The sequence below is a fragment of the Pinus tabuliformis genome, chromosome 8 (genome assembly GCF_031772625.1).
Source record: "Pinus tabuliformis cultivar Carrire ecotype Pingquan chromosome 8, CPIR1, whole genome shotgun sequence".
NCBI lineage: Eukaryota > Viridiplantae > Streptophyta > Pinopsida > Pinales > Pinaceae > Pinus > Pinus tabuliformis.
The window spans coordinates 571137482-571281660 of NC_142294.1; the positions used below are offsets into that span (position 1 = coordinate 571137482).

At 39.5% G+C, this 144179-nt stretch overlaps 1 protein-coding gene across 1 annotated transcript in view; it reads left to right on the top strand.

The window, feature by feature from the left end:
- Positions 1 to 1605, top strand: part of LOC149236750 (uncharacterized) — a 69440-nt gene extending 67835 nt beyond the window's left edge. The window contains exon 3 of the mRNA XM_089372488.1: positions 760 to 1605. Coding sequence (XP_089228614.1) covers positions 760 to 850 — 91 coding nt within the window. The 3' untranslated portion in view covers positions 851 to 1605. The remainder of the gene's footprint in view (positions 1 to 759) is intronic.
- Positions 1606 to 144179: the final 142574 nt, after the last annotated feature.

A 144179-nucleotide genomic window follows, 5' to 3' on the forward strand; every position in this document is an offset into this window, starting at 1 on the left:
TGCATTGATCCCGTGTGAATCATCACGGTTTGGAGAGGTAGTGACCTAAGTTCTTAAAAGAAAGTTGCATTGATCCCCTGTGAATCATCACGCGTTGGAGAGGTAGCGACCTAAACTTTGTCAATGTATGTGTTTCCACTTGATTCATCTTCAGACATGATGATTTGAACTTCTATTTTATTGTCAACATCGAAAGTTGTCCAGAATAGTTGAGATTGCCATGGTCATTGATTCATTCGTCAATACTTTTCTTCATACGTGCTTACGTTTTATCTAATGGATTTTCATTTCAGGCTGTTGACTCTTGAATTCTAGGATTTCTGTTTTCAGATATCGTTTCAATGTGTCTGCAGGGTATCTAGTGACCTTTAGAGCTAGTGCATAGGCAATTGGTGAATCCTCCCGCTTCTCTGTTTTCAAGTTAGTAAACTGGATAATGATTGTTGAGATTTGTCTTCGCTCCATTCAAACCCAAAGTCATAATCATTTGCATTGAAGTATAAAGGGTTTTATTTTAGTATCAGCCATTGCCAATATAGGGCAAGACATATGTAGTCATTGGGCACTCGAACAAATACGCTATAGAGAGACCGGGAAAAAATAAAACATGTAGAAATCAATGTACTAAGTTATTTTCATTTAGCAGTGTAAATGATTATTAAGCAATTCTTTGTGCCATATGATCATATTATTGAATCATAGTTTTTTAGTTTCTAAAGATTTTTATGTTTCTTTCTACGATGCTTGGTCTACCTGCAGGAGCAATGTTGTAACAGAAGATATTGACAAACTGTTTGTGAGGAAGAAAAAAGCTCACGATGACAATAGGGAAGAATCGATTGTTCAATAACTGTACAAAGATGCATCTTTCATTAAACATATCATTATTAACAATCAAGTTCTGTATTACTAGTTTCTGATACAACGGAAGCTGCTAACATGATGAAAAGCTCAAGAAAGATGTGTCCTTTGAGCCATGATCATTCATTCAAGAGATGTTATCTGCTCGCATAAATGATTGGCAAAGTTTTGTGGGCTTACAATGCAGAGGGTAACGTTGTGCCATATGATCCACGCAGTTTCTATTCTTATATGCAATGTGTTTGTTACTGTGATTTGTAATGTTTTTGAGATTATTTTGGCAGAGGGTGTTTTTTGATTTCTGGAAATATCAACTATGTCTATTATTTCCGTTCTCTGTCATTTAGTTGAGAGTAGTAAGAAAGCTTGGCTTCTATGTTGCCCTTGTCAAGAATGCAATGACTTTTTTTCAAGGTGACAAAACTTATCATAACTCAGGTGTCAATCAGCAGTGAGGACAGTTATCACTGATTGCTATCCATGAATGTGGGCTAACTCATCAATATCATTCAAGGAAAACTGTGCCACCTGAAATAACCTACCGTTGTTATGTAATAAGGTAGACTTTCACTCTTACTAGATGCCTTTGCATCTTGGGCCATTAACCTGTTTCCTTAGAAACATCCAAAAAAGTTGAATTGTTATCCAATCAAAAGTATTTCCGGGTCTTATTCCAAGACCAAAAATGCAATGATTGTGTAAACTCTACATCCATATTTAAATTCTAATTTTGATTTTGTGTAATGTCTATATAGTTCGATATGATTGTGTAATATTCTAAACATGTCGACATAGTTTTATATGATTATGTGCTATACTCTAGACATAAATCGTTGTTTCATATTGATGAGGGTTACCTTTGTGCTTCCAAATAATCACTTCATTCGTTCTTATAAACATATAGCTAGTTAGTGTAAGCACAGTCTTAGAATAAAAGTTGAATCCGGTCCATTCAAGTCTAGGTTTTGGCATTATCTTTGGACTCTGGAAGAGCTACAAAGATGTAACATAGATGAAGAATGCTTTTGATCTTTCTTCGGATGAGAGAAATCTATACATTCCGTTTGCAAAAATTGTTGCTAGGGCAAGAAATACAACATGGTATATTAGTTGGATTTAATATCATGCGTTGTATATTTTATATATGAGGTATACCTTATTGTTTGCCATGGAGCTGCGCCTTGAATTTGTTTCTTGCTATATCCGGGGTGTTTATCATATTCGGATACAGATGGATAAGTATTAATATATTGCGATAGCGATGTGAATAATATAAAAGGCATGTTGCTTCGGCATTCTATAGGGTGCAGAATTTTACTAAATAGTTTTATGTGAATTTAGAATGAATAATTTAATCTGGCAGCAACAATTTATAGATGTAATCGTAAATCGCTGATACACAACCATGGTAAATATTTGAACTTGTTGACATTATTTATGTTTTTATTAAAATTTTAAAATTAAAATGCAAGGATAATTCTTACAATCTGGAAATACTTGTGATATATTTTATTAGACCAAGGTGAGTAGAGAACACATAAATGCATCACGTGATATAAAGTTAAACCTCCCTTATTTTGAATGATTTAAAAGGCTCTTTTATTGTAACAATAGGTTTTATGATTCTTCAAATTTGGAAGTCATATTGAAAAAGTGGGGTTTGGCGTCTTTCACATTTTGGAACTAACTATGAACAAATGGGCTTGTGTTCCTTCAAATTTGTTAAAAAAAATTGAATACAAAATAATTTTGAAAACAATTTTATAAGATTGAAAAACAATTTACAGCTAAAATATATGAGTTCTAAATATTTGGGAGTTTGTTAAGAGGAAAATGTGTTGGCATATGACATACAAGTCTTTTCTGCGATCCACTTGTACCAACTTATAAGTAAGATCCTTAATAAAAAGATTCAATGTTATAGTATTAGTAATCTAGGCGGCAGAAGTCTTCTCCACTTCACTTCACTTGATGGCTACATCTTTGTGGAAAATTTTAAGTAAACATATATCATTTATTTTTGTCAATCTACAAGTACACACACCTGCATAGAGTGATTTAGTGTTGTAATAATAGTAGTCTAGGTTATGGAGAAATGTCAATGATTCAGAAAGATGTGCATCATGACAATGACATCCATTTCGTGGACAAATGACTTCGAGAATGTACTCTTTGCAAAATCCATTTTTAAGGAATAGTAATCTATTGCTTGAAGTTGGATACCCATGTTTTCTCTTGATTTCCCTAGGCCCTTAAAAATGCATGTGTGGATTAAAGTGTCTTGATGAGTTGAAGGTGCGAGAGACTTAAATTAAGATTGTTTGTATTGAACAATACATTAACGTTGGATCACCAAATCCTACACACAAATCTTACACAAACTAATGGAGGGTGGCATAAATTTGCATTAATGGAGTTGTAACATGATAACTTAGAAAACCACAATTGTTCTAAAGGTAGGAAAATCTTTACAATGAACAAAAGCTAGTTATGGCATCCCTTTAAGGTACACCATATGCCATGGCACAAGACAATAACAAATACTAAAGCTTAAATTTGAAATTGGGAATGAAATTTCAAGACAAAATCACAGAATTGCAAGATGAACCATATAAACCAAACCTTTTCCTTTGTAGGAAAGAACATACTCTTGATTAGGCTTAAGGGGTGTTCAATAAGAAATAGTAACATTATATAATGTGCTAGTACTAGATTTGGTGAATGCACGTAGGGTATTCCAATCTTTGTTAGAGACAACCATTACAACTCTTTGAGTTCATAAATATACATGAAAATGAAGTCAATGAAGAAACAAACGAAAGGGGTGGCTAGAAGACTACAAGTGGGATCAAAATCCTTGGTATTTTTTTAAGAGGCATGTTCAAGCATATAGATAATCATCCCATTTAAGAGTCACTTTTGCTAAATAAAGATGACGTGGAAATTTTACAAGGAATCCATGGATGAGTTGCTTCCTTGTTAAGGACAAATGACTCGATCTCACTTGGAGATGGAAGAACTCACTATTGAAGGAGAAACAAAACTTATGTTCAAGAAGCATCCAGGAGCAAAGGAGGACCAATAACATCCATTTCAAGTTAAGTCTAACTAGTGAATTGAAATTAAAATCTTCTAACTTTGAATGTAATTTTCTTCAGGCCTTGGAAAATCAAACATGGAAATAAAAAGGTAATAGCCAACTAAAACTCTATAGTTGTGATTTTAACGTAATGCCATCATTTGGAAAATGACCATGGCACCATTGTGATTAATATTGAGGTGTCTATTTTAAAGTTATTGCTCAATCACTCCGCGAAGCAATGAACAAGCAAAAACAAAAACAAAATATGTTTTAAAGGGCTATTGATGATAATGATATATTGGGTCTTTCTAACTACTATTCACGTAGTCTATCAGTACCTATATTGGATTCTATACCAAGCAAACAAGCTTTGATATGTTTGCGTTTGGATGAATATTATTCAAGAAAAAGACTTCCCATTGTTCTTGTAATACTTGCACACAATTTGAGAGGTAACAATGGTATAAAATATTTCCACACTTAAAGGAAGCTTTAGTTCTTATGATTTTTTAGGTTGTAGGAGGGTCATTTCTCGTCGTTGTAGAATGTTTAGCCAAGTTAGGGAGTCACATGAGAGAGTTATGATATCACTTCTTAGTGCAGTGTATATGATAAAGGAGGAAGTTGATAGTTTAGGTAGGATTAATGGTTGTAATCCTCAAGTAAGATGCCATTATTGAAGCCAAGAAGAATGTTAATTTTTCAATGTTCTATGTTACAATCACTTCAACAAATTCTTCTTTCAGTAGCAATCACTTTTTCAAATTTATTTCAATCACCCAATAACAAAGCAATTGTAGATAGAATAGTAAACAATATGCACAATAGAAGACAACCAAGATCAATAAGACATATTTTTGGTCAAAAACCAGGGAAAAACCCCACAAGGGGGAAAACCCAACCAAATTATTTTTCTATTAGATGTTCATTAAATGTTCAGCATATATACATAGTCCAAGTATATCCAACAACTAGTCAAAGGTCAAAGGTTTGACTTTTCAAATCAACCAATCTAATATTCAGTGAAAGATGAGTCAAAAAGTCAAATCTGGTCAAATATCAATTTTGCAATTTTCAACCTATCAACATCAAAGTCAACAGTAGTCAATGCAACCTGAATCAGTGAAAGTCAAGAGTCAAATCAACTCCAAAGATTTCGGTCAACCCAACAATAAATTTGGCCTCTTTTGCTTAGTCAAACCCAGTGAAAATAATCCAAAAAATTTGCCCACAAATCAGTGAAGGTCAACAGTTTGACCTGTGAAAACCCTAGCTTCAAATCTGTGGTTAAAGATGGTCAAAGTGCCCAAAAAAAATTCAGTCTTCTCCAGAACAGATCCAAAAATCAGCCAAACCAAGGCAATTCTCCCAAAGTCAACATTGGTCAAAGATGCAAAAAATAGAAAAGTCAACGTTGTTATATCAGAAACTCCCTCTCTCCTTCGCATGTGTGAACTTAGACCTTGTAATTTTGGAAGAAATCAAACCAAATGAAGAAGGAATGATGTGTGATGTGATGCCTCCAAGTAATGCTAAGTGAGGTGTATTTATATGTGGTATTGGGGGTCGAATTTCTCTTTTAGGCCGACTTGTACTTTTTGAGTTTTGGACCCACATTACAAATAATATTTTTCCATGTGCAAATTTATTTTTTCCAAGGGCAAGTGGAGTCTCCTTAGGGTTTGCTGGGCTTCCCAAATGGGGAAATTGCTCCCTCAGCTGCCAATTTTCAACACTCCCTCAGTTAGGGAGGAATTTGTGACTGCATCATAAGACTTCTCATCTTAGATGTACATATCTCATCGTCATCATCGCTACATCATATCATATGTCGTCTCTACTCACCCTTGCTCACCTCTACTCATCTGCGGAATAATGATGTCTTAATTTAAAGAAGAAGAATCATCATAGGGGAGATTAATTTGCAACCTTATATCCAAAGATAATAGGCAAGATACCATTTACCATGAGAGGTAAGGATCACACACAACCTATTGTCCGCTGATCTTCCCACCTTGATCCTCAAGAATCAAGTGGTAGAACACCTGCATCCTGACCACTGATACCACTTGCCATAAATGGCAAGGATTAGACACATCTTAAATCTCCTCATCCATTGGCCAGATGGGTGGCAATCTTGATAAGGCCAACTTGTGGGTAGGATGCATATTGGGGTATACTCGGTCAAGTCCCAGACTTGACAATAGGCTATACCACTTGCTATAGGTGGCAAGGATCATACATGCTTCGGGAACATATACAACTTGCCACAAGTGACAATGATCATACACACCCTCAACCCCAGGAGCTCTTCGGCTCCGTTCCCCTCTCGGAGCTCAAAAAAAAGGGGGGAAGAGCATAGCTCAGTGTTCTCGATCATTCGTGACCACTTCCCGAAAGGGTCACATCCACTAGTCCAAGCTGCTCTCTGAAGACCAAGAACATTCCTTTCAACAAAGGCTTGGTAAATATATCAACTATCTACTCATTAGTCGAAATGTGATGGAGTCTTACAACTCCCCTCTGCACCATATCCTGAATATAGTGATATTTGATCTCAATGTGCTTGGACTTGTAGTGGAACAAGAGATTCTCTGAAAGTCGGATCCCATGTTTGTTGTTGTAGTATATCACAGTCGTATCCAGTGCCTTCTCAATCAACACTCCAAAAAGCTTCCTTAACTATATAGCCTCACAATTAGCCATGCTAGCAATAATGTACTCAGCCTCAGCAGCTAAGGGAAACACATTTATGCTTCCTGCTTAGCCAAGATATCATGGCAGACCCCATACTAAAACAACACCCTGATGTGCTCTACCTGTCAACAACGTTTTTGACCCAATAAGCATCAGTGTATCCATGAAGTCTCACATCTCCAACAGTGTATCTCAATCCAAGATTGATAGTCCCATGTAGATATCTCAGCACATGCTTAGCAACAACCTAGTGTGCATGTAGTGGCTTCACCATAAATTGACTCAGAGTGTTGACAACAAAACATATGTCCAGTCTAGTGTTCACCAATAACATTAGTGCCCTAATCAACTTCCGATACTCTGATGGATTTTCCAGATAAGGTCTTGCAGATGCACTATATAGCTTCTTGTAAATCCAAGCTTCATCAGGTGGCTATCAATGTAGGCATACCAAGCCCTAGGGGCTTGCTTCAATCCATTAAGTGTTTTCTTCAGCCTGCACACGAGGCTTCCTGTCATGCTCTTCAAAGCCTTGTGGTTGCTCCAAGTATACCTCTTCCTTGAGATGCCATGTAGAAATGAAATCTTCACATCCATTTGGTGAAGTGTCCATCCTTGGCTAGCAGTGAAAGCAAAGATATATCAGATGGTAGTATATCGAGCAACCAACACAAAGTTCTCATCATATTCCTCTCCTTGTTTATGGGAGAATCCTCTAGCCACAAACCTCACCTTGTACTTTTCAACACTTCCATTGACACCATGCTTGATTTTGTAGATCCACTTTGAAGTCACAACAGATTCCCTTTGGGTCTAAGAACCACTTCCCACACATCATTTTTCACGATGGACTCATATTCTTCGGCCATAACATCCTTCCATAAATTTCACTGCATTTTCAAAGGTGCATGGTTCAACCTGTATAATGTTTCTCATAGCTATAATATATCCATGGTATTAACATGGCTTCTTGCTTTCCCTGAAGGTTCCTCTCGCAACAACATGTCTCTCAACATCCTGTAGAATGTCACGAAGCTATAATGGTCTCTTTCTAACAGGAGGATCACACAAAGGGGCATCCAAGGGGTCCATGGGTTCCATGGGATCATCAACAAGATCAGGCTTTGGCTCAGGCATAAGAGGCTCTTCTTGTTCATCCATGGCATCATACCTTCTTCCAACATTGGCAGTGGCAGGCGAGTCCCTTGCTTTCCCACAACATCTTTGTTAGTTTTTGTAGCATCAGATGTGTTGTAGCCACGAAATTTGGTGGAGAGGCTAGAATACATGTATTCTCCAAAACCTAGAAATCATTTATGGAAATTCCACCTAGAGATGACTTAATTAAAATAATTAATATTTTTTCTAATGGTGCCTAAGTCTAAACTTAGGAAAACTAATTAATTAAAGAATATTAATTAAGTCATGGTAGGAATCTTTTAGAAGAAGGCATGGATCGAGTTCTAGTTAATCTTAGCCAACGATTATGTGTTAATATTTGTCGTTGATGTGTCAATGAGAGATTATAAGAAGAAATTCGTTGGGGGTTGGAGAACACACTTGAGACACCAAGGAATTTGATTTTGTTGGGAAATCGATCTTCAGAGTAGAAGTTGTGTGTTGTCAGAGGTGATTCAATAATATTGAAGCAGTAAGAGAGGGGCAGGGATAGTAAGGATGGGAGGAATATTTTCTAGTCCGGTGAGTGCATAGCCAAGAGACAGAGAGTTCCACAGAGATGCAACGTAGTGCTTCAAAGGGGAAGCTGTATTTTGTAGGGAGAAGCAGTGATTCAGTGCCAGAAGCCGGAGTGGGAGCCCGACGGCCAGGAGAGCATTTTCCAGACAACAACTGATCAGTTAACGAGAGAGACACTGGTCCAAGTTGTGTGACACCGAATTGCGTAGGTTGACGCAAGGATTGCTGAGAGGTAGCATATAGAAAATCATCTTGAGCCAAGGTCAGTGTACGATCATCGATGAGAGTGAGATTTTTCTCACTAGACTTTTGTCAGTGATTTCTCTGTATGGATTGCTATATTTGAGCATCCATAGATTTGTACTCAGATTTACTACTGCACAATAATAAAACCCTCGGCTGCTGCACTAGTTTTCCCAAGTTGGGTTTTTTTGGGGACATTGGTGCAAAAATAACTGTGTACATGTGTGTGTGCATATCTATTCTTCCAACATTATTTTTCTTTTGTTGTATTTTATTTGTGAAGTCTGCAATGTATTAGTTTCAATATTTACTGTAGAATACAATAAATAATTTGTTCCATTCATTAACAAATAAAAGATGTTTAATCAGTTGCTGCAATAGGATTCAAGGTTTCTGAATTTTCACATGGTATCAGAGCATGAATTGTAAGCCGGAGAGATCAACAACAGAAAGAAGGAGGAATTTCGAATCTCTGCAGAGGAAGCAGATCGAAACCCTCAAGAGGCATCACAATCCTTTGGCCAGGAAGGTCGGGTTTTTGAGGAAAATTTATTTCTCTGAGAGAGCCAACAGAGAAAATAATATCTCTAGATCAGAGCTTACCAGAGGCAGAGGGAGACGCAATATTTTCCTCGCAGAGCAGATCTTCAGTTGGGACACAATTATTTTGCAGCAGTTTGCTAGTGCAAAATAACGTCAGGAGGAAGGAATAACACACATTGAGGGAATTATTTTCTCAGGGGACTTCTAGCCCAGAAGTTTGAATTTTCCTAGCAAAGCAACAATAATTGTGAGCAGATTTTCCCACTCCAGCAGGGGGTGTGAAAATCTAGTGAGCAGCTGCGCAGAGGAGAAGAGGAGGAATTCAACATTTTTTCAGAGATGGCATCAACATGGCTGAGAGATCAGGATCGATTGGAGGGAGACTCTAATTATGTGATCTGGAAGGCAAGAATTTCCTGTCTTCTAGATGAGTATGATCTCAAAGCTTACATCGATAGTGTGGTAGCTGTATCCGCAGATGCAGATCTGCTGAATGCCTACAAGTAAGAGACGACGGAAGCAAAAACGCTGATTCTCGATGGGGTTTGAGATCACGTTGTGTCTCACATAGATGGAAAATATATTGTCTGATAGATGTGGGAGGCACTTGCTACGCTATACAACGGATCTTCCAAGTAGTGGAAGATGTATCTTGAGGAGAAGCTGAGATGCACAAGGATGCAGAAAGGGGAGTGCATAGACCCCTTCCTTAATAGTTTTCAGGATATCCGAGACCAACTGTCTGAAGTAGGGTCAACACCCCAACATACAGAATTGGTGCGGTTTGCTCTCAACAACGTTTCTGAAGAATGACATGTCTTCGTCTAGAGTATATTGGGCAGAGAAATGTTCCCAGACTGGGATCGTATGTGGGCTAATCTGTGACAGGAGGAGATGAGGCAAGATTTGGTGAAGACCACTATCATTGGCAATAGTAGCAACAATGGGACAAAGCAAGTAAAGGAAGAGGAGAATGTGGCCCTCGCATCAAAGGGGCAGCAGGAGCAACACATGAGGAAGATGGACGTTTCCAAGGTGAAATGTTTCAGATGTGGTGAGCTTGGCCACTACAACACTCAATTTCCTCTCAGAAAGAAGGACAAGGAGGAGAAGCAAGATCAGCAGGTCGCATCCACAAAGATCGATAGGATGTCCTTCAGATTGGATGAAGAGTTTACCATGATCACCGAGATACCTCCACGAGTGTGGTGGGGTGATTTTTTTTGTAGCCCCAGAGAGCTACATGATGAGAAGGATAATTGAGGAGGCCCAACTCATGAATAAATACCTTGCTACGGGAGCCCATAGCATGCAGTAGCAGGATGGATTAGTGGAAGATGGTGCAGTTAGATGCCAAATTGACAATTGTAGTGGCTAGTAGTGGTCAGATATTGGGCATCACAGTGTAGAGTTGGCAACAATGCAGTTGGCAGTCAGTAGCAGCGCAGAGGCTTCAATGATATCACATAGACTAACAACAATCAAAGACTTAGGAGACAGATGCATCATACTAATCACAGTGGATTCAATATTTTGGATGCTTTTCAGTTGCAGTGGTTGCAGTTGCAGCAACAACGGATGGAGAGGGAGTTGCAGTGCAGATGCAGTGTTGGCAGTAGTTCAACAGGGCCAACAATAGCACAGATGCAACGTATATCAGAGTTGTGCAGTCGCTGGTGGGTAGCAGCAGCCAGACATCAACAACGTGACATGAGGTGGTACAGAGACAGGGTGTTGCTTCAGTGGGTTGCAACGCTAGAACAAATTCCTCGCTAAGAGGGAGTGTTAGTTTTTGTAGCATTGAATGTGTTCCAGCCACAAAATTTGGTGGAGAGGCTAGAATACATGTATTCTCCAAAACTCAGAAATTGTTTATGGAAGTTCCACATAGAGATGACTTAATAAAAATAATTAATAGTTTTTTAATGGTGCCTACGTTTAAACCTAGGAAAACTGATTAATTAAAGGGTATTAATTAATTCATGGTGAGAATCTTCTAGAAGAAGACATGGATCGAGTTCTAGTTAATCTTAGCCATCGATTATGTTTTAATCTTGGTCGTTGATGTCTCAATGAGAGATTATAAGAAAAAATCGATGGGGGTTGGAGAACACACTTGAGACACCAAGGAATTTGATTTTGCTAGGAAATCGATCTTCAGAGTAGCAATTGTGTGTTGCCGGAGGTGATTCAATAAGATCGAAGCAGTGAGAGAGGGGCAGGGATAGTAAGGCCGGGAGGAATATTTTCCAGTCCAGTGAGTACATAGCAGAGAGACAGAGAGTTCCACAGAGAGGCAGCGCAGTGCTTCAGAGGGGAAGCCATATTTCGCTCGGGAGAAGCAGTGATTCAGTGCTATAAATCAGAGTGGGAGCCCGAAGTACAAGAGAGTCCATTTCCAAGACAACAACTAATCATTTAGTGAGAGAGATGCTGGTTCGAGTTGTGTGACACAGAATTGCGTAGGATGATGCAGGGACTGCGCAGAGGCAACATAGAGTAGCTCATCTTGAGCCAAGGTTAATGTCAGATCACTAGTGAGTGAGATTTTTCTCACTAGACTTCTGTCAGTCATTTCTCTGTATGGATTGCTAGATTTGAGCATCCATAGATTTATATTCATATTTACTAATGCATAATAATAAAACCTTCAGCTGCTGCACCGATTTTCCCAAGTTGGGTTTTTTGGGGACATTGGTCCAAAAATAACTATGTACTTGTGTGTGTGTGCATCTATTCTTCCAACATTATTTTTCTTCTGCTGTATTTTATTTGTGAAGGCTGCAGTGTATTAGTTTCGATATTTACTGTAGTTTACAATACATAATTTGTTCTGTTAATTAACAAATAGAAGAAGTTTAATCAGTTGTTGCAGTAGGATTCGGGGTTTCCAAATTTTCACATGGTATCAAAGCACAGATCGTAAGCCGTAGAGCTCAATAGCAAAAGGAAGGAGGAATTTTGAATCTCTGCAGAGGCAACAGTTCGAAACCCTCAAGAGGCAGCACAGTCCTTTGGCCAAGAAGGTTGAGTTTTTGAGGAAAATTTATTTCTTTGAGAGAGTCGACAGAGAAATTAAATTTTCTAGATCAGAGCTTACTAGAGGCGGAGGGAGACACTGTATTTTCCTTGCAGAGCATATCTTCAGTTGGGACGTAGTTAGTTTGCAGTAATTTGCTAGTGCAAAATAGCGTCAGGAGGAAGGAAGAGCACACACTGAGGGAATTATTTTCTTAGGGGACTTCTAGCCCAGAAGTTCGAATTTTCCTAGCAAAGGAGCAATAGTTGTGAGCAGATTTGCCCACTCCAGCAGGGAGTGCGAAAATCTAGTCAGCAGCTGCGCAGAGGAGAAGAGGAGGAATTCAACATTTTTTCAGAGATGACATCAACAAGGCTGAGAGATCAGGATCAATTGGAGGGAGCATCCAACTATGTGATCTGGAAGGCAATAATTTCCTGTCTTCTAGATGAGTATGATCTCAAAGCTTACATCGATAGTGTGGTAGTTGTACCTGCAAACGTAGATCCGCTGAAGGCCTACAAGAAGGAGATGGCGAAAGAAAAAATGATGATTCTCGATGGGGTTCGAGATCACGTGGTGTCTCACATAGCTGACAAAGATATAGTCCGACATATGTGGGAGGAACTTGCTATGCTATACGAGGGATCTTTCGAGCAACAGAAGATGTATCTTGAGGAGAAGATATGATGCACAAGGATGCAGAAAGGGGAGCACATAGACCCCTTCCTTACTAGGCTTTAGGATATTTGAGGCCAACTGTCTGCAGTAGGGTCAATGCCCCAACCTATAGAATTGGTGCGGTTTTAGAAGAATGGCAGGTCTTCGTCTAGAGTATACTGGGCCTAGAAAAATTCCATACTAGGATCGTATGTGGGCTGATCTGCAATAGGCGGAGATGAGGCAAGATTTGGTGAAGATCACCATCACTGGTAGCAATAGCAACAGTGGGACAAAGCAAGTAAAGGAAGAGGAGAATATGGCCCTCGCATCAAAGGGGTAGTAGGAGCAACACAGGAGGAAGATGGAAGTTTCCAAGGTGAAATGATTCAGATGTGGTGAGCTTGGCCACTACAACACTCAATTTCCTCTCAGAAATAAGGACAAGGAGGAAAAGTAGGATCAGTAGGCCACATCCGCAGAGATTGACGGGTTGTCCTCCAGATTGGAAGAAGAGTTTTCCATTATCATCGAGATACCTCCAGGAGTGAGGTGGGGTGATTTGGTTTTGTAGACCAAGAGAGCTACAAGATGGGAAAGATTCTTGAGGAGGTCCCACTCATGAATCAATACCTTGCTACGAGAGCCCATAACATGCAGTAGTAGGATGGATCAGTGGAAGATGGTGCAGTAAGATGTCAAAGTGATAGTTGTAGTGGCTAGTAGTGGTCAGATACTGGGCAATGCAGTGTAGAGTTGGCAACAGTGCAGTTGGCATAGAGTAGAGTCAGCGGCAACGCAGAGGCTTCATTGACAGCGTAGAGACTAGAAAAAGTGATAGAATCAGGAGACAAATGCATCATAATGGTTACAATTGATTCAGTATTTTGGATTCTTTTTCAGTTGTAGTTGTTGCAATCGCAACAACAACACATGGAGAGGGAGTTGCAGTGCAGATGCAGTGTTGGAAACAGTTCAGCAGGGCCAACAATAGCATAGATGCAACACATATAAGAGTTGCATAGTAGTTGGTGGACATCAACAACCAGACATCAACAACGTGACAGGAGGTGGTGCAAAGACGGGGTGTTGCTTCAGTGGGTTGCAACACTAGAACACGTTCCTCACTAAGAGGGAGTGTTAGTTTTTGTAGCATCGAATGTGTTCTAGCCACAAAATTTGGTGGAGAGGCTACAATACATGTATTCTCCAAAACCCAGAAATCGTTTTTGGAAATTCCACCTAGAGATGACTTAATTAAAATAAGTAATATATTTTAATGGTGCCTAAGTCTAAACTTAGGAAATGTTGGACACCTAATCCTAAATGGGTTAGTGTGGAAGCCGTATAGACTAAGCAGTCCAAGAGACCTTGGGATCTGAAACCCAAGAGTCACATAATGTACTATAAATGTAAATCTCTTGTTAATAAAATTGTACTGCATGTTTTATCTTTCATATCTCCTGTGCTGTCCATGTGTGTTTAACATGGTATCAGAGCTGGTACGTTCATAACCTTCTCAATATTGTGTAAGCCACTTGTTTTTGTGGCCTGTGTAAACCAACGCTTCTATGTCTTAATGAGTTTTTTTATGGTCCATCTCTGCAAATTAGTTGGAAGTCGTTGAACTCGTATATGTTTGGAAGTTTTTATGGTATATAAAAATCATTAAGTGGCGTATTGTGTTGAGAGTGGAACCGTATACAGTGCATGTTTCCTGTGCATTAAAAACTGAAACTTGAAGGGGTTGTATTCCTTTATTTGGGCCGGCATGCATTATGTCATAAATAATTAGTTCTGAAATTTCTGATCTGTGTCAGAAGCGTTTCAACGCTGTTGCGCTACTGTGTTATAACGCCTCTGTTGATTTCTTCGCCTCCCAACGCTCCTTGTAACTGCTCTCTGCCTTGACAGAAAACATGTCTTTGATTCCTTGCAATGTGCACCTACTCTAATGCTTTGAATTCTGTCTGAAAACCTTGGCACCCCTCAGAACTTTATTTTTAGTATGCTATCCCTATGCATGCGCTGCTCTGTCCTGTCAGATAACAATTCACGCCTTTGAAACAGTCTATCGGCCAACGACCTTGAAGTATTCTGGGCGCTTTAGTTGATTCTTCGCAGCGGGCCAGGCGAATATTTCTGAGGTGGTTTGACTGTTCCTGCATTTTGATTTTCTTCAATCTCAGAAGATTTTGAGATCTCTTCATCTCCGGCTTAACATTCCACCTCCAGCTTAACATTCCACGATCCACCGGAAAGAATATTGGAAATTTGACACTTGTAGACCATCCTGGCAGCCGTAAGAGTCTTCAATAGGGATTTTGGTCTTCCGAAAAAGATTCCAAGATAAAGATCGTTACCCGTCATATTTGGGTTCGTCAGAGAAATTGCAGCTACTAGCAGCCGTAATTGCGTTGATAATCTTGTTTGGCCATAAACTGGCTCTCACCTGCAAATCTTTTTGGTGGTTCATGAAACTACTTGCTTTATATTAGAAACCTCTTGGAAGTTACGAGAAAGATTTTAGCTATTGGAGTGACTGCATTGTGGTTGCTGAGAAAGAGCAGTTGTTAAAGATTGCTTGTTCTGGGCGGCAACTTTGCTGATTTGGTCATTATATGGTAAGAAACCCTCAACTAAACAAGCTTTTCATGGTGCAAGCGAGAGTCCTTCTTTGGAATCTCTGTCGTCGTCCACAATACCCCTGTTGCTGCAACTGAGGGATTTTCACGGGATTTTAGTCTTTGACTTTCCTCTAGTGTATACGCTGCCTCCTTCTGGTGCGGTGAGCATGGAGAAAGGTCTCTTGGAGTAAAGCAAAGTTCGATTTATTGCAGGAGGTCGAACCACTCTAAATTGAAGGCCGAAGTTGCTTGTCATTTCCAGATTTCTTAGAGGCCGAATTTTGTTTTAAGGAGGGCCGAATTGATCAGCCTAGAAGAAGGCGGAAACTCATCAGCCAGGGGGGCGAGATCACCAGTTTAATAAGGGCAGCATTGATTACTGGAGAAAAGGTTATTGCCAGTACCACATTTTCATTGCCATTATTCTCAAGGAGGCCGAGATCCTGACTATCTCCAGTAGGCCAAATTATGGCATTGTCTTTATTGGGCCAAAACCATTTGCTGAGGCCACATTAATTTGCAGAAGGAGGGTTTCAGATCATCCCATTGCTAGAAGACTAGTTTCAAGTGCCAAGTATTCTTCAGAAGTCCATAGCCCAGGAGGGTCGAGTTTAATTGCTTTTAAGGGCTGAACCTTTCCAGAATTCAGAGGAGCAAATTCACGTGCATCTTCAACCGTGGCCATGGCTGTAGTTGGCATCGAAGTTGTTTTCGGCCTGCTCCACAGCTGCCATTTCCAGTTTTACTTTGTATTTTCGCCCTTGATCTGAAAAAGAACGCTGAAAGGAAGATTTCTGTAATAAAAAAAAAAGAAAAGAAAAAAAGGCCGAAGAGAATAGAATATGTTAGATTACCTGGGCATCGTATCAGCGCTCGAGTAATTTCAATCCCTCTGTCTATGGCGAAGTCTACTTTCTGAAGCATCACCGCTCAACTATTTATATTGTTGAAATCTAGTCTCCGTGTACCTCCAATTTTTGAAGGACGAATGGTATAGTGATGGTATTGAAGAATAGTATAGTGTTATATGCTTTATAATACATATTGGAAACCATGCAATGTAAATCTGATATGCGATAAGGACTGTGCTCAGCGTATGCTACAAAATCAGTGAACCTTCAGTGACCTGTGCGTTGTCACCTGTGAGCTGCATTGATTCTCCTGCTTCTTTGAAAGAAAAGAAATTTGCAGATGATGCTTTGTTTGATTATATTTTCTGATTTGGAGTGCGTTAATCTGTTTTTCGTTAGAGACTGTGCCTAAACTTAGGTTAGGCTCTAGCTGTTATGTGCGTTGAGCTTGGATTCATATTATTGTGTTGGCGTTGTAAGTATGTTTGGTAAAACAGAAATCCTGTAATACCTCCTCGATACCACTGGGCATTTGATATGGGTTTTCTCCTTTCCCATGATGAACAGCTCTGATTAACAACAGACTTTGGAGTAGAGAAGTCATCACTTTATTCTTCGTGTTGTACACATTTATGTCACTCTTAACCTCACTGTTTCTATACTATATATATGCAGAAGAGGGTGTTTATTATAAGGTAATATTCAAAAAATGCATCCTTCGCTTACAGAATACAGATAGAAGGTTACAGTTTTGAGCATTCAACAAACAAAAAGAGGTTATAGTTATCGCAGTTATAGTCCATTTGGTCTGCAAACTTGCAAATTCTCATCCAGTTTTGTGTAAATTATAGCGCAAGGTATTATAGTCGGAGAAAATGGCTAGATTTGATGATGTATTAGAGTTACTGAATACACTAATACACTCCACTATTGGTGGGAAGGTAAATGTCAGCAAAGACACTCTTTGTGACATTCAGACCTGCCTGCATGATGCACAAGAAAAGATTGATTTTTTGCAACTAGAATCTCAGTTCTAGCAAGATGAGCTTCAACAGATTTGTCATTCCAAATTGTTTTCTGCTCAAAACAATATGTTGTTCAAGGTTAAACCAGCAAGTGGTGAAATTAGTAAGATTGAGGTTGAATCAGATCCAGAACCCAATAAAGCAGCAGTTGTACATGCAGATGCAGAAACTCAGTCTGCACTTCCCAAGCCCATCATCAGACCTTGGGAGCAGCTTGTCCACAACAAGCACAGAACTGGTCTTGGATATGACAAGGACTTGTCCTTTCATATTCCAGACTACGCCAAGCCCATTCAGTTTCAGAGTGCTGGATTTATTCATGACAGTGCACCTACTCCTCATGACAGTTCAGCTTCAGCTGTTCCAGATTCTACTCCTCTTCCACCGCAACAACAACAACAACAGATTGTGAAATGCCAACACTGTGATCGAGTTGGCCATCTGAAAGATCACTGTTTTGATCTTCATCCATGTAAGCACTGTCATAAAACTAGCCATCCTTCACACAGATGCTTCAGAAACAAACGTCCTGCAAGAACAAAGATTCATCTTGGATGGATCGCTTCTTGGCAATGGGCATCAACAGCCAAGAAGATATTCCAAACACATGTCAGAACTTGTTCTAGAGTATTGAACAGTCTTGCAGTTGAGTTTTCTCCATCATCTCACCTTGTATCTGACAGGGGGGGAAATGATGGTCATCTACAAGCTTCAAAGCCACATCAAGCGAGCCTGAGCCACAACCTGCCACACCAGTTTCAGAGTTGTAGCCAGAGACAAAGATGCCCGTGAACATGCCTTCAGTTGGCAATCTGGGACACTTCCTCTAGCAGAAGACTTCAGCTTCTTGCCAGTTTTGGAAGAGTTCTGGGAACACAATTGAGAACACTTCCTCTAGCAGAAGACTCCAGCTTCTTGCCAGTTTTGGAAGAGTTCCAGGAATTGCATTAAGCATTCCAGAGTTGTTGGTTATCCTTAAACCATCACAGGTTGAGACTTCCCTTTTCAGGTTGAAGTTTTACCTTTTATGCGGGGTGAGACCTCCCTTTTATGGTTGAAGGTTTCCCTCTTTAAAACAATAGGATCACTTCCTCTAGCAGAAAACTTCAGTTTCTTGCCAGTTTTGGAAGAGTTTCGGGAACTGCACTAAGCGTTCCAGTGTTGGTGGTCATCCTTAAACCACTGCCCTTTATACCAACATTTCATAGAGCACATTCAGCCTAGTGCTGCCATGCATTTTTTGCACATTTTGTATTACAGCTCTCTTCTTGGACTCATACATAACCCTTCGGATTAAGGGGGGGAATGTTGGACACCTAATCCTAAATGGGTTAGTGTGGAAGCCGTATAGACTAAGCAGTCCAAGAGACCTTGGGATCTGAAACCCAAGAGTCACATAATGTACTATAAATGTAAATCTCTTGTTAATAAAATTGTACTGCATGTTTTATCTTTCATATCTCCTGTGCTGTCCATGTGTGTTTAACAGGAAAACTGATTAATTAAAGGGTATTAATTAAGTCATGGTGATAATTTTATAGAAGAAGACATGGATCGAGTTCTAGTTAATATTAGCCATCGATTATGTTTTAATCTTGGTCGTTGATGTTTCAACCAAAGATTATAAGAAGAAATTCGATGGGGGTTGGAGAACACACTTGAGACACCAAGGAATTTGATTTTGCTAGGAAATCAATCTTCAAAGTAGCAACTCTGTGTTGCCAGAGGTGATTCAATAAGATCGAAGCAGTGAGATAGGGGCAGGGATAGTAAGTCGGGAGGAATATTTTCCATCTCGGTGAGTGTATAACAGAGAGACAAAGAGCTCCACAGGCAGGGAGCGCAGAGCAGAGAGGCAACACAATGATTTAGAGGGGAAGCTGTATTTTGCTGGGGAGAAGTAGTGATTCAGTGCTAGAAGCCAGAGTGGGAGTCTGGAGGCCAGGAGAGTCCATTTCCTAGACAACATCGGATCAGTTAGTGAGAGAGACATTGGTCTAAGTTGTGTGACGCAGAACTGTGTAAGCTGACGTAGGGATTGCGTAGAGGCAGCAAAGAGCAGCTCATCTTGAGCCAAGGTTAGCGTCGGATCATCGGTGAGAGTGATATTTTTCTCACTAGACTTTTGTCAATCATTTCTCCGTATGGATTCCTATATTTGAACATCCATAGATTTGTACTCAGATTTACTATTGTATAATAATAAAACCCTCAGCTACTACACCGGTTTTCCCAAGTTGGGTTTTTTCAGGGACATTGGTCCAAAAATAACTGTATACTTGTGTGTGTGTGTGCATCTATTATTCTAGCATTATTTTTCTTCTGTTGTATTTTATTTGTGAAGGCTGTAGTGTATTAGTTTCGATATTTACCGTAGAATACAGTAAATAATTTGTTTCGTTCATTAACAAATAGAAGAATCTTAATCAGTTGCTGTAGTAGGATTCAGGGTTTCCAAATTTTCACATGGCATCAGAGCACATATCGTAAGACGGAGAGCTCAGTAGCAGAAGGAAGGAGGAATTTCGAATCTTTGCAGAGGCAACAATTCGAAACCATTAAGAGGTAGCACAGTGGTTTGGCCAGCAAGGTCGAGTTTTTGAGGAAAATTTATTTCACTGAGAGAGTCGATAGATAAATTAAATTTTTCAGTTCAGAGCTTACTAGAGGTATAGGGAGACGCAATATTTTCCTTGTAGAGAAGATCTTCAGCTGAGACGCAGTTATTTTGCAGCGGTTTTCCAGTGCAAAATAGCGTCAGGAGGAAGGAAGAGCACACAATGAGGGAATTCTTTTCTCAGGGGACTTCTAGCCCAGAAGTTCGAATTTTCCTAGTAGGTCAGCAATAGTTGTGAGAAGATTTGCCCACTTCAGCAGGGAGTGTGAAAATACATTCAATAGCTGCGCAAAGGAGAAGATGAGGAATTCGACATTTTTTCAGAGAGGGCATCAACAGGGATGAGAGATCAGGATCGATTGGAGGGAGCCTCCAACTATGTGATATGGAAGGCAAGAATTACCTGTCTTCTAGATGAGTATGATCTCAAAGATTACATCGATAGTGTGGAAGCTATATCCGCAGATGCAGTTCCGTTGAAGGCCTACAAGAAGGAGATGGCGAAAGAAAAAATGCTAATTCTCAATGGTGTTCAAGATCACGTGGTGTCTCACATAGCTGACAAAGATATTGCTTGATAGATGTGGGAGGCACTTTCTATGCTATACTAGGGATCTTTTGAGTAGTGAAAGATGTATCTTGAGGAGAAGCTAAGATGCGAAAAGGGGAGCACATAGACCCCTTCCTTACTAGGCTTCAGGATATCCAAGATCAACTATCTGCAGTAGGGTCAATGCCCCATCCTATCGAATTGGTGCGGTTTTCTTTCAATGACGTTTCCGAAGAATGGCAAGTCATCATTGAGAGTATACTAGGCAGAGAAAAGTTGCCAGACTGAGATCGTATGTGGGCTGATCTGTAGCAGGAGGAGATGAGGTGAGATTTGGTGAAGACCACCATCACTGGAAGCAACAACAGCAGTGGGACGAAGCAAGTAAAGGAAGAGGAGAATGTGGCCCTCTCATCAAAGGGGCAGCAGGAGAAGTGCAGGGGGAAGAAGGACGTTTCTAAGGTGAAATGCTTAAGATGTGGTGAGCTTGGCCACTACAGCACTCAATGTCCTCTCAGAAAGAAGGACGAGTTAAAGCAGAAACCGCAGAGATCGACAGGTTGTCCTCCAGATTGGAGGAAGAGTTTTCCATGATCACCAAGATACTTCTAGGAGTGAGGTGGGGTGATTTGGTTTTGTAGCCCAAGAGAGCTACATGATGGGCAAGATTCTTGAGGAGGTCCACCTCATGAATCGATACCTTTCTACAAGAGTCCATAACATGTAGTAGCAGGATGGATCAGTGGTAGATGGTGTAGTCAGATGCCAAAGTGACAATTGTAGTGGGTATTAGCAGTCAAATATTGGGCAACGCAGTGTAGAGTTGGCAACAATGTAGTTGGCACAAAGTAGAGTCAACAATAGCGCAGAGGCTTCAGTGACAATGTAGAGATTAGTAGCAGTCGTAGAATCAGGAGACAGATGCATCATATTGATCATAGTTGATTCAGTGTTTTGGATGCTTTTCAGTTGCAGTTGCAACAACAATAGATGGAGAGGGAGTTGTAGTGCAGATGCAATGTTGGCAGCAGTTCAGCAGGGCCAACATCAACATAGATGCAACGTATATCAGAGTTGCGCAGTAATCGGTGGGCAACAACAGCCAAACATCAACAACGTGATAGGAGGTGGTGCAAAGACAGGGTGTTGCTTTAGTAGGTTGCAACGCTAGAACACATTCCTCGCTAAGAGGGAGTGTTAGTTTTTGTAGCATCGAATGTGTTCTAGCCACAAAATTTGGTGGAGAGGCTAGAATACATGTACTCTACAAAACCCATAAATCGTTTATGGAAATTCCACCTAGAGATGACTTAATTAAAATAATTAATCTTTTTTTAATGGTGCCTAAGTCTAAACTTAGGAAAAATGATTAATTAAAGGGTATTAATTAAGTCATGGTGAGAATCTTCTAGAAGAAGACATGGATAGAGTTCTAGTTAATATTAGCCATCAATTTTATTTTAATCTTGGTTGTTGATGTCTCAACGATAGATTATAAGAAGAAATTTGATGGGGGTTGGAGAACACACTTGAGACACCAACAAATTCGATTTTTCTGGGAAATTGATATTCAAAGTAGCAGTTGTGTGTTGCCGGAGGTGATTCAATAAGATTGAAGCAGTGAGAGAGGGGTAGGGATAATAAGGCTGAGAGGAATATTTTCCAGTCCGATGAGTGCATGTCAGAGAGACAAAGAGTTCCACAGAGAGCAGCACAGTGCTTCAAAGGGGAAGCCGTATTTTGTTGGGGAGGATTAGTGATTTAGTGCTAGAATCCAGAGTGGGAGACCGGAGGCCAGGAGAGTCCATTTCCCAAACAAAAACAGTTTAGTTAGCAAGAGAGACGTTGGTCCAAGTTGTGTGATGCAAAAATTCATAGGATGAAGCATGGATTTCTTAGAGGCAGAACAGAGAAGCTCACCTTGAGCCAAGGTTAGTGTCGGATCACTAGTGAGAGTGAGATTTTTCTCACTAGACTTCTGTTAGTCATTTCTTTGTATGGATTGTTAGATTTGGGCATCCATAGAATTGTACTCAGATTTACTACTGCATAATAATAAAACCTTCAGCTGCTACACTGATTTTCCCAAGTTGTGTTTTTTCGGGGACATTGGTCCAAAAATGACTGTGTACTTGTGTGTGTGTGTCCATCTATTCTTCCAGAATTATTTTTCTTTCACAATATTTTATTTGTGAAGGTTGTAGTGTATTAGTTTCGATATTTACTGTAGAATACAATAAATAATTTGTTATGTTCATTAACAAATAGAAGAAGCCTAATCAGTTGCTGTTGTAGGATTCAGGGTTTTTGAATTTTCACAATCTTCATTAAATGTCACATCCCCACTAAACTCTATATTTCTTTTACCAAGTACATATATTCTATAAGCTTTAGAATTTTCACAATAACCAACAAAAGTACCTTTCTTTCCTGAAGCTTCCAGTCTCGTCCTCTTCTCCTTCGACACATGAAAGTAGATGGGGCAACCAAAGATCCTTAAGTGTCCAACACCATGCTTTAGACTTGTGAAAGCTTATTCAAGAGTCTTGTCACCCAAGGTTTGATTAGGAGTCCTATTTTGAACATAGACAACATTGTCAGGAAATTCTCTCCTTAGAAACTTTGATGAGTTTTGATCATGCAACATGGCTCTGGATGCTTCCATAATAGTCCTGTTCTTTCTTTCAGCTACACCATTTTGTTCAGGGTTGTAAGGTATGATGGTCTCGTTCTTGATTCCAACTTTATTGCAAAAGTAAATGAATTCATTTGAAGTAAATTCTCCTCCATTATCAGACTTGAAAATTTTGATCTTCTTGCCTATTTGATTTTCTACTAGTGCCTTGAAGTCCTTGAACATATCAAATGCTTGGTCCTTGTTCTTCAAGAAGAAAATCCATGTCTTGCAGGATAAGTCATCCACAAAAATTATATAGTACAAGTATCCACCAAGAGAAGTCACCAACATGGGTCCACATAGATCATAATGTATAAGTTGAAGTATTCCATTTGTCCTACTTCTACTTGAAGGGAATGGTCCCTTCACCTTCTTTCCACTTGCACATCCTTGACAAACTCCATCATGATTTACTTGAACCTCAAGCATTCCAGAAACCATCTTTCTCACCTTAGGCAAGGCTTCATAGTGAAGGTGAGTGAATCTTCGGTGCCACAACTCACATTGATGAGAAGTATCATGAACCAAGGCTCGGATAGGTCTCCCACACACTTTATATAGGCCTCCATTCCTAGTCCCAAGTGTAAAGACATCTCTCATGCTAGTTCTCCTTTTCCAATCAAGGACGTTCCCATTAATTAATGCAACCTTGAAACCATAATTAGGGGAATTTTTGGGTCTAAAATGGGTCTCCTATGGAAATTATAAAATAATAGTGGAAATAATAAAATAAGATTAGATTACATCATCAAATTTTAGAGGGAAAAAAGAAAAAAATTGTTTTTTCAAATCGTATTTTCAACTATCTCCCTATGGGTTTAATCAAATTTCGAGTGGAAACACTCGTTGGATGTAAAATTCGATTCCTCATCCAAGGAGTACCCATATTTCATATTTTCGATAGGCCCTGCTACACGAAAAATGAGAAATACATGAAAAACGTGATTACAATCACACTTTTTCATGTATTTCTCATTTTTCGTGTCGCAGTGTCCATTGAAAGTATGTAACATGGGTACTCCTTGGATGAGAAATTGAATTTTTTATCCAACAACTGCTCCCACTCAAAATTTGAGTAAAACCTTAGGGAGACAATTTGAAAATATGAGTTGAAAAAGTAGTTTTATTATTTTATTATTTTTTAATCTTTTTAATTTTTTACTCCAAAAGTGTTGTATCATCCCCCATGGTTGACATCATCATATTGAATCCCATTGGTTCTTACAAATTTTATTTTGGTTGTACATTTTTCTTAGGAGGCCCATTTTAGACCTCAAAATTCCCCTAAGTGTATTCCATGGCAAAAATTGAGACATGGTTCTTCTTCAATCTCGGCACATACAGGACACCATAGTTCAAATGAAAAGAAACATATCCAAACCCCTTCACAAGATAGGTAGAATTGTCCCCAAGTATTATCTACAAATCATAATCCCTCTCAACCAATTTTGAGAGGACTTTTCATAGCTAGTGAAATGTCTAGAAGCCCCAACGAGCTATCAAAAGAATCTGAAGGAGAGGAACTAGAAAGTGAAGAAACAAGAAAGTACTCAGATTGACTTTCTGTTGCATTATTATCATACCTTGGATTTCTTGATCTCTTTTGAGGAGGATGACCTTCTTCATGAGAAACAAGAGCTTCTCTTCTTCTTCTATTGTTAGACCTGTTGTTGTTGTAGCCACAATTATTGTTGTTGGACCATGGAGCACTTTCATTTTCCAGACAATCTTGGGCATAATGACCATGCTTGTGGCATTTGAAACATTGGACTTTTGGCACCTCCATTTTAGATCTTCTATTAGAGTTCTTCAATGCTGGAGCAGGGTTTCTCGAATTAGATGGCCCTACTCTTTCTTTCCTCTTCTTGGCTTCGGCAAAGAAGGTAATGGGCTCTCCCTCTTCATGCTTTTGAATTCTGCCTCTAGATATCATCCTGGACTCCTCTTGAGTGCATTTTCCCAACAACTCATCAAATGAGGGAAGCCTATCATTGTTGCTAATGGTGTTAATAAATGTATCCCATATCAAAGGAAGACCTCCAAGAGAAATTGACACCATCTCTCTATCAAATACAATCTCACCGGCAGTCAAAAGTTGATACTTGAGTTGAGATATACTCATGAAGTATGGTTGAGTAGTCTCACCCTTGTTCATCTTGATCTCCTTGAGTTGATTCTTTAAAGCAAGAATTTGGCTCAAGTTGTTGACTTCATACATCCCAATAGCTTATCATACATTTCCTTGGACTTCTTCAATTTTGAAACATAAGTGATCAAATGATCTCTTAAAGAATCAATAATGATTTTATTAGATTTGATCTCACCTTTCTTGTACTTGGACTTTACAACAACAAAAGCACTCTCCAGTGGCTCAGGTACCTTGCCTTCAACATATTCCATAACATTGTTCTCTTCCAAAGTCAAATCTAGCCTATCCCTCCATGGAGAAAAGTTTGATGAGTCATTCAATTTCTCCTCAATATTGAAGTATGAGGTAGACATCTTGACCAAGTCAAAATGAACCTCACAACAAATAAGATCTCTTCAAAGGGGTGATTTCTCTTGTATCTTCACCTCAGCTCTGATACCATGTTATTTTTTCAATGTTCTATGTTGTAACAATCACTTTAACAAATTATTCTTTGAGTATAAATCACTTTTTCCAATTTATTTCAATCACCCAATAACAATAAGAAATTGTAGATAGAAAAATAAACAATATGCACACTAGAAGACAACCAATATCAAAGAGACAAATATTTTTGGTCAAAGACTAGGGAAAAACCCCACAAGTGGGAAAAGTAAACCAAGTTCTTCTTCTATTACATGTTCATCAAATGTTCAACAAAGATACATAGTCCAAGTACATCCAACAACTATTGAAAGGTCAAAGCCTTGAATTTTCAAGTCAACCAATCCAATATCCAATCAAAGATGAGACACAATTCAAATCTGGTCAAATATCAATTCTGCAATTTTGAACCTTGTCAAAGTCAAAGTTAACAACAATCAACGCAACCCTAACTAATCAAAGTAAATGGTCAAATCAGCTCCAAAGAATTCAGTCAAGCCTGCTATCGTTATGTGATTTTGAAGATTGGGAAGACAAAAGTGACAAAATATACATCAAACCACTTATGAGTCAAGGATCTAGCCTTCCTAGACTCAGAGAAGGATCTCTCTGTATATTTATGATTTAAATTTGATTTTAGTGTTTAATGTATTAGGCTAGATATTCAAAATAAAGAGTTTGCTTGATTGATTGTTTGTTTGTTCATTTGGTTGGGGAAGATCATCCTTGAATATTTTCCATTGGGCTATGGAGTCACAGGCTGGGTGGTAACATCAATTTTCCAGAGCATTTACAAGGCAAGCTAACTGTCTTTACTAGATCTTAGAATCAAAGTGAGAAATGGAATGACAGAAAAATGATATCAGTGAGGATTAAAAATCATTTAAGTATTTTTTATTCATGCTTCAGAGGAAAACATTAAGATTGTAAACACAAATAGTAGTAAGGTGTTCCAACAACATATCTTAAACTATAATTTCTACTTTACAATAAGAATCAAAGATGCATGAATGGATAAAAAGGATACATTCAACATAGAAAGGAGGACATCATTGGGTCAAAACAGGTCAAGTATCTTGAAAATGGTCCTTTTTATTGATGCTTCAGCTCAAAAATTACAATGCTCCAAACAATAAAGATAGTTTCTATGACTTCAGTCCAACCCCTAATACTCCCAATACATGGAGTCTTTAAACAAAAACTACAACGATTTGCCTTGTACACTTGGCAATCCATTATTTATTATAATGAAAGGAAAAATGACTAATGTAACCACGAAGTGGCCACACTGAGAAAATTGGGATAGGTGGTCCTCTTTTTTAGGGATGCTGTTGCTCGAAATATTAATTTGACTGTAGTGGTTATGCTGATGTGGCTGGTGCTGACTCAGGTCTGTGTTGGCACTCTAATCGTCCTTGTCTCGTTCCTCCTAATAATCACATAGTTCACTCCATGCTTCCTCATTTGGAATTTTGATTTTAGTTAATCTTCTGTATATTTCGTTAGCCTCAGTGTACTTAGAAAATGTTGGTTTGACCAGAAATACATGCTTCAGTTCATGCTCAATGTAAATTATATTGCTGATAGCTCCCAACAATGCCTTTTCTGTTATGCCGCCTTTGATGTTGGAAATATTTACAGCATCTGTGGCTATGCCTTGGATTTTCTTGACATAATCCCCTCTGTCCATGAATTTTTCATTTATGACAAACAAAGATGGGAGACCTTTCTGATGTAAAGGCTGCATTTTTTTAAAGAACCTGTTGACTTTCAGTTCCAGAACTTGACATTTTTCTTCTAGCTGCACATTTAAGATCTTGTTTGTGAGCACCTTCTTGACTTGTAGTATAGTCTCTGTTCTATCTGCCACTCCCAACTCTTCCAGCTCATACTTGTTCCTTGCATTCAAAAATTTGATTATCTTGTTAGCTGTTGCTGGCATGTCTCCCAATTCTACATTGGTAGCTGAAATGGATTCTCTAGCCTTCTCCACTAATTATTTCTGCTCAAAGATAATTTGGATGCTAGTCCAAATTTCATTAATACCATTGATTATATTGTGCCAAATAATCTCCTTAACTCTCCCTAGAGTGTTTCCAATAGATGATTCTTTCTCTGATTTTTGTAGTGCTTCAATTAATGCCTTTGCCCTTTGCATTTCCACCAAGTGATTGCTTTCAACTCTTTTGATTTGATCTTGTAGCACACTGACTTGGGTTTCCAGTCTTTTTATCTCCTCAGATTGCAGATTCATGCCTTCCAATGATCTGGCTAGCTGTTCTGTATTGCTTCCTACTCCTGTGGCTGTACTTGCTGGAGTGGTTATGGGAGGGGCTATTAGAGGAAGGGCCTCCATTGTTGTGCTGGCCATCTGTGTTGCCTTTTCTTTCTCTTGCACCATTTTTTCCATCTCTACTTCCATTTGTTTGATCTGGAGAGACTGCTCCACTATTAATTTCATCATATCAGCCTTTTGGCTTTCTGTCTCCTCTATCTCCTTGGTCAGTGGATCATGTGTAGCAGGCATCTTGAGCTGCTTCTTCAAAGCTGCAATATCTATCTCTTTTTTCTTTATTACTTCTTCAACTACTTTTATATCTGAGGGATCATACCCAATCTTCACTACCAAGTCTTCCAAAGACTTAATTTTATTGTCCTTTGACTGTGATGAAATCCTTTCCATCTTCAACTGGGATTGAGCGTTTGATAGAGCCACCTGCATTTTGAACAAGTTCATAGAAGTGTTGGTTAGAGTGGATGAAATCATTTCACCTGTTTTCTTGTGCATTTCCAGCTGATCAATTGGATGGACATTTCTGGCATCAAACTCAAAAGAAGTTTGCTTGTAATCTGCTGGGGTTTTAGGCTCTGCTATCTGTGCTTCCAAAAATTCCATATGCATTTTTCCCTTTTCTGAATCAAAGGCAGAGAGAAGTCTGCCTTGTGCAGTTTCACTCTACTTCCAAAACTGAGCATAGGTGCTCTTTTTCAATATTTCATTTATGATTTTGATTTCTCTGAATGTATCAAAGACTGTCTCTTCTTTTTCACCAGTTACATTTGTATATGAGGACACTTGATGAGACTGTTGCCTTTCTGAAGGACTGGCAGGAAAAGATTGCCCTCCAACTGGGGATGAATATGGAATATCAATTATGTTGATCACTATTTGCTGGGGTGATCCTTTGTCTATGTCCATATGTTTTCTAGGCTTCTTCCTATATTTCAACCTGAATTCCTTCATAGAAGTATCAGTCCCTGGTGACTGATCTTCTCTAGATATTTTCCTTGTTATTCCTTGTTCTTGTTCTTTTCCTTTTTCAGTCCTATCTTCAGTAGTTTTTTTTCCTGTTGTCTTGGAGTTTGTGCACTGGAAGAAGAGGTCACTTGTTCTTCGGCCTCCTACAATGTATCAGGCATCCACTCAATCTGGTTCATGTATTTTTCAATCTCAGGCCTTTGAGTGTGGATATATGTTGTTGACTTGTTTTCTATCCTCTTCTTGGAAATGATACCCCATGGGTCATAAGACCATGTGAAACTGTGGGTAAAATTCATTTCCTTCAATCTTCTATCTGCCTCCTCCCCTGCTGCTCTGCTGTTACAAATGAAGGGACCAATTTGAGATTTGATCCTGAACTGGGACTTTTTCTTAGCTGATACAAAATGCACTTCATCTACATTAATCATTTGTCTAATGTATTCCAGTGCAAATATCCTCATGGGGAGGAACTTTGGCAGCTTGTATGGGGCCAACTCACAACCATACACTCTTAATTCAGTGTAATTTTGGTACAAGTACCAATCACCTGTTCTGGCTTGGTCTGATAGTTGCATGATTCTTCTTATCTCCTCACTAATCCTAGGTTCCGCAGTCCCACTGAGGAGGCTCATTGCTGGGTGAACAAACATCTCCACAAATGTCTTATAGTTGAAATATTTTTGGTCTTTCATCACCAATGTTGTCCAGAATATCACTGAATGGGGTTCACCTTCTTCATTCATTTTTCTCACTGAAAACTGGAACATGTCTGCCTGAAAATACACAAACATATATACCACTACTGAGGAATAATGAAACACTTCATCTATGAATAAATTGACAAGCTACCCATGGATGGCATCTGCTAAAAATTGGCTAAAATTGAAGAGGATAGAGGGCTTGGATTCTATTGACAAAATAGACAAGAAAGCTATGATAGCTTCATCAAGCCATTGATCTGAATAATAGCCAAGTAAATAGGAAAGAACAGTGACAATGTGTCTAGTTCTGTAAGGGAAAACAAAGGAGGAATAAGGAGGATTCTTTCTTGGCAGAGGTGTGTTCTCAGTCATGAAAATTTCTAATGTTCTGGCTCTCTTAGAAAAATCAAGCTTTTGATACATTTCAGTGAGGACCTCATGGGAAAAGGGAGTAGTTCCTTCAATAATCGAGGCCTGCATCATTTGCATAATTGATTTGGCATCAATTGTAAACAAAATATGTCCTGTTGGGGCCATCACTGCCCTTTGTTGTGGATTATAACATGAATGACATTTCCTGATCAGTTCTGGACAACTGTGTGTTTTAGGAAAAATATAAAAAGGCAGATTAGTGTCCCAGAGGCCTATGTCATCCATCTCCTCTACAAATTTGTCCTCCCACCAGCAATATATGTCAAACAAATCAAACTCTGAGAGTGTTTCATGGATCTTGAAATCCCTGTCTGCAAGTGGTAGGTGATCCAAATCCAATGGTGGGTGCACCATTGGATTAAATACTTTTGGTTCCTTTTTCTTTGGTGCCATGGCTTTCTTCTCTGAAAGTTGTCTTGTGATGAATTTGTAATAGAAGGGGATAAGAAGAAATGGGAATTCAGTGAGGGAGAAAGAAAAGTGATTAATCAGAATCGGGATTCGAGAAAGGGAATTTGTTATCACTGCAGAAAATAAGTCCTCCTACAACTGCACTGCTATTCGTTATCTGCACTGCGCGCTCTCTGTGTATGACTGAATGTAATTTGCACTTGATAGCAAAAAACAACAGTTAAAATTCGAAAAATGGCGTGAACTGGCACTTTTATGGATTTGGAATGATGCCGTTGGATTGGCTTGACTTGGCACGGGTCCGTTGGCTAACGGTCCAACCCATTGATTGCTCAACGACGGGAACGAAGGTGATAGGGCAGATGGGATGAGTTTGTGTCGTGAGGTGGTGGGAGCGACAACGGTCATACGACAGAGTGGTTTGAGTATCGGGGTAAACCACTTTTCGGGGGGGCTTGAGAGTGGTAAGCGATATGAGAGGAGGGGGGTGCGAACTCGTGAGGGCGCGACATGTAAGCGGTTGGAAACTGCTGACTTTAGACCCCCCTGGGATTAACTTTCGGAGGGTGAGGGGGGGCCAGAAAAGAACGAGGGTCGTTGGATCAGATGGAATGAGCGGGGATGTAGTGATAGATGGTGGGTAGATTAGATGGGATGTGACATGTGAGCGCGTGGTGGGGTAGGGAATAAATGAGGGGTGCAGACTATAGGCAAATATGGGTATAGAGTAAAGTTAGGGGGTAATGATATTAAAACAATATAATACCCCTCCTTTTTGATTTCTTCCCCTGACTTTAGAAAAACAATAGGGTATTTCTTCCAACCTTAGGAAAACATTGGGATATGTCTTCCAATCTTTAAAAGAAATTTTCGTGTCTTTCTCTTTCCTTGAATTTTCTTCAGTCTACCTACCCTTATTCCCCTAATCTAGCATTTTTTCTTCTTTTTTTATTTATTTGCAGGGTGCACTTGGACTTGCAGGCCCTTTCTCTTTTTAAATTCTAACCTACTTTATCACTTATTTCTCCCCTTGGCCCAGATTAAACAGCTGGACCAATTTTATTTCTACCTACCTATTGATTTGCCAAGATTAAACTATTTGGCAGATCTTTATTTTCTATCCTATCAACATAAATTGAAATTTGTTCAATCATGCTTAGACTGTATGATTGGAACAACATTTGGGGTTTTATTTTTCTTCTTTTTATATACCCTCTTTTCATTTCTTTTCTTTTCTCTTTTTTTTTTTGTGAAATCAATTGAATATTGGAATCTATGAACAATTTGAAATCTGCAAACTGTGAAATACTCAATCACCTTGAGATCCTATAAATTATAGGACCCTAACAGTGGCTCCAGCTGGGGATGGCACTTCTCAGCTTGAAGTGTCAAGAACACATGACCAGTAGCCTTGAATTCTTCAAATCTGCATTGTCTTCAATCTGATTTCTTTTTGTCTAATGAACTAACCAACTAAAAATCTGAAAACTGTGATATTTACAATGGAATGAGGGAATATGTGTGCTCATGAAAAGTAATGTTTCAACATCCTGCCATTGATAGGACCTCCTGACAATTCTGTTCCATCTAACTCCTTGAGAAAAAATGCATTATTTCCTCTAAAAGCAGAAATGATATATGGGCCTTTCCAAAGATTTTCAAATTTACCATGTTTCCCTTTGTCTTCTCTTCTTGAGTCCCATTTTAACACTTTGTCTCCCATGTTGAAATCATCAGCTTTGGTTCTTTTGTCAAAAATCTTCTTTATATTTTCCTGGACAACTTGAGTTCTATTGTATACCTCTTCTCTGGACTGCTGCAATTGGATTGTCTGATATATCCTTCTTTGAATATCATTTGGTTCACTTTGTACCTCCTGAATAATCTTCATAACTGGCACTCCCATGGAAGAAGGGAAAACTGCATCTATTCCATAAACCAGTTGAAATGGGGACATGCCAATGGATTTCTTTGTAGTCAATCTATCAACCCATAACGCATAGATCAATTTGTTATGCCATGACTTCTTATTGTCCTTCAGTATCTTCTTAATGATGTTTACCAAACTTTTGTTGGAGGATTCAACCAACCCATTACCTTGAGGATAATAAGCTGTTGAATGACCCAAAGAAATATGGTATCTATGACAGAAATCCACAATTTTTTTTTGATTTGAAAGCTGTAGCATTATCAGTGATAAGTTTCCTAGGACAACCAAATCTGGAAAGAATATTGGTTTCAAGGAATTTTATTATAATAGAATTAGTGGTAGCTCTTGAAGGAGTGGCTTCTATCCATTTGGTAAAGTAGTATGTGGCAGTTAGGATCCATTTGTGCTGGGCAGAGGATGAAGGATGAATTTCACCAATGAAATCCAATCCCCACTGTTGGAAAGGACTTTCAACAGAGATGGGTTTCAGGGGAAAAGGTAGTAATTTTCACTTTCCTTCAAAGATTTGGCATTTATGGCAGGCAGTCACCATCTTATGGGTGTCTGGGAAAAGTGTAGGCCAATAATAACCAGCTTTAAGGATTTTATTAGTGGTTGTTTTCTAATAAAGATGGCCTCCACAGTCACCTTCATGGAATTCCTGCATAACTTTGTCAGCATCATCCTTTAACAAAAATCTGAGTAAGACAACTCTAACATCTTTCCAATATAATATACCATCAATAATGCAAAATTTGACTGCTTTCAACTTAATAAATCTAGCTTTTGTTTTAGATAATCCAGGAGGAGCATTTAAATTGAAAATAACATATAAGAGGTCTACATACAAGGGAGAATTCAGATATACCTCATCTGTTGGTGGAGTCGCTAGTTCATCAAGCTAATCCAAAGCAAAGACCATGTTGATGTCTAATGCATTGAAATTTGATTCAACCATCAATTTGGCTAATCCTTGTCCTTTTATCAATTTGGTGGGCTTGATTTCTATATCATATTCCAATATCACAACTATCCATTTGCCTCTTTTCCCATTTGGTCCATTTTGAGTGAGAATATCTTTGACCACTACATTAGGCACATAAGCAATGATATGAGAATGTAAAACGTAAACCCTGAAATCTTTTATTGCTTTGATTAGAGAAAATGCTTGTTTTTCCATGATATTGTACTTCAGAGAAGCATCTCTCATAGATTTTCTAAAGAATGCTATTGGCTGTTCACGTCCTTCATTGTTTTTCTGTAATAACACAACAACAATAGTATGTTCAGATGCAAAAGAAAATATAATGAAGTCTTTAGTGAAATCTAGGCTGATTAAAACCGGTGCTTTTGTTAATGCATGTTTGACTAGATCAAAAGATTGTTTGGCTTCAATATTCCATTTGATTTCTGTTGTCTTTTTTGAGAATATTTTCTATATTCTTGAGTAGTTTAGCAAGATTTGGCATGAATCTTCTTAAAAAATTGATCTTTCCAATAAAAGACTGAAGTTATTTCATGTTTATTGGATGACTGATTTTCAGGATGCCTTCAATCCTATTGGGGTCAATTTTGATTCCATATTTGGAGATGATATGGCCTAAAAGCTTTCCTTCTTCAAGACCAAACAATGATTTCTTAGGATTGAGTGAAATACCAAACTTTCTGCATTTTTCAAATACTTTCCTTAGATGTGCCAGGTGTTCTTCATCAGTCTTTGAAAATACAGTGATGTCATCAAGATAAATCACAATGAAATGTCCAATCTCTTCTGAAAAAGCAATGTCCATTGCTCTCTGGAAAGTAGCACCTGCATTCATTAATCCAAAAGGCATTTTAACATACATGAAAGTTCCCCAAGGAGTAGTAAAAGCAGTTTTATCTTGATCATCAGGGTGCACCAAAACTTGATTGTAGCCTGAAAAACCATCTAGCAAGGAAATCCTACTAGAACCCACTACCCTTTGTAATATGTGATCCATCTTTGGTAAGGGATAGTTGTCCTTAAGGGAAACCTTGTTTAAATTCCTAAAGTCAATGCACGTCTTATCTCACCACTTTTCTTTCTTGTAGGCACAATATTGGATACCCATTTAGAATATCTAATTGGGACTATGATCTTAGCCTCATACATTTTCTTGATTTCCTTTTCCACCAAAGGCATTAGGACAGGGTTTATCCTACGCAATTTCTGTTTGAATGGTTTTTGATCTTCTCTGATTGGAATTTTGTGTTGTATAATGCTAGTATCATAGGATTTTAAATCCTCATAGCTCCAGGAAAATACATCTATGAATTCTTTGAATAGAGCTATATACTTTCTTTTAGCCATGAGAGGTAGTGATTTTGACAATTTTATAATTTTGGGGTTTTGCTCACTGCCTATGTTGCATTCCTCAATGTTTGTTCCGATTGGTTCCATTTTTGGCTTTCTAGAAACATCATTAAAGTCAAACAACTCTTCCAAAGGGGCAAGCCCTCTAGGTAAAACATTATCTTTGAGTTGTAGTACTTTGAATTCTTCTTTTTCTGGATCTTTATGTATTTCAGTTTTATGTACAGTCTTATTTACATAAATTTTTTCATCAGAAATAAGAGGTTGCTCTATATCAACATGTGCATCAGTTTGACGGTCTAGTTCATCCTCCAGATCTATGCTACTATCCTCAAATTCATCCTTTGATTGTAGAAAACTCTCAATTTGTTTATCATTTCCAAAAACTTGCCAGTATCTCATGTTATCAGGCATTGCAGGACAATGCTTCACTTCAACTGTGTATTGTTTATTTGGATGAGGTAATTTGCAAGTGCTGGCTGAAAAAGCTAATCCGTTTGCTAGGGCATTCTAGAGCCTAGGGATCACAACAAGGTCATACTCTTCAAAGGTTTTAAGAAAATCAATCACAACATTCTGGTATTCTCTCAATCTAGGGTGTTTTGCTGAGTATTGTCCTTTAATTTGTTTGATGATGAGTTTAGAGTCTCCTTGGATAGAAATGATTTTAGCACCTACTTTTTTAAGCAACTTCAAGCCTAATAATAATGCCTCATATTCTGCTATGTTGTTTGTACACAAAAAATTCAGTTTATAAGAATGACCTTCAGCCTGATTAGTTTTTTAATTATACAACCAAACTCCTACTCCTGCTCCTGCTCCTGTTTTACCACATGAGCCATCAAAAGTCATATTCCAGAGGGGTTCTGTTTCAGGATCCTGTTGGATAATGGGTGTTTGAGTGTCAAGTCCTTCACTGAGATCACTTTCTGCCTGCTTGACCTGTGTATCTATGTCTCCATCATTGTCATTGTACAATATGAAGGAATCAAGATCAGTATGGACATAGTAGAGGGGATAGTTGTCTGGACTTTCTTGGCTACTCACCATGTATTTCATTAAGGTTTCTCTATAAAGTCTCCTTGGTTGGCCAAATACTAGTATTGTGGCATATTTCATATCCATTTGTAATGTTCCTTGTAACTTAGCTCCCCAAGATCTTGATAATAGCATACCATACTTAGGAGGAATGTCAGCTACTACTATATCCATCACTAAACTTTTTGCTGGTATCTGGGCTAGCGTGACACAAAGGTCCTTAATGAGACCTAGACATCTAACCTTGCTAGAATCAAATGAATATAGATCTTTGTATGGTCTAGTGACTTCAAGTCCAAGTTTCTCCATAACAATCTTTGGCATGAGATTATGTGATGCACTTGAATCCAACATTGCATTATGAAGGATCTTGTCATGAATATTAAGGTTGACATAGAATGGAGGAACACCCCCTTCTTGAGGTTTGCCATCAACTTCTGGTCCAAACAAAAGTTTAGGCTGGTCATCATTCAAATTCACTGTATCAGTGTTTTCTCCTACATTGAGTGCTTTTAGAACCTGGGACCTATACACATTTTTGTTTACCAGTTCAGTAAGAGGAATAGAGATCTTGAGTTTAGCAATTTCATTCTCAATGCTGAAGGGTGCTTGGTTTTTAAGCAAATTTGAGAAATCAGTCCTTTCAGCCACAACCTTTGTCATGAGTTCTGTTTGCTGACTTGTAGTAGGCATTCTAGATTGGACAACTTTTGTTGAGACATCAATTGTTTTCTTAGCAATATTTTCTATGTTTCTCCTTTCTGGATTGTTTTCATTTTTCTTAGAGCGTTCAAATGTTTTCTTGGGATCAACCTCTAAAGTTTTCTTGGCAGATTTATTAGAATCCTTTCTATTTGATTTATCATTGTTTTTATTTCTCTTGAGATTATATTGTTTGTGGACTCCTAAGATGGCATTCTCAAATCCATGTTTATAGTCATCAGATTCTTCAGATTCCAGTTTTGTTTGAGTTAATAAAAACAATTCATGTTCTTCTTGTGTAAGAAAAACATAACTATCTTCATTGGTTCCCATTAAATTAATCTGATTTTCCTCAACTTCTTCAACTACACTTACACCTTCATCAACATAATTTTCTTGAAACGGTGGCCTAATTTGTTGATCTGGGCCTCTTTGATCTCTTTGTCTAATTTGTGGAGTGTTTCTCCTAGGGTTTGGATTTCGGTTCTGTTGGACAGGTGGATTCTCCCTAGGAACATTCCTATCATTTATACTTATTCTCTCCATCATTCTTTCCATAGTCCTTACTAAGGAATCAATTTTGGCTTCTGCTGCAGAAGTTGAAGCTTCTTCCTTAAAAGTCACTTGTCTTTCAGTTCTCATCCTGGCTCTTTTAGCTTGTAAATTGGCCTCTACACTCACAACATCTCTTTGCATTGCTTCTAGTGTTGGAGAATTTCTTTCCCTAAGCTAGTAAGACATATCTATATCAAAACCATCTGGGAACTTTATCAAGGCTAAATCCTAGGGTGGTTTAACATTTACAGGTATTGTGCTATAAGTATTGTTGAATCTAGCACAATAATTCTGTACACTTTCACCTACCTCCCTTTTAATATTTTCATATTCTGATAGAATTTGTAAAGGGTTCTTCTTGACTTCCAATCTATTATGGAAAGTTTGGTGGAATGTATGGAGATCATTTATACTATTTGCGGGCAAAGATTTAAACCATTTTCTGACTTCTCCTCCTAAAATTTGAGCAAACATTCTGAGGTTAATACTTTCGTCATCTACCTCTTACATGTAAAAACAATCATTCATTTTGTCCACATGTTGTTGGGCTGTTAAAGGACCTGTCCCATCAAATAGTATGATTTTGGACTGATAGTCTTGTGGCATATTAGCCAAGGGGGATGGTAACACCAAAGGAGCATACCTGGCAGCCATGATTGGTGGTGGTGGTGGAGGACCACTTGAAGGAAGTTGAACGGTGGATGAAGGAAGTTGAACAGTGGATGAAGTTGGACTAGTGCTAGGTGGGAATGAGAGTAAAGGAATTTGAGCAACTTTATCTCGAAGGATGAAAGAAGGGGTAGGAATTATGGAGGCAGTAGGACTGGGTGACTAAATATATGCAGGTTGAGATGTGAAGGAGGAAGCTGCTAGGTTTAAAGCAGTTAATTCTACTGACTGTTGAAGGTAAGCATCATCAATTTCTGAGGTGAGATCTGTCACTAGATCTTGAAGTGTGTCAAAATGTTGTAAGAGCTGAAGATCTGATTTAGTTTGTGAAGAAAGTTCTCTCATTGGGATTTTGGGTAAGATTGATGGATCAAAGATAATATGATCTTTCCAATTCTCTGATTTAGTCCTAAATAAACCTTGTTCAAAGTGTAATATCTTGGAAGGTACCAAAGTTTTCAGGGAGTGAGTTGGCTCTGTGAAGAAATCTACTGCTTGTCTGACTCTCAGTTCTAGGAGTTTTCCTTAAGATCTTTTCAGGATTGTCTACTATGGTAGGAGGATTGGGATCTGGATGGGATCTAGTAGAGATTCTTTTAGGAGCCAGTGTTCAGATCTAAACACAGACCGACTGAATATACAAAAATAGAAAAGGAACCAATCTTAGAAATAAACTTATCATACAAAGCTATTTAACTGGGTACTCTGAATTCGAATGAAAGATAAATTTTTCAATGGTCCCCAGTATGGTCGCCACTATGTTATCGTTCTGTGATTTTGAAGATTGGCAAGACAAAAGTCACAAAAGATACATCAAACCACTTATGAGTCAAGGACCTAGCCTTCCTAGACTCAGAGAGGGTTCTCTCTGTATATTTATGATTTAACTTTGATTTCAGTGTTTAATGTATTAGGCTAGATATTAAAAATAAAGAGATTGCTTGATTGATTGTTTGTTTGTTCATTTGGTTGGGGAAGATCATCCTTGAATATTTTCCATTGGGCTATGGAGTCATAGGCTGGGTGGTAACATCAATTTTCCATAGCCTTTACAAGGCAAGCTAACTGTCTTTACTTGATCTTAGAATTAGAGTGAGAAATGGAATGATAGAACAATGATATCAGTCAGGATTAAAAAGCATTTAAGTATTTTTTAATCATACTTTAGAGGAAAACATTAAGATTGTAAACACAAATAGTAGTAAGGTGCTCCAACAACATATCTTAAACTATAATTTCTGCTTTACAATAAGAATCAAAGATGCATGAATGGATAAACAGAGATACATTCAACATAGAAAGAAAGACATCACCAGGTCAAAACAGGTCAAGTATCTTGCAAATGGTCCTTTTTATTGATGCTCCAGCTTGAAAATTACAATGCTCCAAACAGAAAAGATAGTTTCTATGACTTGGGTCCAACCCCTAATACTCCCAATACATGGAGTATTTAAACAAAAACTACAACGATTTTCCTTGTACACTTGGCAATCTATTATTTATTACAATGAAAGGAAAAATGACTAATGTAACCACGAAGTGGCCATGCTGAGAAAAATGGGACAGGTGGTCCTCTTTTTTAGGGATGCTGTTGCTTGAATATTAATTTCATTGTAGTGGTTCTGTTGATGTGGCTGGTGCCGACTCAGGTTTGTGCTGGCACTCTAATCATCCTTGTCTTGTTCCTCCGGATAATCACATAGTTCACTCCACGCTTCCTCATCTGGAACTTTGGTTTTAGTTAATCTTCTGTATATTTCGTCAGCCTCAGTGTACTTAGAAAATGTTGGTTTGACTAGAAATACGTGCTTCAGTTCATGCTCAATGTAAATTAAATTGCTGATAGCTTCCAACAATGCCTTTTCTGTTATGCTGCCTTTGATGTTGGAAATATTTGCAACATCTGTGGCTACGCCTTGGATTTTCTTGACATAATCCCCTTTGTCCATGAGTTTGTCATTTAAGACAAACAGAAATGGGAGACCTTTCTGATGTAAAGGTTGCATTTTTTTAAAGAACCTGTTGACTGTCAGTTCCAAAACTTGACATTTTTCTTCTAGTTGCACAATGAAGCTCTTCTTTGTGAGCACCTTCTTGACTTGTAGTATAGTCTCTGTTCTATCTGCCACTCCCAACTCTTCCAGCTCATACTTGTTCCTTGCATTCAAAAATTTGATTATCCTGTTAGCTGTTGCTGGCATGTCTCCCAATTCTACATTGGTAGCTGAAATGGATTCTCTAGCCTTCTCCACTAATTCTTTCTGCTCAAAGATAATTTGGATGCTAGGCCAAATTTCATTCATACCATTGATTATATTGTGCCAAATAATCTCCTTAACTCTCCCTAGAGTGTTTCCAATAGATGATTCTTTCTTTGATTTTTGTAGTGCTTCAATTAATGCCTTTGCCCTTTTCATTTCCACCAAGTGATTGCTTTCAACTCTTTTTATTTGATCTTGGAGCATACTGACTTGGGTTTCCAGTCTTTTTATCTCCTCAGATTGCAGATTCATGCCTTCCAATGATCTGGCTAGATGTTCTGTACTGCTTCCTGCTCCTGTGGCTGTACTTGCTAGAGTGGTTATGGGAGGGGCTCTTAGAGGAAGGGCCTCCATTGTTGTGTTGGCCATCTGTGTTGCCTTTTTTTTCTCTTGCACCATTTTTTCCATCTCTACTTCCATTTGTTTGATCTAGAGAGACTTCTTCATTATTAATTTCATCATATCAACCTTTTGGATTTCTATCTCCTCTATCTCCTTGGTCAGTGGATCATGTGTAGCAGGCATCTTGAGTTGCTTCTTCAACGCTGCAATATCTATCTCTTTTTTCTTTATTACTTCTTTAGCTACTTTTATATCTGAGGGATCATACCCAATCTTCACTACCAAGTCTTCCAAAGACTAAATTTTATTGTTCTTTGACTGTGATGAAATCCTTTCCATATTCCACTGGGATTGAGCGTTTGATAGAGCCACTTGAATTTTGAACAAGTGCATAGACGTGTTGGTTAGAGTGGATGAAATCATTTCACCTGTTTTCTTGTGCATTTCCAGCTGATCAATTGGCTGGACGTTTTTGGCATCAAACTCAAAATAAGTTTGCTTGTAATCTATTGGGGTTTTATGTTTTGCTATCTGTGCTTCCAAAAATTCCATATGCATTTTTCCCTTTTCTGAATCAAAGGCAGAGAGGAGTCTACCTTGTGCAGTTGCACTCTGCTTCCAAAACTGAGCATAGGTGCTCTTTTTCAGTATTTCATTTCTAATTTTGATCTCTCTGAATGTATCAAAGACTGTCTCTTCTTTTTCTCCAGTTACATTTGTAGATGAGGACACTTGAAGAGACTGCTGCCTTTCTGAAATCGGAGTGGCAGGAAAAGATTGCCCTCCAACTGGGGATGAATCTAGAATATCAATTATGTTGATCACTGTTTGCTGGGGTGATCCTTTGTCTATGTCCATATGTTTTTTAGGCTTCTTCCTGTATTTCAACCTGAATTCCTTCATAGAAGTATCAGTCCCTGGTGACTGATCTTCTCTAGATCTTTTCCCTGTTATTCCCTGTTCTTGTTCTTTTCCTTTTTAGTACTATCTTTAGTAGTTTGTTTTTCCTTCTGTCTTGGAGTTTGTGCACTAGAAGAAGAGATCACTTGTTCTTCGGCTTCCTGCAATGTATTAGACATCCACTCAATCTGGTTCATGCAGTTTTCAATCTCAGGCCTTTGAGTGTGGATATATGTTGTTGACTTGTTTTCTATCCTCTTCTTGGAAATGATACCCCATGGGTCATAAGACCATGTGAAACTGTGGGTAAAATTCATTTCGTTTAGTATTCTATCTGCCTCCTCCCCTGTTGCTCTGTTATTACAAATGAAGGGATCAATTTGAGATTTGATCCTGAACTGGGACTTTTTCTTAGTTGATACAAAATGCACTTCATCTGCATTAATCATTTGTTTAATGTATTTTAGTGTAAAGATCCTCATGGGGAGGAACTTTGGAAGCTTGTATGGGGCCAACTCATAGCCATACACTCTTAATTTAGTGTAATTTTGGTATAAGAACCAATCACCTATTCTGGCTTGGTCTGACAATTGCATGATTCTTCTTATCTCCTCATTGATCCTAGGTTTTGCAGTCCCACTAAGGAGGCTCATTGCTGGGTGAACAAACATCTCCACAAATGTCTTATAGCTGAAATATTTTTGGTCTTTCATCACCAATGTTGTCCAAAATATCACTGATTGGGGTTCACCTTCTTCATTCATTTTTCTCACTGAAAACTGGAACCTGTCTGCCTGAAAATACACAAACATATATACCAACACTGAGGAATAATGAAACACTTCATCTGTGAAGAAATTGACAAGCTGCTCATGGATGGCATCTGCTAAAAATTGGCTGAAATTGAAGAGGATAGAGGGCTTGGATTCTGTTGACAAAATAGACAAGAAAGCTATGATAGCTTCATCAAGCCATTGATTTGAATAATAGCCAAGTAAATAGGAAAGAATAGTGACAATGTGTCTAGTTATGTCAGGGAAAATAGAGGAGGAATAAGGAGGATTCTTGCTTGGCAGAGGTGTGTTCTCAGTCATGAAAATTTCTAATGTTCTGGCTCTCTTAGAAAAATCAAGCTTTTGATACATTTCAGTGAGGACCTCATGGGAAAAGGGAGTAGTTCCTTCAATAACCGGGGCCTGCATCATCTGTATAATTGATTTGGCATCAATTGTAAACAAAATATGTCTTGTTGGGGCCATCATTGCCCTTTGTTGTGGATTATAACATGAATGAAATTTCCTGATCAGTTCTGGATAACTGTGTGTTTTAGAAAAAATATAAAAAGGCAGATTAGTGTCCCAGAGGCCTATGCCATCCATCTCCTCTACAAATTTGTTCTCCCACTAGCAATATATGTCAAACAAATCAAACTCTGAGAGTGTTTCATGGATATTGAAATCCATGTCTACAAGTGGTAGGTGATCCAAATCCAATGGTGGGTGCACCATTGGATTAAATACTTCTGGTTCCTTTTTCTTTGGTGCCATGGTTTTCTTCTCTGAAACTGTTCTTTGAAAGCTGTCCTGTGATGAATTTGTAATAGAAGGGGATAAGAAGAAATGGGAATTCAGTGAGGGAGAAAGAAAAGGGATTAATCAGAATCGGGATTCGAGAAAGGGAAATTGTTATCACTACAGAAAATAAGTCCTCCTGCAACTGCACTACTGTTTGTTGTCTGCACTGCACACTCTCTGTGTATGACTGAATGTAATTTGCACCTGATAGCATAAAACAATAGCTAAAATTCGAAAAATGGCGTGAACTGGCACTTTTATTGATTTGGAATGATGCCGTTGGATTGGCTTGACTTGGCGCAGGTCTGTTGGCTAATGGTCCAACCCATTGATTGCTCAACGACGGGAACATAGGTGATAGGGCGGATGGGACGGGTTTGCGTCGTGAGGTGGCGGGAGTGACAACGGTCATACGGTGGAGTGGTTTGAGTAGCAGTATGAGAGGAGGGGGGTGCGAACTCATGAGGGCGCGACATGTAAGCGGTTGGAAACTGTTGACTTTGGACCCCCCGGGATTGACTTTCGGAGGGTGAGGAGGGGCCAGAAAAGAACGAGGGCCGTTGGATCAGACAGAATGAGCATGGATGTAGTGATAGATGGTGGGTAGATTAGATGGGATGTGACATGTGAGCGTGTGGTGGGGTAGGGAATAAATGAGGGGTGCGGACTATAGGCAAATATGGGTATTGAGTAAAGTTAGGGGGTAATGATATTAAAACAATATAATACCCCTCTTTTTTAATTTCTTCCCTCGAATTTAGAAAAGCAATAGGGTATTTATTCCAACCTTAGGAAAACATTGGGATATGTCCTCCAATCTTTAAAAGAAATTTTCGTGTCTTTTTCTTTCCTTGAATTTTCTTCAGTCTACCTACCCTTATTCCCCTAATCTAGCATTTTTTCTTCTTTTTTTATTTGCAGGGTGCACTTGGACTTGCAGACCCTTTCTCTTTTTATCTCTTTCTTCTTTTTAAATTCTAACCTACTCTATCACTTATTTCTCCCCTTGGTCTAGATTAAACAGTTGGACCAATTTTATTTCTACCTACCTACTGATTTTCCAAGATTAAACTGTTTGGCAGATCTTTATTTTCTAACCTATCAACATAAATTGAAATTTTTTCAATCATGCTTAGACTGTATGATTGGAACAACATTTGGGGTTTTCTTTTTCTTCTTTTTATATACCCTCTTTTCATTTCTTTTCTTCTCTCTTTTTTTATGAAATCAATTGAATATTGGAATCTATGAACAATTTGAAATCTGCAAACTATGAAATACTCAATCACCTTGAGATCCTATAAATTATAGGACCTTAACAAATCCAACAATAAATGCAACCTCTTTTGCACAATCAAACCTAGTCAAAACAGTGTAATATTTTTTCCGACAAATCGGCCAGTCAACAGTTTGACTTGCAAAAACCCTAGCTTTAGATCTTCGGTCAAAGTTGGTCAAAGTTCCTAGAATTTTTTTGGTCTTCTTCTCCTTCAATTCGACCTTCCAGAACAAATCCAAAAATCAGTCAAACGAAGACAAATCTCCCAAAGTCAACACTAGTCAAAGAAATAAAAAATAGAAAAGTCAACGCTATTAAATAAAAAACTCTCTCTCTCTCCTTCAAACATGTGAACTCAGACCCTGCAATTTGAAACGTAATCAAACCAAATGAAGAAGGAATGATGTGTGATGTAATGCCTCCAAGTGATGCCTAATGAGCTGTATTTATATGTGGTATTGGGGGTCAAATTTCTAATGCGGGGCCAAATTTTGAGCTCGTTGAAAATCCCAGAGTGCCTAGATCTTCCCCCTTAAAGGCTCTTCCTTAAACCAATTTAGGTTGATAATTACCCTCTTAAAGCTTCCTTAAATTCAGCGAGAGGAGCTGTAAGGGTGGTGGAATTCCACAAAAAACCACTGGATTCAAGAGCTTTGGCTATAGCCACCAGGGTCAAAATCTCTCTAAATATACGTGAATATGCGCAGCTCTAACTATAAGTAGAACCAACATGGCCTGGACCTTCTGAATAAAAAAGTGCGTGAGAGGAATGACCCCCGAAACTTTTCCTTGTGCGAATACCTTTAAACCTTCCAAGACAACTCAACAATTACGCTGCATGCACATGACGCAGTCTCTCAGTAATTTCATTGGTTGTTCATTTTCTGCCTTTCCACGCGAGCCATACCTACGTCATCATTTTTCTTAGTGCCCGACACAATGAGAAGAGGGTTTATAAAATCCGCTAGGGTATAACCCTCCGGGCGGGAGCCACTTACTCCTCCACTTAATAACTCTGACCCACTCTTGATAGATCGCTCGATGGGAAAAACCTTTATGGAAATTTTTGGCGACTCCTATTTCAGACCCTATAGCATTTTAAATGCGGCCTGACATGGCCGCTCGATACCCCGATATAACACGCCGCCATGCCACTGCCATTGAAAAAGAAACGGAGATCAATATGCTTTGGGTATCGAGCGGCCATGTCAGGCCGCATTTAAAATGCTATAGGGTCTGAAATAGGAGTTGCCGAAATTTTTGGGGTAGAATCTTCAGCGGGACCCACAATGCCACGTGAGCCTAGTCTCTAAATCCCACCTATTCCATAAGCCCTCCCCCCTTATTCTTTCGGGATAATGACTCCGTCCCAACTTGTCACATTCTGTCTCCTAGCGCTGTCAATCCCATCTCTCGGCGTTGTCAATTTTTTCGATCTCGGGGTCAGTTAAATGACGAAATTTGGCTAAAACAAAAATCAACTAAGTGTTGGGCTCCTTTGCATTCAACTCTTCCTTCTTGGCTCTCTGCTTCTCTCTCTGCTTGACCCCTTTTCAAATCTCTCTCTTTTATTATTCCGGCAATCAATGTAATATCTATATATATATATATATATATATATATATAAAGGCCTACACTCCTCTACATGAAATTGGAATTCAGGTTGATGGATCATTGGTCCTTCATTGATCAATGCTCAACACTATCTCTTTGGAGCTTCAATTGTCCCAATTCTATCACAGTTCAGATTTAGATCTCTCATTGATATGAAAATGTGAAATGTTCTTGAGTTGTTTTTCCCTGCAAAATCCAACCTCGCACATACAATCATAAAATATACGAACACATAGGCTATTAAGTAGAATACAATATTGCTGAATAAATACAAAATTTACAGAAGGCCCACTCTAGCCTGATTTACATCAATTAGCCCTTTCTGGCCCTAAGTCAGAGCTTGTGGCTTTACAAGCCTCTCACTTGCACACTCTCTTTGCACTCACCCTAACTCCTTTCTAAGTATCTATCTCTAGTGTGACTATCTTTTACATACAAAGAGATTCTGAACTAATTCAGTTTAGATCCCAAGAATCCTCACCTAAACCCCTATTCGAGGATTCCTAGATCCATAACTCTTTCAACAATCTAACTCCCTTCATTTATTTCTAACTCTCACAAATATTCTCAAGATCTATCCAGAGAAATAGATCTGATTACAAATTCATTCCTAAATACATATTTTTCTAAACATAGGAAACTGCAAATACTTAAATAATTGCATTCAATTAGGGAACCAACTCCCTTGGTAAATGAAAACCCCTAGGTCTACTCAGAATAATTTTGACTTGGGAGCGAAATGCTCCTGCATAAATTTCTCTTTTAGGATGACTTGTACTTTTTGAGATGTCTTGGACCCACATTAGAAAAATATTTTTCCATGTGAAAATTTAATTTTTCCAAGGGCAAGTGGAGTCTCCTTAGGGTTTGTTGGGCTTCCCAAATGGGGAAATTTCTCCCTCAACTACAAATCTTCAACAAATAAGGGAGTTGAAATTGTGGAAAATGGTCCAATATCAAGTGTGATAAGAAATCATATAAGAGAAGACGAACTTGAGAAATGGTTAATTCATTTCATGAACAAGAAGGAAGACCAATAAGAGATAGTACCTCAGGCCAACAAAGATTTAAAAGAGATTGAATGTGAATTAGTTGATCTCTAAGTAAGCCAAGAAGTGGTTGTTGCACCATTATGAGATTACATTGAACAATGGATCAAAGATACTCTAGAAGGTATAATGACTTCAAAATCACTGATTGAGAGTTCTGATGGTTAAGTCATCAACATCCATCTAATATTTAACTTGAGGAGGTTTTCAACACAAAATTTCTTCATTTTCAAGCACTATAAGTAAATGGTCTAGTGGTCCCCTACTTTTTTCATGCAACTTAGTAAGCATTCAACCTTTTTAACATTGGAGTTTTCCATCTATTAAGGTTGATTCTTAATTGCACCTTCTTTTCTTTTCTAGATATTTTTCTTATTTATATGGCTCACAGGAGCCCCATCGCTATCTTTAAATGGAAATATGTATTTTAATTTCTTGTATATTATAAAGTCCTTAAATGGACAAATGTATTTTAATTTATCAGATATTATAAACTCTTATTTGAACATCTATATATGTATTTTTTTCAAAAAGGTTCGTCAAAGAACTACTAAATGTTCATTTCTAATGCGATATTTTGACTTCGAATTATAAGATTGATATTTCAATTATCCAAATATTTTCATCCATATGAGCTCGAACACAATTATCTTTTAAAGTTCTCTTCAAATGTGTTCCATGGTTATTTTCATCTATCCAAATATATGATTCTTTACTTATAGTTGTGCTGGAAATTGATGATATTCAACTTTATTCAAGTTTGTATGAATGTTGTATCATATCGTTATAAATATCTAAGGCATGATCCTATCTAAAGTTCTTTTTTGTATAGTTAACTTTATATTATTTTATAAAAATTGAGTGCCACATCTATAAAAATTAGGAGTTAGAAATGTTCCCTCAAATGTTACCTTTGAGATTTTAAACAATTCCAATGATCAACACTTTTATACTATTCTTGATTTTCCTTGTCATCCATTTACCCACCAACGAGAATAACTTGACCAATGTCTTGCATGATCCATAAACTTCCATGGATATTCCATTGGATAGTTCATCACAATAGATTTGATAAATATTTACTTAAAATACGAAAATCTATACTATGAGGGTTATTTTTCCTCAGAATTTTTGGATTTGTTAAATTACCATTTTTGCTTATGCATGCAATATATAAAAAGATAAAAATAGAGAAAAAATTATACAATCACTCACAACACCACAATAACACAAGATATGACCTAGAAAACCCTTTCGAGGGAAAACCCAGTTGGAAGGTGAAGCTACTTTGCTCTCTCTTTCTCTAAATGGAAATTGTGGAAATTTAAAGGAGCGAGAATTGTGGCCCATGGGATGCTACATAACACAAACTCTCTCTATTTTTCCTTCTCTATCCACTCTCAACACTCTGCGCAACTATTTAACAAAATACACTTGAATAGAACCAGACACCTTTTCCTCCTAGTGGCTTAGTTGTAACACAACCCAATAGCCAATTATGATTTAAATTTGACCCATTCAACTGTCACCATGAGTTACAACTTTACTCTTCTGGAGTCTTTATATCATGGTCATGTGGCTAGCTTCATTCCCATGAGTAATGGTGCTGATGTCGCATCCTCATGAATCATGGTGAACAAAACAGGAATGTCAAATTCTAGGTGGCATAACTTTTGCATACATATTGGATTTGAGGTATTTCTTATATTGCTAGAAAGGTATATAAGTGTTCAATAATTATGGGAGGTATGACACAAATGAGACTTTTTAGACCCCAATAAACTTCATTAAATTCCTCAAACTACCTCTGGAAGGTTTAAAACCTCATTTCACTAAACTAGGACTGACTAGTAAAAATGGTGCTGTGAGTTGATTCCCTAAATTATCTTATTGAATGAGGTGAGAAAAGTTTCCCTCTAACTCTCCCTGGAGTACCATTTGGCCTTGCTTGGAAGTTTTCCTACTACTTCGACCTTGCAATTTTTGCTTTGTAGCTTCTATGGAAACCCTAATCCAGCCTCCTCCTTAGACCTTCCTAGAGCAAGACAACTCTCCCAAGGTCAACGAGGTGAATATAGGTTTTCTCCCTTCCAACTACAATATTTTGCACTTCTTCCCACTGAAACTCGGACTTGCAATTTTTGCCTACTTCTACAGCACCAGAAACCTTAGATCTTCGCACGTGTGAGAGAGATAGAGCCCAAAAAAAAGAAACTTCATCCTTCTTCCTTCTCCAATACCTTCACTCTTCTTTTATGCTCCTCCCAACTTTAGGTTTAACTCTTTATTGATAGATTGAACTTGTGTGAGTGAGTGTGTCTAAATGAGGTCGAACTTCTTCTTTATATAGCCTTCTTAAGGGGTTGAATTCCCTCCTTTAGGCCAACTTGATGTTCCCAGGGCCAACTTGTACTTTGTAGTTTCCAGGACTTTCTAGACTAAAAAATAATTATTTTTACAAATATAATTGCCCGGAAGGGTCTTATAAACATGACGTTGACTCCTTTGACTCAAGACAATAAATCCTTGTACCTAACAAACCCTAGAATCACAAATAACATTTTTACCTAGAAGACCATCAATAATGAGCATGAAACCCATGCTTTGATAATAATAACTTTTTATTTTCTTCTCTTGTTTATTACATAGGATACATATTGAAATGAGTATAACAATTATGAAGACCAAAACTAGTTACATTTTCAACACTCCCTCTTAACTAGGGAGGTATTCATAATTGTACAACAAGTACAACATCATATCTCAAACTGAAAAGTCGGATTGATAAGCCATATTGTAAGCATTATCATTATGACCAACATTGTCTTTGAGACCTAAATAGACAAGCTCTTCTTTAATCAAGAGCATTATGCTGGGAGGCTTTACATGCGATACCATTGTAACAACCCTGGAAAAATAATAACCACAGCTATGGGACTCTTATTCCAAGCTGAATGTTGGGAAAGACATCCTAGTGTGGTTTTCATTTGGTTTATTATGGCTAAGGAAATTGGCAAAGGCAATGACAAATGTTTTGGAAAGGAAAAATGACATTAATTGACATTTTATTTATGAAAATAAAGTAAATTAGGAGAAAATGAAGATGAAAGGTCATAGGGTGCATGTGAGGAGGAAAATTAAGGAAAATAATGGAAAATGAAGAAAATAGAGGTCTCATTAATAAAAAGGCTTATGAGATCAGTGGGTAGCCTTTTGGCAGTTCAGTTTTGGAGCTCTCTCTTTATTCTTTCTCTCTCACACTCTTGGACACTTAGAGTTTTCTTGGAGCACTTCAACATTTGATCAAGAAAAAGCAAAGAAGACAAGACGAAGCAAAGATCAAGCAAGGAAGAGTAGGATCTAGTAACTACAATGGAATTATTTGTAGGTATCTATTTGCATGTGTGATTTCCTTACTATATTTAGTATGCATGGTTATGCATGTGTGTTCTTGGTTCTCTTGCTATCATGTGCATGAGTTTTTCCAGGTCAGTGTTTTTCATCCCAACCTTTCCATTTTAGGATAGCCATGGTGTGGTGGGTTATTTTGTATATGGTTGAGCTAGATTCCCGAATGGACTCGAAGATGAGTGGGGTGGTCCCAGTATTATTCACAAGGCCTAGGAATCCCGGGATGGGATACATGGTAAATCCTAAATGTGAACACTGCGATTGAGCCTAGGAATCCCTTGACTGATGAGTGGTGGGATAAATGGTAAAAGTCAGTGGTGAGTACCTTTGATTGGGAATAGGAATCTTGAGATGGGATACATGATAAATCTCAGAGGGTGGAGACTTCATAGGCCTAGGAATCCATTAACTAGTAATAGCGAGATACACAGTAAAGCAGAGAGGTTGGGACAGAAAAATCCATCACGATGTAGGTGGAGATATCCGGTGGCATCCATTCTTGTTTTTGGCCTAGTGATCTGGTGAGGATTGTGGTAAACCATGTTATTGTTTTTTTATTGTTTATGGCCTAGTGATCCGGTGGGGATTGCGGTAAATCCTGGCTCTATTGTTGAGGGTGAGGTGGTGTAGCCTCAGGAAGCCTTGGTTGATTTTAGTTATAAGTCCCACATTCATGCTTGGAATATGGCACAAGGGTGATTGGATGAAAGAAAGATTTGGTTCTTCAAATCTATGGTCAGGTGGTATGTGGAAGTTCCGAACCTAGTTGGCCTAATCATTCATTAATCAGAACTATTTCTCTTTGGTATTTTATGAGCAAATGTATTGGTTCATATGAGGAATTTATGGCTGACGTATCTTTATTATTTCTGTTGGTTATATGCTAGTAATGAGCATGTTTATACAGTTATGATGTATGGCTCTCATCATGTTTTGATTTGTAAATAAATGTACAATGAATATATGACCTAATAGATGATAATGCAACTAATGTGATAAGGCATCAGTTCTTCTTAGATATTATCAGATAAGTATGAGACCCCTATGCTCAGATCTGTTGTTATGACCTGTAGAATGCATATTTGTGACATGTTTAACAAAATTCATGTCATGTCTAGTAGGGGTCCAACCAAGTATTTTTTCAAGTATTTGCAATTGTATCATTGTTTCGATGTTACTTTTCATTCCTGAAAGTTTCATGGAGTTTTGGGCAGTGGCCTGTGTCATGGCCCTGAAAAAGTGGCACAAAATCCAGGGTTGCCAGCTCAGAACTAGTTGAAAAATACCCCAGTCACTTGCGTGGCCATGCTGTGAGAGTGAGTGGAGGGCCCCAGCCGCATGCATTCCCATGTCATGGGAGTGACTTAGTCTCTAGGGAAGTGAAGTGTCAAGTTATCACAAAGGTTGATTACTTGGAAGGTTTGGTTGGCTCATGTAGGTTCTGTGGTATGTGCAAAAGGTCAGATTGGTTGTGTTGTGTTAGTTTCACTTCCTTAACTGTACATGGGAGTTGAATTAGATTATGTAGCCTCTCGTCACATGTTCACCCCAAGGGACCGGTTAACTTGGGTAAATGTGGGAGGATGGTGTTACAGAGTGGTATCAAAGAATATTTCACCCCTTATATTGGATGGGCGGTGTGTATTGGTCATGCATTCATGTCAGTTGCATATGTGTTACTTATACTTGTGGTCTATGTGCTTGTTGCATATGCATGGTGTTGGTCATGGTTGCAGTGATGTCACCATGTGAAAGTTGATGGTGTGTTGTTGGATGTGTTTATCATGAGTATAGGTCGGTTATGCATTGGTTATGCATGTCAGTGTTTGTATGTATCGTGTATGCATGCATGTCGTCCATATGTTGATTATGCATACATTGATATGGGTGTAGTTGTCATGCATGAGGTCATGATGTGTGGTTGATATGGTCATGCATTGATGATTGGACTATGGTTAGGATGATATCTATATGCTATTATGATTATGTTTATACATGTATTGTGATAATATGGTTGATCTTGTAGATGAGATATCTTCCCTGAACTATACAAAGGTATGTTGATTATGTTTATATTTTGGTTCAGTTGACATGTTATGCTTTGTAGGAAGAAAATAACAAATATGAATAGCAAGATGGTAGACTATAGTTCCCGAGACTCTCCCTATTGATCAGATGAGCAATGTGGTGTTGGGCATTCTTTTGAATTGGCATACACATTGAGAAAGGAAGAATTAAGGATTTTCAAGGTAGATAATGGCATAATCACGTAGGCACATGAGAAACAAGCAAATGTCAATGCAGCTATCCTTCATAATTTTTTAGACTTGCAGAAGCAGGGACCACTTCGGATCAACCATGGATAGGAGAATAGGATTAATGGGGCATATGGTAGTAGATATCATGGTGGGCACATTTCAGATGGGGATGACACAGTTAGAGATGATAGGTTCTTGGATACTCCAGATCAGAGAGGTGATGGACATAGGTACTATTCTAGTTCTGGTTCCGATGGGCACTATGATTGTTATCGTTATCATCCTTACAGGAGGAGTGATAGGGGATATTTTCCAGATGATTTTAATAAAGCTAAGCCACATAACTTTGATGGATATTTAAAGAAGCCGGAGGATGCATAGGCTTGGTTACTTGGGATGAATTAGTTCTTTGAGTTGCATAATTACAAAGATAATATGAAGGCTAGAGTTGCTATCTTCAACCTGAAAGGTAAAGAAAACATATGGTGGGAAGATGTGAAGCAGGTCAAAGACACCAAGACAAAAGAGTTGAGTTGGCATGAATTCAAGATACTTTTAAGGAAGAAGTACTTGTCGGAGAGGTACTATGATAACAAAACCAAGAAATTCTATGAGCTAAAAATGGGATTGATGAAAGATGAGGAGTATACGACTAAGTTATTGGAGATATTGAGGTATGTACCATATATTAAAGATGAAAAGACTAAAGTACAAAAAATTGTTAGTGGATTGCCATTAACATTTAAGGATCATATTGAGTATGATGAGCCTCAGTCATTGGAGGAATTTATTGGGAAATTGAATCACTATTATGAGCAGTCAAAACATAAGACACAATCTCAACAAGGTTCGAAAGGGAAATACAAAGCTAAAGGTAAATGGAAGTTAAAAATAAGAAGGCCTCAGAATGTAGAAGAGAAAGATAATTTTGCACCATAAAATAAGTTCAACATAGCTAGACAGGGACATGGGTCACAACAACAAAATAGAGGTGATGGTACCAGACGATTGGAGTGTTGGATATGTGGTAAAGAGAATATCAAGAGATATTTTCCGCAAATATCATGATGGTAGGCCTCAGATTTACAATGCACAAGAGACGTCGACTGTTGGGGATGTCGGGCAGAGCTTTCCTCATATCTATGCAACACTGGATAGCACGCAGGCAGATCACCAGGCATCTATCATTGAGATGGATGGTAAGATTTGTGATAAAGTTGTTTATATTTTTATTGACCCTCTATCTAATTATATTTATATTAGTCCCAACTTGGTGGATAAGTGTGGTTTGAATAGAGAAGTGCATGCAAAATCTTGGTTAGTACAGTTGGATATAGGTACAAAGAAGAGAGTTCATCATTGGGTAAGAGCTTGTGCATTTAAACTGAATGGTATGTCTACATCAACACATTTGAATGCATTGTCATTGGGATCATACAATATGTTGTTGGGTATGGTTTGGTTGTATCTGCATTGGACCAAGGTGTATTTTTATGACAAATCCATTGAATGCTTGGATGACAATGGAGATCAAAGAATCTTACAGGGTAAGAAGAAGACAACATCAGTTAGGATGGTGACAACTATTCAGGAAATACACAATCGTAGAAAAGGGTGTGCATTATTTGAAATACATATCTCTAGTGACAAAGGCAAGGAGGATGAGGATGCGAAGGTATTGAGAAGGTACCCGGTTTTCCAACAGTTTGAGGATGTGTTTCCAGCATAGATTTCCGAGTTGTGACCTCACAGAGAATTGGACTTTTCTACTGAGTTGGTACCAAGGGCAACATTAGAATCAAAAGAGTCTTACAGGATGAGCACTCCAGAGTTAGTAGAGTTGAAGTTGCAGCTAAAGGAAATGCTTGACAAGGGATACATTAGGCCAAGTGTATCGCCTTGGGGTGCACTGGTATTGTTTGTGAAGAAGAAGGACGGTACTCCCGGGTTATTCATTGATTACATGCAGTTGAATAAGGTGACCATCAATAACAGGTATCTGTTATCAAGGATTGATGACTTGTTTGATTAGTTGCAGGGAGAAACACTATTATCAAAGATTATCTGGATATCCTTAGGTGTGCATTAAAGAAGAGGACATCTACAAGACAAATTTATGGATCAGGTACGGGCATTATGAGTTTGTTGTAGTTCCATTTGGTTTGACTAGTGCTCCATATACCTTTATGTGATTGATGAATAATGTGTTGCATCCTTATCTGGACAAGTTTTTTATTGTATTAATTGATGAAATCTTGATATATTCTAAGAATGAGGAAGAGCACGCCGAGCATTTAGCAATAATATTAAGATTGTTGAGAGAGAATTAGTTGTATGCTAAGCTCATTAAATGCAGTTTCTTCCAGAAAGAGGTGCATTACTTGGGACATGTTGTTTCCAAGGAAGGAATAGAAATGGATCCAGAGAAGATAAGGTCTATCATGGAGTGGGTAGCTCCTAGAAATGTGGAAGAGGTAAGATCATTTATGGGGTTAGCAGGTTATTATAGGAGGTTCATCAAGAACTTCTCCCAGATTTCATATCCTATTATGTCACTGCAGAGGCAAGGTAAGAAATTTGAATGGATAGAGGAATGTGCAACAAGTTTTGAGTAGTTAAAGCAGTTATTGACAAATTCTCTAGTGTTAAAGATTGCAGATCCGGACAAAGAGTTTGTGGTATGTACAGATGCTTGCAAGAGAGGACTTGGTGGAGTCCTTATGCAAGAGGGATAGGTAGTGTGTTACGAGTCACAAAAATTGAATGAGAACTAGCGAAACTATCCGACTCATGATCTTGAGTTAACAACGATCATTCATGCATTGAAGATGTGGAGGCACTACCTTCTTGGCAGGAGGTTTGTATTGATGAGTGATTAAAATGGGTTGAGGTACCTATTTGACCAACCAAATCTAAATTCCAGGAAAGCTAGAGGGTTGGCCACAATTAGTGAGATTGACTTTGAGATCAGGTACATCAAGGGTAAAGAGAACATGGTTGCAGATGATCTTAGCATATGGGTACATGTAAATCACATTGCAGTTATGAGTTCTTATGGGAAATATCTAAAGGAAGAGATCTTACAGGAATGTCAACAGGATAACAAGTACATGGAGCTTAAGCACATATTACAACAGAGTACAGGTACATGTACATGTAAATCACATTGCAACTATGAGTTCTTATAGGAAATATCTACAAGACTAGATCTTACAGGTAGGTAAGTAGGATAACAGGTACATGGAGCTCAAGCAAAGGTTACAACAGAGTATAGGTACAGGTACAGGTGCATAGTTTGTGGACTATCATCTCTCAACATATGTCTTGATCAGATTTAGGGACAAGATATATGTGCCATACAGTAATGAACTCAAGAAGATTATCTTGAGGGAGTTTCATGAGAAACCGTATTCAGGAGACCTAGGATATCAAAAGACATTGACTGTAGTGAAGAAGTTCTATTATTTTACAAATATGAATAAGGATGTGGCAAAGTTTGTGGCTATGTGCTTGTATTGTCAGAAGGTGAAGGTAGAGTATAAGAAACCAGGTGGATTACTACAATTGATTCCAATTCTATAGTGGAAATGGGAGGTCATTTCCATGGATTTCATTACAGGTTTGCTAAGGACATCTAGACAACATTATTCCATCATGTCTGTGGTGGATAAGTTGACAAAAGTAACACACTTCATTCTAGTGAATTCCACTTATTTAGCCAGTGATGTAGTATGGGCCTTCATCAGAGATGTGGTCGGATTGCATGGTGTTCCGAATAAGATTGTGTCAGATAGGGATGCTAAGTTCACTTCTATATTCTGGAAAGAGTTGTTTGCAGGTTTGGGTACAGAGTTGGCCTTCAACACAACTTATCATCCACAAATAGATGAAAAAACAGAGAGGGTCAACCGGATATTGGAGGACATGTTGAGGATGTATGTGATGCACCAATAAAGGATATGGGAGGAGTATCTTCCATTGGTTGAGTTCACTTATAATAATGGTTACCAGAAGTCTTTGAGGATGAGTCCGTTTGAGGCACTCTATGGGTAGAGTTGCAATACTCCCATTAGTTGGAGTGATCTAGTGAACAGGGTGTTGATTTGACCAAATATGTTGGCAGAGATGGAATAGGAAATGTAAGTAATCAAGAAGAATACGAAGAAAACACAGGACAAACATAAAATTTATGTAGATCAGAACAAGTTGTTTAAGGAGTTTCAGGTTGAGGAACAAGTGTACTTGTGCATCAAGCCAAAGAAGAGATCCTTGAGGATTGGATCATGTGCCACGCTGACACCTCACTTTTGTGGACCTTTCAAGATACTTAAAAGGATCAGACAAGTAACCTATCGACTTGCACTGCCTTCGATAGTGAAAGTCCACGATGTTTTCCATGTGTCATTTCATAAGAAGTATATTAAATATGTTGATCATGTGATTGACTGGTCTATATTGCAGGTGGAGCCAGAAGGAGAATTCCAGCCAGAACAGAAGTGTATATTGCATAGGAAGACCCTCATGCTTCGGAACTGAGTAATCGAGCAGGTTAAAGTGTAGTGGAAGCACTTTGGGCCCAATGAAGCTACATGGGAGATAGCTGATCAGATGCGGGCTAAGTATCCTTCTCAATTCGTTGGTTGATCAAATGTTTTTGGTATATGTTTGGTATGATGTTTTTGGTATGTGTATGTATATGGATGTAAATACTGCCACGAGTTGTGTTATAAAGCTCCAATAAGTGGTATGGGTGTCATGTCATTATGGTTATCATGTAGTTATGTTGTCATGTTGGTTTTCTTCTTAGCAGGTTGATCATTGTAAATATTGCATCGAGCTAAGTTATAAAGCTCCATAGGCAATATGTTTTTCTTTCAGTAGTCTTGTTGGTTGTAGGTGTCATTGAAGATTGAGGATGTTGTTACCCTAAGGGGGAGGGTTCTGTAACAACCTTGGTGAAAATTTAATGTAATAAAAGTTAATAAAGGCAAAATAATAACCACGGTTATGGGACACTTATTCCAAGCTAAATGTTGGGAAAGACATCCTAGTGTGGGTGTTCATTTGGTTTATTATGGCTAAAGAAATTGGCAAAGGCAATGACAAAGGCTTTGGAAAGGAAAAATGGCATTAATTGGAATTTTATTTATGAAAATAAAGGAAATTAGGAGAAAAGGAAGGTGAAAGGTCACAGGTTGCATGTGAGGAGGAAAATGAAGGAAAATAATGGAAAATGAAGAAAATAGAGGCCTCATTAATAGAAAGGCTTTTGAGGATCAATGGGTAACCTTTTGTTAGTTTAATTTTGGAGCTCTCTCTCTATTCTTTATATTTCACACTCTTGGGCACTTAGAGTTTTCTTGGATCACTTCAGCATTGGATCAAGAAAAAGAAAAGAAGGAAAGAGGAAGTAAAGATTAAGGAAGGAAGAGTAGGATCTAACAACTACAATGAGATTATTTACAAGTATCGATTTGCATGTGTGATTTCCTTGCTATTTTTAGCATGCATGGTTATGCATGTGTGTTTTTGGTTCTCATGTTGTCATGGGAATGGGTTTTTCCAGATGTGAAAATGTTTTTAAGCTTAGCCATACCATTTCCGGATAGCCATGGTGTGATGGGTTCTTTTGTATTTGGTTGAGATGGATTGCGAGATGGACTCGAAGCTAAGTGGGGTGTTCTTAGTATTATTCACAAGGCCTAGGAATCCTGGGATGGGATACACAGTAAAGCCTGAATGTGAACACCTCGATTGAGCCTAGGAATCCCTTGATCGGTGAATTATAGGATACATGGTAAATCTCAGTGGTGAGTATCCTTGATTAGGCCTAGGAATCCCAGGATGGGATACATGGTAAAGCATAGAGGGTGGAGACCTCATAGGCTTAGGAACCCCTTGACCATTAATGGCGGGATACACGGTAAAGTCGAGAGGTTGGGACAGACAAATCCCTCATGGTATAGGTGGAGAGATCCAGTGGCATCCATGCTTGCTTTTTACCTAGTGATCCGGTGAGGATTGTCGTAAAGCTTGGTATTGTATGTTTATTGTTTATGGCCTAGTGATTTGTTAGGGATTTCATTAAATCTTGGTTCTATTGTTGAGAGTGAGGTGGTGTAGCCTCGGGAAACCCTAGTTGATTTTGGTTATAAAACCCACATTCATGCTTGGAATATGGCACAGGGGTGATTGGTTGAAAGAAATATTTGGATCAACCAATCTATGGTCGGGTGGTACGTCGAAGTCTCTAACCTGATTGCCCTAATCATTCATTAATCAGAACTATTTCTCCTTGGTATTTTATGAGAAAATGTATTGGTTCATATGAGGCATTTATGACTGATGTATCCTTATTATTTATGTTGGTTATGATCATGTTTTATGACAATGATGAGGTATGTCTCTCATCATGTTTTGATTTGTAAATAAATGCACAATTAATATATGACCTAATATATGATAATGCAACTAATGAGATAAGGCATCAATTCTTCTTAGCAATTCTCATATAAGTATGAAACCCCTATGCTCAGATATGTTGTTATGACCTGTAGAATGCATATTTGTGACATGTTTGACGAAATGCCTGTCATGGCTAGAGGGATGCAACCATTTATTTGTTCTAGTATTTGAATTTGTATCATTGTTTTGAAGTTATTTTTTATTCTTGGAAGTTTCATGGAGTTCTAGGTAATGGCCTGAGTCTTGACCCTGAAAAAGTGGCACAAAATCTAGGGTCACAGGCTTAGAACTAGCTGAAAAATATCCCAGTCGCTTGCATGCCCATGTTGTGAGAGTGACTGGAGGGCCCCAGTCGCATGCATGCCCATGTCATGGGAGTGACTGAGGCTCTAGGGCAGTGAAGTGTCAAGTTTTCGCAGGGGTTGATCACCTGGAAGGGTTGGTTGGCTCATGTAGGTTCTATGGTATGTACAGAAGGTCAGATTGGTTGTGTTGTGTCAGTTCCAATTCCTTATCTGTACATGGGGAGTTGAATAATATTGTAGCTGCCTATCGTCACATGTTTACTCCAACATACCAGTTAACTTGGGTAAATGTGGGAGGAGGGTGTTACAATCACACTACCTCTACAAGATACATACCCCATCCAAATGTCTACAAGGTATGTGCTTTTAGGACTATATTTATCTTGGATATCCAATCCTCAGTCCTCAAAGAATATTGGTCCTCTTTGACCACTCTTCTCTTGGATACCTGTCACATCCTCAAATGGTGTTGGTCCCTTTCCTTTCTTGGATGTTTTATCCTCAAGGAAACCACAAATTCTTATCGAATCCTCTGCCATTCCCTCTTCATTACTTGAAGAAGAGAATGCACATGTGATGTCCAACATCACTCCCTCTCAACCAGAGATGAAAAATCTATTCTCCTTTAATATTGAGAATATAACCTTTCTCCTATTCAAGGAGAATCCTTTAATCCCTTTCAAAACCAGAGGATATCTTGACTTCCTTTCTATTTGGGATGTCATCATCACAAGCCTTACAACTTGTCTTCATAAGAGTATCAACTATCAATTCTCCATATTTTCCCAGCTCAATATTTCCTCTTCATCATAGAGTTTTCTTTATTTCAAGGTATCATGGACCCAACTTCTCTTCTTCAATCTTGTGACAGGTTCCATGCTAATCTTCTTGCTCATCACTTTATTTTTGATATAAGGGAATTACATATAGCCTTCCCAAACTTCAAGTTGATCATAACTTCTTCTTGAAAGTGATATTCCTTTGACCTCTAGGTTATCTTCTAGCACCACTAACTTTCAGTCTCAAGATGTCCATATATTGACTTTATAGTTACCAGGTACCGAATATCAAGCTTCCCTCAATATCCTTCTTCCAAACAGTTGAACTTGCCTTAACTGCCATCATATATTCCTGTAACATTCTTCTCGGTAACAAAAATAATATGTTAACTAGATAACCAATAACATTGAAAATAAGACTTACCTCATCATGATTACTGTTTCGCTCCATAAACATCCTTATCTCCTCATGCATATTCCTTCATGCATCAAAGTGCTCAAGGATCGAAATTGATTACCAAGTTACAATTTTTTTCCCGGAGACTATACTAGATGTTAATCATTATTATATATATTCTAGAGAAAGTATTAAATCCTTAATTATGTCAAATATTATTCTTTTCAAGCATCAAATATCCATATACCTAACCATATTTTATGAAAAACTTTCTCTCCACAAGATTCTATACATATGAATCTTATCTAAAGCTTAATATCCAACATGCATTCCTATGCTTTCATATGACCATCTAGCTGTTCATATATCTCACAAAGAACCTGCATCCTAACCCATTGCACTCCTTCATCCATTTACTAGTATTGATTCAACATTACATGGAATGATGATACTTACCTTGTCATAGTGATTTTCCAAAGAACCTTCCATAATGATGGTTCTTTTCTGAATCATGATGATTCAACTAAGCATGATGACAACCTCTAACACAATGTTAGACAATATCTGTGTGATCAATATGCAAAATGGTCTATCTATCCATATGTCTAAATGACCTCTATAAAGCAACTAAATTATGTAAATTCTAGACATGCTAATATCATATGCTTCTTTCTATGATGCTTATGAAAAACATACTATCCTAAAAATAAATATTAAACTTTACAGAGAACCTGATAGCCATTGAACCTTATTTAGTAGTAAATAACCTTGAATTCTTCTTTCTTTAGATTCTTATCAAGTTCTCCCACTGCCTCAACTACATGAGGTTCACTCCTTTCCTTTCTCTTGTTGTTCTCAGTTGTTTGGACAATCCCTCTTAAAGTGTCCAAATTCACTGCATCCAAAACATTTCTCTTTGGACATGTCTTTATTCTTGGACTTACCAAAATTTCCCTTCTTCAGCTTCTTGACTTGGACTTTGTTGTAGCGGCTACAACCACCCTCCAAATTTTTTCCTTAGCCTGTTTTGGAGCCTCCCTACCAACCTTACACAACACTTTGTCTTGCTTCATCAAGTACTCAAGCTTCATGTGTTTTCCTCGCACAAAGGCAGCCTGTCGATCACAGTTGATCCATTCCCATCATAGGCTCCTCACCCGGACTTGGTTGAGTTGCAAGCTGAGAAGCTTCCCCTTAAAAATTGCGCATTTACAGAGGGAAACTAGCCTTCCCTCCAGGAATTGTGCAATCCTCTCTGACATCCTACTAGGCTCCAATATTGCGCAATCCTTCCAACCAACCCTCCCAATAGGATTTGTGCAAATTTTCCCAGCAGCAGGATGTTCAGCCTAGGGTTTGCGCAAATCTGGGCAGCAATCAGCTGCTCTGCCTAGAAATTGCACAATCCCCTTGGGTAGTCAGCTGCCCTGCCGAGAAATTGCGCAATCCCCTTGGGTAGTCAACCCAACTCACAGTCAGGAATGTACATTTTTCCCAAGCAGTTGAGCAATTGCATGCATGGATAGTTCGGTTGACGAATTCCACCCGGGACCGAGGAAACTTGACTTACATGCATGCATGACTTGATCTTCCCAGAATAATAAAAGACAACATGCAAAAGGCATCCCATGATTCAGGGAGCTATTTTTAGTAGACGGGGGGGTTACATGCAAAGTTGTTTCAAAAGTTTCCCTCCAAGTGTCACTTTTTCCTAAGTTTGTGGCATGCGCGTCATGAGACCAAACTTATTTATTCGACGCATCAGAGCTCATTCATTCACATCAATCTTGGAGCTCTAACATCCCACAACACATCCAGGAATCTTCAACACATCCAGCTCAACTATTCACGGGTAAGTGGCCTCAACTTTTCTTTTTCAGCATTTCTGTCGCTTTTTGTGTATTCGCTTGTTCTAGTGTTGTTTTCTTGATTTCTTTGAATGACTTCTGTCATTTACATGTATTCTAGCTTGTCCTAGCTCTGTTTCAGTTTTGGTTGCAATCTCACTACTGTCGCATGCATGAAACTGTTTTGCACGGATGTTCGTCCAACCAACGAATGACCTCACCCACATGCATGCTGATCTGTTTGCTGAATCTTTCATTCATGTTTTGCATGCACTGTTTATCACTTCTGCTATCACTTAGTGTCGCCATGCATTCACTGTCTTACTTGCTTTCAGTTGCCCGTCGGTGAGTCGGGCCAACCTTGGCCTGGGCTCTGCCTTCACCAAGGTTGCATTGCGCAATCTGGGGAAGTAAGGCTCGCCTTCCTCCCCATATTTGTGCATTCTTTCCTAAAACTGGCCTTCAGGACTGTTTTGCGCATTTCTGGAGGACATTGGCTGCTTGGCCCAAAAATTGCACAAATCTGTCCCTGGGCCAGCAGTCCTTCCTAGCTAGAATTGCACATTGCGCAATCTCAACAGCCAGTTGCCTGATTGGATTGCACATTTCACGGATCCAGTAGCCAGTCCAGCCTCCTAGACAACCTAGACTTCATTTTGTGCAGTTCTGGTAGCCAGTCACCTGGCATCCCAGTGAAATTTGCGCAATCTTGCTCATCATTTCCCTAGGTATGTGCTGTGTCCTTCCCCAAATTTGCTTTGTTTTCACTGACATATTTCTTGCCATGCATGCTTCTTGTTTCCAGATCTTTCAGGTGTTCATCTATCTCAATGGCTTCCAAAAGAACAAGATCTCAGGACATCGATGGTATTGTAGATGGAGTAATGAAACATTCACAGGTACTTTTGTGGAATACCTTGAAGATCGTTAGGTGTTCATGAACATTCATAAGTTCGACTTGTACCAAATTGCATGAAGATACCTCGCCTTCCCATGCATGGACATGATTCACTGGATTGTCTCTCACACTGACCCTGAGACGATGACCTTGAGCAGTGTCAGTGGGAAGAATCTTGAAACCTTTTGGGCACGAGATTATGATGAGATGTATCAGATGACTGAGCCCATGACTGTCATGACTCGTCCATTCAGCTTGCCCAACAACAGAGCTCACTCCAGAGATATTCTGAAGGATTGGGTAAATTAGCCAGCTTCAAGATGACACCCAATCAGATCTATAAGATGAAGATATTGAGGAAGGCATACCAATACTTGGTCATATTCGCATGTTGACTAAGTGGCCAAGCAAGCACTGAGACCTTCCCTCAGAGTTGGGTGATCGCGCTAGACCAACTGGCTAGAGAAGGAAGACCATGCAACTGGTCTGTTTGTCCGCCTACATTCGAGATGCAGTCTGTTCCTGACATGAGTTCTCGGGCTTAGAGTGGGCATGGTCAACGCGGAGACTATTGTGAACATGTATTTCAAGTTAATGTCTAAATGAAGCTTTAGAGGAGTGATCATACGACTGTACGACCATTTTGTCACCCTAGTGTACAGGTTGATATTTGAACAAGATCCACCCTGCATGTTAGAGGAAGAAATGAAGGCATTGTTAGGCATTGCAGATTGGTATGCCTCACCGTCCAGCATGTTCATTCGAGTGTTCAGTGCGGAGAAGCCTCCACATGTTCTGCCAAAGTTTGCTTTGGACGTGCTTGTCATGCAGGAAGTAGCGTATCATATCTCAGCAGGATTGATAGCTAGGCTGCAGCGGAAGAAGAAGGCACCTTGGCCCACTCTTCCATTGTGGATTGGGTTATATGAGATCCGGAGCATCAAGCAAGTGGATGTCAAAGCTGAACAAATGAAGAAGTACCCGTTTGACCTCCAAAGCTTCAACCCGTATGACCCACATTGCATTGTGAAGGATCACTGCATGAGAGTTCAGTTCAATTGGATCCATGGGGCATTTCATTGGGCCGAGGAAGACTCATGGAGGTATTTCTACCATTCCTCTAGACCTAATGAACATGTCGGTTTCTCCATAGAGTGGTTAGCACAACAGCATGAAGCAGCATCACGAAGAGCACCAATAATAGTAGCAATAGCAGAGGCAATAGAGCCAAGCATACCTATGCATGACAAAGGGAAGAGGAAGATTGTCGACCGCATGGAGGAGGAGAAAAGATGCAAGTTTTGAGCAGATCCACTTGTAGAAAAAGCATCTATGGCTATTCAACAGAAGAGGCAGCAACGTGACAAGTGAATCACGCGAAGGCAGAGGGATAAGAAGAATGGAAGAAGCAAAGGAGGAGTTTCATGAGCTGAGGGAGCAACTCCAGAAAGAACAAGAGCCGCACCAACGGGAGAAGTAAACGCAGTAGAAACATATTTAGTCGGGGGGTGAATCACATGCATACAGACGAAGCGAACAGGGTGAACCCTTGCAGGGGAAAGAATTTTCTGATGAAGTCAAATATGCTCTTGAACAGTTGGATGCAAACCTGGAGCAAGAGAAGTTGGAATAGGACACCGACCTCATGCCTCACCACAGAGAGGTCGACTCACTTGCTTTAATGCATTCAAATGATGAGCAAGTCTTGAATGAACAAAGAAGCACTGAGATCCTTGGTGGTCAGCTGGAAGCAGAAGTGCACAACATCTCTTTTGATGAATCTCAACACAAAGTTGTGCAATCTCACAGAGGAACAAACATCCCCTGCACAAGTTGAAGAATAAGTGATCATGACTGATGTGCACAAGGATCCAGCTGCTTTGGCTGATGCAACTAGAGTGTATGCCGAAGTCACTATCTTAAGTGTTTGTTTCATCATAGCTGCGAATGGCGAAGGAACTACAGGTGGCCAAGAAGGGAGGAGACTTGGTGACAATGTCCGCTCGAGCTGAACTAAAGAAGGCAATACTAGATGAAGTATTGTCATTGGACACAGTCATGTGAGCATTGTACTCCAAGTTTGGTACCGTGCACCAAGCAATCGTTCATCTTCACGGATGGAAGCATCGATGTGCGAGAAGAACATACATGCTTCTGTTGACAACATGCAAACATGGATGATGAAGTACAAGGAAGCCCCACTTCACTTGCCAAATATGAAGAGGGCCAATGCGGTCGAGTTACAAGCATGTAGCCGGAGTTAGATTCGGAACTATGAGGACCTACCACAACTCATCACTGGCATACAGGCTTCCCATGCACGGGTATTCAAGAGCATGGAGGTTGTGGTGCAAACACATGCGTTTCCATCACTTGGGACTCTCACCCAAGTGAAGACCAAGAAGCAGATCCAATAGGAGCTTGACTCGTACTTCGACGAGTTGATGCACATCAACACCAGTCTAGACTTGCCTATCAATGTAGACATCATGCGCAAGTATGTTGTAGGTCCGGCCACATTGAGGACAATGATGCACATGATTTTAGATGAGTTGGAAAGAGGAGCCTGAGCAGTGTACCCAGATGCTATGGAGGCAAGGTTCAGGTTCCAAACGGATGTTGCAGCAGAACACATAGACACTATAAAAGATTACCAATCTTGGCATCAATATGTTACTATTGATTAACATGAGGATGTCGAGCAGTTGGAATTCTATAGTTGTCTAAGTTAGAGTGGTGTCTAGTCCAGCTTGTTCAAGCCATTGTTCACATGGGTACATGTGCATTGTAATGTTGAGTCATGACAAGTGTAAGTCAAGTGTCAAGAGTGAATGTAATAGTCACAGAGTAGGTGAAGAGACATGAGGTTAGTTGAATGGTCACAAAGGGGAATTTCAAGGGTCACCCCACCCTTTGCTATAAGTAGTCCCTCATAACTCATTGTATAGGATTTTTGTCAGCCAAGTTTCTACTAAGACTATCTTGAAGAAGGATTGGACAGTATTGTAATGCACCTTGGATTCTCCACTACATGGAGCTAGTACATCTCCTTGGAGGAGCAGGCGGATGAGGCTGTAACGTTCCACTGTTGGGGCTAGCAGGTTGACATGGATGTATTGTATGATTGTGACTTACACTTCTTTATATAATAAGAGCCAACACATTTTCATGCATATGTTGTTATTGTAGTTGGACTACTCTAGTTTCCTTAATGATATATGTTGTTTAACTTACATACTTGCGTTTGAACTGATTTGTATGAAATTATATGAATCTTGTTGTTAATGTGTTGCATATGTTGTTAATGATGTCACTGTCCATGTCAGCTGCTCTGCCGGACATCGGACAGACCTTTCACATGAAACTTTCTACAAAAATCGTCACACTCATCTCAGACTGATCCGTGAGTGTTGTTCGTGTTATATTACCTTGTATGATGTGACTGTCGCATCCTAGTGGACTACTCTTCCAGAAGCCGTGCATGTTCTTTGTGTGGTGTGTTCCTAGCCGAGTTGGGATTGATCCCTTTTGTTATGCTCTTGACCTACGAGAAGATGCTAAAATACCAAATATACGAAGAAACACAACCCAGAACACAAAACAAAATGAGAAATAACAACGTGTATTTTATTATTCAGAGATGAAAGCAATGTTCACTTGCCTCTTTGAGGGGGCAACCTCCAGTAGAGCAGGGCTCGATTACAAAATAAGACACGACGTTCCTCAATGGGGAGTCTCTATCCTTTATATAGGATTCATACATGCAATACCATGGGTTAGTACCATGGTTCTCTTAATACCTATCTAATACCATGGCTCATTTGCAACTAACTGTGGTCCCTTTCTTTAAATGCGGGTCAACCACTTACAATTATTAATACGGGCTTTATTGACTCTTTAACTAACTATAACTATGACTCGACCCTATTACATAAATAAGGGGGTTAGGGTTGGACCCTAACATGCCCTCCCCCATAAAAACAACCTTGTCCTCAAGGCTGAAGCTGCGGAAATTGCTGAAGAATAGTGGTTGGTTCCCATGTCGCATCTTCTGGAGAGATGTCTTTCCACTTGACGAGGACTTCCTTGATCATGCGGTGGCGCAGATGTCATTCTTGCGTGTCAAGGACCTATTTAGGTTGGAGCTAGATTGAACCTTCTTCATCCAATTTAGGTAGGCTGGTTTGAATTCTGTAATTGTTCCCCACCAGTTTCTTGAGGCATGATACATGGAAGACGGGATGGATTTTTGCAGTCGGTGGCAAGGCTAGCTTGTATGCTACTTCTCCAATGTGTTGAAGTATTTGATAAGGTCTGTAGAATTTTGGAGATAATTTCTGACAACCTTTGTCTTTGAGTGATGTTTTCTTGTATGGTTGCAGCCTCAAGAATACTTGATCCCCTTCTTGAAATGTGTGCTCTAAACGATGTTGGTCTGCCTATTGCTTCATGCGATTCTAAGCTTGATGGAGATTATATTTGAGACATGCTAGCATGGTTACATGGTTCTGTAGGAGCCGATCCACTACTTGCACCTTAGAGCATCCAGGGATATAAGAAGTAGGTGAAGGGGGGAGTTGACCATAAACTGCTTCATATGGAGTCATCTTGGTGGTGGCATGATAGTTAGTATTATACCACCATTCAGCTAGAGGTAACCACTGTACCCATTGATGTTGCTTTTCTGAAGTGAAGCACCTGAGGTAGGTCTCCAGACATTTGTTGACTGCTTCAGTTTGACCATCAGTTTGGGGATGATAGGAAGTACTTAGTTGGAGTTGGGTGCCTTGTAGCTTGAAAAGTTCCTGCCAAAAGTTACTGGTGAAGAGTGGGTCACGATTAGACACAATGGAAGTGGGCATGCCATGCAGTTTGAAGATCTGGTCCATGAAAGATTGAGCCACCAAAGTGGGGGTAAATGGGTGGGGTAGGGCGCAAAAATGAGCATACTTAGAAAGTCTGTCCACAACCACCATGATGACTGACTTGTTGCCTGACTTCGGAAGACCAGTAATGAAATCCATAGAAACATTCGTCCAGATTGAGGCAGGGATGGGAAATGGTTGTAAAGTGCCTGGGGACTTGACTGTTTCTCCTTTGTGGCACTGACACACATCACATTCAGCTACAAAAGTAAGAATTTCAGTTTTCATGCTTGTCCAAAAGAAGGAGCGACGAGTGCGAGCATAAGTCTTCTGAAAGCCTGCATGACCTGCAGTGGGAGATGAGTGCAACTCTGCCAAAATGCGCGTTTTGAGGGTGGATGTCGGTGATATCACTACTCTATCCTTGTAGCGAAGAATCTCATCCTTCCAAGAGTAGCCCACTGTGGAATTAGGATCTGCTCGCAAGTTATTAATGAGTTGGGAGAGCGAAGGATGTGAAAACCATTCCTTGCGGGCTTCTTCAATCCAATCTAGAATGGGAAGATATATTGTTAGCATGGTGCTGTCCTCCTCAAATTGGTGTGATAAAGCATCCGCTACGACATTGTCGCACCCTTTCTTGTAAATTATCTCATAATCATATCCCAGCATTTTGGCTAGCCATTTATTTTGCTGTGGTGAGGATAGCCGTTGCTCCAAAAAATATTTGAGGCTTTGATGGTCTGTGCGGATTTGGAAATGCCACCCCAATAAGTATGGGTGTTAGGTATCCACTGCATGTAATATGGCCATCATCTCCTTCTCATAGGTAGATTGTCCCAGATGTTTCCCACTTAGTTGTTGGCTGGTGAAGGCCAAGGGTCGACCTTCCTGCATTAAGACAACCCCAATACCCATACCTGAAGCATCACATTCAATCACAAAAGATTTGGTGAAGTCGGGTAGTGCCAATACAGGAGTGGAACACATGGCCTATTTGAGAGCCATAAATGCTTGTTGTGCTTCATCAGTCCAGAGGAATGAATTTTTCTTGAGAAGGTGAGTGAGGGGTCTAGCAATGCGACCATAATTGCGGACAAATTTGTGATAGTAGCCGGTGAGACCCAAGAATCCTCTCAAACTCTTCAAGGTCTTTGGTTGGGGCCAATCCTGCATTGCCTGGATCTTTTTGGGATCCACCTTGACACCTTCACGCCCCATAATGTGGCCCAAATACTCAACTTCTTCCATGCCAAAAGAGAACTTGGACAATTTGACAAATAATTTATGCTTCCGGAGCAGTTGCAAGAGCAGGTCTACATGCTGAAGATGTTTTTCCCAGGTGAGGTTATAGATGAGAATGTCATCAAAGAAAACGAGGAAAAAATTTCTGAGATATGGTTTGAGCAGGTGATTCATGAGGCTCTGAAAAGTGGATGGGGCATTACAAAGAAGAAATGGCATGACCAAGAACTCATGATGGCCTTCATGAGTTCGGAAAGCAGTCTTGGGAATGTCTACTTCTTTCATGCGTATTTGGTGATAGCTCGAGCGAAGATCTAGCTTAGTAGAGAATTGAGCACCATTTAGTTCATCCAACAAATCATCAACAACCGGGATAGGGAATTTATCTTTGACTATGAGCTTGTTGAGGGCCCTGTCATCTAGACACATGCGTCATTCCCCATCTTTCTTGAGGACCATGACCATAGGTGATGAATAAGGACTGATGCTAGGATGAATGACACCGGCTTCCAAGAGTTTCTTGATGATTTTTTCAATTTCATTCTTTTTGGCGAAAGGGTATCTATATGGGTGCACATTCGGTGGTTGTGCCCTTGGGACCAAAGTGATGCTATGACCATGTTCCCCTCTAGAGGGTGGAAGCTCGTGAGGTTTGTCAAAGACCTGCGGGTGGCTGTTTAAGACCTGTTGCATCTCAGGATGAATATGAAGGGTAGTGGGATCGATGGCCTAGATGGCATTAAATTGGGCAACAACTCCATGATGGCCCTTTTTTAACAACTTTTACATTGGATGCAAGTTGATGATAGAAGGAGTACCTGCTTGGAGTTTGCGGAGGGTATGCGTGTGGTCATTCTGCTTAAAGCTCATATATAACTCCTAGAAATCCATTGTGATTGGACCTAGTGTGCAGAGCCATCCAGCACCCAAGATAGTGTCACAACCACCCATGTTGATGGCAAACATGTGGGTCTTTAGGTGGTAATATCCCATCTGAAGTTTGATATTTTAACAATGGCCTTCACATTTCATTGTCCCCCCATCAAAAATCTGGACCTGGAAATTAGAGACTGCTCTGACAAAACAATGAACAGCTTCTGTGACTCTCTGATGGATAAATTTATGCGTGCTGCCACTATCAATCAATACTACTACTGGGAAATGTTTAATAAAACCTATGATTTTGAGAGTTTGGGAAGAAGAACTGCTTGCCAAAGCATGGAGCGAGATAACTAGTTCTTCTGGTGTAGCTAGGAGCTCATTGTCCTCATCTTCCTCCTCTGGTCCCTCAAAGGGTGGGGATTCCTCAGATGAATTGTGATCAATAGCATCAATTTGAAAGAATTTTGGTTCCTTGCATTTATTCCCCGGGGAGTATTTGTCATCACAGTAGTAACACAATCCTTGCTTTCTTCTTTCAGCCATTTTTGCAGGGGACACCTTTTGAACCTTAAGTGTTTGGGTAGCGCCCTAAGCTTGGGTGGGGCGTCCTTGGCTATGAAATTTGGACAAGGTGACTGGGCCGCTAAAGCACATTCCACTTTGATAGCCTTTGTGTAAGCTTCCATCCATGTGGCTGGGTGGTGCATCCAGACGTGGGCTTGGATGGCTTCTTTGAGACCACTTATAAAACATTCCAAGTAGAATTCATCTCCCAGACCTACTGTGCGGAAGGCCAATGTCTCAAAGGCTGTAATATAGTCATTTACTGTGCCTATCTATCTGAGCTTAGTAAGACGACCCAAAAAATTAGATTCACGGTCAAAGCGGTCACAAATGGATTTTGCGAACACCTGCCAAGTAATTGTCCTTGGATAGCATTTCTGATGCCACTGCCACCATTGCCATCTTTCTTGGTCCAAGTAAAGGCCTCCCACACGTAGTTTAGTTTCATCATCTACGATGTGATTCAAAGTGAAATATTGTTCCATTTGTGCTACCCATATTTCCGGATTAGAGCCATCAAATTTGTACATGTCTAGCTTGGGTGGTCGAGGGTGGGAATGTTGGTGATTTCCATGGAAGTGAATATGATGGCTAGATTCTCCTTCCAGGTCTTCATCACTGCCTCTCGATGCAACCCTGACCCGCTCAGTTTTAATTGGTCCATGAATTGTTGCATCTTGTCTATTAGGTTCTGGAATGTATCCAACCTGTGTTCAAGGCGCTCGATCTTCTCGTTGGCCATGACTTGAGCTCTGGTTTCTACCATACACAGATCTTGGTCACTTGTCATCACTTTGAAAAAATTTGGGACCGCCTGAAAATTGAAGTTGACAAGTGAATGGTACCACTACACTCAGCTCGTCGTCCTGATTCTTATGGGCTAAGTCTCTTATAAGCGTCTCGGGAGGGCCTCCGATTTTTTTACTCCCCGCTTATCAATACTACAGTGGCCAGTTTCTAGAAAAGTTAATCCTGCCCAATGTCCTGCGAGAATTGCCCTAGGGTATAGGAGCCACCAACCTCCCTGCACAAATGGTCAGATCTGTCTGCGAAACCCTCAACTGCTGAATGTGGGCTGGACTGTGGCGGCGAAAAAACCCCAGCTACTAGATTTGAATGTTACTGTGGCGGTAGACCCTGAACTAGTGGATCTGATTATTGGAGCGGTGATAGAACCCCAATTGCTAGATCTGATCTGGAAAAGAAGATAATGGGCGATCTTCAGAGAGACGAGGGAACTATGGTCTCAAGGAGTGTCAGGTGCTACAGAATGAAATATACATAAGGGTCCAGTACTCGGCCCAATCTTTCAGGGCACTAACTATGGAGGATCAACCGTACCCTTAGCCATACTACCCGACTACCCTATCTTATGCGTGAGTAATCTCCCCAAGTTATGTTCTTAGTGTACTGTAGCAGCAAGACGACTAACGGTTTATCTATGATGAGGTTTCAGGTGAGCCTAGGGGGCTTCCTATATACCCAGAGGGTATGTGGAAGACAGTCCGTGCGCGGTTCTGTCTAATGCGCTACTACTCGAAGGGGTACCCACAGGGGTTACAAGGGAGTCCAACAAGCGTGACCACCTATTGTATTTCCTACATGCATGCCTCCCCAAATCCACAGGTTTATGCCCTCAATGATAGATCCTGTGGTTTAAAGACACTAGAACGTGTCTCTAGCCAAAAAAAAAATCTGCTAAAAACGGAGATACCACCGGCCCTGGAAAGTGCTCTGATACCACTTTTTATGCTCTTGACCTGCGAGAAGATGCCAGAATACCAAATATACGAAGAAAAAAAACCCAGAACACAGAACAAAATGAGAAATAACAACATGTATTTTATTGTTCAGAGATGAAAGCAATGTTCACTTGCCTCTTTGAGGGGGCAACCTCCAATAGAGCAGGGCTCGATTACAAAATAAGACACGATGCTCCTCAATGGGGAGTATCTATCCTTTATATAGGATTCATACATGCAATACCATGGGTCAATACCATGGTTCTCTTAATACCATCTATCTAATACCATGACTTGTTTGCAACTAACTGTGGTCCCTTTCTTTAAATGCGGGTCAACCACTTACAATTATTAATACGAGATTTATTGACTCTTTGATTAACTATAACTATGACTCGACCCTATTACATAAAAAAGGGGTTAGGGTTGGACCCTAACACCTTTCAACCTGGAAATTACCTTCACCTTCCTCTCCCTTCGAAGTGTTGGAACCTTTCATACACCTTCCTTGACTCATTGCATCAGTCATACCCTTGCTACTGACAGAGTTATCTTACTTGCCTCTGTGCGACATCACAATCAAGGCATTACCTTACAACCCAATGGTGGGACTCCTACACAAAACGGTCTGAGGTCTAATTAGGACTTATTACTGGGGAGATCCCCTTGACATGTTGGCAGGTCCAACACCGTCAACAGGCTTGGGATTTCTCATTTGATCCAATATCATCCTTGACCTTGATATTTGATTTTTCCAATGTGCATTGCGCCCACAACTTATCAAAGGGAGTTGAATCCTTCTTGGAGTAGATGCTTGTTGCAAATATGCTCCATTCTGGTGGAAATGAATTTAATACATAGATGGTTACTTCTGAATCAATAACAGGTTCCCCAAGTCCTTGAAAATGGTCTCTTAGTTGAGAGACTCTCATGAGAAAGGATGCTACATCCTCATCCTTTGATTTCTTCATTCTATACAACTTGTACCTCAATGGCATATTTTGTCCTATCGTACTTACCAAGTACATGTTCACTAGCTTGTCATACATAGCCTTGGAAGTATTCAAATTTGCAACGAATGGAACAAGAGAATATTTAATGGATTCCACTATGATCCTCTGTGCCCTTACATCCCCTTTCTTGTATTTTTCTAGTTCTTATGTCTTATCCTTCTCAGGTTTAGTAATTTCCCTAGTAACATATTCCAATACTTCTTGTTCTATCAGTATGAAGTCAATTCTTTTTTTCCATGCTAGATAGTTTGATTCCCCAACGAGCTTATTTCTTTCCTTGCAGAAATAACCCATATGACTTGAATATTGAAACATGATGTAATAAGTTGATACTTGATGACCAAAATTATCCTTGATGATGTCTTCAACCTTCTTGATGCCTTCAAGATCCTTGAAGTGTTCTTGATAACAACTTCCTTTGATGCTTCCTTCAAATATTCTCTGCAAATAAATCTTCTTCTAGCAGGAGATCAACTTTCTTCTTGAAGTCAATCTCTTATATCTTCCTTTGATGTGAGCTTGATGTAGATTTGATATCCTTTAATGTAGAAACCCTCCTACTAGGTCTTCTACCAATGAGTCCTCAATCCTTCTTGAAGTATTTTCTTGAGAGTTTCTTTTTCCCTTCCCCTTGACAAATAACTCCTTGTATTGTCCTTCCAGCTACCTTCCTTGTTCACCTTAGCTATGATACCATGTTGGAAAATGGAAAGCAGAAAATATTAATCTTATTTTACTTAACCTTGATGTTTTTTTGTGAATCTTATATATATTATTTATGTTATTTTATTTAGATCTATTCATCAAGCAATATCAAGAACAATAATAACAAAAATAGAGGACATAGATATTAGGATATCAACCAGAGAAAAACTAGTCCAAGGGGAAAATTTAGGAACTATTCTCTTCTTAGAATCTCCTTCAAATGAGATACAAGGACCCAAACCCTATACCAAGTCTTTCTCTTAGTACCAAGTCAGCCCTTCGTCAATTCCTTCCCTGATTCTGCACCAACCAACTTCAATATTGCAACTTCGACCTGCTAGCTTCAATAATACAACTTGTCTTGCTACTTCGACCTTGCAATTTCAGCTTTGCAGCTTCTCTGGAAACCCTAATCCAACCTCCTCCTTAGACCTTCCTAGAGCAAGACAACTCTCCCATGGTCAACGAGGTTAATATAGGGTTTTCTCCATTCCAGCTACAAGATTCTTCTTTCTTCTTACTGCAACTCGGACTTGCAATTTCGGCCTCCTCCCATAGCACCATAAATTGTAGATCCTTACACGTTTGAGATAGATAGAGCCCAATAATAAGAAACTTCACCCTTATTCCTCCTCCAAGACCTTCTCTCTTCTTTTATGCTCCTCCCATCTTTAGATCAAACTCTTTCTTGATAGATGGAACTTGTGTGAGTGAGTGTGTCCAAATGAGGTTGAATTGATTCTTTATATAGTCTTCTCAAGGGGTCGAATTCCCTCCTTTACAACAAATTGATATTCCCAAGGTTGACTTGTACTTAGGAGTTTCTAGGATTTTCTAGACTAAAAAATCATTCTTTTCAGAAATATATTTTTTCCCGGAAGGGTCTTATAAACATGATGTTGACTCCTTTGAATCAAGACAATAAATCCTAAGACCTAACAAACCCTAGAAGCACGAAGAACATGCTTTCATCTAGAAGACCATCAATAATGAGAATGAAACCCATGATTTGATAATAATAAATTTTTATTTTCTTCTCTTGTTTGTTACATAGGATACATATTGAAATGAATACATCAATAATGAAGACCGAAACTAGTTACATTTTCAGCACTTTGTACCCATCTCTCTGTGGATTAAATGTTGTAGACCTTTTCAACTTCATGTCCAGATTATCCTATAATGTAGTCCAAAATTCACTAAGAAATATTGTGTCCCTATTTGAAACAATGTTCCTTGGGATTCCAATGTGCACCTAGACTTGTCCAAAGAACAAGTTTGTTGCTTCTTTCCTATTTAAGATATTTTAACGGGGTTAGAGAATGCATATCTTAATTAACCTATTAACTACCATGAACAGGTAGTCATGCCCCTTCCTGGTTGTTCACAAACCTCCCATAAATTCTATGGAAATTATTTCCCAAGGATGACTGGGTACAAATAAGGGATGGCATGGACCCTATTTCCTGTTACTAGGCTTGTTGGTACAACAATGCACACATCCTCTTATGAACCTAGCTACATCTTCTTGCGTCCTAGACTAGTACAGATACTTATGCAGGTTGTCCACTGTTGTCATTAAACGAAAATACCATGAAACCTTGGAGGTGTGAGCCTCTCTAATTAGCTTCAATTGCTCACCTTTAGGAACACATGACTTGTCCATCTTGTAGAGTAACCCATTTTGGAGATGGTAGTCAACTTGTCACCATTGTTTGAATGACTCTAGCTCTACAACTACTGAAACACCTCCTTGAAGTCTTCATCCTCTATGCATGCCTCTTTGTATGCATCATGTGTGAAAGCCTCCATGTGCACAAGAGTCCCCAGTGCTATGCTATTTTATTTGGGTGTCATTGAAATCATGTCATCCAAATTGTTTATGCTTCCCTTCTTGTACTTGATCACTAAATTAATCTACCATAAAAACCCATCCACTTGTAATGCATAATCTATTAAAACTTTCTTTGGGCCTACAGGTAATATAACAATTGGTGATCTGTGTGGATTACTATCTTCTTTCCCATTAGATATTTCTTCCACTTTTTGACAACTTGTACTAGGACATAGAGCTCCTTGTCATAGGTAAGGTAGTTGAGAACCATCCCATGAAATACTTCAGAATGGTAGAATACAAGCCTTCCTCCCTACATCAACTCCAATCCCATAACATAACCACTCACATTTGTCTCCACTTCAAATGGTTGTTTCAAGTTCGGTAATGCAAGAATCAATCTTAATTGATTTTATGATTTAACTCCTCAAAGGCCCTCTGCTGACCCTTTCCCCACTGGAAACTATTTCCACTCATTATTATGGGGTGGAGTGGTGTTGTTACTACTAAAATTGAGGTCATGAATTTTCTCAATTACTATGTTTTCCCAAAGAAACTCCTAAACTAAAAAACATTAGTAGGGACCAACCACTTCATGATGACCTCCATCTTGGCACGATCTATCTTCAACTCTCCTCCACCTATCACATATCATAAATACACAAAATATTGTTGCGCAAAATAACATTTCTTGAGATTTTCTAGCAGTTGGTGCTTCTCTAACGTCTCTAACACTTGCATTAAATGTAAGATATGATCCTCCCATGTAGCATTGTATACTAGTATATCATCCAAATACACAACAAAAAATGATTATATAAAAGAGTGCGATGTGTCATTCATTAATCTCATGAAGGTAGTTGGTGCATTACATAAACCAAAAGGCATGACTAACCACTCATACAAACCTTGTCTTATTTTGAAGGCGGTTTTCCATGTATCTTCTTCTTTGATTCGAGCTTGGTGATACCTTGATTTTAAGTACAATTTGGTGATTACTTTGTTTGTTGCAATTGGTTCAACATATCATCTATCCATGGTATGGGGTACCTATTCTTGAGTGTTTTTTTTTTTCAACACTCTGTAATCAATACAAATTTTCAAAGTCCCATCCCACTTAGGCACAATTATGATGGGTGACCCACATGGTGAGGTGTTTGATCAAATAACACTCTACTTCAACACCTACTAAACCTAAGTATCTCCTTTTCTTGTATTAAAAACTACCTATAGATTCCAATATTTTGCAATAAAGAGTTTGACAACAATTGGATCTCGTGCGCCACTTTCATCTTGGGTGGTAGCACTTTAGGCTCATGGAACACTCCCCTATATGCCAATAGAAACCCTTCAAGTTGTTTTGTTTATCCCTTAGTGCACCCTTCCAAGGATGAATTTTCTTTATTGATTCATCTACAGACTGATTTTGTCCTAAAAATAACTAAACATATTTGCTAGAATTGAACAATTTCTAAGCTTGGTTGGCAGTTAGCAATGAAAGTTTAGAATTGACCCTATGTGCGTTGATGGTGAAGAAATTCCATATTTGATGAGGTAGTATTGTTTGGCTCTCCACATGCATCCTACATGTACATATCTGGACTCCCAAACACCACTACACATACATCAAGTGGAACTACATCCAACTCTACTTCATCAATAAAATTGGAACTGATAGCAAATTTTATTTTACACTATTTTTTTACCCTGATTTTTGAATCCTTGGTTATCCATTCTAATGGATATGGGCTAAGATGGTCTCAAACCTCCAGTTCCAAATTATTGACCACTCTATTACAATGAAATTTTCCTTTGATCCTAATTCAAACATAACATCAATTTTCATCTTCTTGACCTATATATTTATATCGAAGGCTTTGGTAATATCCTCCTCTTCCTATAATTGTTGAAGGATACTGAGATTCAACCTTTTCTATACTGAAGTGCAAACAATCTTCTCATTCAAATCCAAGTTTATTTCCATGTAATTAATTGTTGAAGGATACTGAGATTCAACCTTTTCTATACTGAAGTGCAAACAATCTTCTCATTCAAATCCAAGTTTATTTCCATGTAATTACTCGAATATGTGGCCATGAGATTTTTATTCTCCATGTCCTTTTAGTTCTTCCAGTTGAGTTCTAGATGTAGTTTCCAACACATATCTTTTGTATGACCATTAAGGTTATATTTGTTGCAGTGGTTGATGGGATATTTGCATTGGTGTGTTGCAGTTGTTGTCTTTTAATCCTTCCCCCTTTCCATTTCTTCTTCCCTGCTTTGATATCTTCCTGGTGTTCCTTCTTCTTTGACCCACTTGATTTTCCTTTCTTCTATCCTATGTTTTCCAGATATCGTTCATGTACATCAACCTCATTCACTATTCTATGTTTTAACAACATCACTTGCTTCTGTGGATTGTTTTCTAGACCCCAAAATACTTACATATGGGTTCTTAGGAGAGATATCCAACATTATTGCCATCTTCCTAAATTCAGTGGTGTACTTTTGTACACTCTACCCTTGTCTTTTCCTAAAGTATGCCACCAGATACACTAGGCCCCTACAAAACTGATAGGGTAGAATTAGGAAATGTTGATGGTTCTTGATAGCGCCAACATACAAGGGATATGTAATTCCTCCTCTCACATCTACCCAATTTCACTGACTTACCCAACATAAACATGATATGAGGGGCTACTAAAACATGACTCAACCTCCTAAATGACCTTAAGGAAATGGATTCGATGCAACTAGACCTTAGCGACCTCTTTCTGATGCCACAGGCCCCCCAAGGGCTGACCCATCCTTCCTAGACCTCTATCCCTAAGACAACTCACCTTTTTTCCAAACTAGAGGTTCAGTCGCTCCCTTACCAAGACCTCCAAGTGACTGACATCCCCTAGTCACTCCCATGAGACTACCTAAGTGCGACTATAACATTTTTCTACTAGTGCTATGCCAATGAATGCGAGTATTAAGGCTATTTTTTAGGGCTGGGGCTTAGCCTTTGCCTACAAACTCTATGAAACTTCCATAACTCATAAAATACATGAATACAATGCTTTTGATAACAAACTTGATCAAGGAATTGACCTATCTTGGTCTAATCATGACTTACATTCCGTCAAACACTTGGTAGACAAGCCACCTATAGGTCATGAATGCATAATTGAACATAAGGAGTCCGAAGCTTATTTGAGGTTAAACAAGGAGGATCAATGCCTTATCAAAGAGATACCATATCACCAATTAGGTCGTGCATTCACTATCCATTCAGTTACAAGTAAAAACATGATAAAAGCGATGACTAATATCTGTCATAAAACCATGCTTATAATAAACATATAACCAGATAAACAACAATGATAGAACAACCATTTAAGCCACATAATAACAAGTAAATTTACTCATCAAAAGGAATAGAAACTTAGCTTTTATTAACTGTACGCAAATCCAACCAAGTTAGAGACTTCCACGTACCACCCGATCATAGATTTGGCTGAACTAAATATTTCTTTCAGCCAATTACCCTCGTGCCATATTCCAATCATGAATGTGGGATCTCATGGGATAAAAAAACCCATAAGCAACCAAAGGAGTCCAAAGGTTAAACCACCTCCACCCTTACCATATCTCGATCTCACCTAAACTAGTCTCAAGATCACAAAATCAAACTGAGCTTGGATGCCTCAGAATTCCTTCACCATCCTTAAGGAATTTTCTTCTCTTCACCCTCGGGCTTTACCGTGTATCCTACCATTACCAGTCAAGGGATTCCTAGGCCTTTGGGAATTTTCCTGAGACGACCTCACCCAGATTCCAAAACCTTTCGGCAATCCAAAGCTCAAACTGATAAATAATCCCATCACACCATGGTTATCAGGTAACAGAAAGGAAAGGCTAAAAACCACTGTCAAAACCTGTCAAAATCCATGCCACCGACAACAAGAAATCAAATACACACATGCATATTCCATGCATGCCAAAACTAGCTAGGAAATCGTACATGCGACCTGTTACCTACAAGTATTCCTGATGAAGTTGCTTGATCCAACCTTTCCTTGCATGATCCTTGCTTTCCTTTGATTTCCTTGTCCTTCCTTTGATTCCTTGATCACCTTCTTCTCTTGGTGCTCTTCTCCTCCTTGAGCCTAATCCCAAAACTGAACTGACAAAAGCTACAAACTGATGCTCTAATGTCTTTTTATCATTAATGCCTCTAATTTCTTCATTTTTCCTTAATTTTCCTTCAATTTCCTCCTCACATGCACCCTATGACCTTTCACCTCCCTTTTATCATATTTTCCTTTAGTTTCATAAATAAAATGCCAAACATGCCTTTTTTCCTTTTCAAAGTATTTTCCATTACCTTTTCAAATTTCTCCTTATCCATAAACTCATCAAGTGATGCCCACTAGGAAATTTCACCCAACGTTCAACTTCGAATAAGTGTCCCATGACCTTGGTCTTATTTTTGTTGGGTTGTGTTATATTCTTTCCATGACTAGTCGACCTAGTTAACTGGGGGTTAGAGGGGGGGCGGAGCCCCCCCTTTGTTGCGAAGATTGTGTAGTGGGGGGGTCACAGGGGGTTCGAGGGGGGCGGGTAGCCCCCCTCTACGAGTTCTGGGGCAGCGCGGGGAAATTTTTTTGGACCCTATATTAGGTTGGGCGGACCTACCTAAGGTTTTGTGCATGATTTTTGCACATGGTTTTGGACACGATGGTTTTCGGTCCATGGTATTGGATACTTCGGCATGTATATATATGTATTGTAACATTGAAAGGAATATAATGAAAAATCAAGTTGGTAGTCCCAATTTTGGGATCCAGGGGAAAATCTCTGTGTATATGTGTTTTATGTCTTATGCTTTCACATTTTTTATTTTTTGTTCTTAGAATTCGTATGCAGGTAATTTTTGTACGGGGTTAAAACCTACATTTCGTATCGGAGCTGTTTTGGCTTCAAGGGGATGCCTTTGTTGCTGGGGGTTTCACTCAGGCCTGTGGTAGACCCTGTTCAGTGGGAGATTTGCGGGATCGATTCTGGTGGTGAAAGAAGATGGCGAGCAGTGGAAAGATAAAGATCGAGAAATTTAATGGTCAGAGTTTCAAGTTGTGGAAACTCAAGATGGAGGATCTGTTGGTGGACAAAGATCAGTGGATCATGGTAGATCCAAGTACTAAACCAACGGGAGTGTCCGATGGAGAATGGAAGAAGTTGGATTGGAAGGCAAAGAGCACAATATGATTGTGTGTCTTAGATTCAATATTGCTGAATGTATTAGGGGAAGCTACGACGAAGGCTTTGTGGGACAAGTTAGGGACTTTGTACCAATCTAAGTCTCTGGTGAATAAACTGTTCCTACGGAAAAAGCTGTATAACTTGAGCATGAAAGATGGAGACTCGGTAACAGAGCATCTGAACTCATTTAATACTGTGGTAAGTCAGTTATTATGTGTTGATATTAAAATTTTAGATGAAGATAAGTGCATCAGTTTGTTGTGTTCTCTACTAGATTCATGGGATAGTCTGGTTATTGCAATAGGTAGCAATGCAATTGCATTGCAGTTTGATGAAATAGTCTCATCCTTGCTGACGGAGGAGATGAGACAGAAAAATATGGAGAGCTAGAATGGTGATGCCTTGTCTGTACGAGGATGGTCCCAGAACAGAAACAAAAATAAGTCATTGAGTGGTAGATCTAAATCTAGAGGGAGATCTAAATCTCCAGGAAAACTTGTAAAGGTGGTGTGCTGGAAATGTGGAAAGGAAGGGCACTACAGAAGGGACTGTAAATCTAAAGCTCCTAACAAAGGAAAAAGATCTGATGATGCTCCTTCTGTAGAGGTGAAAACCACCTCAGATGAAGGTGGGGATGTGTACTTGGCTTCTTCAAGTACACATGTAGATCATGAGGCATGGTTGATTGAATTAGGTGCATCCTTTCACTTCACTCCCCATAGAGAGTGGTTCTGCGAGTATGAGAAATATGATGGTGGTGATGTCTTCTTGGGGGATGAAAGGAAGGCTAGAATCATTGGTAGCAGAAAAGTCAAGTTGAAATTACAAGGTGGAAGGATTAGAACACTTCCGGGTGTTCTGCATATTCCTGCATTAGCCAGAAATCTGATTTCTGTAAGCAAACTGGATGATGTAGGTGTAAAAATAGTGTTCAAGAAAGATACCTGCAAGATGGTTTGGGTAGTACTGGTATTTATGTAGGGAGTTCAGATTGGAACTCTGTACAAGCTGCAAGGTAGCACTGTTATTGATTGGTGCAATAGTTCTGTGGTTCCTGAAAGTGGAGCAGAAAATCTAGTGGTCTCTGGAGAAAAGACCATGCTATGGCATCAAAGGCTTGGACATATTGGAGAGAAGGGACTTCGAATACTTCATGGTAAAGGTATGGTAGAAGGTATGAATAACAGCTCTCTGGATTTTGATTTCTGTGAAAATTGTGTATATGGGAAGCAGAATCAGGTGAGTTTCCCCTATGGTGGTAAGAGGGTGAAACAGATATTAGAGCTTGTGCACAGTGATGTGTTTGGACCTGTGAAGGTTCCATCACTGGGTAAACCTGTGTACTATGTATAATTTATAGATGATTTCATAAGGAATACATGGATATATTTCCTCAAGAAGAAATCTGAAGTCTTTGAAAGGTTTAAATAATTTAAGGCTTTGGTGGAAAACCAGACAGAGAAGAAGATAAAGGTGATGAGGACTAAAAAACAGTGGAGAGTTTTGCAGCAAGGAATTTGAACAATTCTGTAAGAAGTGTGGTATATCACGATAGAAGACTACTATGTACACACCTGAGAAAAATGGAGTTGCAGAAAGAATGAACAAGACGTTGATGGAAAGGGAAAGAAGCATGCTCAGTGGTGTCGGGTTAGGACAGGAATTCTGGGCAGAGGTGGTGGAGACAACATGTTACTTGGTCAACAGATCACCTTCATTAGTGTTGGAGGATAAGACTCCACAAGAGGTATGGACTGGTAAGAAACCCTCTCTTTCACATCTGAGGGTATTTGGATGTGATGCATATGTACATGTTCCAAAGGAGAAAAGAACCAAGTTGGATAGTAAATATGAAAAGTGCATCTTTATTGGGTATAAGGATGGTTTAAAGGGTTATAAGCTTTGGAACCTAGTAACAAGGAAGGTTGTGTACAACCGAGATGTGGTGTTCAGAGAGGTGAAAAATGTTATTAAACATGAAGTCCCATCAAAGGAACCTGAGAAGATAGAGTTTGAGCTAAAGGAGGAAGAATCAGAATCTACAGCAGAAGAGGAATCAGAAGATGAAGAGCCACAAATTCCGGTTGTGAGAAGATCAGTTCGAGAAAGAAGGCAACCAGAAAGGTATAGTCCATCTACTTTCTGTTCAAATTTTTCTTTATCTATTACTGATGATGATCCAAAAACTGTGAAGGAAGCAGTAGATTCAGAGGATGGAAAACTCTGGAAAGAGGCCATGGTTGATGAAATGGCATCTTTGCACAAAATGAGGCTTGGGATCTGGTGGAGTTTCCGGCTGGAGGGAAACCCATTGGAAGAAAATGGGTGTTCAAGCAGAAGAAAAATGCAGAAGGCAAGGTGGAGAAATACAAAGCTCGGTTGGCAGCAAAAGGTTATTCTCAGGTGCTGGGAATTGATTTTGGTGATATTTTTCCTCCTGTTTCCAAGGTAGCTTCTATTAGATTACTTTTATTTGTTGCTGCTACTTTTTATTTTGAGGTAGAACAGATGGATGTGAAGACAACATTTCTTCATGAGGATCTAGAAGAGGAGATCTACATGAAGCAACCTGAAGGCTTTGCGGCGAAGGGTAAGAAAGAAATGGTATGCAAGTTAAAGAAGTCTCTGTATGGGCTAAAACAATCACCAAGGATGTGGTATCAGAAATTTGATACATTTATACGGGGACGTAGCTTCACAAGAAGCAAAGAAGACCACTGTGTGTATTTTAAATTAATTGGTGACCGTGTTATTTATCTAGTCTTGTATGTGGATGACATGTTGCTAGTTGGAAATGACAAAGAAATTATCCAGGATTTAAAGACCCAATTGTCCTCCAAATTTGACATGAAAGATCTTGGTGCTACAAACTATATTTTGGGCATGGAAATTAAAAGAGATCGGGCAAAGAGGAAGCTCTGGTTAAACCAGAGGAAGTATGTCGAGACAATATTGTAGAGGTTTAATATGCAGGATAGTAAACCGGTGAAGTTTCCTATTCTTGTAGGTGTAAAGTTATCTGCTGAACAGTGTCCCAAGACATAAGAAGAGGAAGAGGACATGTCCCATGTTCCATATGCAAGTGTAGTCGGTAGCCTGATGTATGCAATGGTCTGTACTAGACCAGACATTGCACATGCAGTGGGAGTATTGAGCAAGTTTATGTCAAAACCAGGGAAGGAGCATTGGACAACAATGAAGCGGGTTTTCAGGTATTTGCATGGCACTAGTGATCATGGTTTGTGCTACCAAGGAAGACCAGGATTGGACAAAGTTTTCTTGGTTATTCATGGCTTTGTTGATGTAGATTGGGTTGGAGATCTGGATCAGAGAAGATCTACAAGTGGGTATGTGTTTAACCTATTTGGAGGTGCAATCAGTTGGATGAGTAAGAAACAATCTGTAGTGGCACTATCAACTACAGAGGTAGAATACATGGCAGCCACTCATGCAAGCAAGGAAGCATTTTGGTTGCAGATATTGTGTTCAAGTATGGGGTTAGTATAGGGAGCTATAAGGATAGACTGTGACAGCCAAAGTACAATTTTCTTGGCAAAGAACCGTGCTTACCATTCAAAGACAAAGCACATTGATGTTCAGTATCACTTTGTGAGGGATATGGTAGAAGACAAAAAGGTGTTGCTGGTAAAGGTGGACACTTTGAAGAATATTGCAGATGCATTGACAAAATCTATGAGCATTACGAAGTTCTCTTGGTGTAGAGAAACAATGGGCATTGCAGGGTTGGATAAATGACTAAGCTCTCCTGTGGCCCCCCTATGGAAAGAAAACAACAAGTGGGAGAATGTTGGGTTGTGTTATATTGTTTCCACGACTAGCCGACCTAGTTAACTGGGGGGGCAGAGCCCCCCCTTCATTGCGCCGATTGCGTAGCGGGGGGGTCATAGGGGGTTTGAGGGGGGTGGGTAGACCCCCTCTATGGGGTCAGGGGCAGCGCCCCAGGGAAATTTTTTTTGGACCCTATATTAGGTTGGGTGGACCTATCTATGGTTTTGTGCATGGTTTTCGCACATGGTTTTGGATGCAATGGTTTTCGGTCCATGGTATTGGATGCTTCGGCATGTATATATGTATTGTAACATTGAAAGGAATATAATGAAAAATCAAGCTGGTAGTCCCGGTTATGGGATCCAGGGGAAAATCTCTATGTATATGTGTTTTATGTCTTATGCTCTCGCATTGTTTATTTTATGTTCTTAGAATTCGTATGCAGGTAATTTCTGTACGGGGTTAAAACCTACACTTTTTTCCTTTATTAACTTTTATTTCGAGAACTTTTAACCTAGGGCTATTATAGGATCTCCCTTATATGAGGTTCCAACTATACCTCACATCGTTTGGTGTAGGAGTCCCATCTGGAATACAACCCGACTATCATTTACTTAAAGATATGCCTTGGATTTAGCTTTTAGCACGGGAGAGAAGAGCAATTTTCCTTTCGAATGAGAAAGCTAGTATGCCTTGTAAATGTTTGATTACCGATGTATCAAGGTTCTTTTACTGCAGTAGAAAATTGAATGTGTCTCTAAGAGAAAAGTAATAGTACTACCCTAATGGAGGCACACATGAAAGAGAAAGGTTTTTGTAAGTTTCTAACATCAAGAGAAATAGTTTACAAGGATGCGGCGATCATTATAAACATAACAACACATTTCCAACAAGGAGCACCGAAGTAATCAAAGTAGTTCAATTAAAACCAATACTAATGAAAGCAAACATGAACCATAAAAATTCAAAGAATATCCTTAGAAACATTCAAAATCCATGTGTGAAAATGTGTCAGCCTGGAAGGCTTCAATATTAAGCAAAAATGCTAAGATACATAAATGCAATGAAAACCACTAGCTCCAATAGTGGAGCGTTAGAGCCACTACTTGTTCTCAAAAAATACTAACTCTATCTCTCTAATGCCTTGTGGGAGAAGCCAAGGTTAAAAGTCCTTTACATGAGAAATGAGGATTTTTTAATAACTTGAGGAATGACCTTTCACATCCTCATGACTATTGACTTTATAACTTCTTGTGATCTTTGGGATTCTAAAAAATTTGGGATTCCAAATGACTTTTGGAATTACATATGAGTTTTTATATTACATGTCTTTTGAACTTCCATTACTCTTTAGTTCATAGATTACTCTTGGAATTCCACTTATTTGTCTTTAAAATCATTACAACAATACATCATGACTTCCACGTCATGTCATAAGACTTGACATTTTACTATCCTTGATGATTGGGACTAATAGTGACTGATGACATGGACTTTCTCCAGTGGTGACATGGCTTCCATATGTATCTTCATTTTTTGAGCAACTTCAATAGTTGATGTCCTTACCCTCCAAAGGGTATTTAATTTAATGGAGTCTTTGGGGCTGCTTTGATCATCAAGATCCAACCGTGTTCTTTATTCTTTCTAAGCTTCCTTTATTTTCCCTCCTTGCCCAATATTCCTCATATGCACTTTCCACGATATTTCTGAAAAACTTGTATCTGCAAATCACTCATGACGAGCAACCATTAGCTTGAAAATATCCTATTCTACCATGTTTCAAGCACATTTTCTGTTCATGCCTTTTTGGTGCGCTCAATAGGGAGAAAAGGGGATTCAGGGTGCATGGGCACCCTTTAAAAGGCTGAAGAGCTGAAGATGAAAGGCTTCGGCCTGCGCTCAAAGGAAAAAGAAAATCAAGGTAGGGCGCATGGCATGAGTCCGAAAGACGAGGGGGAAAACTTTGGGCTGGCCAAGTGCGCCATGCACTCAAGGGAGTGATGAAGGGAACAAAGCACACTCCTAAAGGATGAAGGAGGAAGGATTCAGGCCTTCGGGGTGCGCTTATGCACTCAAGAGGACCAGGAGGGCACAGGGCACACTACCGAAGGCTAAAGATTGGTGCTCATGCCTTTAGAGTTTTCTCATGCACTCAAAGAGTCCAATAGGGTGCATGGCACATCAGGGAAGGTTGAAGCTTAAGGCCTTTAGGGTGTGCCTATGCACTCAAGGAGGGTGCACTTCTTCGAGTCGAAGGAGTGTGCTCAAGGAAGACTTGGTCTTTTGAAGGGCACAGTTCAGAGTAAGGAAGGGGAAAGAGGGTTGAGGAGTGTGCATAGTTCTCTTGGTGGTCGCATGGTGCACTTCTGAACAATGAAGGGTTCCTCATCAAGGCTTTAGAGTGCGCTCATGCACTCTTAGCCTTAATGAGTTCACTTTGAACCAAAAATTTGTCTAAGTTTGAGATATGGGGTGAGTGCTGAACAAGATGAGTTTACACTAATAACTAAGCACGACACACACTAACTCATCAAGAAAACTTAGAAAAACTTGAATAATGGTAAATATTCATTGAAACACAATTTTGTACACATTCCCCAAGTGAAACGAGTGTAGTGTGTGCATCTGTGACCCAAAAGTGTCGTTTTGCGACCACAAATACGTTATGAGCACAAAACACACTAAACATTGTTCTGATCAATGTGACAACACTTGGGATCATCCAAAGACACTTGAAACACATAGAATAACATGAAACAACATTTGGTGATTAAAGTAACTCTAGATTTGATAGTGATAGTAGGCTCCAAAATTCAAATGTAGTGAAATTTTGGAGGGTGTTGTAGCAACAACACTTGGCGACACACTAGGTGGACTTCATACTCTCTCTTCAAGAATGGATTTCAATTAAGGGTCAGACATTCAAGAAGTATTGATTGCCTCAATTTCTCCTTTTCGAACCGGGTTTACACATAGCATCTCACTTTTCTCAATCTTCGTGGAAACACACATAGAAGATGCACCATATCAAAATTATTTCAATACGGAAGAGGGTAATGTGCACAACGAGTTTATGATTTTCAGATTATGATTTTTCATCTATGGTGTTACTCTATTACCAGTAAGCCTAGACAGTACCCCATGAGAATAACTTTAGAAGCAAAAACGTTGCTTCGCTTCCAGCGAGATTGGACAGTACCCCGACGAAGTCGCTTGCTTCACCTCCCCGTGTAGGAATAATTTCTCTTATTTCACCTTTTATTTATTTATTTTAATAGAACTGTGCATTGGCACTTATTTTTTTCAATGTGAAGAAGAGGGATCCCAACTTATTGATAACAAAAGAGGTTGCCCCTTTAGAGATGTATTTTAAAACCTTTGATTTTCGTTTGCTAGCTTTCGATTTTCTCCTTATCCCTTCTATAGTAAATTTGACAAGCATTACCACATAAGAAAATATACACCAAGTCGAATAGTTTAGATACAAACATAGGCACAGATCTAATAGGTTCCCTCAAGGTTCTCTTATTGGACGAATCATATTTTTCATCTGGTCTTAGCTCAACCTATGGAATTTTCCCAAACAAAGGAGAACAACAAAAAGCCAAGGGTTGTGGTTGTCACACTTCTCTTTTATCACACTACAAATCCTTTTGAGCCATGCACTTCACACAAGGGTCTTATTTATGTGCATTTTCCGACAAACAAGACATGACTTACATAACGGACGAATAGAACCAAGAAACAAACTGTATAGGAAGTGAAACTTATAGTTGCTAATGAATGTAATTTTTTAATATTGACGATTTATGGGAACTGTGTCAATCCTACCATCTAATGATTTCAAATTGTGTCTAATATTTTCATCAACAACAAATGGTGCAATCCAAAAAGGATGAAACTTTGTGTGTTTCCCCTTTTCTTCATGGGGTTTATCCCACTTCAGGACTAGGTCACTCACATCAAAGCTCTTTTCCCCTGTGGACTTCTTATCAAACCAATGCTTTACATGGTTATGATGTACAACAAATCATTCTTTTGCCTTATGACTTTCTTCCTCAAGTTTAAGAAGCGTATCTCTCCTACTTTGAATGCTTACCTTGTGACACTCGAGAGAGTTGCAAGGCCGGAAGATACATGTTCAGAGGAAAGATAACTTATTTATCGTTAACAAGAAAGTACGGCTAGGTTCTTAGGGAAGGTTTTAGAGTAACACAATCATACCAAAAAGAAATGGTCAAAGATTTATGTTAGTTCCTTTGTTTAGAGAAGATTGTTTTCTTGATTATACAGATGAGATTCTTATTCGTGGATTCAACCAAATAATTTCCTTGCTGGATAATAATTAGATGCATGTCTCAATATAATTCCATTTTCTAATGTGAATTCATTAACTTTTAACGATGAAAAATATTTCACATTATCAAAGACAAGTGACATAGGAATTCCAAACCTGTTCGTAATGTTCTGTTGCAAGAAGTGGATGACTTCCTAGTCATTTACTTGTCTGAGAGAAACTACTTCTAACAACCAAGTGAAGTAATTTGTTGCTATTAAGATATATCGGTGTTGCTTTGACAAATGAGGAAAAAATTCTTTGATAACATCGGGGCCCCACTATTGGAACAGTTCTTCAACTGCTACTGGTAACAATGGTGTGGCTGACCTCTGGTCGTGGTCGAAACATCTATGACATGCTTGGAACTTGAATACATAGGTGTGAGAATCCTTAAATAGAGTGGGCCAATAATAACCAACCCTCATAACCTTATGCACTGTAGTGTTGCCTGCATAGTGGCCACCTGTCAGTTCATCATGTAAATATTTCAAGACCTTCTCTGTATCCTGCGACTCAAGGCACCTTAGCAGGACACCATTGTGGTGCTTCCAAAAAAGCACTCCATGAACCAATTGGTAAGATAGAGATTTTAACCAGATTTCCATTTTCTGTTTATTCGATAAGTGTGAGGGAAAAATGTTGTGCTTCAGAAAGTATCATAGATCTACATACCTTGACGTTGTAGAAGTGGACAGAGGAACATATTCAATATTATACATTTCGATCTCATACTCCCATCCTGATAGGTATTGTTTGGGAGCATATCTTACTTCAGTGGCTAGCTTACATAGGCCATGACCCTTTATGGTATGAACTGGTTTAAACTCTAGATCATACTCTTGAATATTGGTCATCCAATTATCCCTCTTCTCACCCATCTCTTATTGTAAAAACAATGTTCTTGTTGTTGGTTGAGGTACAAATAAAATGGTGTGAGATTTCAATATCTAGGGCCTCAAGTACTTAATTGCGTTGTATATTACATATGCTTGTTTGTCAATGGCATGATAATTTAATTCAGGCCCCTGTAGGCTAACGCTGATAAAGGAGATATGCCACTCATTTCCTTCAATATATTTTTGAGTCAACACGACTGCAATGATTCTGAAGCAAATGTATAAAGCAGGAAATCTTTGCCATAATATGGACTAAAAAGTGCAGGTGCATCAGCAATAGCCTGCTTAATCGGAGAAAAAACGACCTTTTCCAGTTTATCCATCTATATGCTACATCTTTCTTGATCATCTCCTATATGGGTTTGACTATTTGAGCATAATCAAAGAAAATTTTCTCAGGAAATTATTTTTTCCTAAGAAAGACTGCATGGCTTTCTTATTCACTGGGAACGATATCTGCGTGATAGATTTTACCCTCTTAGGATCAATATTAATTCCACTTTTTTCATGATGTGTCCCAATAGGATCCCTTCAGACACATCGAAAATTCTCTTCTTTGGATTAAGAGAAATCCCATACTTTTGACACTGCTTGAAAATTTGGTTCAGATGACGTATGTGATTTTATATTTTCTTGGAGAACATAGTAACATAATCCAAATAAACAACAACGCTTTGACCTATCAGGAAGTGAAAGGTGATGTCCATTTCTCTTTGGAAAGTCGCACCTGCGTTTATAAGTCCAAATGACATCCTCTTGAAAGTGAATGCCCCCCATTTGGTTTGGAAGGTAGTTTTTAGTTTGTCAAATTCCACTTCTAGCAATTGACTATAACATGAGAAACCATCTAGTAGCGAAAATTTTTTAGACCTAGTACTGTCTGGAGTATCTGATCCATGGATGTCATTGGATAGTTATCTTTATCAGAAGCCTGATTGAGGTTACAAAAATATACACATGATATTATATCTTTGGACTTATTTTTGACTGGGATAAGATTGAAAACCCATGTGGAATGTCGTATTTTAAAAATGATCTGAGCATCCAACAACTTTCTTAACTCATTTTATATAAGGGGTTCTAGTGTTGGAAGAACTTTCTGTAGTTTTTACTGGAATGGTTTCACCCCTTCTTTTATAAGTCTTTAAATCGTCGTAAGTCCATGCAAACACATCACAGTACCTTTTGAATAAGAGGATAAATTCCTGCCATTCTTGTGGAGAACAAAAAGTACCGAGGTTCACATACTTTGGATCTTCGAGAGTTCCCAAATTGACTTGTTCAGATGCTAACTTTGAACTATGAATCTTTGTGTTGGTTGGCCCTCTAAATTAGTTTTGCAGGTCATATAATTTCTCTAGGAACACAAATCCTTTAGGCATAGTGTTTCCTTTCATTGCATTAGATGCCTCCTGTAGAGCCCGCTCGTGTTCATCCTCCTCTATGGAAACATTTTTGAATATGTCATCATTAGCCATAAAGTGAAGTATCTATTGGTCGTCATTGAAAATGCATAAGTTGGTGACATTGTTTGGCACAAATGGTTTATATATAATTTCAACAGAGAAAATCATTTTTCAATGGTGAAATCCTAATGGCTGCATTTTGTAATGCATCTGATGTAGCATTTCTATCTCTAGGAACATAAACAATATTGAAATCTTTGAAATGATTAATCAAATGCCATACCTCTTGCTGGTAGTTTTTAAGATGTGGTGAAACACATTGTATAATATCTCATACCTAATGAGCGACCACCTCTGAGTCACCACTTACCTTTATAATTTATACCTTCAAGTTATTAACTTTCTTTAATTGGAGTATGAGCACTTCATATTCAACAATATTATTGGTGCACTCGAACTCCAAATGGAATGAATGGATATGCTTCTTATTGTGTGGATCTATAAGAATACAACCTCCTCAACGCCATTCTCTGTCTTTGAACCATTAAAATATAAAGTCCAAATATTATGAGTTACTAAGCTACTTCATGTACGACTATTACTACCATTACTATTATGTACATCTATATTACATGTTTAATTTTCACTAGATGGAGAACAAGGAAGGATTTACAACTGTGTATCTGGTGGAACGGGTGATGGTTGCACTTGATAGCACCTGAGGTCAATTTCAAGAACATAATTCCCAAAGATTAAATTAGTAAAAGCAAGAGCCTCGTTGTGGCCCTCAAGCGGCGTCGTGGTGTGTTTCATTTATAGCTTAGTTTTCACTTGAATATGATTATTCTTGTTGTTATATGGAAGCCATAAATGTGACTAGTCTATTGTAAAATATCCCTATAATTTTCTAGATGTGTCTTTTCTAAGTAGTACACCATAGGCTTATGGTATGTCTACAATTACCATATTTATACATTGGGGAACTCCATCGTCTTTTGATAATATGATAAACACATTCTTATATCGATCTAGACTTATGCAGGAATGCAACAAAATACAGATATAAACATAAACACAGATATGCAATAGAAAATAAACTTCATTTCATTAATAGTAGAGAACTGAAATATGCTTACGTACAGAATGGGAATAAACTAGCTCGGGTAATGGTAGCTTATCTCTAAGAAGATATGTATCGACTACATGCCTCTGAACTATGTTACAATGAGGCTCAAAGGCCTATTTATTATTGAGAAACAATGGAAAACCCTAATCATCCAAGAACCTAACCCTAGGAGATGAAGCGCCAAAACTATGGGCCTTGTTTGGGTAAATTGATACATCAAATTCCTTAGGTCGTAACTTTGGCATACGATCTCCATTTGAAGCGCACAATAACTCGTTAGAAATATATATCCGAGTAATAAAACTTTCAACTGCAAATATGAGTCAAAGAATCATATTAGGGCATTAAAACGACTCCAAAAGTTCATGATCCGAAAAAATGCCAAAAATAGTAAAATGTGCTACAATTAAGGAAACTGAAAGAAACAATGGTCAGGTCCAAGTGGAATAGGTGGGTGGCCAAAAATATCCACCTACATCATTCCTCCACCCTTAGGAAGCAATGGTCCCCATTGCATTGAGTGCCTCCATGAGATGGGGAAACTTCTGCTGGACTTGGTCCCTAGTGAGCCACTTGCCTTGCTGCAGGAGTTGGCTAGCTTTGACAACCCGATACAGTTGGATCATTTGTTGGTGGGTGTTCTTGGTCTTCATGTCCATGATTCGATCAGTTGTGGTCTATTTCATGTAGTCTGGGTTTAGCTCAATTGGTGTGAGTTGTTCTACGATGTCTGATGTGTCCAGTAGCAATGGAAAGTATGGCCGAAGGAGGTCCACATTGAACACTGGGTGTAGGCCAATGAATGGTGGGATGTTGAGATAGAAACCATTGTCTCCTATATAATTTGTGATGGTGTATGACCCATATCAGAGTGGGCTAAGCTTACAGTTGGGCCCAACAAGGCGCTCCTTCTGCAAATGTAACTAAACTTTTTCGCCCACCTGGAAGTTGTGTGGCAACTGATGCTGATCATGATGCTGCTTGTACTTAGAATTGGCTATGTCCAATATGTCATGGACCTGCTGGCGGGTGTGATGAATGAAATCCTGAATATTTTAGTCCTATCAACTTCTGTTGGGCATGGAATCCCCCCAAGGCATGTTTTGGGGCTTAAAACCTAAGTTTTGACCGAATCTTTTTAAAAGCTCTGCGAACTGCGGGCGCAGGGCGTGAAAGTATAATAGAGTCATAGGGTTATCCACCCTAGTTTTTGTAATGTAATGTCGGTTGGATATACCTACTGTATACATAGAGTGAGGCTCTAAGTGAAAAAGATAACTAAGAAACTAACAGAAGAAAAGCATGAGAAATCTAAGTGATTGAGTCAAAGTGTAAAGTGTGTTTGTGGGTTGTAGAGTAGGAGAAGGCTCTGTAGCTAAGTGCACAGAGGCCTAGTAGTCCGCAGCTGAGTGCACAGACCCTTGTAGCTGAGTGCGTAGGACAAGCTGAGTCTATAACCGTTGGGAGAATCAATAAAGAGAAGTTTTGCTATAATTCTGTGTATATTTTCCTGGTTTAATGCATGATTGGATATAATTTGCAAGTATACTGTTTATTTACTACGCGATCGTGTATGAATGTTTTGTATTGCTAATTATAACTTAAGACATTCAAGTAGGCGAAGGTAATTAATTAACACTGGAAGATAAGTAAGATCTCGGGTAATAACATAGAGCGCGGCAGAGCCCCTGGTTAGGGCTGCGCGAAGGCAGTGTATCAGGCCGCGAGGAACGGGAAGTGCGTGAAGCGACCTGTGCGCAGGAACAAACAGAGAACCAGTCATACCTCTCAGACATCTCAAGGGTGTGGAAACCTGGTTCTAGCACCCTCCCATACTACTTCGGGTGAGACCTCAGTCCGCGCTCCGCGGACTATTGCCAAAAGGGCCAGTAGTACAGGGATTTGTTTGGCTAATTAACTCCGAACCTAGGTCAAGCCCCAACAATCCAACAAATGGTTTCGTTTCCGGGACCAGGATCTGCATAGAGATGTCTGATTTCATATCACTGGAATCTGACAAACAAAGGAATATAAGATTGGTTGGACAAAAAGATTCATGAGTTTGCGACATAGGAAAAAAGGAATCCACGCCTATAAAAGGAAGAGTGGTTAGATTGCCACTTGTATACGGAGATCCACGAAATTTCCTTTGCATCCTTCCCCACTGAGTTGTACAAGTGGATCGTGAAGCTAGTAGATAGCCAAGGAAGGTGTAAACTTGACAAACCTATTGTGTGGACTCCGGAATTGGTGCGTAGACTGGAAGCATCGGAAGACAAGATCGCGCGCGCGCTGTCGATCACTGGCTCGATCGAATCATAGGAGGATTCATCACCGAATTCGCGGTAGATACTTCAGTCAGCTATAGCGAGGCAGAACGACGCTTCCTCAAGGGACTGTGAGGTAAGTACGTTAAATCTTTGAACACTTGGATTAAAATGCTACTATGTGAAAAGCGGGTTATACGAATAAATTGATGTTTGGGGCTATGCGAAGTGGGAGAATCTACAGAAACGAAGGTAGCACAGAACTAGAAACTAGCCCCTTGATTTCACCTCCACGAGGGGGTGAAGAAGAGCTCACGAAGGTCTCGCCAAGAAGTGTGATCAATCTGATAAGACAGAGAATTCCGCACATACCACCCCCACCCACACCACCACCAGTTTCACCGTCTTCACCCCCGTCTTCGCCCATACCACCTCCACCACCACCACGAAGCAGTATGGCAAGCGTGATAAAGCTACCAATGTTCAAGGGAGTAGGGAACGAAGATCTGGACCAATTTTGGTTCGTAATAAAAGTTGTATGGGAAGCACAGGGTGTCATAGATGACAATATAAATAAGGCAACGTTGGTCAATGCTCTGTAGGATCACTCGATGACCTGGTACATTAAGCATTTCAATGACAATCCGAATGCGGGGATTGCGGATATCCAAGCCGTGCTAAACAAATAATTTAGCAGGCCAAAGTCCGAGGCAAAGTCGATCATTGGATTCAAGGAGATCACAATGCTACTAGGCGAGACCCCGTGGGAATTGGATCAAAGACTGAAGTGCACAATTCACGAAGCGAACATGACATTAACAAATGGGCAACACCGTGAATGGTTCGTAGCATCGTTAACGCTGCATCTACGGAACGCGTTGTCGCAACAAAGGCTAACCACTCAGGTTGAGGCTTTGGAGGTCGTGATGAGATTGCACGAGACTCCAATACAAGATCCTAACTTGGGAGTTCAGCAGATTCACGCGCAGTTGAAAAACTTGTGCCTGGAGATGCAGAGTTTGAAACAAGACAGAACAACCCACCCAGAGATGCGCGATGAGGTATGGTGTGTAAAATGCAAGGGCCAGGGGCACGACAAGGACCACTGCCCAGTATTCATGAATTACCTTGCGGGAGGAGGGCCAATGCCACTAAGATCGGAGGCACAAGCAGGACCAAGTGCGGCGCCTGCACTATGGTGTGCGATTTGTTAGATAGGAGGAAAGCATGCTACAAATAACTGCCATCTATTACAAAAGTATACGCAGAATTCACAGCAGTTGTTCTGTAATTTCTGTAGGTCAGTAGGACATGATGAGTGCACCTATAGAAGTTATGAGTTGATGATGGATCAAACTCCTACCTACAGAGTTCAAGCCGAAACACGACCCCTCGATCAAAACGCAAGAATGGCACACACCGGATTTCAGGGGTGCGGACGAGGATGAGGTGGAGGCGGACCAGGAAGAGGTCGCAGACAACTGATATGTTACAATTGTAGAAATTCCCACTGTAGATCAACAAATTATGCAATATACTAAAGCAAAATACAAGATCTACTTCTACAACACTTTGTGGAAGCTTAATCGAATTGAGAAAGATCAAGAGAACACATATAACTGAGAATGAGAAATCAACCACACATAACACAGAAGAAATATCATGGGGAAAGCCTCAACCTGAAACCCCAACTCTGTATTATCATACAAGTGGAAATCTTGTTCAAGTTACAAAAAGAATCAGCTCTCAAGCTATCCTGTTCTCTCTGCAATCAAACAATTACAACTCACGGACTGAATAGACATTGTGTATGTCCTCCTCAAGCCCTCCAAGCCTCCTATTTCCTTGCGCAATTTTTCTTGAGGTCCAATGATGTCACATGTGTGAATTGGCCTCATCACACTCACTAAACCTGAAGAAGTAACTACGCAATACTCAAGGAATAATTCCTTCTGCATGCAAGGAATATTCACAATGGAATATTCTAGCAACTGATAATACACTGCCCCTCCATCTGATCTCAACTGGGTCTCTGTCTAATTGACATGCATGAGTTATTTATGAGAGAATACTCAGTTATCTGAAGTGCAGTAGTTACATGCATGCAAGCATTAACTAATTGAAGTTACATTAATTCAACAAACTATTTGAATTAATCTAACTGGACTTGACTCAGTTTAACTAAGTCAACTAATTACAACTCATAATTACAACTCATCCTTATCCTTTAATTGATGGATAAAATCCTCAATTAATGGAGAAACTGTTGCATGTCCCCACATAGATCTAAGTTTGATTTGCCTTAACTAATTAACTCAAGATGAATTAATTAATTATTTTACAAACTGCTGTTAAGATCAAATTCAAATTTTACTTCACTATTTTAGTTTAGGGACTGACTAAAATAGGAAGGTATCCCGAAATGCTATTTATAGAATGCTAATTTTTAGCACTTCCATTTTTCCATCCATTGTTGCTAAGATCAACACTGGCTGAACTGCTATTTATAGAAGTGCTATTTTTAACAATTCTATTTTTAGCATTTCTTGTTGCTATTTTCAACAACAATTGCGGAGGGCCAAGGCATTATGCCCGCAATTGTACGAATCCAATGTGATCATCATGCTTGTATTGTATGTTGTTTGACCATGAGATGGAGGATTGTCCCACACTGATAGTGAAGTTGCGCGATAAAGGAGCACTCCAGTCTCCCCCGACTAAGAACCTGCAAATGATGAGGTCTGAGCCGCGTGAGGAATACCCTAATGTAAATATCATGCTCCGAAGTGGTATTACAATAGAGGATGACAAAGGCAAGCAGGCTGAGGAAAGTACCTGGATTCGCAAGGCTCCAACGAAGGAACCAAAATTTGATTTGGAGCGCGCTAAGGAGACCTTCATGGAAGCCAAGAGGAGCTTCGCTGATGCCTCCACTTTAGGAAGTAAAGACAAACTGGAGCTGGAAATGGACCCATCGATGCTCACTACGTTCTTGGAGACATGCATGAAGCTGCTGTGTGACAACAAGGCTGTAAAGGGGCTGCAAGAACTCATAACTAGATGCGCTGGGACTGTGCCAGGAGAACCGCGAATAGCCTGGAAGCTCAGGAAGACACGACGCGAAAAGGAAGGGAGATCAGATTGATCGTGCAGATCAGGGAATATGAGATGGACCAAGTGATTCTGGATCTAGGATCGGATGCGAACGTCCTGCCAAAGCAGACATAGGAGCGCATGGGCAGGTTTGCGCTGCAATGGTCTCTTATCCAACTGCAGATGATGAACCAACAAAAGATCCTACCTATGGGGAGATTGCAGGGAATCACAGTAGATATCGAAGGAGCAAGTGTGCTAGCAGATTTTGAAGTGATAGATATTTTTTATGACAACAATCCCTACCCCATGCTATTGGGAATAGATTCGGCCATTGACATGAATGGAGTGATAAATCTAAAGAAGCGCAAGATGATCTTTGAGAAAAAGTCTCTACGCGTGGTGGTACCTTTAGACCCTGTAGAGGGATCACACTACATGGAGCTGGTGCGCGACATGGATAGAGACGATGACTTGGAATACATCTACAAGATAACCACGCGCGAGCAGGACTGGGTAAATCACACTGTGGATGGCCGAATCTCATGGGAGCGCGAAAGCTCCTGCACATCCGATTCTGATGAGGAGATAGAATGATGGTAAAACCGGTTACATGAGGTAACCACACTCAACTGTAACATGATGACAAGGTCGTTGCACTGCATAGGACCAGAGGCAAGAGATCTGCCTACATATGATGGGTTAAGTGAGGTGGATGAATTCCTGACAAAATTTGAAAAAGAAGTGCTGGAATAGCAGTGTTTCGACGCTCTGAAGTGGGTACTGCGTGCTACGCCTGCGAGGTGGTGGGGTATGCACCAAAGAAGTTTTCAGGACTGGCGCGACTGTCGAAGGATGATGCGCATGCTATTTGGGAAGCCTCAGATGTGGTTAAAAGACAAGTATGACGGACGGGATGATCCACGTGCACACCTCAAAAAATGGACAAAGGTCTATGGGGAAGAGCCACAACCTGAGTGGGTGCACTTGTTCTGTCATACCCTGGATATTATACCCATGAATTGGTATATCAGAGCTTCGCCATGGCATGAATGAATGGGATATCTTGCACAAAGGATTCCTGTTAACCTTCACGTTTGAGGATTGTTGGTGGGATACTGTTTATGATGCGCTACAAGAAGTAAAAGTAGCTATCTTTAAAATACCCCAAGAGCCAATGGAAGTGCTTCAGCCTGAATGGGTGACCCAGCTAAGCTGCGCACTGGAGTGTTACACCGTAAACATTGAAGAAGACAACGAAGATCTGCGAAAAGTTAACATCCCAGAAACTGAAGGCTATCACAAGGTTCAAGGGCCATTGATTGAAGACCCTGACATTACTGCGCCAGTAAAGACAAAGCAGGTAAACATTGGTACGGAGGCCGAACCTAAGTATGCAATGCTCAACGACTACTGGGATGATGCCACGGTGGATAAGGTCACTGAGTTACTCTACGAATACCAAGACTTATTCTCGACCAAGATCACAGACATAAAGGGGATCATTGGCGATTTAGGGATGATGAAGATCACTCTAAAACCTGACACGAAGCCGGTTAAGTAGATGCCTTACCGCTTGAATCCGAATTACAAGTAAAAGGTTTGCGTAGAACTAGAAAAATGCTCGCAGCTGGAATCATTGAGCCAATGGAAGAATCCGATTGGGTAAGCCCTATGGTAGTGCAGGAGAAGAAGCAGAAGGGCGAGATACAAATATACGTGGACCTCAGGAAATTGAATGACGCCTGTGTGCACGACCCATTCCCGACTTCGTTCACAGATGAAGTATTGGAAAATGTCGGTGGGCAAGAAGCATATTCTTTTACTGATGGGTTCTCAGGGTACCACCAGATCAAAATCGCGCCAGAAGACAGGAGCAAGACCACCTTCGCGACTAAGTGGGGATGCTTTCAATACACCGTTATGCTGTTTGGGTTAAAGAACGTGCTGACCATCTTTTTGCGCATAGTTGTTGCAGCATTCAAAGAATATATCCACAAATTCCTGGAGGTCTATCTGGATGATTGGACTATATTTGGATTGGTTAAGCACCATGTAGCGAGCTTACACTTGATGCTGGATACTTGTCGACGACACCAAATCGCGCTGAACCTCAAAAAGTGTACATTCCTCATTCCCTTTGGGAACCTGTTGGGACATGTGGTCTGCAAACAGGGACTAATGGTAGACCCCACGAAGATTGCAGTAATTCTGAATTTGGAAGCACCGCGAAGTGTTAAACAATTGCACGCTACCTTGGGACATACAGGGTATTACAGGAAGTTCATCAAAAGCTATGCCCAGATCACTACACCAATGGAGAAACTGTTGAAAAAGGATGTCACGTTCTACTGGAATGATGATTGCATGAAGAGCTTGGATGTACTAAAAGAGAAATTGGCCTCCACCCCAATCCTGGTCTTCCCAAAATGGGATGTGGAGTTTCATGTCCACATTGACGTGTCATGTAGAGTGTTGGGAGCTGTGTTAACACAAGAGGGTGGAGAGGGCTTGGATCACCCTATCGCGTTCACAAGTCACAGGTTATCCAAAGCGAAAAATAACTATTCCACAATCGAACATGAGGGGTTGGCTATGGTGTACGCGCTCCAAAAATACCGGCACTATATTTTCTAGGAGGAAATTTCAAGATGTATACAAACCATTCCGCGCTAAAATACTTGGTCAATAAGCCTGTGTTGGGGGGGAACATATGAAGGTTGCTCTTATTGTTCCAAGAATATGAATTTGAGGTCATGGTGAAGCCTGGACACCTGAACGCGGGACCGGATCACCTAGCGCGTATTGAGATGGGAGAGGAACATACTAGTTTGGAGGAAGGATTATGTGATGCATAGCTCTTTTCTGTACACGTTGTGAACACACATTTTGAAGATATAATCCACTTTCTAACAGCGGGGACTGCGCTAAAGGAATACTCCGTCCAGCAGAATAAGGAACTGGTGGTGCGTGCGGCTGATTTTTCTGTCATAGCGGGGCACCTATACAAAATGGGCAATGATGAGATACTGCGAAGGTACGTACCTGAATTTGAATGAAGTCAGATCCTTGCAGATGATCAAGGTGGATATTGGTGGCCACCTGCCAAGTCCACCTGGCCCCCACCATTGTTTCTCTCAGCATTTTCAGTTTCCTTAATTGTAGCACAACTTACTATTTTTAGCAGTTTTTCGGGTCCTAAACTTCCGGAGCCGTTTTGAGGCCCTAAACGTCGTTTTTTGGAAAATATGGGGGAAACATGGGTCCATGGACCGATGTTTCCCTTCCCAAAGTGGTAGTTCTCAGATAGATCTTTCTAACGAGCTATTGTACGTGTCAAATGGAGATCGTATGCCAAAGTTACGACCCCGAGAAGTTGATGTACCAATTTACCCAAACGGGGCCCACAGTTTGGCGTTTCATCTTCTAGGGTTAGGTTTTGGAATGTTAAGGGTTTTCCATTGTTTCTCAACAATAAATAGGCCTTCGAGCCTCATTGTAAGACAATTTAGAGGCATGTAGCCACCACATCTCTTCTCAGAGATAAGCTACCATCGCCCTAGCTGGTGTATTTCCATTACTGTTTGTAAGCATATTTCAATATTTTACATTAATGAAATGAAGTATTATTTCCGCTGCATATCTATGTTTATGGTTATCTCTGTAATTTGTTGCATTCCTATTTAAGTTCGGATCAGTGGTATTAGAGCGGTCTGCTTTTTCTCTGTTTTTCTTTGCATGTCCCCAACAAGGTCGGGATATAAGGAGTTAGGGCTTGAACTGGTCGAACCTTTGCAAGACCAGCCTCGCAAATCCCGACGGCCTCCCATGGCGGATGAGAAGAAAGACGAGGGGGCAGGAGATCCTATCAAAATATTACTCAAAGAAGCCCTCGAGCGACAACAGAACGCAATGATGGACAGCTTTGCCCAGATCCTTCAGCGGCTACCCAGAAGCGACGCATCGGCTTCCTGCAGCTACTCTGGAAACACCACGCCCTTTAAGGTACAAATTAATTTTGAAATCCCCATATTCGAGGGTCAGATAGACACAGGTGCCGTAGATAAATGTTTAAATCTACTAGAGGGTTATTTTTTTGTTCATGAATTTTCGAGTCGGGAAAAGATTGTGTTCGCTCTTCTCAAAGCAGCCCCCCACGTCAAGGACTGGTGGAAAACCTACTGCGAGCAGAAGGATGAAAGTACCAGCTCACTATTTTCAGCCGCACCCACCTGGAATTCATTCCGGGAGGCCATCAAGGAGCAGTACTACCCTGTCGGAAGCTATGAGGATGAATACATAAAGTGGACCACGTTGTGGCAAGGAAGGTACCAAGACGTGCCAGAGTTCACCAATCTTTTCCATACCCTTCGCACAAAGTTGGGTATCAAGGATTCAGAGCAGCATTTGATACTCAAATACCGCGGCTGCCTGCACAAGTACATCCAGGAATAAATACAATTCCTGAACATCTCCTCGCTCAGCACAGCATACTGATATGCCATCAAGGTCAAGCAAAAGTTTAAACAAAAGAAGCGAGACTTTGGATCTGCGAATCCAAAGCAAGGGAAAGGTGCCACTAAACCACAGAACAAAGGAAAAAGCCAGGGCAGGGCAGCCCAAGACAACCTGCCAAAGCTGCAAGCAAAGAACAGCGCCACAAAGCCGAAAAAGGACACGGGAAAATGGTGTGAGTTCCATAAGAGCTCCACTCACAACACAAGTGAGTGTCGGGCCAAGCAGTCACTAGTGGCTGAGCTAAAGGTTTCAGAATCAGATGCATGTTCTGACTCTGAGTCAGAACCCAACAAGGGGAATGATAAAGGGAAGCATATCATTGATGCGGATCCCAACGCCACTGTTGCTACCACCAAGATCTAGAAAAATGAACCCGAAGATCCAGAGGAGGAGGAGCGTCTCTTCCACTCCTAGATGTGGGTAAAGGGCTCCCTGCTACAGTTCATTGTCGATAGCGGGAGCCAAAAGAACCTCATTTCAGCAGAGGTCGTGAAGCGGTTGGGCTTACCGACCATAGCACATCCACAACCGTACACCATTGGGTGGCTTCACCAAGGACGAGATCTTCGCGTGAGCCAGCAGTGTCGCCTTCCATACAACATCAAGCCCTTCACAGATGAGGTATTGTGTGACATTGCTCCCCTTGAAGTTTGTGATGTATTATTAGGACAACCATACTTGTGGAAGCGACATGCTGTGTATGAATCAAGGCCCCGTGCTATTATTATTACTTTGGGAAATAAGTTGTACAGGATACTGGAGGTAGCACCGCCTACCGCCATCTCTTTGATTACTGCAAAACAATGCAATAAGCTCATTTTCAAAACCTGGAAATTTGTTTTCCTGATGATACGCCCTCAAGGAAAGAAGAATACGGTGGCCGTGGCCTCCAGACAGGGCCCCTCCGCACGACAACTACAGATGGACAAGATCGTGGAGGAGTACGAGGGCATCTTCACCTCCCCCGCAGGGGTTCCTCTGCACTTCCAGGTCAAGCACTCCATCGATCTGACCCCAGGTGCACCGCTACCCAATGGACCAATTTATCGGCGCTTTGTTCTGGAGAACGATGAATTCAAGAGGCAGATTTAGGAGCTCCTGCAGAAAGGTCACATTCGTCCGAGTTCATCACCTTGTGGGAGCTCGATTGTGTTGGTACAGAAGAAGGATGGGACTTGGAGACTTTGTATTGACTATCAGGCGCTGAACAAGATCACTGTCCGTAATAGGTACCCAATCCTGTGGATTGATGACCTCCTGGACCAACTAAAGGGGGCAAAATATTTCAGCAAGATCGATCTGAAGTCAGGATATCACCAGGTACCAATCGAACCATCTGATGTGTGGAAGACTACCTTCAAAGCCAAGGAGGGCCTTTTCGAATGGTTGGTTATGCCTTTTGGATTGACGAATGCTCCTGCAACCTTCATGAGGCTAATGGATGACATCTTGCAGCCATTCACCAACTCATTTGTAGTGGTATACTTGGATGACATTCTGATCTTTAGCCAGAGTTGGGAAGAGCACCTCCACCATATCCGACAGGTTCTCCAAACACTGCGGCAACACAAGCTATGTGCCAATTTGGAGAAATGCACTTTTGGCATGACCCAGGTTCAATATCTGGGATACATTATTGATGAAAAAGGGGTGCATGTGGATCCAGCCAAGATCCAAGTCATTCGGGATTGACCATCTCCAACCACTCTGCCAGAGCTCTGCAGCTTTCTAGGTCTTGCCAACTTCTACCGCAGGTTCGTGTTGGGGTTTTCTCATATCACTTGGCTCTTGAGTCAAGTCACCAAGGGAGGAGCGAAAGAAAAATTATTTTGGTCTGAATCCCAACAGAAGGCATTCATAGAGTTGAAAGATCGCCTCTGCACGGCACCAGTGCTCGTGTTACCAGATTTACAACAACCATTTGAGGTCGAGACAGATGCCTCTGATTATGCTATTGGGGCAGTCCTTACTCAACACGGGCATCCAGTGGCATATCACAGTGAAACACTTTCAGACACAGTCCGGAAGTATCCCACTTATGATAAAGAGATGTATTCCATTGTGCAGGCCTGCCAACAATGGAAGCATTACATTTTGGGGAAGGAAACGGTCATCCACACCCCTGCAGTTCATACAGACCCAAGGGAAATTGCAGAATGATCACCATCAGAAATGGTCTACATACGTACAACAGTTCCATTTGAATATCAAGTATAAGAAGGGCAACACCAATAATGTTGCATATTGCCTCAGTCGACCACCGATCATGGCGTTAACCACTGTGCTCAACTCTTGTGGGCACGAGACTTCTGATTGGCTACTTCTCTACAAAAGCGACCCAGAATTCGGCCACACATACCAGACACTCTTGGAGGGTCGACATGTTCCATATTTTCACCTCCAGGATGCCCTGTTATGCCACCTGGGTCACCTTTGTGTTCCTTCAAGCGAGCGTGCCAAGATGATTTAGGAAGCACACTACGTTCCGGCTGCTGGGCATTTTGGGGTCAAGAAAACAGTGGCAGTACTGCAAAAGTATTTCTATTGGCCGAATCTTCGACAGGATGTTGGGAAGTACATCAGATCATGTACTGCCTGTGCCATTGCCAAACAGACCATTAAGAAGCAAGGCATCTATGCCCCACTACCTACCCCTAGTCAACCTTGGGAATCCATCTCCATGGATTACATGTCAGGCCTTCCTTCCACTAAGCATGGAAATGACTGTGTTTTTGTGGTCGTCAACAGGTTCTCGAAAATGGCTATTATGGCGGCCTGCAAGAAGAATATCACAGCAGAATCCACTGCTAAACTCTTCTTTGAACGAGTGTGGGTGCACTTTGGGATCCCACAGTCTATCATCTTAGATCGGGACAGTTGGTTCCTCAGTACATTTTGGTCCAGTCTCTGGTCAACGCTGGACACCAATCTCACTAAGTCCATAGCCTTCCATCCTCAAACTGATGGCCAGACAGAGATTGTCAATAGGATGATTGTGCACATTCTGCGCATGTACAACTCAAAGCATCCACGCACATGGGACGAAAGCCTCCCCTATGTTCAGCACAGCTACAACCGAGCTCTTCACAGCTCTACTGGCCACAACCCTTTTCAGGTGGGCTTGGGATTCCAACCACTATGCCCCATTGACGTGGCCATGCCACTTGCAGCTACTCACATAGATTCGGCTCATGTCCAGTCCGAAACAGATAAGGCAACCAGCTTCATCGAGCACATCCAACATATTCGCCAGCAGGTCCATGACATTCTGGAGAAATCAAATGCCAAGTACAAGCAACGACATGATCAACATCGGGTGCCACACAAGTTTCAGGTGGGCGACAAAGTCTGGTTGCATCTGCAAAAGGAACGCCTTACTGGAGCCTATCGGAAACTAAGACCACTCCGATATGGTCCTTACACCATTACTAAGGCTATGGGAGACAATGCTTTTGAGCTCAGCATTCCCCCATTCCTTGGCCTGCACCCAATGTTCAATGTGGACCGCTTTCGGCCATACTTTCCACCATTACTAGACACATCTGACATTGCAGAACAACTCACACCCACAAAATTAAATCCAGATTGCATGGAACAAGCTGCAACTGATCAGATCATGGACACACAGATCAAGAACACTCACCAACAGAATATCCAACTATATCGAGTTGTCAAAGCAGGCCAACTCCTTCACCAGGGCAAGTGGCTCACTAGGGACCAAGTTTAGCAAAAGTTTCCTCATCTCATGGAGGAACTCAACGCAATGGGGACCATTGCTTCCTAAGGGGGGAGGAATGATCCAGGTGGATATTGGTGGCCACTTGCCAAGTCCACCTGGACCCCCACCATTGTTTCTCTCAGCATTTTCAGTTTCCTTAATTGTAGCACAACTTACTATTTTTAGCAGTTTTTCGGGTCCTGAACTTCCGGAGCCGTTTTGAGGCCCTAAACGACGTTTTTTGGGAAATATGGGGGCAACATGGGTCCATGGACCGATGTTTCCCTTCCCAAAGTGGTAGTGCTCGGATAGATCTTTCTAACAAGCTATTGTACGTGTCAAACGGAGATCGTATGCCAAAGTTACGACCCCGAGAAGTTGATGTACCAATTTACCCAAACGGGGCCCACAGTTTGGCGTTTCATCTTCTAGGGTTAGGTTTTGGAATGTTAAGAGTTTTCCATTGTTTCTCAACAATAAATAGGCCTTCGAGCCTCATTGTAAGACAGTTCAGAGGCATGTAGCCACCACATCTCTTCTCAGAGATAAGCTACCATCGCCCTAGATGGTGTATTTCCATTACTGTTTGTAAGCATATTTTAGTATTTTACATTAATGAAATGAAGTATTATTTCCGCTGCATATCTGTGTTTATGGTTATCTTTGTAATTTTTTGCATTCCTGTTTAAGTCCGGATCAGCGGAAGTGCATGGGGGCGCTGCAGGAGGATATTATGTAGAATGCGCAAAAGATTCTCCGCGCAGGGTTGTGGTGGCCAACCCTTCATTATGATTCAAAAGCACACTCTAAGGCCTATGATATATGTCAAAGGACAGGTAAACCATCGTGGAGGAACGAGATACCTTTGAATCCACAAATGGCGTTGCAGCCCTTTGAAAAGTGGGCAATCTACTTTGTAGGACCTATCAAACCTCAGGGAAAAACAGGCGCGTGATACATTATCACCCCATGGAGTACCTGACTCGTTGGGCAGAAGCGCAGTTGTTCAAAGATTGCACGACCACCATGACTGTGAAGTTTTTGTTTGAACACATGTTGACTCGATTTGGCTGTTTGAAAATCTTAATGAGTGATCGCAGTACACATTTCATGAACGAAACCATCAATGCGCTAATAGAAGAGTTCCAGGTGTATCACCAGAAAAGCACACCATATCACCCACAAGCCAATGGGACAGTAGAAGCATTTAACAAAATACTGGAGACTGTGCTAACCAAAGTATGCAACGCGCAGTGGAGCGATTGGGACCTACGCGTACCTGCAGTACTATGGGCTTATAGGACAACGTGCAAGAAACTGACAGGACAAACGCCTTTCCGGTTGGTTTATGGCGTGGAAGCTGTCATGTCAATGGAGTATATTGTACCTAGTCTACGCATAGCAGCGCTCACAGATATGACGGACTGCAAAGCCCTGGAAGTGAGGCTTGTGCAGTTGGAAGAACTTGAGGAGGAATGGTTCCTGGCTGACTTTCATTAGCAGGTGGCATGATCGCCATATTAAGTTGCGCACCTTCATGGTAAATGATTTGGTGCTGTTGTGTGACAGTAAGTTTGATAAATTCTCGAGAAAGTTCAGAATGCATTGGTTGGGACCATACGTTGTTAAGGAGGTCACAAATGGAGGTGCGGTACAGCTAGTCAAACTAAATGGAGAGCCGTTCCCAGGAAAAGTGAATTACAGCCGCTTGAAGCCCTACACGGGTGGCCCAACTATTTGACTAGCCGAAAGAAGCACAGTCTTCGCGTTCCAAGGACCCAGAAAAAGACGCGGGACTATAAACAAATGTAAGGGATACAGGCACAGATGCATAGAAGCAGTTCCGACACCGTCGTCTCGAAACAACGTGTACAATAGATCCAGTAAGCAACATCTTAGTGCGCTGCTGACCTGGCCGCAGTTCGAGAACAGTTGGAGGGACTCCACGCAAAGATCTTTGCACTGACAGAGTGACTCGAGGGTGAGTCACAATGTTTGTGTTGGGGGCCTATTGGGCATGGAATCCCCCCAAGGCATGTTTTGGGGCTTAAAGCCCAAGTTTTGATCGAATATTTTTAAAAGCTTTGCGAATTGCGGGCGCGGGGCGCGAAAGTATAATAGAGTCATAGGGTTGTCCACCCTAGTTTTTGTAATGTAATGTCGGTTGGATAGACCTACCCATGGTCCGCAAACCATGGGATTGTATAAATAGAGCGAGGCTCTAAGTGAAAAAGATAACTAAGAAACGAATAGAAGAAAAGCATGAGAAATCTAAGTGATTGAGTCGAAGTGTAAAGTGTGTTTGTGGGTCGTAGAGTAGGAGAAGGCTCTGCAGCTAAGTGCATAGAGGCCTAGTAGTCTGCAGCTGAGTGCATGGACCCCTGCAGCTGAGTGCGTAGGACAGGTTGAGTCTGTAACCATTGGGAGAATCAATAAAGAGAAGTTTTGCTATAATTCTGTGTATATTTTCCTGGTTTAATGCATGATTGGATATAATTTGCAAGTATACTATTTATTTACTATGCGATCATGTATGAATGTTTTGTATTGCTAATTATAACTTAAGACATTCAAGTAGGTGAAGGTAATTAATTAACACTGGAAGATAAGTAAGATCTTGGGTAATAGCACAGAGCACGGCTGAGCCCTTGGTTAGGGCTGCACGAAGGCAGTGTATCAGGCTGTGAGGAACGGGAAGTGCGTGAAGCGACTTGTGCGTAGGAACAAACAGAGAACCAATCGTACCTCTCAGACATCTCAAGGGTGTGGAAACCTGGTTCTAGCACCCTCCCATACTACTTCTGGTGAGACCCAGTCCGCGCTCCACGGACTATTACCGAAAGGGACAGTAGTACAAAGATTTGTTTGGCTAATTAATTCCGAACCTGGGTCTGGCCCCAACAAGCCAATAACTTCAGACTAGACATGAGCTGAATCTACCTGAGTAGCTGCAAATGATATGGCTACATGAATGGGACATAATGGCTAGAATCCCAACCCCACCTGAAAGAGGTTATGGCTAGTTGAGCCATGTAGATCTCTGTGTTAGATGTGTTGTACATAGGGGAGACTTTCATCCCATGTGCGAGGATGATTCGAGTTGTACATGCGCAAAATATGCATGATAATCTTGTTGAAGACCTCTGTTTGGCCATCAGTTTGGGGGTGGAAAGTCGTGGAATTAGTGAGCTTGGTATCTAGCATTGACCAGAGGCTTGACTAGAATGTACTCATGAACCTGCTATCTTGATCTGAGATAATGTACTGTGAAATCCCAAAGTGTACCCACACTCGTTCAAAGAAGTGTTTAGCAGTGGCTTCTATGGTGATACTCTTTTTGTAGGCCACTAGAATGACCATGTTATAGAATTTGTCGTCAACCATGAAAACGTAGTCGTTTCCATGCTTAGTAGAAGGAAGGACCGACCTCTAATCAATGGAGATGGATTCCCAAGGATGACTAGGAGTAGGCAGAGGAGTATACAAGCCTTGCTTCTTGATTGTCGGTTTGGAAATGGCGCAAATAGTGCAGGATCTGATGTACTTCCCGACATCCTGTCAAAGATTCGGCCAATAAAAATACTTCTGCAACATTGCCACTATTTTATAGACTCCAAAATGTCCAATGATTTGACTGTAGTTCGCCTCCCATATCATCTTGGCATGCTCACTTGAAGGAACACAAAGGTGTCCAAGGTGGCATAACAGTGTGCCCTCGAGGTAAAAATATGGAACTTGCCTCCGAGGAGCATCTGGTATTTGTTGCCGAATGCTAGACGCCCTTGTAAAGATGCGGCCATCCCGAAGTCTCATGCCCATAAGAGTCAAGCACAGTGGTTAGCACCATAACCAGTGGTCGGCTGAGACAATCTGCGACATTATTGGTGCTACCCTTCTTGTACTTGATGTTCAAATGGAACTATTGCAGATATGTGGACCATTTTTGATGGCGATCATTCTGCAACTTTCCTTGCATCTGTATGAACTTTAGGGGTCGTTGGTCTGTGTGGATGAATGTTTCCTTCCCTAAAATGTAATGCTTCCATTTTTTCTAGTCCTACATAATGGAATACATCTCTTCATCATAAGTGGGATACTTTCTGACTGTATCTGAAAGTGTCTTTCTATGATATGCACCGGATGCCCCTATTGGGTAAGAACTGCACCAATAGCATAGTCGAAGGCATCTGTCTCGATCTCAAATGGTTACTGTAGGTCCAATAACCTGAGCACTGGTGTGGAGAAGAGGCGATGCTTCAACTTGGAAAATGCCTTACGTTGGGATTCAGACCAAAAGAACTTTGCTTTCGCTCCTCCCTTGGTGACTTGACTCAAGGGCCAAGTGATATCAGCGAACCCCAACACGAACCTACGGTAGAAGTTGGCTAGAACCAGAAATTTGCAGGGGTTTGTTAGAGTGGTTGGGGCTAGCCAATCCTGAATAATTTGTATCTTGGCTGGATCCACATGCACACCTCGCTCATCAATGATGTACCCTAGATATTGAACCTGGGTCATACCAAAAGTGCATTTCTCCAAATTGGCACACAAATTGTGTTGTTGCAAGGTTCAGAGGACCTATCGAATATGGTGTATATGCTCTTCCCAGCTCTGACTGAAGATCAGGATGTCATCCAGGTACACTACTACAAATGAGTTGGTGAAGGGACGCAAGATTTCGTCCATCATCTGCATGAAGGTTGCGGGGGCATTCGTCAACCCGAAAGGCATCACCAACCATTCAAAAAAGCCCTCCTTGGATTTAAAGGTGATCTTCCATAAATAAGAGGGTTCAATAGGTACCTGGTAATAACCAAACTTCAGTTCAATCTTACTGAAGTATTTAGCACCCTTGAGCTGGTCAAGAAGGTCATAAATCTGTGGGATTGGATACTTATTTCGGACGATGGTGTTATTCAGTGCCCGATAGTCAACACAAAGCCTCCATGTTCTATCCTTCTTCCTACCAACATGATCAGGTTCCCACAGGGTGATGAACTCAGCCTGATGTGCCCTTTCTGCAAAAAATCATGAATCTGCCTTCTGATCTCATCATTCTCTAGAACAGAGCATTAGTAGATTGGTCCATTGGGTCGCGATGCACTCGGGGTCAGGTTAATGGAGTGCTTGACTTGAAAGTGTAGGGGTGCCCCTATGGGTGAGGTGAAGATGTCCTTGTATACCTCCATGTCCTTGTCCATCTGTTGCTGTTGTGCAATAGATCCCTGTCTGGAGGTCATGGAGGTGGCCATAATATTCTTCTTACCCCGAGGGCGAATCATGAGGAAGACAAATTTCCTTTTCTGAGAAATGATCTTACTGCATTGCTTTGCAAAGATGAAAGAGATGAAAATAGACGATGCTACCTCTGACATCCTGTACAACTTATTTCCCAAAGTAATAATAACAGTGCGAGGCCTAGAATCATACACAACATGACACTTCCATAAGTATGGTTGGCCTAATAATACATCACAAACTTCAAGAGGAGCAACATCACACAATACCTCATCTGTGAAGGGATTGATCCTATAGGGAAGCTGGAACTGCTCGATGACGTGGAGATATTGTCCTTGGTGAAGCCACCTGATGGTGTACAAATACAGGTGTCATGTGGTCAATAGTCCCAGCCACTTCATGACCTCTATTGAAATGAGGTTATTTTGGCTCCCATTTTCTACAATGAACTGCAATGGGGAACCCATCACCCACATCTATGAGTGGAAGAGGTGCTCCCCCTCATTTGGATCTTCGGGCTCAATCTTCTGTATCTTGGCAGTGGCAATGGTGGCACTGGGCTCCACATCAATAATTTGTTTCCCTTTGTCATTACCCTTGTCAGGTTTTTACTCAGAATCAAAAAATGCATTTGATTCAGAAGCCTCTAACTCAACTACTAGCAACTACTTGGCTCGACACTCACTCGTGTTGTGAGTGGTCCTCTTATGGAACTCACACCACTTTCCCACGTCCTTCTTTGTCTTCATGGTGTTGTTATTTAGTTGCAGCTTCGATGGGTTGTCCTGGGTCACCTGGCCTTGGCTTTGTCCTTTGTTTCGTGGTTTGGGGGCACCCTTCCCTTGCTTCAGATTCACAGATCCGAAGTCTCACTTCTTATGTTTAAACTTCTGCTCAATATTGACAACATATTGATATATGACATCGAGTGAGGAGATGTCCAGGAACTCCATTTCGTCCTGGATGTACTTATGTAGACAGTCATCATACTTGAGTAACAAATGTCGATAATAATCCTTGATACCCACCTTCGTGCGAAGGGCATGCAAAACATTTGTGAACTTTGGCACATCTTCGTCCCTTCCCTGTCGCAGCATGGTCCACTTTATGTATTTATATTCATAGCTCTTGACAAGGTAATATTGTTGCTTGATGGCGTCTTGGAAATAATTCCAAGTGGGTGTGGTTGAGAACAGTGAGGATTCACTCTCGTCCTTTTGCTCACAATAGGTTTCCCACCAATCTAATCCTTGACATGGGGGGCGGCTTTGAAGAGTGAAAAAGTAATATTTTCCTGATTGGAAAATTCATGAACTAAAAAATACGCTTCTAGCATATTTAGCCATCTATCTATGATGTCTGCATCTATCTTGCCTTCAAGTATCTACTTGTACCTTAAAAGGAGTGGTGCCTATAGGGTGGCTATTGGATGAAGATGTGTCGTCTATGGGTAGTTGTTGAAGGATCTGGGAAAATTTATCGATCATCGCATTCCTCTATCACTCGAGGGCGTTTGCAAGAAATATTTTGAAGGATCTCCTACCCCCTCATCTTTCTTTTCTTCCGCCATGGGAGAGCACTAGGGTTTGAGAGGCTGGTCTTGCAAAGGTTCAACTAGTTCGGGCCCTAACTCTTTATACCCTGCCCTCGTTGGGGACATGCAAAGAAAAATAGAGAAAGAGAAGACCGCTATGATACCACTGATCAAGAATTATGCAAGAACACAACAAAATATAGACATAAACATAAACACATATATGCATCATAAAATAAACATTTCATTAATATCAAAGAACTAAAATATGCTTACATACAGAATGGAAATAAACGAGCTCGGGGGATGGTTGATTATCTATGAGAAGAGATGTGTTGGATACATGCCTTTGAATTGTGTTATAATGAGGCTCTAAGGCCTATTTATTATTGAGAAACAATGGAAAACCCTAAACATCCAAAAACCTAACCCTAGGAGATGAGGAGCCAAAACTATGGGCCCCATTTGGGTAAATTGGTACATCAACTTCCCGGGGTCATAACTTTGGCATACGATCTCTGTTTGATGCACATAATACCTCATTAGAAATATCTATCCGAGGACTACAACATTCAAGTACAACCATCATTTAAATACTTCTCTTTGCCTGTTTTCCAAAAAAAAACGTCATTTAGCGCCTCAAAACGGCTCTGGAAGTTTAGGACCCGAAAAAATGACAAAAATAGTAAATTTTGCTACAATTAAGGAAATTTAAAGAAAAAATGAGGGGGTCCAAGTGGAATAGGTGGGTGGCCACCAATATCCACTTGGATCATATGCTCATCAATATCTCGGGCAATAGACCTATCCAACTGAACAATCAATGCATCGATTTTCTCCCATTTTGCATTTATTTTCTTTGCTATAGATAACGACATTACATTTACAGATGTGCCAGAGTTGACTAAACAATTATGCGCATTATAAATACAAATCTCAAACATTAATAAGAACGGTGGACAAAGAGTGTTAGCTTCTAAAGTTAAATCATTTACTACAAATTCAAGAGGACCAGAAGAGTTACCTGACACCTTTTGAGAGGAGGAAGCTTTATCACCTATCGAAATTTGTGAAAAGGTCTAGAAAATATGTTCATGCTGGCCTACAATCTTCGTGAGACCATAGTTGGAGATGTTGGCTCGTGTCTTCTTCATATATTCGACTATGTTATAATAAATTATTTCACCAATAACAGGAAATGCTAAAGTGTCTAGAGGAGTGGCTTTATTTGACACTTCCGGAGTACTGGACTTACCCTTATTGTTGGAGGAAGTGTTCTTGCACATAGTTGCATCTCTAGAATTACTCTGTACATTATGAGTAGGATTGATTGGAAGTGAGATTCTTCTTAGCAACTTCTCTTTTAACTTTTGTCTTTCCAATTCTTGTTCAGAGATGGGTCCTTTTCTCCTTAGATTCTATCAACCAATTTTCTTCTGAGGAGGGGGCTCATTCTGTGGTAGTTCTTCAACGTCCTTCTTATCAGCGTTTAATATGTACAATGGTATGCATTACTACATGTCCAACACTTTTTATTTCTTCAGCCTCCATAGGTTCTTCTGTTTCCTTTGTTTTTTGTCTTCTCATCTTCCAATAGAGTATCTACAATGTGCACAACCAAAGCATTCATGTTGTGATTCCATTGAGGGCATGTCTTTTCTTTGTGATATTCCTGATGGAAAGAAAAATAATTTTCCATGTAGATGCTTTGTTGTTCATCACAATGTTTGAGCTTTGCATAGACTTGGCGGGATGACTGAAGTTGTTACTATTATTCCTTCGAAAAGGGAAGGACTTGGGAGCTTTGCTGCTAGTGGAAGTCTAACTTGACATTTTCTTTAGTTTTGAAATTTCATTAGTGAGCGTATTCACCATCTTGGTTAAGCTTTCAATGTCTGATGATTCCTTCTCTTTGGCCTCAGAAGAAGGTTGTGACTTCCTTCTAGTCTCTTTGGAGTCTTTAGATTCATCATTTCTCCTAATGACCCCAATCACGCGCAAATCCTTCTCAATGGCTATCGCTTCTACAAAGTTTAATGCCAAAGTCGCCTTTGAAATTCTCTTTACAAACTGGGAAATAGTGGTGGCAAAGGTAGCTGTGTAGTAATTGATAGTAATTGAAACATGTGGTTGCTCCCTAGGGGAAATTTATTCAATATAGATTGAATTTCTTATTAAAATATTTCACTTGCTCCTTCTCCCTCATATTCATGCTTCTGAGCTCTTTAAGTAGCATAGCGAGAGTCTTGTCATCAAAAACCTTATTAATAAATATATTTTTAAACTCCCTCCAAGTGTGGGCTCAATTGACAGGTAGACTATGGTACCATGATGCCGCTCTGCCTTCTACTGTATAAGGAAAAATCCTGCAGGCAACATCATCATACCTCATCTCCATGATTCACAAATGCATATAAAAATCATTGAGATGGTCTTCTTCCTTCGTCTTCTTATCTAGATCATACTTTGATAGCAACATTTCCAGATGTCTTGGCATCCTATGAAAACTATATGGAAGAGTAAGAGGCCCTTGGGCTATACAATCCAAATTCCGATCTGCCATGTTCTCACCTCTATGTTATTCCTCCTTATCGAAATCTAAGGAATATTCAATGTATAATCCATCGAAGAGGTTGTCAGAAAGAAAAATTGTGTCATCTTTGTATCATTCATTAAGAGGTGGGAGTTTTTCTTGATGTTCGATATCATCTGCGGATTCTACCAACTCCTCAAGAGTGGAAAAAACCAAATCTTGCATTATAGAAACCAAGATACCAGTACGAGTTGTCTCTTTCTTCTTCAGAAAATGTGGAAGATTTTGTGCTCTAGGAATTAATCCGATAACCTTTGAAAATCGATGGGTTATACATCAAATTTCCTGGAAATGATCGTAATTAACTTCACAAGTTGGTTTCAGGCCAAGCTGAGAAGATCCTCCTGCTTCATAAATTAGAGCGGTGCTCGGAATGTTGCTACCTTGAGTGGAAGAAGAATGATTTTGGTGTGGGGATTTATCAACCATAAAAAATTGGTTGCCCTCCTTTTAGTGCCATAATGTTGATGGTGTTGTATACCACCAACATATATGTGATCTCCCTGATATGAGATCCCAACTAGACCTCACACCGTTTAGTGTAGGAGTCCCACCTAAAATAAGACTTGAGTGTTGTTTACTTAAATATATACCTTATCTTAAGCTATCAACACGAGAAATAAATGCAATTTTCCTTTTGAATGAGCAAGCTAGTATGCCTTGTGGATGTTTGATTATCGATGTATCAAGGTTCTCCTACTGCGGAGGAAAATTAAGTGAGCCTCTAAGAGAGGAGTAATATTACTACCCTAATGGAGACACACGTGAAAGAGAAAGGTTTGTCTAACATCCATAGAAATAGTTCACAAGGATGTGACAATCATTATAAACATAACAACACATTTCCAACAAGGAGCACCGAATAAACCGAAATAGTTGAATTAATCTAGTACTAATGAAAGAAAACATGAACGATAAACATTAAAAGAATAGTCTTATAAACATTCATAGTCCATGTGTGAAAACATGTTGGCCTGGAAGGCTTCAATATTAAGAAAAATTCCCAAGATACATAAATGAAATGAACACCACTAGCTCCAATAGTGGAGCATTAGAGACACTACTTGCTCCCGAAAATTAATTACTTTGTCTCTCTAATGCCTTGTGGGAGAAGCCAAGGTTAAAAGTCCTTTACATGAGAAATGAGGATCTATTTATAACTTGAGGAATGACCTTTCACATCCTCATGACTCTTGACTTTCTAACTTCTTGTGACCTTTGGACTTCTACAACCTTTGGGATTCCAAATGACTTTTGAAATTACATATGACTTTTTATATTACATGTCTTTTGGACTTCCATGACTCTTTAGTTCATACATGAATCTTGGACTTCCACTTATTTGTCTTTACAATGATTACAACAATACATCATGACTTCCACATCATCATGTGATGAGATTTGACATGTCACTATCTTTGATGACTGGGACTAATAGTGACTGATGACATGGAATTTCTCCAGTGGTGACATGGTTTCTAGCTGTATCTTCATTCTTCGAGCAACTTTGATCATTGATTTCCTTACCCTCCAAAGGGTCTTTAATTTAATGGAGTCTTTGGGGTTGCTTTGATCATCAAGATTCAAGCATGTTCATTATTTTTGAGCTTCCTTTGTTTTCCCTCCTTGCCCAATCTTCCTCATATGTGCTTGCCATGATGTTCCTGAAATACCTGTATCTACAACTCACTCCTAAAGAGAAACAATTAGCCTAAAAATCTCTTGTTCTACCATTTTTCACTCATATTTATTGTTCATGCCTTTCCAGTGCGCTCAAGAGGACAAAAGGGGCTTCAGGGCACATGATCGCACTTTGAAAGGCTGAAGGGATGAAGAGGAGAGGATTCAACATGCACTCAAAGGAAGAAGACAGTCAAGGCAGGGTGCATGTCGCGTGTTTGAAGGACGAAGGAGAAGTATTCAGGCTTCCAAAGTGCGATGTGTTCTCAAGGGAGTGATGGAGGGCACATGGTGTACTCCTAAAGGCTGAAGGAGGAAGGCTTCAGGCCTTTGGGGTGCGATTATGCGCTCAAGAGGACTAAGAGGGCGCAGGGTGCATTCCTAAAGGCTGAAGGCTAGTGTTTCATGCCTTCGAAGTGCACTCATGTGCTCAAATAGTCCAAGAGGGCGCATGGCGCATTAGGGAAGGTTGAATGGTGAAGCTTAAGGCCTTCAGGGTGCACTTATGCGCTCAAGGAAGACTTGGTATTTTGAAGGGAATAATTCAAAGTAAGGAAGGGGAAAGAGGGTTGAGGAGTGCGCCTAATGCTCTTGGAGGGCACATGGTGCACTTCCGAACAACGAAGGGTTCCTCATCAAGGCTTCAGAGGAGTTCACTTTGAACAAAAAATTTGTCTAAGTCTGAGATATGGGGCAAGTGGTGAACAAGATGAGTTTAGACAAATAACCAAGTGCGATGCACACTAACTCATCAAGAAAACTTAGACAAATTTGATTAATGGTAAATATTCATTGAAATTCCATTTAGTACACATTCCTAGAGGGAAATGAGTGTAGTGTGTGCAATTGCGAACCAAAAGTGTCATTTTGCAACCACAAAGATGTTATGACCACAAAATGCACTAAACGATGTTCTAATTAATGCAACGACACTTGAGATCATCTAAAGTCACTTGAATTACATAGAATAACATGAAACAAGATTTGGTGATTAAAGCAACTCTAGATTTGATAGTGTTAGTAGGCTCTAAAATTCAAATGTAGCGAAATTTTGGAGGTTGTTGTAGCAACGATAATAGGACCTTAGGAGAGTTTTGAAATCCTCCCATTTAATTACTAGGGGATCCCTATCTAATGTGAGGGTTTATGCGTTGCTTGCACACCAACTCTGGGCATGGCTCTTTAGTTTCAAATAGGTGGAATAAATTTTATGTTCTTCCTCTATGCGATAAATGCTAAAATAAACCTCTAATTACTGCAACCAATTATTTAATTTTGAATTGTCAATCTCTCCTTGATATGGCTTGATGTCGACCTTCACTTCCATCTTGAGTAGGGACTATGAATGGATTGTGGTGACTCAAACTAGGTTTTTCTTTTTCAAGTTATTTCTTAGACTCCTCTAGTTCTTTCCAATCCCCTATTTTTACCTCCAATATTACCTCTGAGTTGAAACCTTTTAATTCTCTAATTCCAAGCTTATTACAGTTGATATCTGTGACCTGATCTTCTATCCTTGTGAATGAATCCTGTATCAAATGTTAAGGGTTATTAATAGATTTGTCTGCCATAGTTGGGGTTTTATGAATTTATACTTAAACCAATATGGATTCCATACAAATCCCCACAATATAGCAAAGAAACTTGCTCTTCTACCAATATGATACATAAAATTCCATGGATATTCCACGAGACAATTTTTCACAATAGATTCGATAAAGATTTATTAAAAACCATAAAATCTATATGACAAGGGTTAATTTTCCATAGGTTGTTTGGATTTATTAAATTATTGTCTCTGCCTATGCATTCAATGTGTAAAATGTGGAAAACAGAGAAAAAAATGTAGCAATCACTCACAAAACCACAATAACACAAGCTATGACTTGGGAAACCATTTCGGGAGAAAATCCAGTTGGAGGTGAGGTTACTCTACTCTCTTTTTTTTTAAGGAAATGCTGAAAATACAAAGGAGTGAGATCTATGGCCCATGGGATGCTATGTAACACAAACCTTCTATGATCTTCCCTTTCTCTATCCACTCTCAACTTCTCTACTCACTTATAGAACAAAATGCACTAGAATGGAATTGAATCCCTTTTCCTCCTAGTGGTCCGTGTATAACACAAGTTGATAGCCAACTAGGGGTTAAACTTGATCCATTCAAATATCATTGTGTGTTAGAACTTGACTCTCCTAGAATAATATTTATCATGGTCAAGTGGCTAGCTCCTTTCCCATGAGTAATGGGTCTGACATGGCATCCACTTATATCATGGTGGATAAATAGGAAGGTAAACTTCTAGGTGGCATAACTTTTGCACACAAACTCCATTTGAAGTGTTTTTTGCATCGTTGGGAATGTATATTAATATAAAATAGCACTAGGGATTCAGGCACAAGTGAGGTTTTTTGGAACCCAAAAAAATTATTAAATGCCTCAAACTATCTATGGAAGGTTTAAAACCCCAATTTTCCAAACCCACGAGTAAAATGGTATTTTTTGCTTCTCTTCTCATTTTTCTACTATAAAAGCATCAATATGGATGAAAAATGATATAATGATCCACTCTAGATCATTCCATTTTCTTTGTTGATCGCTTCGAATTCTCAAACCAATCTTCAATCGAGTCCCCTCCTAGATATTTGGATTTCATCACCCTACCCCAAAAAGAGTCAACATAGGTGAGCCTCCAAAAAATAGATGCCACCAATTATTAACAAAAGGAATAATGCTTTAAACCACCCATCCGCCCAACTTCCTTAAGAGAGAACTAGTTAACTATTTTGCAAGGAGAATCCATTGTTTAAACTTTTACCAAACTAAAGAATATGAAATCTCCTTTTTCTAATCTTAGTTAAAATTATTTTAGAGAATTTTGTGATAGATGCCCAATACACTAGAATGGTTTCTAAGATATATTTTTGAAGCAAAATATGACCACCCCTAAAAACCTAATGATTCACTGAAAGGGATACATGAGCTTCTATCTTATTGTAGAGTCAATATCAATCTTTGAACCTCTAAGAGTTTTGATTTAGAAAGAAGCCCAAATATTTGAAGCCTCTATCCAATTCATATTGAGGGAACAAAATAATTCCTTCCATTCTATTTGAGCTTCCTTAGAGAGAGAATTAGTTAGAAAACAAGACTTGGTGAGCTCAAACTTCATATTTGTGATTAAGCAATATTGGTTAAGGACTCTTTTCAATTCTTGAAAGTCTTTGTCTAACACCAAAAAGAAGAACGTCATCAACAAAGATAGGATGGGTCATGATTTCCAAAGGAGAGACCTTAAGACCTTTGAAATTCCCTCAGTTCCTTGATTCCTTCAAAATAATACTAATACCTACAACAATAAAAAGAAAATAAAAGGGGAGAGAGGTCATCCTTTCCTGGGACCTCGGGATGCCCAAAATAACTTGAAAGGAGTGTTGTTAATAATAATAACATAGGGTAATAGTTGAACAAATCCCATAGTCCAATTTAACATTACCAAATTGATTACCATTTGTATAAGGAGAAGTGGAGAAAAATTTAGTAAAATCTATCGTAGGCTTTAGATAGGTCTAGATTGAAGACTACTGTCAAAGAATTGAGCATCTTTATGGAGTGAAGGGCCTCTTGCACAATGGAAATGATGTCATGGATCTGTCAACTACTGAGGAAATTGAACTATTATTCAAAAACCACTTTATTTAGAATATGCTTAAGCCTTTTAGTCAATATTTTAGTAATAATATTGTAGGTAACATTACAATACAAAATAGGGTGAAACTTGTCTAGGGAAACTGCATTCTACTTTTTTGGAATCAAGACCAAGAACGTAATGTTCAAGGCCCCCAAAATTTTACCTAAATATTTAGACTCATGTACCACTTTTAGATTATCTTTTTGATGTGATCATAGTGACCCAAATAAAATTCAATTGTTAATCCATTAGGACCTAGACTCTTCCCTTTCTTAGGAGAAGAAAGAGTCGAAAAAATCTCCTCTTCAGAAGTATCCTCTTCAAAAGAAGCATTCATTTCTTCTAAGATTATGCTAGGAATCAACCTTATAACTTGTAGGGTTTCACCAATAGGGAAATCTGAAGGTGATTTAAACAAATCATTAGAAAAGGATGTTGAAAAGTGTGCAACAAGAAATGCTTGTTGAGAATGCAACAAGATGATAGAGCTTAGTGGAAAGGAGTCGCCTTCACTAAGTGGGCCCACAGGCAAATTATGGTGCAAGTTCTATTTTTGGATCACAGCAGGGATGATCACAGCAGGAGTGACCACAACAGGGATGATCACAGGAGGAGTGATCACAACAGGAGTGATCACAGCAGGAGTGATCACAGCAGGAGTGATCAAAGTCTATTTTTAGACTGGCTGTCAAAAATATAAAAGTAAAATATTATTGTCTCATAATAATATTTGGACTATAAACTTGATCTTATTCTCTTGGAGCACTTCAGTTTGAGCTATAGATGTGGCACATTCAGCTGTCAGAAGGAAGTACACTTTCTTTGTGGGTCAGTTGAGTTGTTGCATGCATGACTTCAGTTAGAACTCAATCAGTTGAGTTTGGTGGAGTTGATGGAGTTGTTTTCAGTTTGACTTGGTTAAACTAGTTGTAATTAGTCTAACTGCAAATAGACTAATGATGAGTTGTTAAACTAATTATTAACTCATAATGCAACTATAGAATACATCAGTTAACTCAGTTTCATGTTAGTGCATGTTCAGTTCAGGAGGGACAGGTGTTAGAGGATCATATTGCTATCAGTTGTGACTATAGTTGTGCATGAGGATTTGCACAATCAAAGGGATTGAGTATGCCAATGAATTGGCCAATACCAAGTATTATAGCCTCTGCTCACGTCTTTCCCAGTGTGAGTGATTCTTTGGAGGTTAAATACGAGTTTGGTAAACCATTCTCATTCATTCTTGAGTAGGTATTGAGCTGTGGAGGCAGGCAAGCAGCGGGAATAGATTTGGAGATCAGATTTGAGCTGTATTGTGTGTAACAGGTGGAGCTGGTACTGGATTGCTTGTGATAAGCATTGTACTTTGTAATGTTACATGATTCAGTCAATATAATATACAAATAGTTTGGGTTTTTAGCGAGATGCTTTCCCCGGGATACATACTGTGTTAATGAGTTTGATTGATGCTTCTATGTGCGCCTGTGAATGTTTCTGCTTCTGTAAATTGATGATCAACGTAGAGGAGCTTATGTATTGTGTATGTATTCTGCAATAGTACATGATCAGGATAATATCCATTGAATATGTGTCATATTATTCAAAATTTCTACATGGTATCAGAGCGCTTTGATTTGTAGAAGAAGTTCTACATGGTATCAGAGTTGTTGATCATCAGATCTACTATTCAGGAAGTGTTTACATTCTATTTCTTCAAGCAGAGTCTGTAATCGGGCCAGGTACCTCTGGATTCATCCTTTCTTTTGGAAGGTGAGATATCCGGTGAATGCCCATACAGTCGATCTCTGTACGAGAAATACTTTGTTCTCACGAATTTTAGATCGGAAGCGGTTGAGTTTTGAGCTGGTGGAATTCGAATTTAATTCCAAAGCAAGAGCGAAACTCAGAAACATTAAGTGTGAGAATGGAGACAGTATGCCCCAGTATCTCACAAAGTTCACCCAATGCCGGGATGAACTGGGAAGTGTGGGGGTGACTGTCGGATGAGAATATGGTGAGTCTAGCACTCCTTGACCTTCCTAAGAGTTGGCATAGCTACCAGGACTTGGTGAATGGAAGGGAGAAACTGCCAAATTGGGAACGACCATGGTTGGATTTGATGTAGGAGGGGATTAGACGGAGCACCAGAGACAGTTCTTCATCTATACATGATGAGGAGAACTGTGCCTTAGCGAGTAAGGCGAAGAAGGGGAAGGGGAAGGTTTCTCTTTCCGAATCCAGTTCTTCCAGTGATGGGAAGAAGGTTGACAAGTCGAAGGTGAGATGCTTTCGTCGTCATGAGATTGGTTTACGGGTCAGGAACCTGTATGCTCTTGAGGTTCAAGATGCATGCAAAGCCTTGAGAAGCAAGGCAACTGATGGAGACTTGGTGGTTGAGAGGGAGTGTATATTACCTCTCGACATGCAGAGCCAGAAGAAGTCTCAGACGATTGTGGAGGAGCCACGATTGGTGCAGCAACTTCAAGAGGTTGTGGAGCAGCCACAACAAGGGAAGCTGAGAGGAGATCAAGTAGAGACATTTACTCATGCAGAGACCTTCAGTAGGGGGAAACTTCGAGCCAGGTGGGCTGAGGGATTGCATGCAGCCATACCTCCAGGTAGGAGGTGGGGTGATGTGGATTGATTTTCCCAAGGAGGAGGGGCAGGATCCTTGAGGTACCCAACCTCTTGGATGAGACATTGCTACGGGAGCCCCAATGTGTAGTAGCAGGAACTGACTGATTGGGTAGAGACAGATGCGGATGGAGCGGCAGAGAGAGTGACAGTGCAGGGAATCCCAGGACAACGCATAGCTAGCAGGCTGCAGCAATGCGAGAGGCATAAGTGTTTTGCACAGTGCTAGGTGGCACAGAGAGGTGTGCAATGGTGCGAGATGCATGTAGATGTTGCAGTAGCGCAGATGTCAGAGAGGGAGCACTTGTCAGCAGTAGGTAGATCTTCAGCATCAGAGGGTATTTCTAGCCCAACAAGGAGGTTAGTTGGGAGGTGCAGTGCACATGTAATGCTGGGAGATAGAACTAGCAGCAGCACAGATGCAGTCAGAGATCAAAGTGATAGAGGCTAGAGCAGTCAGATACTGAAGAGCACAGAGATGCAGAGTTTTCAGTTGACAGAGGCAATAGCAGTCAGAGACTTTGATGACAGAGCAAGTGGACCGGCCAGATGTGTTGCATGGAGAACATTCCAGAGTTACAGGATCAGGTTTGAGAGGAAGCCTTTCTTATTGAGAGGGAGTGTTGAAAAGTGTGCAACAAGAAATGCTTGTTGAGAATGCAACAAGATGATGGAGCTTAGTGGAAAGGAGTCGCCTTCACTAAGTGGGCCCGCAGGCAAATTATGGCGCAAGTTCTATTTTTGGATCACAGCAAGGATGATCACAACAGGAGTGACCACAACAGGGATGATCACAGTAGGAGTGATCACAACAGGAGTGATCACAGCAGGAGTGATCACAGCAGGAGTGATCAAAGTCTATTTTTAGACTGGCCGTCAAAAATATAAAAGTCAAATATTATTGTCTCATAATAATATTTGGACTATAAACTTGATCTTATTCTCTTGGAGCACTTCAGTTTGAGCTATAGATGTGGCACATTCAGCTGTTAGAAGGAAGTACGCTTTCTTTGTGGGTTAATTGAGTTGTTGCATGAATGACTTCAGTTAGAACTCAATCAGTTGAGTTTGGTGGAGTTGATTGTGGAGTTGATGGAGTTGTGTTCAGTTTGACTTGGTTAAACTAGTTGTAATTAGTCTAACTGCAAATAGACTAATGATGAGTTGTTAAAATAATTATTAACTCATAATGCAACTACAGAATACATCAGTTAACTCAGTTGCATGTCAGTGCATGTTCAGTTCAGGAGGGACAGGTGTTATAGGATCAGATTGCTATCAGTTGTGACTATAGTTGTGCATGAGGATTTGTACAATCAAAGGGATTGAGTATGCCAATGAATTGGCCAATACCAAGTATTGTAGCCTTTTCTCACGTCTTTCCCAGTGTGAGTGATTCTTTGGAGGTTAAGTAAAAGTTTGGTAAACCATTCTCATTCATTCTTGAGCAGGTATTGAGCTGTGGAGGCAAGCAAGCAGTGGGAATAGATTTGGAGATCAGATCTGAGCTGTATTGTGTGTAACAGGTGGAGCTGGTACTGGATTGCTTGTGATAAGCATTGTACTTTGTAATGTTACATGATTCAATCAATATAATATATAGATAGTTGGGGTTTTTAGATATATGATTCATGATACGTGAATGTTTCTGCTACTGTATATTGATGATCAACGTAGAGGAGCTTATGTATTGTGTATGTATTCCACAATAGTACATGATCAGGATAATCTCCATTGAATATGTGTCATATTATTCAAAATTTCTACAAAGGAAACCCTTGTGTCTACCTTGTCCTAGGGAAAACAATTGCCAATTCACCTTCATAATTTTTGAGTTTCCGTATTGTATTGAGATTCTTGTGATGATTGGAAAAATTAAGTAGAAAATTTGTTTTTTATCCCCTTCCTAGACCCAAATGGCCTGACTCTTGATCCTTTACGAAATTTCATCCTTTCTTAATAAATCTTGTTGATGATCTTTGAGGGATGTGAGGAATCGACTCTCCTTACTCCAAAGTGATTTTCTTCATATATTGATTTAATTTGAGCCTTGTTTTATAGGATATCTTCTTGTAACTTTCTTTTGTATTCCTCAACTTAGATTTTGGTCTTCTTTTTCACCTAAGAAATATTATTGGAAAACTACTTCATGCAGGAGGATTATGCATCATTCTAGAAATAATGCCATGTTAGTTTTCTAATAGCCAATAGCTAATTTGAACAACATTATGAGATGCAAGAACTAGAAACTGAACTCTGAAATTCATTGATCAAATATACTGAGTATTTTAATGAATTTGTAGTGGAAAATAATTTCATAAATACACAAGCATATAATTAACAAAACACCATAAATACCTAGGAAACCCCAACTAGGGAAAGCCTGCTAATTTGTGTTTTTATTGATCGACTCAGAAAAATCTCAATAATTAGTTACAAATCACTTGGGAAAATTTCCCTTCTTACTCTCTTTTCCTCAACACAATATCCCACACACCCTAGACCAATTCAACCTATCTCTTGCATAATTGTACTAACTATACATGCTGAAATTCCTCCTTGTGCAAGCTATCTCAACCTTCTTAAGTGATGTGCTCTCCTTGACCTCACGTGCTAATATGGAACTACTTTATTGATCTCAAAACACAAATTCTCGCTAGTGCATAATGATATGATTCACCAAGTTTGTGATATTCCCTTTATAGGATCGAACTACTCTTCAACTCAAATGAGATGGATCCTTGAACCCAAGTTGAACTAAATCATTGAACTCAAGTCTAACTAACAACTTGAACTCAAGTGAACTGGCCTTTTGAACTCAAGTCAAACTGTCTCACTGAATTGAAGTTGAACTGAGATAAAATCTCCATGCATGCTCACTTTGATTTACTACTTTTGACTATAGGAAAATTTGAGAATTTTCCAAAGTCAACACTAAGAGAAAGTAGATTGCGCCTTAGATGTGGGTTCTTCATCCAAATATAGTTCACTTCTAAATTTAGCAGAACCCTTCCATCTCTAACTTCACTCAAGGCTCCCTTTTAGAGAGGAAGGTGTTTTGTAATACACCTAGTTTGTCTTTGAAGTAGACGAACCTGCCTCTTGTCAATGCCTTGGTAAATATACTGCACTTCTTCCCATACCTTCCACATTTCTCAATCTTTCTGGTTCCTCCATATCCATACACTTCTCGTGGCTTCCTTCCTAAAGAGGTCTAGGTCGAATTGGTCTAGTTTTAGCAGGTAGGTGGGTTGGTAAAGCAAGGTAGGGTATTCTAATATCTAATGTCCCCTACTTCTATTCTTTCCTGGCTTCGCTGGCTTTAGAAGAGGTTGGGAATCATCACTTCATTCCATGTCCTAGGTTGAAGGTAATAATTTACATTCCTTCCCATTCGATAGATTGTGAGAAAGTCAATTGCAGAGGTAAAGGCAGGTGTAGATCTGGATGCAGATAAAGTCAAAATCCATCCAGCTCTGTCCACTCCTCTGTAGGTACATAATGAAATCTGACTTCACCCATCTGAACATAATATTTGATATTGTGGTACTTGATCTCGATGTGCTTGGAGCGATCTTGAAACACTGGATTTTTAAAGAGAACTTTGATTATCACAATATATGATTGTGGGATCCAACCTCTAACTGAACAACCTAATAAGTAGCCTCCTCAACCAAATAGCCTTGCATGCTACCAAGTTGGTAGTCATGTACTCGGCCTCAGCTGAGCTCAGTGTGTTGAAAATGCAACAAGAAATTCCTAATTTAATTTTCCCTTGATTAAATTAGGAGAAAATTGAAATTCCACATCACTAGATAACTTGAATGAGTTAACTGAGTTGAAATAATTTTTATCACTCAGTGATATTAGTTAATTTGATTTAGGTTCATGAAATTGAGTTGTGTGTAGTGATTCCTAAATTTTAGGATCCTAGGTTGAGTTAATTTCAGTTGTAACAATTTAAATCAATTAAATTGAGTTATGGTTAGTTAAACTAGTTCCAACTGTTGGAGGAACTAGTGGAGGGTCTAGTAGTGGCGTGTGTTCACCTGTGATCAAATAGTTAACTAATAAATCAACCTAAATTAGCTCATGAATGCAGATAACTAGAGTTACCTAGTTGAGATTGGATTTCAAGGGAGTGTACTATCAATTGCATAATTTTCTGGGTTGTACAAGTGGTGCATGTAGTCACAGAAAGGCCTACAGGGATTGTGCAGTTTTGGATGGGGATTTACCTTATTAATAGGGGTTAATTCCTTGAGAAACAACGCAAGGAAAAATGGACTTGGGAAAGAAAAAAATTAGTAAAGTATTGGCCAAGGCTCATCTAGGAAGTAGTGAGATAGATTATACTTGTGCAGAGTTTGGCCAGGCTTTAGAAATCATTTTATTTATTCTCTATTTTATGACTAATGCAATGAAAATAGGAATGGGTTTTGAGCAGTTCCTTTCCCCTTAGATAAATATCTGACCATATGCGTGATTGAATCTTGTCTCCTATTTATGTTGTGATTTCTCTATTAATTAATTGTTTTCGCTGATGACTATAATAGATTCAAGTCTATTTTTTTAGTAAATTACATTAGCAGTTTGAATCTACAAGGAAAATCTACATGGTATTAGAGCAAGAATCACATCAGAGAGAAGAATTTGAAGTTGTCTTTGCAGGTGAATCGAATTTGCAGTATAATTCTTCAAAGCAAGCAGGTTGTCGTTCTATGGATTGAGACTCGAGTATGACCTTGAGGGTAGCTCAAATTATATTTCTTGGAAGGACATGATGGAGGAAATGTTGGAAGATAATCAACTAAAGGAATTCATAGATCGTGATATCCAAAGCCTCCAGCATATGATGCTCAAGATATAATAAAGTAGAAGAAATGTGTAGCAAAAGCGAGGAGGATCATATTGGAGGGAGTTCGAGATAATGTTGTCCTGAATCTCAACAGGAAAGAGACTCCATGTGCAATGTGGCAAGCCTTGACAAAATTGTTTTAGAACATAATGACCACAAGAAGCTGGCACTGAAGGACAAGCTTCGAAAGATCAAGATGGAAAAGAATGACATAATACCATAGTACCTGAGCAGGTCCACCCAATGTCGGGATGAACTTGGGAGCGTTGGTATTATAGTTGTTGAAGATGATCTCATGAGCATATCCCTTCTATTCCTTCCCAAGATCTGGTAGAACTACCAGGATTCAGAAAATGGGAGGGAGAAGCTACCAAATTAGGAGCGACTCTGGTCGGATTTGGTGCAGGAGGAGTTCAGGCAGAATACCAGAGATGGGACTTGATCCAAAGAAGTGGAAGAGGATTTTGCATTAGTTAGCAAATGAAAGAAATAAAAGGGAAATAAGTCCCAAGGTGAGGTTGATTCTATCCAAGAGGGAAAGAAGAAAGACTTGTCCAAAATCAAGTGTTTCAACTGTCATGAATTCAGGCACTATGCCATGAAGTGTCCACATAAGATGGAGATAAAGAAGGAGCCTACAGTAGTAGTAGCGGGTGAAATTTGGATTCATAGTTCGAGCTTGATTTCACCCTCATCGCATGCATGGTGAGAATGGTGATGGATAGTGAGTGGGATTTAGATAGTGGTGCCTCGTTCCACATGAAAGGGAATAGATATTTTTTCAGTGACTTAGAGGAGATATATCTCAAGAGGAAAATTGAGTTTGGAGATGACGGATGGTACAATAATACCAGGATTGGTACAATAACATTTTAGAGGGAGTCCGAATCCCCTCTCAAGCTCAAAGATGTGTTGTTTGTTTTGGGTCTAAAGAAGAATAAAATATCCATTGTAGTTTTGGAATACTGTGGTTACAATGTGATCTTCAACAAAGGGAAAGTATTCCCGAGACACATAGCCATAGGACAGGTGAAGTAGATTGGTGCTCAAGTCAAGAACATATATGCACTTGAGGTAGAAGATGCATGCAAATATTTGAGGAGAAAGGAAAAGGTTAGAGACTTGGTGGTTGAGAAGTAGCATGATTTACCTCTCAAAATGGGGCCTCAGAAGTAGCCTCAAGAAGTTATGGAGCATCCACAAAAGGAGAATAAGAGAGGAGACATAGTTGAGACATCCACTCAAGCAAATACCTCCAGCAGGGGGAGATTTCAAGCCAAGTGGGCAGAGGGAACACATGCAGCCATTCCTCCAGGTGTGAGGTGGGGCGATGTAAAGAAATAGTCCCAAGAGTTTCAGAAATTTGGGTAGGGTCCATTGAGGTGTGTTTGTCTCATGGATCATTACCCTTGCTACATGGGCCCACAATATTCAGTAGTAGGAGGATCAGTGTCAGTCAAATACTGAGTGCAGAGGAGTGTTGACAATAGAGCAGGAGGCTCAATAGCATAGTCAACAACAAAACAAATTTCCCAATAGATAGTTTTAGATTGATTCAATGTTATTTTCTTTTTATTCTTTTGTTTTGTTTTGTTTTTATGTATGCTTCTGTTGAAGCCTTGAAAATCGGGTCTACAACAAGGGGGATACCCACCTGGTCTGGACCTTGGTTAGCAGCTCCTTTTCCGTTTGGTATAGTGGGTTCGACTGGGGATATGGGACCAGTTTCCCAATTTATGTGTGTGTGTGTTGAGATTTGATATTTCCTTTCTAAAAGTTCCTAAGTGAAATGCTTTTACTTTAACTCTAATCTAATAACATGCAATTGTATTCTAATAAACATAAATATCTAATTCTACACTAACCCGGGGTGTAATCTTTCCATTATGCGATCTAAAATGATTTCAAATAACAATTGGTAATAAAGATCATTCAACTGTTATAAGAAAAGAATTCAATAAAGATAAACCACTTCGTATAAAAAGTTAGACGAAATAGTTGTGAAAAACATACCGCATAATAAGCTACTCATACATTAAGCATAAATAAATAGCTATCACCGTACAAAAGTGCCAAATGATAACTCAAGCATTCACACATCAATATATAAACAACTGAACATAAATATCGCTTTAACAAAAAGTAGAAATAGTTAAGAGATAGAAGTACCATTTATAACTAGTTCTACTCATGAGCTTCAAGCGATAATGATTTATCTCTTCTTAATCCAACATCCGCTAAGAGTACAGAAGTGCAACATTAGTAGTAGATATTAAATGCAGATACCAATAAATGTTGTTCCATTCATTCATCAAAACCTCCTCGGAGGGTGCAAAAGTGCATGTTTTGAGGATAAGTTTTTGACAAATTTCAGGACCCTTCTCTAAATGCATGAGAAGGGTTTAAATACTACTAACTAAATCTAAAAATAACTTATTACAAAAATGTAGGATACGGTTTAAATGACCGTCCTCATTTCAGGAAAAAATAAAGCAAAATTAATACTAACATGAATCTAAAATTAAAACTAACAAACTATTTCTATATCTGTTCCTTGAAATCGCAAGCGTTCAACATTTGTTTGAGAATAGTCGGTTGGCTAACTTCCGACTTTAACTGTCCTGTGAAAATGGCATTGGCAAGAGCTGGTGCCATCTTCTCGGTAGAATTGATGATACATTTGAGAGTCATGCACTGGCTGTGTGGTTTTACCAAATGTGCCCAATAAGAATCCCAATTCAACTTAGTTAATCTTTTGATTGATTCTGCCTTTTCTTGAGCTTTCTGTCTCCAGCCTGTTTGTAGTTGCTGTGCATATATACATACCATTTTGAAGATATTTCTGACAAATACCACTAGTTTTAGGATTCAAGTTTTACTTTTTTACCTCTAGCATTGCTTTCTTACAAATTTCTGGGCTTACGGGTGACTGAGCAATTAGAGGCTTTCCCTTTCAAGAGGTTTTGCTTAGCGGCACTAATCTCGCATCGGAAACTACCTCCGTTTCCTGATCGGGGCTTCTCTAGTGCGATTTTTTGCCTCTTGCGCATTTTTTGTTAGCAGATATAAAGCTTAAATTTTGTGAAAATAACGATTCCGTAAGTTGCTGACACTGAGTCTTAAATTGTCTGTTTGTGATGTCAACGTTGTCCAGTACCCATTTAACCATGTCCGTGTATGGAAGAATTTTGGGCCTCGCCGCTATCCGGTGTAAGAATGAGCAAGCTAGCTCTGTAATAGACGCCTCAGAAGACCCATGTGAGCCTACAGTAGCTGTAACCTCCATCATTTTGGGATTCTCTTCCTCAAGTAGACTATACATGCCTTCCCAAGTAGTAATACCAGCGTCTCTATTACAGGCAGTGTCTATATACAAGGGCGTCATTTCTTGATCTTCAGAACTCGGAGCTTTGCCTTTCTTTCCCATAGTATCCTAAATACTGCTTTGTATAGTTCTCTGTTCTTTGTTCTTGCAGTTTACAAATGAGGTGAGAATCATGATAAGGAAAAGGTGACGGGAAAGCTTTAAATGCCGAAGAAATATAAAATATACCACCTTACATGAAATGGCTCTTCAATAAGCACGAAACCCTATTTCATTAATGATTGGCAACTAACGTATTAATTAGCATTAAAGCACATAACCACGTCTCGGTTTATGGAAAATAAAATTTTGAACAACGAGCCCGAAAGATTTGCGATGAAGTGATTTTGCGATTTTCTTCGCAACATCGCAATATCGCTCTATCGCTTTATTGCTCTATCGCAATATCGCAATATCGCTGGAACGTAGCATATGCAAATCATCCGTTAATGCGTTTTCTGCGAAATGCGATTTGCGATATGTGCCATCGCATATCGGCAGTTTGAGGTTTTTCAGCGTAAGTGATATTTGATGCATGCGATGCGATGAAGTTTCGCATCGTGATCTCGCAACCTTAGAATTGTGTTTGTAAGGAGGTATCCATTATCCTTTTTGCGATGCGATATTTCTTAAGGAGTGATTTTATTCTACCTTATCATAAAACTTAAGCTTTTTTAGATTTTTCAAGGGTATTCTCCTAAGTTTATGAAGGTAAGTTTTATTGAAAAAGGAAATTCAAGCACTAATTGATTTTAAATTTTTTTGACTAAGGGTCCCCACTTATTTAGTATTAGTAACAACACTAAATAAGAAGGGGGGTTGTTGCTGGCCACAACAATTGGCGATTCACTTGGAAGAACCAGTTATCTCTGCTTTTCTTTTGAATTTTCTAAACTTCCAAAACAGAAAATTTTCCAGAAAATCAAACTTTATTATAGAAAGACAAAGTACATTATGCTTTTTCCTATCAATGATATTTCGTTTCTTCTATTTTTAATTTTGATTATTTACTCCCTCAAGCTAGTCCTTGTATCTACATCAGTCACTACTTGGTTTATAAAGATAAAAACAAAGCCTTCTCTGTAAATCAGTTTTAAATATGCTCATTTATCGTAGGTAGAGCCTCTGCTGCCAGCAGGCATTTATAGCCTTGATAGGGTTACCTGTTACCCAGCAATGATCCTATATCCCACTTAGAGAAATATACAATTTTCAAAGAGAAATCCATATTCACACTTATTGCTTTCATTTTTCTTTTTTACCCTTAAAGAACAATGTCTTGGTTTGGTAGCCAATTTATGACAGTGTCATTCACTTGATTTATAACTTTGCTGAACAAGCTGGCTCGTGATGAGACCCCTTGTCTTTTGATTGCAACAATCTTTGAGTCATTGCCCTGTTGTGGTATGCAATATTGGCAAAGTTAGCAAGCTATAATATCTATGATCACGATAAGTCGGCTCGTGATGAGACCTCTTACTCTTTAAGTTAAAGTGTATCATTGGATTATTCCTTGAACAATGTAATTTCCTAGGTGGGGAGGAAGTCATTGTTTCCTTAAGATAGCTCTGAATGATAATGGTAGAGTTTTTGGAAAGAGCTTTTCTACAGAGAATCTTTGTTTTGTTATTGATACCTTTCATTGGACTGATATAAAACAATTGCCCACTAAAGGTCGCTTTTCATCAAAATTCACAAGGTCGAAACTAGTATCACTTCTAGGCCTAGAGCCTTTGACTGTATCTTTCAGTGATAACGATCATTTTTCTAAAAGAATTCTATTTATACAAGTGAAAAAACAAAATCTAAAAGAGAATTTGTGTCCTTTTCGTGAATTCCAAATGTAACCATTTACAACTGGTTTTATTATGAAAATAAAAATTAAAATAAAAAAACTAATCTACAAGATAGAAGAATGATCTCCTATGGAAAATATTTTTTGAGGATCTGTCCGTTAACATGTAAAGATTCTCTTTTTCCTGTTAAATCTTGTAACATAAAAGTAGACGGACCTATGACTTCTGCGATTTGAAAAGGGCCAAGCCACATTCGTTGAAATTTCGTATGTTTCCCTTTTTCCTCATGAGCCTTGTCCCATTTTAGAACTAGATCTCCCATCTAAAAGTCCTTTCTGGATATTATGTTTGAATCAAAAGAAGCTTTTACTAATGCTTGGTGATGAGCATGCGTTATTTTGGCCTGTTCTCGTTTCTCTTCTAACTTAATTATTTCTAGTTGCCTTAGTTGTAAGGAAGAAGTTGGTGCTTCATCAATATATTGAACTAAGGCCAAAGAGGGAATTGCTAAATGAGTTGGAAGAACCACTTCTTTCCCATAAACTAAATTAAAGGGAGAAGTGCCAATGGAGGCTTTTTGCGTTATTCGATCTGCCCATAAAGCATATATTAAAGACTTGTGCCAATTTTTGTGATTTTGATCAATGGTTCGCTTAATGATTCTGATTAAGTTTTTATTTGTAGATTCAGCTAACCCATTCCCTTGTGGGTAATAATTGGCAGAGTATTTAAGCTTGAAACCCCTTTTGAGTGCAAATTCAGTCATCGCATTACCAGAAAAATATGATGCATTATCAAACATTAAAGCAGAAGGAAACCCAAACCTGGTGATTATGAACTGATCTATGAACTTGATAATGTGTTCAGCATTAGCCGTCTTGAGAGGAACTGCTTCTACCCATTTAGTAAAGTAATATGTTGCTGTAAGGATATATCTATGCTGTTTAGAGGAGTGAGGAACGATCTCACCTATTATGTCCAATCCCCATTGATCAAAAGGCTGCTCAATGTTGACCGGTTGCAGCGACAATGATGGTTTCTTTTGTCTCCCAGCAGCGGTTTGACAAACTTGACATTTCCTTACGTAGTTATGTGAGTCTTTGAATAATGTGGGTCAGTAATATCCTGCGCGTAAGATTTTATGGGCAGTAGTGTCTCCAGCATAGTGTCCGCCTGCTGGCCCATTGTGGAGTTCCTGCAAGACTTTTTCAGCTTCAGATTTCTCAAGACATCTAAGGAGAACAGAATCATAATTTATTCTAAAAAGAACATTGTTCACAAGCTGATATTGTTTAGCCTTCAACCTTAGAGCTCTTTTCTTGGTATGATCGAGGTTTGAAGGAGCATATCCATTCTTTAGATAAAATATGATATTGGCGTATAATGATTCAACATCGTTTAGGCTTACCTCATACATTTGTATCTCTGTAGATGGTATTTCGGAAATAAACGATGCTCCAGCCAACATTTTGCAAAATCCTTGACCTTTTACAATACTTGCTGGTTTGATTTCAACATCATATTCCTGTAAGGTAGTAACCAATTGGCTCTTTTCTCACCCACATCTTTCTGTACTAAGAGATTTCTTACCGCTGGAAATGGTACTATGATTTTTGTATGGGTCTTAAGTAGAAAGGGTATGAAATATTCAATTTCTTTGAAAACAGCATAAACTTGTTTCTCTACATCTGAATAATTTAACTCAGCCCCCTGTAGATTTGAACTGAAAAAAACAATTGGAGCTTCTGCCTTGTCTTGATTTGCTTGAGTGAGTGTCACAGCATATGATCTATCAGAGGCAAATGTATATAAAATAAAAGGATCAGAAAAATTTGGAGTTGCTAAAGATGGAGCGTTAACAATGGCTTATTTGATTAGATTGAATGCCTCATATTTGTCCTAGCCCCATTTGAAGTTTGAGTTCTTTTTAATCATTGCTTCTAAAGGAGACACGATTCTTGAAAAATCTGGAACAAATCTCTTTACAAAATTAATCTGGCCAAGGAAAGATTGCATAGCTTTCTTGTTGTGGGGTAGGGGTATTTCAGAAATCTCTTAGATTCTATCAGGATCAATATGAATTCTAGATTTTGACACTATGAATCCAAGAAGTTTTCCTTCACTTAACGCGAAGAAGGATTTTTTTGGGTTAAGTGAAATTCCATACCTTTGACAATGTTGGAAGATTTGTTTTAAATCTCTAAGATGATTGCCTCGTTTCTTGGAATATATAGTTATATCATCCAAGTAGATTACCACTGATTTGTTAAATAATCCCTTGAATGCGATGTCCATGGTTCGCTAAAATGTGGCAGCAGCGTTGATCAAACCAAAAGGAATCTTTTGATATGCGTAAGTGCCCCATTTAGTTATGAATGTGGTTTTTAATTGATCATCAGGATGAACCAACACTTGGTTGTATCCTGAGAATCCATCCAAGAAAGACATTAATTCTAACCCTGAGACTGCCTGCAATATTTGCTCCATGGGAGGTAAAGGAAAATTATCCTTTTGACAGGCTTTGTTAAGGTTTCGAAAGTCAATGCAAATTCTAATGTCTCCATTTTTCTTTCTAACAGGAACCATATTGGAAACCCATTTGGAATGTCGAACGGGAAAAATGATTTTGGCTTTCAATAACTTATTGAGTTCAGATTTGATCTGGTTTTCTAGATTGGGATGGATCTTTCTCAGCTTTTGCTGGACAGGTTTTTCATCGTTTAGCATTGGGATAGTATGTTGGATGATAGAAGTGTCATAAGTTTTGAGTTCATCGTAGTTCCAAGCAAAGACACTTTTGTATTGTCTCAAGAGACGAATATATGCTAATTTTTCTTCAGGAGCTAGGCCAAGGCCTAGGTTGATATTCTGTGGTTTGGCATCAGTTCCTAGATTTACTAATTCATAGTTCAAAGTTGAACTTTGCAGTTTTGAATTGGTAGATCTTTTGAATCGATCTTTCAAATCATAAAGGTCTTCTAACTTGACTATTGATTTTGGCATAGCATTATTAGTGCTATCTTGTTGCAATTGTCTGTCATGTTGGTCCTCATCAATTATCTGATTGGTGTAAGATCCTTCAGATGTGAGAAAGCTCACAATATCAGGATCGTCATTAAAAATCCTCCAATTGGTAATGTTATTAGGAATTGAAGGTCTAAAGATTAATTCGATTGAAAATCGATCAGGGCTATAGTCTTTTGAAGGAATGAGCTTGGAAGCTACGTTAGCTAGGAGGTCTGCACTAGCATTCTGGAGTTTGGGAATTGATGAAATATTGAATGCTATAAAGTGTTCAGTTAGATCTTGAAATAAATATTGGTAATGCTTTAAATGACCTGATAAACAATGTATATTATTGCATATCTGTCTGATTACAATTTCAGAATCTCCGAAAACTTGAAGATATTTGATGTTTAATCCGATTGCTTTGTATAATCCTTGGACTAAAGCCTCGTATTCTGCCGTATTATTGGTGCAATTGGAATTCGAGTCTACAAGTTAGCATAGTTTTGTTTCCCTTTGGATTGATTAACACGCATCCTGCTCCTGCTCCTTCGTTAGACTTAGAACCGTCAAAAAATAACTTCCAAAATAAAGATTTATTTACAGGACTATCTACAAAATTAATACATTTAGAACTATTTGTTTGAGAGAAATTTTCTACTTGAGATAAAACAGAATGTTCTAAGTAAGGTGAAGTATGAGCATTATAATTTCCTAAGAAAGAATCTACTGAGTAGTTGCCAATGATGTTATTGTTGTATGCTACTGGTTCATTCTCTCCTTCTAGTTCCGTTACTATGTATTTTTGATGTCTTTCTCGCTCAACTTTTATCTGATTTGGTTTACCATTGTAAGGGAGCCACATGTGCGACCAGTCAGTTGCAAAGTATCCATTTTTTCTGACCAATCTCTGCTAAGAATTAAGCCATAAAATTTCAGAATATCAACAACTAAAATGTCGATAACTTGACATACCTTTGGATTGGATGATAGCCTTATGGTAACCTGATTTAATTCGCCGATCACTTCAACTTGCGATCATTTTAGTTGAACTATGCGCACAACAAATTTTTGTGGTTGAACGTTCAACTTTGCACATATTGATTTTGGTACAATATTAGATGAAGCTCCAGAATCCACTAAGAAATTATGCAAATTTTTATTGAAAATTTCATAAGTAAGAAGAAATGGGGGAGTATGAGATCTCGACCTTCCTCCAATTAAAGCGATGTCGTTTGGATCAACTTTATTAATCACGTTAGTTGGAGGTCTTCCCATTTCTTGGGAAGCTTGAGAGATTACAATGGCGGGCAAAGGTGCAACTGGTACAACATGTAATTCTTTCAAAAGTACCTTTTACTGGTGTTTTAACTTGCTCAATTCGTAAAAAGTGATGTTAGCCCTAGTCTTTTTCATGTCTTCTATGATATTATACTCCATTTCATCCGAAACGATCAGCGTTTTTGATGGAGTTGATGAATCTATTTGGACTGGGTTGGTTTGAGTCGCTTTAGGTGTCGTTTTCTTGGCTGCGACTTTATCCTTAGTCATTAAGCTTGCGCTCTTTGGCTTAGGAGTAGGTTGAGGAGGATCAAGTTGATTTCTACTTCGAGTACTAATCGGGGATGCCTCTTGATCCTCTTCATCTGGGAGGATGAAGTCCCACATACCTTGTACCTCTACAACTTCTTCTTCATCGGTATGTTCTTCGGTAACAATTTCCTCTTCTTCTTCTTCTGATTCAACACTTGTGATAGCATTTGGTGGCTTTGAATTAGTTGAAGGGTTTCTTCTATAAGGCTTGTACGACTTTTTAGAAGAAGTTTCTGCAACTTGTTTCTTAATGTCAACCATTTCATTAGACATGGTTTTCAAAACTTTTTTCAATCCTTCTAAATCGAACAGATCTTTCAATTATTTTTTCTTGGGGTCTTCCTTGAAAGTAACCTTCTTGGATTTTCGTTCTTATATCACGTTTTTCTTTTCTAGAGCTATGATACGTTTCTCTACCGCTATTGCTTCTTTCATATTGTCAGCTAAAGTTGTTTTGTTAGCCCTATCAACGAATATTGCTATGTTTGACGGTAAAGCAGAGATGTACCACTCACTTCGCACTTCTTCGCTAGGCTTGGAAGCAGTAGGAATTTTATTTAACAGTTTATTGAAACATGAATTAAAATCTTTGATAGGTTCCTTTGACTCGGCCCTAAGGTTAGACAGGTCGTTGATCAGTGTCGTCGTAGACTTGTCATCACCGAAATTATTCAGGAATTGTTCTTGGAAGATATCCCAACTAGTGATAGATCCAGACAGTAATGAGAAATACCATGATCCGGCTGCTCCTTGCAGAGTATAAGGGAAAAGTCAGACGACAACATCTTCGTTGGTAACTCCATTGAGATTTATGGATAACATAAAGTTATTTATATGTTCTTCCGCTAGCATGCCTGCTTCAGGATTAAACTTAGGCAACCATTTTTCAGGATGGGCCGGTATCTGACTCAAGGGCGCAGGAATTAAGACTGCCCCTGGGTTATTCCATGGAGATTGGGCCATCGCTGAACTACTAATAGAGGAAAGTGCAGAAGATGATCCTTGCGATTGAGAAGATGAGGATATTACGACTCCAGATGATTGAGAAAAAGGTGTGGAAGTTCCTGTGGACTGGTGGACAATAATCTGAAGTGGAGGAGTGGATGGTTGACTTCGTGGTGGAGAGGTGGAGATGGATGATGATGATGAAAGAGTCTCGATATCAGACCCTTTAGGCGATTTCATTGCTCTCTTTCTTGTAGGTAGAGGTAGCTCGGTTGGCTGAACACCAAAATTTTCGCTCTTTAATCTGGTAATAGGATGAGCAGGGTTTATTGCGAAGTCATGTTGCCTTGAGATTTATCAGATCTCTGAGGTGATATAGAAAATCGCTAAAGTTTATGGATCAAAGATTTAACTTTAGGAGGTTCAATAGTAGATTGTTCTGAAATGTCAGGGTTTGTAGCAGTGGTTGTTGTTCTTTCGACTTTTGGCTCTAGATTTAAAGATTCTAAGTGCGATGGAGAAGTTGGGGGAGATGGTGAGGGCGATTTACTCTCATAATGGTATTTAGATTTAGAATTACTTGCCATTCATAGTTCGGGGCCCTCCTTCTAGCGCCAAATATGTTGAAGCCCTGAAAATCGGGTCTACAACAAGGGGGATACCCACCCGGTCCGGACCTTGGTTAGCAACTCCTTTTTCGTTTGGTATAGTGGGTCCGACTGGGGATATGGGACCAGTTTCCCAATTATGTGTGTGTGTGTTGAGATTTGATATTTCCTTTCTAAAAGTTCCTAAGTGAAATGCTTTACTTTAACTCTAATCTAATAACATGCAATTGTATTCTAATAAATAGAAATATCTAATTCTACACTAACCCGGGGTGTAATCTTTCTGTTATGCGATCTAAAATGATTTCAAATAACAATTGGTAATAAAGATCATTCAACTATTATAAGAAAAGAATTCAATAAAGTTAAACCACTTCGTATAAAAAGTTAGACAAAACATTTGTGAAAAACATACCGCATAATAAGCTACTCATACACTAAGAATAAATAAATAGCTATCACCGTACATAAGTGCCAAATGATAACTCAAGCATTCACGCATGAATATACAAACAACTGAACATAAATATCACTTTAACAAAAAGGCAGAAATAGTTAAGAGATAGAAGTACCATTTATAACTAGTTCTACTCATGAGCTTCAAGCGATAATGATTTATCTCTTCTTAATCCAACATCCACTAAGAGTATAGAAGTGAAACATCAGTAGTAGATATTAAATGCAGATATCAATAAATCTTGTTCCATTCATTCATCAAAACCTCCTCGGAGGGTGCAAAAGTGCATGTTCTGAGGATAAGTTTTTGACAAATTTCAGGACCCTTCTCTAAATACATGAGAAGGGTTTAAATACTACTAACTAAATCTAAAAATAACTTATTACAAAAATGTAGGATACGGTTTAAATGACCATCCTCATTTTAGGTAAAAATAAAGAAAAATTAATACTAACATTGAATCTAAAATTAAAACTAACTAACTATTTATGTATCTGTTCCTTGAAATCGCAAGCATTCAGCATTTTTTTGAGAATAGTCGGCTGGCCGACTTCCAACTTTAACTGTCCTGCGAAAACGACATCGGCAAGAGCTGGCGCCATCTTCTCGGTAGAATTGATGATACATTTGAGAGTCATGCACTGGCTGTGTGGTTTTACCAAATGTGCCCAATAAGAATCCCAATTCAACTTAGTTAATATTTTGATTGATTCTTCCTTTTCTTGAGCTTTCTGTCTCCAGCCTGTCTGCAGTTGCTGTGCATATATACATACCATTTTGAAGATATTTCTGACAAATACCACTGGTTTTAGGATTCAAGTTTTACTTTTTTACCTCTAGCGTTGCTTTCTTACAAATTTCTGGGCTTACAGGTGATTGAACAATTAGAGGCTTTCCCTTTCAAGAGGTTTTTCTCAGCGGCGCTAATCGCGCATTGGAAACTGCCTCCGTTTCTTGATTCGGGCTTCCCTGGTGCGATTTTTTGCCTCTTGCGCGTTTTTTGTTAGCAGATATAAAGCTTAAATTTTGTGAAAATAACGATTCTGTAAGTTGCTGACACTGAGTCTTAAATTGTCTGTTTGTGATGTCAGCGCTGTCCAGTACCCATTTAACCATGTCCGTGTATGGAAGAATTTTGGGCCTTGCCGCTATCCGGTGTAAGAATGAGCAAGCTAGCTCTGTAATAGACACCTCAGAAGACCCATGTGAGCCTGCAATAGCTGTAACCTCCATCATTTTGGGATTCTCTTCCTCAAGTAGACTATACATGCCTTCCCAAGTAGTAATACCAGCGTCTCTGTTACAGGTGGTGTCTGTATACAAGGGCGTCATTTCTTGATCTTCAAAACTCGGAGCTTTGCCTTTCTTTCCCATAGTATCCTGAATACTACTTTGTATAGTTCTCTGTTCTTTGTTCCTACAGTTTACAAATGAGGTGAGAATCATGATAAGGAAAAGGTGACGGGAAAGCTTTAAATTCTGAAGACATATAAAATACACCACCTTACATGAAATGGCTCTTCGATAAGCACGAAACCCTATTTCATTAATGATTGGCAACTAACTCATTAATTAGCATTAAAGCGTATAACCAGGTCTCGGTTTATGGAAAATTCTTTTTTGAACAACGAGCCCGAAATATTTGCGATGAAGTGATTTTGCGATTTGCTTCGGAATATTGCAGATCGCAACATCGCAATATCTCTCTATCGCAATATCGCAATATCGCTGGAGCGTAGCATATGACAATGATCTGTTAATGCGTTTTCCGCGAAATGCGATTTGCGATATGTGCCATAACATATCGGTAGTTTGAGGTTTTTCAGCGTAAGTGATATTTGATGCATGCGATGTGATGAAGTTTCGCATCACGATCTCGCAACCTTAGAATTGTGTTTGTAAGGAGGTATCCATTATCCTTTTTGCGATGCGATATTTCTTGAGTGATTTTATTCTACCTTATCATAAAACTTAAGATTTTTTAGATTTTTCAAGGGTATTCTCCTAAGTTTACGAAGGTAAGTTTTATTGAAAAGGGAAATTCAAGCACTAATTTTTTTTTAAATTTTTTGACTAAGGGTCCCCACTTATTTAGTATTAGTAACAAGACTAAATAAGATGGGGGGTTGTTGCTGGCCACAACAGCTTCTCAGTTGTAGATGTTGCAGTAGCAACAAAAGAGAGAAGTGTTAAATATAATACATTCCAAAGGTGTTGGATCAGGGTAGATGTGAATGCCTTTCTTGCCAAGAGGGAGTGTTGAAAATACAGCAAGAAATTCCTAATTTAATTTTCCCTTGATTAAATTAGGAGAAAATCGAAATTCCACATAACTAGACAACTTGAATGAGTTAACTGAGTTGAAATAGTTGTTATCACTTAGTTAGCCTAGTTAATTTGAGTTAGGGGCATGAAATTGAGTTGTGTGCATTGATTCCTAAATTTTAGGAGCTTAGGTTGAGTTAATTTTAGTTGTAACAATTTAAATCAGTTAAATTGAGTTATGGTCAGCTAAACTAGTTTCAATTGTTGGAGGAATAAGTGGAGGGTCTAGTAGTGGGGTGTGTTCACCTATGATCAACCAATTAACTTATCAATCGACCTAAATTATCTCATGCATGCAAAGAACTCGAGTTACCCAGTTGATATTGGAGTTCAAGGGCAGTGTACTATCAGTTGTATAATTTTCTAGGTTGTACAAGTTGTGCATGCAGTCAGAGAAAGGCCTACAAGGATTGTGCAATTATGGATGGGGATTTACCTAATTAATAGGGGGATAATTCCTTGAGAAAAAATGCAAGGAAATAGGGAGTTGGGGAAGTAGGAAGCAGTGAGATAGATTATACTTGTGTCGAGGTTGCTCAGGCTTGAGAAAGCATTGTATTTCTTCTCTATTTTCTAACTAATGCAATACATATATGAAGGGGTTTTGAGTAGTTTATTTCCCATTAGATAAATCTCTGAGCATATGTGTGATTGAATATTGTCTCATGTTTATGTTGTGATTTCTCTATCAATTAATTGTTTCCATTGATGAGTAGAGTAGATTCAAGTCTATTGTTTTAGTAAATTATATTAGTAGTTTGAATCTACAAGGAAAATCTGCACAGTACCATTGATATCTACTTGCTACTAAACCAAGAAACAATTGCAAACCAAATAATGAAATAAAAACCTGAAGTGCTCTTCCTATTTGTGAACCCCTTGCCCAATTTTTATTTGTGAATCCCTGAAGAATCACTCCATCGAACTCCTGTACAACAAATTAAAATTAAAATATTCTTGTTGCCACATTTCGACACTCCCTCTCAACAAGAAAGGGATTATCTGCCACCCCGATCCTGTCTCTATGGAACTCGAATTTACACTTTGACAATGCCTTTGTCAAAATGTCAGCATCTTTCTCCTCTGTCGAAATATACTCCAACAACATGATCCTCCTCGCTACACAATCTCTGAGATGATGATACCGGATGTCGATGTGCTTGGAACTATCATGAAATACTGGATTCTCAAAGACTTTTATACAACTCTGATTATCACAATAGATCACAATTGGATCCATCCTCTGATCAAACAAACCAACTAGGATTTTCTGCATCCAGATGGCCTCACATGATGCCTGACTTGTAGCCATGTATTCAGCCTCTGCCGAGTTGAGTGCAACTGATCTCTGTTTCCTGTTGTACCAAGAAACTGCTACTGAACCAAGGTTGAAAATCCATCCTGATGTGCTCTTCCAATCTGATGGACTCCCTGCCCAAGCTGCATCAGTGAAGCCCTGTAGCTTCACTCC